The sequence below is a fragment of the Cricetulus griseus genome, chromosome 4 (assembly GCF_003668045.3).
Source record: "Cricetulus griseus strain 17A/GY chromosome 4, alternate assembly CriGri-PICRH-1.0, whole genome shotgun sequence".
Taxonomy (NCBI): Eukaryota; Metazoa; Chordata; class Mammalia; order Rodentia; family Cricetidae; genus Cricetulus; species Cricetulus griseus.
In genome coordinates, this window is record NC_048597.1 from 74,724,856 (window position 1) to 74,869,034 (window position 144,179).

Sequence of the window (144,179 nt, forward strand, 5' to 3'; positions counted from 1 at the left end):
GAACCAGAGGAACAGGAGTGTTTGCTGTGAGATTGTGTCTCCTTCAAGTGTCAAAAGCTATACTCACAAAATCTCACTGACACAACTGCCTAAATAGGACCTAATCAAGGAAGATACCAAGCCATGCTATTATGGAAGGGAGAAAGCTCATGAGACCTCAACCCTAGACGAAGTACTACAGGGAACTAAGGAATGAGGAGACTGAAAAAATAGTCTTCCTTGGGGAAGTGCACACCCCTTGGTTATTTGATACCAAATGGTTAACCCTGACAACTTACACATACAAGCAATATTACCTGAACTGAGCAGGTTGTGTTTATATATCTAGCAATATGTAATATTATGTAAGATCAGGGCAGTGTGGTGGCTTAAAGAAAATGGACTCTGAAGGGAATTACACTATTACAAGGTGTGGCCCTGTTGGAGGAAGTGTGTCACTGTGACCTCAAATGTGGGCTTCAGGGTCTTATATATGATCAAGATACTGACCAGATACAAACCACTTCCTGTTGCCTGAAAGATGTAAAACTCTCAGCTACTATGTCTGCCTGCGTGTTACCATGTCCCGCCATGATGATAATAGACTGAACCTCTGTAATGTAAGTAAGATATCCTAATTAAATGCTTTCCTTTATAAGACTTTGCTGTGGTCATGATGTCCCTTTGCAGCAAGAGAAACCCTAAAACTAAGACAGGCAGTGTTCAGTGTTAACAATTAAAACAATAGTAACATTGAAATTCTAGAAGACAACTCCTTTATTGGGGGGGGGGAGGGAGCTTACAAGGCCTGTAGACCATTCATATCTACATTTCTTAAGTATGGAATCTAATTGATTAGTTTTGGTTAACGAATAACTGGTTCTTCAGTGTGGGATACATAATTATAAAATTGCTGAAGAAGTTTCTGGTCAGGAATTGGAAACAAAACTCCAGTTTCTGTGTGGAACTTTGGCCTCTGGTCTTTCTTTCTTTTGTGAGACACAGTTTAGTCTAGCAATTCAACTACCATAATGTATGAAAAAGCCCTGCCACAGAATCTAAAATCCAATTGGGCTGCTTCCAGCACACATTCACCATTGGCAAAGGACACATCCCACCTAAATTGCTTTATCTATTTTATAGTTTAGCTTTTATGTGTAATTTATTTGTTTTCATGAAGGAGTGTTGGCTTTTGTCAAAGACACTTTCTGAATCTAAAGAGATAATCATGTTTTCTTTTTCTTTCAGTTTGTTTATATGTCAGATTACATTTATTATCATACATTAAGCCTTCTCTGCATGTCTGGGATGAAGCCTACTTTATCATGGTGGATGATCTTCTTCATGTGTTCTTGGATTTGGTTTGCAAGCATTTTATTGAGTATTTTTGCAGCTATATTTATAAGGGAAATTGGTCTATAATTCTGTTTCTTTGTTAGGTCTATATGTTGTTTTGATTCAGGGTAATTATGACCACAAAATGAATTGGGCAGTTTCCTTCATTTCTATTTTTTGAAATAATCTGAGGACTATTGGCATTAACTCTACTTTGATAATCTGGTAAATTTTGTGCTTAAATAGTCTGGCTCTGAGCCTGATTTGGTTGGGAAACTTTTAATGACTGCTTCTATGGCACTGTAGGTTACAGGTCTATTTAAATTAATTATCTGTTTTTGATGTAACTTTGTTAAGTGATATGTATTGAAAAAATTATCTATTTCTTTTAGGTTTTCTAATTTGGTGAAGTACAGCTTTCTAAAGTATATCCTTATGCTTTTCTGAATTTCCTCATTGTCCATTATTATATCCTCTTTTCATTATTGCCTTTTTAATTTGGGTATTGTCTTTCTGCCTTTTAGTTTCTCTGGATAAAGTTTTGTTAATTTTGTTTTTTTCCTGAAGAACCCAACTGCTGAATGAATTCTTTGTATTGTTCTTTTTGTTTCTACTCTGTGGATTTCAGCCCTGAGTTTGATTATTTTGACTATTTGCCATCAAATACTCTTGGGGGTGATTAATTCCTTTTGTTCTAGAGCTTTTCAAGCATGCTGTTAAGTTGGTGCTATGAGATCTCTCCAAGTTTTGTTTGAACTTGTTTTTACTGTACACACATATCTTGCTATAAACTTGCCTCTTAGAGCCACATTCATTGTGTTCTTTAAGTTTGGGTATGCTGTGTATTCATTTTCAATGAATTTGAGAAAGTGCTTAATTTCTTTATTTGTTTCTGTCTTGAACCATTTCCATTCAGAAGAGACTTGGTCAGTTACCATGAGTTTGTAAGCTTTCTATTGTTTTTGTATATCCAGCTTTTAATCTGTGGTGTTTGATAGGATGTGGGGAGTTATTTCAATTTTCTTGTATCTGTTGACACTTCCTTTGAGTCTGAGTATATGATCAATTTTGTAGAAAGTTCCATAAGCTTCAGAGAGTAAGGTATATTCTTTTATGTTTGGGTGAAATGTTCTTACATATTATTTTTTATGAGAACAAAATTTCTCTCAATTTAGTCACTACTGTATGAGATTAAGATTGGAAAATTGTCTTGAGAAATCTTTTAAAGGATATGCTTTTATTTATTCAACTGATATCTGTGTTTTGCTGAATGCGTGCCCTGAAGTGTAGAGAGAGCCTGGAAGAGCCTGTCTAGTGTGGGTGGGCTTGTAAAAAGGGTGTGAAACCATATGATATGAAATCTACATGCTTGCAAAAACACTGTAATGTTCTGGTCTCATCCTGGAAAAAGACAAGCCAAACACTCTTTAAATGGTAATGGCCTAGCATGCCATAGAGGAAAACTAGAGCTGACTGGTTAGGGAAAAGAAACATTGAGAGGTAACCTGTGAGCAAGGCCACAGAGGAGAGAATCAGTCTCAGATCACAGAAGAGCTGAGTGTGCAAGCCACAAGCAATTTAACTGCAAGATCATATATTCTGAATCTCTCTCTTTGCATTTAAGAGCTGGTAAAAAGCATAAAGAAGACTTTAAAGTCTTGTTTAAAGTCAACATGGCTTCTCCTTAAGTGTTACTCAAATTTTCACCACTGACTTTGTTATCCATCTCAACTTATCTTTAACATTTTTTTATTTTGCTAGACAAGTGTTATAGCAGTGGTGCTCAGTACTCTCTGGTGGGACATCAGTATGTGTGAGGGCATGTTTGATGTAGGAAGGAGATGGAAGGAAGAAGATCTCTCTTTCATTAACATGTTCCTACTATTATCCCATGGTTTGGCCGATACTCCTCTTTAAGACATAGAACAATGTTTTTCAATTCTTTAACCACACACTCCCCTTCAGTGACACCAACAACTTTAATTACAACCTCCCAGATTCTGCCATAGCTTCCTGAAACCTTGCTGAATTTTTACTGTCATCAACAGTCAAGCTCTTTCCTTTTGGTAGTGTAATGAAGATGAACTATTCTTGCAATCTACAGAGTGATGATATTCAATGCATTTGTCCAACTAAAAGTGGGAAACAGAATAGGGTTGGTTGGGATAGTTATACTGGAACTTATGATCTAGCCTAGTGGAAGGCAATACAAGTGCAGGTCCCAAGAGGACATGCAAATACCAAATGTAGGCTTATGCAGGTTTATGCTGGAGTCACCTTGCTCTGCTTAGTCCCATGATGCTCCCTTCCTCTAGGCTTAATCTGTGCTTGGTAGCTCGGTGAAATGGAAACAGTAACAGCTCCATCCTACAGGGTTTGCTTGAGGATGAATCCAGTTACTTTTTCCATGAGACTTGAGCAGTGTCTGGCAATCAATACGTTCATTTGTCTTCTTTGCGATGTAAACATCCAATGTACATTTGATAACTGAGTATTTACTGAGTAGATTAAAAAATGTGAGAATAGTAATGGAAGAGAATTATGCCAATGGTCCATTTTTGCTTATGGTACATGCTACCAATACAAATCACATACACTCACATGACACATACTGCACAAGTGGCCTCTGTAACACACATGCATCAAACTTACACAATCATATCCATGCATCATAATAGCACCATAACAATGTGCCTCACCATACATGCCACATACAGTATTCATATGTATCATGCATAGAGATATAACAAAAATATACATTATGTACACACTGACACACAAACCACAGTATGTGTGAACCATACCTCTATATACATCATGGACACATGTAAGTTCCTCATGTACCACACATGCACCATACATAATCATACATCATACTTGTATCACATGCATATATACCTATGTACTTGCATCACATATGTATCCTCCTCCATGCCATACACACATACCCCCAGCACTATACTGCAACCATGTGCATTTTGAGATGAAGGAATAATGTGTCTCGTCCTGTTCTTGTTATACACTCCCATGTGGGTCTCTTTCTAAGTGAGTTCTTGATGTCACAGCAAGGATTCACCATTAGTTGTTTTCTAAACAACGTCTGGAAGCAGGGTCCTACAAAGTATTTTGGCAAGAACAATTGGAAGGTTTCTAATGGTTTTGAATATTTGTTCACTGAAAAAAAAATCCGTGGTTCAGTAAATTGAGCCCAACCTGTGTGGAGTGTCCTGTTGGGCCAGGTACACTGATATAGCATTTCCTGAGAATAGCTCCTGATTAGGATGCTGGGATCAGGGAAGCACACCAATCAGACATGGTCAGCTCTGAAAAGTAGAGCTTCCAATGATACTGGGGAAGGAAGGATGAGCAGCATTGCTAACGTAGGCTGATTAAGGCCAAGGGAAATTTTTTGACACAACTTTTGAAGTCATGTTAAATGCTAGCCTTTGACCATATTTGTTAATTCAAAATGTAAGACCCAGGTGACCTGCATATTATGTATATAGTTAAGAGTCCTGCTACTTTGGTTGTACTGAGGTAGCTTACCTGTCACAATTGAAAAGCCAGGTACTCATAACTCTACTGGTATGTTTTCAAATAGACCTAAAGCCTACCTTCAACACTGCACTCCTCATCATTTTCAAAGTGGTTTCTTTAAGTGAATTTGAATTTATCATCTTTTAAAACATCTGAACAAATTGATATACAAATACTGCCTCTGCAATTAGCAGTTTAGATTCACTCCATCTGTAGGTAGCTTTCCTAAGTGGAGGGGGAAAGTGAACGTGTTCTTTATGTATGGTGGGGGTGTTCCTGGGCCTCTGAACTACATAGCTGAAAACTTAGTACAAAAGGCCTTTCGGGATGGTGACTGTGGCCATTAAGATGTCTTGTTCTGAAACTTAGTGGTTGACCGAAGATCTGCAAGGTGACCATAATTGTGGATATGGTGCAATGTCATCTACAGAGAAGCATTGTATAGAGAGAGGGAAAGCTAATGTCTCAATAGTTGGAAAAAAATAAGGCCTATGTGACAAAGTATATACTCAAAATTTATGGAAGAAAAATAAAGCAGGTAATTCTTACTGATTTAGATGAAGTTGTCCCAGAACTGTCCTTTGGTCAGAATGGAGTCACTCACTTAGCCTCAGCAATTGCACTGCCTTTCAGAAGTCCATAATCTTTTACTTTCTTCCTGTCATCAGAGATATCTTCAACTGCTTACTCACTGAAACGCATCATCCAGTGTCAAATGAAGAAGTACATGACTAGGTCAACTGTCTCTGGTTATGTCTGAGAAGGGAAAACATTGCTAACGTTAATTTCTCAAACATTTATATTAAAACTCTACATTATAAAGAATAAAGTAGGTGTGACATGAACAATGAGACATGTAGAGTCAAATTATGGTATGTATAATTTTATTTTTTTTACAGAAAATGAAGGCGCATTATAACTTCTGAGTCACTACTGGAGGCTCCGGAAAACACCAAATGTAATATAGGTTAAGTCCCAAACTTCTATTTCTTGGTGGAAATCATCCTAGCTAAAAATATGAGAAAAGTACTTAATGGAGTTTACTCAAAATTAAAATGTACTTAGGAGGAAAGAAAGATGGAAAAAGAGAGCTGGGCTATCTCTGAAGTTCTGCTAAATATGAAAACAGTCATGCTGTTTTCTTTTTCTTTTCTTTTCTTTTCTTTTCTTTTCTTTTCTTTTCATATCAACAGCAAAGTAAATCCCCAAGAAAAGACTTCAGGTTAACTTGCCTTACCTGGTCCATATGCTCATCTGTCTTACTGCAATGCTAATACATGTGATATATACCTAAAGATTTCCTGAAAGAAAAAGAGTCATACAGGGATGTCAAAACATGTTTATTTTAAAAAACAATGACAGATTATTCAGTAAATGAACTTTAGTTCTTCCAAAGTAAGGAGTAGAGACACTTGTGCAAGCATCCTTCATGTCTGTTTTTCCCAAAATAAAAAAGAAGCAGAGCAGAGCAGCCTGTGCTGGGAGATGCAGCTACCAAAGTGGATGTGAATCATGGATGGTGAGCACTTCAAACAGTACATATTTTCCTTGCTCTCATAAAGCAATTGTCTCTGGAAAATACAAGTTTTGTTTTAGAGTTTAAAAGGTACTTCTTGAATGAAATATTCAACAATATATAACAATCAATTATCAGATTTCAGGATATGATTCTTTATCCACATATATCTACTAGTGTCAGTATGCACATGTGAGCATGTATAATATAAATATTCATTTATGCAAATACTTATATGTGTGCATATACAATTTATTGATTTTTAATAGGCAAACAGCAAAGAAATTATACATGAAATCAAAAAAAAAAAAGAAAAAGGTGAACTCAAGTTTCTATGTATGCCTCAGAGGGTTTGCACACTATTCAATTTTTCTTTAAAACTTCCTTGGTCAGAGTGGTATGTGTGTGTGTGCTTGCACCCCTGCTCCCTGTGTGTGTACGTGTGAAAGAGACAGAGACAGAGAAAGAGACAGGAGAGGCGAGAGATGTGCTCAGCACCTCACATGAGCACCCTCTCACACATATCAGCTTGACCCCTTCTTGACTGTGGGGCCAGGAGAACACAGGCAGGTGTTGGGACCCTCCCATTCTTTGTGATATTCTGAATGCCACAGGCCACAGAAGTCCAGGAAATGAGAAATCTGCCAGCCATGTGGAAATGAAAGTTTTAAGAAGTCAAGTATGTGGACAGTGGACAGCCTGTGGAGGATGCTCAGAGTAATTTTCAGGTTTAGTTGTTTATTCTCTCTTTAAAGGGCAAAACACATCAGACAAAGAAAAACGAAGCTACAAATCTATTTTGACAGGCAAAGCACCAAGGACCCTTCTGTTACTTTTTGATGTTTATCATAATTTGTACTAAGGATTTTTAAACATCTTCAGAAGTCACAGTAGAACTAGCAATAGGAAAATGTTGGGTTTACTTGAGTTTTAATTTTGTGTGAAGGAGACACAATTTGAGTAGTTTGCCTTACTTTAGGACTGGAGATTTCAGTGTTCTAGGAGACATGATAGAAAATCGTTTTGATTCTGTAAGGAGAAAGAGAAAGAGGGAATACTTGTTCCATACAGCGTATCCTTGAAAGGCTGTCTGGAAACATTTTTTTGTTTAAGTGAACTTCAAAACTGTGAGTTTTAGACATAATAGTGTTTCTTTTGTAAACTTTAAAATTGTAATATCTTCTTGATGAATTCTTCCTTTAATTAGTATGCAGTATCATTATCTCTTCTGAGTAGTTTTTGTTTAAAGTTTACTTGTCAAATATGCTTGTTCTCTTATTAGTTCCATTACCTTGAAATATCTTTTGTTCATTAATTTGCCCCATGGAAATATTTGTCCTTAGTGGTGAGGTGAGTTTCTTAGAGGCAGCCAAAAGATGGATTCTGTTTCCTAATGCAAGCTATTAATCTGTGTCATTTAACTATGGAATTGTGACTCTAAATATTGAGTTACTGAACCATATTAATTCCTGATATTTTATTGTTTTGTCATTGTTTTCTTTTATATATTTCTTTTTATTATTTTTACTTAAATTAAAAACAATCTTATTTTATATATCAATCCCAGTTTACTCTTCCTCCCATCCTCCCACTCCCGCCAAAATCTGCCCATCTACTCCTCAGAGAGGGTGAGACCTCCTAAGGGGTGTCATCAAAGTCTGTCACATCATTTGGGGCAGGACCAATATCCTCCCCCCTGTATCTAGGCTAAGAAAGTATCCTTCTATAAGGAATAGGCCCCCAAAAGCCCATTCATGCACCAGTGATAAATAGTAGTTACACTGCTAGCAGCCCCATAGATTTAGCATTGTTTTCTTAAATCACCTTTTGCTTAACTATTTTGTGGTTATTTATTCCATATGACATGTAAGGCATGTTGAGTTTTCTTTTCAGACTAAAGTGTTACCTCTAGAATCTTCTATAAATTTTGTTTGGTAGAAATAAATACCTTAGATGTGTTATCATGACACATTTTTCTATCTCATTCAATTGCACCTGATATTTTTTCTGGGTATAGTATCTGGGCTGGCATCTGTGATTTTTCAGGATGTATAGAACACCAATCCAGGCCCTTGTTATTTTCAGTCTCTTATGAAAAACAAAAGTTATCCTCATGAGCCTGCCTTTATATGTGATTTGGTCTCTCTGTCTTGCATCTTTCAGTAACATTTCTTTGTTCTGAACATTTAGTGTTTTTATTACTATAAGACACAGAGAGGTTTTTCTTCCTTCTGGTCCTCTCTCTTTGGTATTTTGTATACTTCTTGATAGGTATATATTTCTCTGGACTCAGGTAATTTTCTTCTATGATTTTTGTTGAAAATACTCTTGTCCCCTTACCTGAGTTTCTTGTCATTGTTTCCTTATCTTTCATTCTACAAAAGAACTCAACTATAAATGAGTCAAGAACCTCAACATAAGACCTTATACTCTAAGATAGAAGTGGAAATAATGAATATACTTTAACTTACCATCACAGGAAATGACTTTTTTAAAAGGACTATGACGGCACAGACACAAAGACCAACAATTGACAAATGGAACCCCATGAAACTGAAAAGCTTCAGTACAGGAAAGGACACCACCATTCAGGTGAAGAGGAAGTCTATAGAATGAGAAAAAGGTCCTTACCAAGTACATGTATGAGAGAGGGTTAACATCTAGACTATACAAAGAACTCAAAAATTACATCTCAAGGAAACCCATAGCTCAATTAATACATGGGGAATGAAATTGAATATAGAGTTCTCAAAAGATGAAAAATGAATTTCTGGGAAACACTTGTAGAATGTTCAGCATGCTTAGCAATCAAAGGAATGCAAGTAAAACTACTCTGAGATTTCATTTTACATCAGTCATAATTGACAATCTAAAAAATAAACAAATAACAGCTCATGCTGGTAAGTATGCAGGAAAAAAGGAATGTTTATTCACTGCTGGTGAGAGTGCCAATTGGTGAGACCACTATGGAAATCAGTGTAGAGGTTCTTTTTAAACTGCTGGAAATATATCCACCCCAAGAACCATTCTTGGGCATTAACCCAAAGGGCTCTATATGCTACTATAGAGATAGCTTCACATCCATGTTCATTGCTACTATATTTACAATAGCCAGGAAATAGAAGCAACCTATATGTCCATCAACTGATGAATGGGCAATGAAAACATGACACATTTATGAAATGGAATATTATTCAGCAGTTAAGAAGAATTAAATTATGCAAATTGCAGGTAAATGAATGGAGCTAGAAAATAACTTGTCTTGAGTGAGGTAACCCAGATCCCAGAAGATAAACATTGCATGTTTCCTCTCATATGTAGATGTTAGCTCTTAATCTTGAGATACATGTATTTCATTTCTTAACCCATTGAGGTTAAGAAACTAGAAAGGTACCACAGGGGAGGAAAGGAACTTTTAAGCAGTGGGAAATAGAATATAGTGTTATAAAGGGGTAGAGGAAAAATTGGAATAGGAATAATTAGAGGGAAGTAGGGATGGGGGACAGGGTTGGGGGGATGTGAGGAGGGAAGTCTAACACTTTTTAAAAAGCCATATGGAAATCTACCACAATAGAAAATTCCAAATATAAATATATAAAAATGGGTTTAACTGGAATTTTGATGTAATGGTGGGACAACATACCAACTAGATAACTTATGCCATCAACTGAAAGCCCTGTAACTAGGAGAATTTACATTTTTATGAGTTGTTGGCCAGTTGGACCATTAGACACCTGTAGATTATAGGCTGTTGCTATTGTTCTTGGTTATCCTCTAGAACTCAGTAGTAAGATCCTATATTTGAAGATACTACATACTCATGGAGAAATAAAGTGGATGATTTATCTCCACTACCTATCATTCATAGTCCCAAAAGGTATTAGGTATGAAATTAGAGGGGAAAAGAAATTACCGGTCTTATACAGCCATGAACCCTGGGAGCTACAATGACGTATCTGGCAAGATATGCCCATTTGATGGGGGGATGTCCTTCTGTATGCTGTAAATCCATGTTTCTCTTATTGGCCAGTAGCCAGGCAGGAAGTATAGCTGGGGAAACCAGACTAGGAGAATTCTGGGGAGAGGACTCAGGGAGCAGGTCACCAGGGAGATGTCATGTAGCTGCCGAGGGAGGAAGAGATCCGGGCATTCTCTGGTAAACCAAGACTACATGGAGATGCATAGAATAATAGAAATGGATTAGTAATTAAGAGGGAGCTAGCCAATAAGAAGCCTCAGCCATTGGCAAAACAGTTTATAATTAATTTAAGCTTCTGTGTGTTTATTTGGCTCCAAACAGCTATTGGACCAGGCAGAACAGACATTTCATCTTCACCCATTGGTACAATAATAACACAAATGATAGGGGAGTAATCAACCATTTTTTCCTGGGTAAATTTAAGTCCAACTTCATGAGCTGGTACCCATACCTGACATTTTCAACAGGGCCATAAATCTTTGGGCATATAGGTCATAAACCCAAAGGAAGAACACACTACTATTGTTCTACTAAACAGAAATGGTACTAAAATGACTACTAATGACATATTACTATGCCCATATATCCTTACATCTCTAAACTCTCAATAGTTCTGCTTAATTGCAGTAGAGGTCAGTAACAATGAGGCACACTAATGGTCAATCTGCAGAAAATAAGAGACATTGGAGTGCTCAGTCTTAAATGGGATACTCATACTCACTCTCCCTTCAAAGCTCAGGAAATCTAAGGAAGTGGCGCAGAAAGACTGTAAAAGTCAATAATGGTTGATAACTTAAAAAAAAAACAACAGTATTTTTTGGATACAACAGGGAAGATACTCATGTGAACTAACAATTGTGACAACTGCTGGGTGGTAGTGGTGCACGCCTTTAATCCCAGCACTCAGGAGGTAGAGGCTGTCAGATCTCGAGTTTGAGGCCAGCCTGGTCTTCAAAGAGATTTCCAAGACAGCCTCCAAAACCTACAGAGAAACCCTGTCTTGAAAAACCAAAACCAAACAAAACAAAACCAAACCAAAGCAAAACAAAACAAACAAAAAAACCAAACAATTGTGACAACCTGAACAAGACTTGCTCAAGGCCAAGCCAAACAAAATCCATGAATTGAGAGTATGCACATAGTCCCACCTTTAGTTACAGAGATATTGTCATTTGGCAACTGCTTGTAAAGTAAGAGTCCATTTTTTTTTTAATGGTGTGATATATGGTATATCAACCACACTCCAGGGCAGTCTCTAAGTAGTGTTGGCCTTCAAAAACTAGACATGGTCAATTAAAAAGAAGGGGAGATAAGTTGTCTGAGTAGAGAGGTAGGGATAAATATGAGAGGGTTTTGGGATGAATGTGTCAAACTATCTTGTATAATATCCTGAAAGAAATAATAAAAGTATTATTTTAAAAAACTGCATGAGGTGACAGCCTTCTGCCCCAGGAGGAAGCACTAGTGCAGATACATGTGTCCCTAGTTGTGGAAGCAGCCTGTGGCCCTGCATGTTGCCCCAAGTATGCCCATCTCAAGTTCTATGGTTCTACAGGGAAAGAGGTAAGATATAGGTTTTGAGGAGTCCTTATTCTTTGCCTTTAGCTATGTGACTCTTCCATCACTCAGAATTTCCCCGAAGAAACCCTTCTTGACCATCAATCTTTCTGCCCTTTCTACCTCAAAAAAAGAATTCTATAAATACTTATGGATCTTTAAGACTAACTCTTAATATCAACTATCCCCACCTCTCTTTGGTCATTCTCATGGTATTTTGAGAATGAAACCACATATGAAATCCAAACAGCAAAAATGTCTGATTTTTCACCCTGCCATGTGTTTGATCCACGATGGGTCAGTTGTCAATGAACATGGGATATGCAGGATAGACATAATGAGCTATATCTTGTGATGGGCATATTTGGGGCTAGTACTGGACTGTTCTGGGCACAGGGCAAGTCCCTGAATATTATCAATTATCACTGTCCCAAATTCAGTAGCCTGCTGAGCTACTGATATTCGGAGGCCTGCTCCAACAAGAGAGAGAAATGAAGTATACCACAGCCCTTTGATAAGGAGAGCACATCCAGAAACTGAGTTCTTAAAACACAGGCAATCAAGCTGGAAATTGAAAACAAGTGACTGGAGAATCAGCTACAGCTCGTTTTTCAACTGTCTTCCACAAAACTTCTAGGAAAAACACGTCCTTTATTGGGCATAAAAATAAATTAGTATTTAAATTTAGTAGAAGAAAAATCTTTTAATTTTCATACAATGCCAATGTATATTTCTTGAAGGATTTTGGCCTTGAACTATAATATCTACTACTTTTGTCCTCCAAAAATCTAGCTCCTTGAGATGACTCCAGTGAGTCTGGAGGGGAAATTAAAAACCTCCTGGGAGAATTCTGCAAAGCCAGGCTTTAAACCTCTGTTTCTTTCTTTTTTTCTTACAGTGTGCTCTCTCCAGCTTGCTCTGGGCAAAATCCCCTTTCAACAGACTGAGGAAAAAATTCAAAGTGAGTAGCAGAAATGACAACTTTATCTTTATTTCTACATGGAAATGTGGTTTCTCCAGATGTTTCTAAAGTTCCAAAGACTGAGACCCTGAGCAAGTCCACTGGTCTAAGGGGTTGTACTCAGTAATGGTGCTTCTGTGTTATACACACGTACAGGCACACACACACACACACATACACACACACACACACACACACACACACACACACACACCAATGATATAGCTTAAATCTGAATATAAAAGGAAGATCTGAATTGAAACTTTTCTTCTTGAACATGGTGGCTTGTTAAACACAGATGGCAGGCAATTGCCTTGTTTATAGATTAGCTAGCAGTGTGAGAGACTGTTCAACCCAGAGCATGGTCTGAATCATTACCAAGGCTGATTTCCAAGACAAAAATCAATCAAAACATCAACCCAGAAGGAAGAGACATCAAGAGAACACCACACCACAGGAAAAGCTTCTATGTGCTGAGACTCTAGAGATCTGGGGCCAAGGAATGACAAGGGACAAAGCTTCTACAGCTGGCATATAGCTAAGCTACAACAACTCTTTGTGATTTATCTTTCCCATAGGGAAGGGATAGAAGCTGAGGCCAGAATATGAGGCTTTCAGAAGAGTGTGATGATAGTGTAGGTTATTGACTATGGCAGCAGACGTTTATGAATAATCACCTATAATTTTCTTTTTATAAATCACATTTAGCATTTCTTCAGTGTTGATATTAGTGAGAACCAGTGTGATATTTCAAAGGGCATACTGACCAAACTTGGTCTACCATTATCTACCTTACACTGTTTTTCTAACTTTTGGGAATCATTATTTAACATTAAGATTTTATTTTTTTAGACTTCTAAAAATGTGAGATAGCATGTGGTCTGTGTCATTCTGTGTCTGGCATCATGCTTCCAGATGTGTTCATTTATGGTCAGTGTCAGGGTTTCACCATTCTCTAGGACTCAATAATGTTCCAGTATATAAGTACTGCAAGGTTTTTGTTTGTTTGTTTGTTTTAATCTACCAAGGAAATCACCAAATGTTTATGGAGTTGAGTAATATCTAAACACGTAAAGATGGGTTCCTTAGTGTCATGTAGTAAGCATATTTGTATTAAAATTATTTTCCTATAATTCAAAAAGAAGACTATAGACAACTTTGGGATTTCTCTGATGTTTCTAATATTGACTGGAAGAGTTAGGAGGACATTTCTATAAAAGTTCAATGCAGATGTATTTATAAGCCAGTGACTCCATTCTTGCCCTTAAGTTGGGCCAGTAGGTCAGAGGGCCTTCACTTTCATTTCTTCCCTTCTGTCAAGGGCTCAGGTCTAAAGCCAGGGCCATGCCAGATAGCTTGATTATAAAAGTCACATTTGGAGAGTAATGACCCAAATAATTGCCTTACTTAGCATGAGTACTCTCTGCTTTCCCCAGGATCTCCTCTGATTCTCCAGGATCTCTCTCTCTCTCTCTCGATCTCTCTGTCTGTCTCTGTCTCTGTCTCTCTCTCTCTCTCTCTCTCTCTCTCTGTTTTGTTTTTGTTTTTCAAGACAGAGTTTCTCTGTGGCTTTGGAGTCTGTCCTGGAACTAGCTCTTGTAGACCAGGCTGGTCTCGAACTCACAGAGATCCGCCTGCCTCTGCCTCCCGAGTGCTGGGGTTAAAGGCGTGCACCACCAACACCCAGCCAGGATATCTCTTAATATCTCCTCCTTTGCTATGGGCATAGCTGGAAAGAGTTAATAAGAAGGAATCAATTACTGAATATAGTTGATGAGTTTCCCACATTTGGGGAGTGAAAATTCTGTGTCCTGGGTTCTTAGTACATATTTGAAAAAAAAAAAAAGCTATTTTGTGAAAAATTACTAAAATGGAACACTTTTATTATCAGCCTTTAGCTTCTTCAGTCTATTCAATTTTCAGGCTTCATCTTGTGGTTCCTGAATCAAAAATGTTTCTATGGACAAGAAACAATGGCAACACTCTTCTGTGCTACAGTGAGTGCTTCTTCTCAAAATTGCCCTCCCTGAATGAAGTGGGTAAATTTTAGGTAAAAACAAAATGAATACAGGACTGTTCTCCACCGATTACATCCTGGCACACACCTGTTTGTAAGTAGATCCAAATAAATTTGTAATATCAAACATTGCCTTATTGAACAGCCTGGTTATTTCTATTTTTATTTCTTTAGTTAATATAGAAAAATAAAACAAGGACTGCCACCTATCAGTCTAATTCCCCTTTCATTTCTGTTAATGATAGACTTGGCACTCATTTTTGTTAACTGGCTAACTCATAGAAAGGAGATGAAACAGACAGTGAATTTGCTTCTGATATCTACCAGTGTCCCGAGCAACCAGAACTTTGTTTAAATCTCAAAAAAAGGTCAAATAAATTCTCATGATCTGATATTTTGTGTTTCGTGTCCAGTCCAAGATGAGAATGTTAGCAAAAGGAATCATGGATATCAGGTGGCATTTGTATTCATGAGTTATAAAGTTAAAAACCGACTAATCTCCACTTTCAGTTCTTCTTCTGATTATATGTACTCTGAAACACTGCTTGTTTGCTTTTCTGAGTAAATTCATTTGCTTCTGTTTAAAAAATTATTGCACTGCTTAATAAGTAAAGTTTGTGGAGAAAGAATTAAAAGTTAAGCAGTGGGCACAAGATGAGGAAACAGCAAGCCTTAGCACTGGAGTTGGAATTTGAAGAAACACTTCTATAAGTTGGGCTTGTAAATAGTTGTATATGCTATGTATGGAATAGTATTATTTTTACAAGTTATTCTCATATTGACTAGATGATGAGAAGTTATTCATGTGCTTCAGTGGTCTATAAATCTCAGGGTCATCTTTATGACTTAGCAGGTTCTATATTTCACTGTGTGGATATGCCATTCACACATATTCATCTATGAGGTAAACTTCTCTAGTCATTTCTGTATTAGGTGACTTTATATCAGTCAAGGACAAGAAATAGATGATACACCCATGAGTGAAAGATGAATACTTCTTTCTCATAGATAAAATATTATTTTAAGGGGAGTAGAAGTGAATTTTAAATCCATTTTTCAGTATTGGTGTGTATAAATTTGAATCATATTCCACTTTAAGAAAGAAAGTGCTTAGTTTTGATATCAGTGAGTATGGAATTCTGGCATGTGTTGGCTACAGGTTCTTGCACCTACCTGAACTTACCTCCACTGTTGCTGTCTGTCCTCCCAGCTTCCACAGAGTTGATGAGACAGAAGACATCTTTATCTTATGCAACTTGTAAGGTGTATTCAGTTTAATCTGTAGTCAGTGAGATGCCAGAACAGCCTGGATGAAGATGTGACTGCATTCATTAATTGTTTTAAAAGATAATGTCAAGGCTGGGGAATGTAGCTTCATGGTGAAATGCCTGTGTCACATGAGTATAGCTGTGGGTTCTGTTTCTAGCAGTGCAAAAGAAAACAACAAGAAAGAAACTAGCCAAGACTACTTTAAGCAGCTAACAGATATTAGTGCTGGACAACTAAATAGGTAGGCACTCCCTTATCAAATATTTAAAAATTTCACAATTAATACAGAGAAAGAGATGGGGTAGGGGGAGTTAGAAGGAACAAACTTTGAAAGTAAAGTCAGGCTGGAGACTGTCTGGGAAAATTGCCTAATCTATCTCATCTTCCATGGACATAAGCAGCTAAGGGAGCTAGGGCCCTCACAGAAGCATAGTACTCCTCGATCCAGCCAGCACACAGTGACAATGGACTGGTCTGGAACTATAGAGCTTTTCCTAAGTTGTAGAAATCCAAAAGTTGCATTTTAGAATAATGTTTTTCTTCTAATTTTCTTTTATTGCCTGGTTTTGCCACAAGGAAGCAATAACAAAAACCGACACTTTATATAAGAAGCAGAATCCAAGAGGGACCTGTATGACTATGTTAGTAGAGAAAAATCTGTAGTTTATCAGGGACCATCTTCCCTGGAAAATGCTCTATTATAGCAAATGTACATTAATCTTTCCTTATAAATTTAAGAAAATGAGGACATAGCTAGGTGTGGTTGTCATGCCTTTGTTCCCTGCACTCAAGGAGCAAAAGCAGGAAGATCTCTATGGGTTCTGGGCCAGCCTGGTCAGACATAGCAAGTTCTAGGCCAGTGGAGGGAAACAAAGTGAGACTCTGACATAAATAACAAGACAACAACAAAAAGGAAAAGAAAACAAAACAAACCCAAGCAACAACACCAAAACCAACCATAGACGTATACAGACAAACAAACGTGAAAGAAAGTGGCCTTACTTTCCTGACAGGCAAAGAGGATCCAGCTTGATATTGCAGAAAAGCCATCAGAGTTAGGTGGCTCTGGGTATACTCCTTCATTATACAAACACTTTCTATTGGAGAGAGAAGTTGAAAATGGTGCACCTTCCACACCTATTTTCAGTCATGGCTGTTTTGAAAGGAATTGATAAATAATTTGGAATCTCCAAACTGTGGAGGGGTCTCTTTCTTTGTTAATTCAAAAGTCTTGATTAAAAATTTCTCCTCTGCATAGCTGATGTAGCCCAGACTGGTCAGGAGTCAGTGGGCAATGAACAATAAGGAGAGAAAGCCTTCCAACTGTAGAAATCCAACCTACAATGCACAGTTAGCAATCACAGCTATCACCTGCTCTTTGTCCCCACCTCCTCTTGATATGATTCCATCGTTCTCAGAGGATGATCCCCATACCCACTATGTCAGACTCACATGCAAACATACTGGAACATCCTTCTAGCATCATCAGACAGTCTGTGAGGGAACCAACAGAGGCTCCTCACCAAGCTAGTAGATTTGGATACCTAACAAAGCCCAAGTGCCATCAAAGCACATTGTGAGATGCAGAAGAATGTCTTAACCCACCAGTACATATAACTTCTATTTATGCCCAAGCACAGCAGGAGGAGAGCACACTTTGGTGGGCAAACAAGTCCTAGGCATCTCATTACCCACTACGCTAAAGCCAGCCATTGACTTTCTGTGATGTACTCTTACCATGTATGTGGGATAGTATTCACTGATGACAAATGAGGCTTGGGAACTGAACCAGATGGACATCTGCCATAAAAGGAAGCTGACACTATCTGATTATCTGCGTGCTAGGGGATAATTGATGCTGTTCTATGTGATACTGCTTTCCAAGAAGGCAAGCTGTTTGTTTAGCTCCTTCCTGGTCAGTTATAGTGATTGAAATCAAACCTTCACTTTGTTTAGGTTTTTTAGCCTTAGAGAGTGATGTTTTATTTTGTTTGCAAAGCATGATTTTAAAATCAGAATATTCTATACAAAATTTGAGAACACAATGCAATAACTACGCTGGTAATAATATGAATTCTTCTCAACACTAAATCCCACTGTTGCATAAGCAACAGGTAACCCATTCCTCTCTCTCTCTCTCTTTCTCTCTCTCTCTCTCAATGATTTGTTTTGCCTCAGACTTTCAGGGGATTTTGGTTTACCATGATAGGGAAGGGTTTACCATGATGGGCTGTGTTGGCATCCCAGTGTGTGCCAATAAAATCATGAACAGTCAGGTTGGGCACACTATGGCCACTATGGCACCAGCTGGAGCTGGAGATATGCATAACCTTCAAAGGGTCTCCTCTAAGTGACCTAAACCTACCAACCAGGCCTCACTTCTCAAAGGTTCTAGAACCTCCCTAAGAAACACCACCTGGTAGTGGTATAAACACATGATCCTGTGTGGGACAGTTCAGCTTTAAACCAACACACACACACACACACACACACACACACACACACACACACACACACACACACACACACACATACACAAACCACATTTCACACACTAGTGAGAATATGCTGGTTAGTTTTATGTCAAGTTGACAGAAGCCAGAATCATCAGAGAAGAAGGAATCTCAGTTGAAGCACTCTCTCCAAAAGCCTTGCCTGTAGGGAAGTCTGTAGGGCATTTTCATAACTGATTGATGTGGGAGGGCCCAAGCCATGGTGGGTAATGCCACCCTTGGAGAGGTGGTCCTGGTATAGTTAAGAAAGAAGATTGAGCAAGTCAAGTGGAGAAAGCCTGTAAGCAGCAATCCTCTATGGCATCTTCACCAGTTCCTAGTTCCAGCTCCTGCCATATTGGAGTTTCTGACATGACTTCCCTCAGCGATATACTGTTAGCTGTTGTAGAAGTCCTGAGATGGTTAGTGTGAGGTAGCCTGATTAGTGTGCATTGACAGAGGTTTTAGGGAGCCCGTCTACTCCTCTTCATGTTGCAGTTATATGTGGTCCCTAGGATTTGTTGAGAGAGTTACCTGGAAGGGTAAGATAAAATAAACCCATTCCTCTTGAAGTTTCTTTTGGTTACAGTGTTTTATTACAGAAATAGAAACCCTGTCTAAGACAGAGAGGAATGCTTGTTACAAACTAATACTAATTTTTGCTAGGAAATGCCTATTTGTAATTTTATGTACTAACTAATAAATGAATAAAATAAGAGTAAATGAATAATAGCATCCCAAGATATGGAGAAAAATACACCAAGTACCACCCACTTGGCAAAATGAGAAACATTAAAAAAAAGATAATAGAGGCCAGTCAGGAGAATCATGAGCCTTACTCAGGAGAGATGTCCATAGACTCTCCCAGAAGAAGCCCTGAGCTGCACAGGGGATAATGTTTTGTGATCATAACTAGAAACCTCCAAACGGTGTATGAGGTAACTTAATCCCACGTTTTGGTGCAGACATTTGTCTGAGACCAGCAGTAGAAGGACTGGAATGGTGTGTGTGAGGTAGCCTGACCAGTGCACTGACTGGTAGACCAGATCCTGTATGCTCAAGGTTCCTGGCACAGTTACATGTGGTTCCTAAGCTTTGGTGAGAGATTCCACTTAGAGGCCTCATGCTGAGTACTAAGTCAACCAGACTTCCAGCTGTTAGTGAACCATTAAGAACTAGTATGACATCCCCCCACCCCAGTAAATCATCTAAGGTTTGACAGGACAAGTATAAGAGAATTTAGAGTAAACACAAAACCAAAAGGCAGTCTTGTCAGTCTACTTCAAGGTCTCTCAGAATATACAGGGGCCTCTTCCAGGACCCTCTAGTGTCAAATACAGAGAGGTTCAAGGCCCTCAAAAAACAGTAGTGTTTGCATACAGGCTACTAACTCTTGTGCATAGTGTAAATTATTTCTTGATCACTTACCATGCCTAATACAAGTATATGCAAAAATTTTACTATATTATCTAGGAAACAATTATTAAAGTATTTCTATATATTCAGTATTGAGGCAGTTTTTACAAAAAAATTGATATGGCTGAATCCATGGATTTTTCAACGGAGGGTTGATGATAACTCAAGAGTTGTGGTGTTGCAGGTTGGGAAGTAGAGAAGGCAGAGAGTTGACGTTGGTGGAAATCTCTGTGTTCTTGCCTTCCACCTTCCACTAGGCCCACATGGAGTAAAGCCACCTTCTAGGCTCCACTTGAGTCCCTCCATTCTCCCCAATGGCCATTTTGATTGCATATAGTTGCCCTTTCTGGGCAACTAGGACTGGGCTTGAAGGTTGTACTTCCTGGGTACAGGTAAGACCTGTCCTCTACAGGGGCCATCATTTGGAATAGAAGTGCACACTCTCAGGCCCCTCAGAGCCAGCTGACAGGAGCTTAACAACCCCTGGAGGAGACAGGGCACAATGAAATCCCTCATGCATTGGCCCTGACAAGACAAGAACACAGACTGTAGAGCTCGGTAAGCCAGGTATGGAAAGAAGCAAGCACATTTTGCAGTCAAATGCTCTACCACTGAGCTATACTCCCAACAAGCACATTTTGTACTGGCCATTCTGCTAATTCTTTGGAGGAATATTTTAACACGAAACAAGAATGTCCTATACATCTTGTATATGTATACCTATATACATGGATTGAAGTTGGAACTTATATGAGAAGTAGAACTGCATCCATTGTCTTTGGCAAGAGACGTTATTCCAGTTTTATTCAGCTGGAACTCTCCTTCTCATTCCTTAGCATCGCCTGAGTATTTAAGGAAGTCCTCTGCTGCTCCATACCTGGAAATCACTTGACACATGCCCCAGAATAAACCAGGAGACAGGATCACATCCCCTCCACCATCAAAGATGATGCCAAAGCAGACAAGTACCACCAGGTCTTTATCATTGATTATTGCCAAGGAAACTACTTTGAGACAATTTAAAGGTCCTCTAAACTATTCCCTTCCGTGCTTCCATAAGAATAAGCTGAATGGATTCAACTGTTACGGAGTTTAATGGGATGAATTGGTTCAGAATGTTCAAATATCCCTGCTTTCTCTAATAGCAGTTCTCCTGCTCCTGCTATAAATACCTACCTTGTTCCTTTTGGAGTCAGAGGACATGGATGTGCTGCCATTTCCTCTGCTAATCTCTCATTGTTCGGGAGTCTGGCCTGGTGCCACAGAGGAAAAGCTGCCATGCTTGCTGATCTGGACATGTGCTTTCCTCACAGGAATGATTGCTTCCTGCAGGGTTAAGAATCTGGACCCATTACTCACTAGCCATTCCCTCCTTTACTGCTAGATCTTACATGCTTACTGCTTAAGAACAGGATTTCAGCGTATCCCATGCAGCTAACTTAGGTAGAGACGCTCCAGTTCCACTGTCTTCTGTGATAGAAAATCATCCTATTTGAAAATTAGTTCTTCCCTAGGTCAAAGAGTACGGAATCTGAAATTAACTTTGTTTAAATGTTTCCTATATTTAAATAGGGGCAACTTCTAAGATGTGGCTCTTATCCTGAAAAAGCCTTATATGTTTCTAACTTTCGATTGTCTTTTTACACCAAAGTATCCACATTTTAGTGGGGGAAGGAATGGCTGTTTAGCTTGGGAGACTTCTCAGTCTGGAAAGATAAAAGCAGGATGAGGAGTGTGGGTGTGGGAGGGAGCAGCAATGGCCTTCAGAAGATGAAGTGCTAATGCACAGAGGATGGGTAGCAGCTGCTTTTCATCTCCAAGAGATCAGGCCAGAGGAAATGGGCTCCCATGTGAGACGTCAGCCTAAGTAGTTGTATGGACAGCAAGGAGGGCCCAGGCTGGAGCAGGAGGAGCCAGCAGGATGTCTACAACATGGGACAGCCTTCCAAAGAGTGTTGATATCAGTGGTATAATTTTTGAATAGTGATGATCTCCCAGGTACAGCATTAACACATTGCATTTCAGAATGTTACCATCATTTTACCAAGCTTTTAACAGAGACCCATGATGTATAAAAATTCACTAAGCTAGTGTAGGTGAGTAACTCTCCACATTTTCACAGCGTGGGAAGCATATAAACTTGGAGGCAAAAAGTCTAGGTATGGTTTTCTGTTCTGCAGCTTGTCTCCTTTGCTACCTGGGGGACGTTTTCAACCTGAGTTTTGTACCTAAATTGGTGAAATAGCAATGCCCTGTGTTATTATCATGACAAATCCTATGCACAAGTATATGTCCTACACAGTATCAGTATGTACTATACACATAGTAATATGCATATAGTAAATATTAAATAACAGCAGTAGGGATCTTGCAGAAACATTAGTGCAAGGGCTCTTCAGTTTTTTTATCTGTGGTACTGAGACTCTGTTCCTATTTTGTGCTTTAGGAAACCTAGGCACAGTGTTATTCCAAACTTGCATAAGGACAGAAAGTGAATGGTGGCAGGGATTTTCTTGAAAGTTACCATAATTGACAAGGAAATAAACTGACTTCGTAAGATTTTCTACCAATTCAGTTGCTTTTCCAATCAATTCATTTAATATTTATTCAAATGATGTGCTAGTGCTGTGCTGAGCACTGAGAGCTTCCATACTGAGAATGGTCCATAAAGTGAAAAGGAGAGATATCCACCAAAGCTTGTGACTCAGTACATGTTACTGCATGAAGGATCAGAACATTTTCAAAGCTTTGTGGATTGCTGAAAGGAAGATATATAGTCAAAGCCAAGGTACAAATTCAGGCATATTTAAAGACTATCTGCTGTACCTTCATACCCATATTTTTCTAAAACTGAAATACTTAAATTAAGAGTGAAATTAGAATGGTGGGGCTATATTGGAAAATGTATTATTCTTTCACTGAGGCATTAAAGTAATGAACAGATGTTTCCATTTTGAAAGGTAGCTGCTTAAATTTTGACACCAGGAAACTTTTCCTACAGCTCTAACCAGTGAGAGAGCAAAATCAGGGTAACTATGGCTCCTGAGCAACCACCAGAGCTTTAACAAAGACTTGACTCAGCTTTTCCCTTTACAAGACAGTCTCCTTGTTAGCTGGCTTGGAGACTCTCAGATTACTACTGAAATAATTCTGTTCCAGGTATACATAATTCAGTTGGCTTTTTACAATGACTTTATAATGCTCCAGGATAACAAGCCATCACTTTCATACCCATAAACTGCTGTGTCAGATAATTTTGCTTCTGAGAACTACAGCTTGAGATATTCAAACAATTAAAAAGTATAATACTCAACTGGCTTTTGTCATCAAACACAAAATTGTTATACACATGAGCTAAAATATAATGCAAAATACTCAGTAGGGAAACCAGCAGTCTAACATTTATTTTTGCTTCAACGCTAGTGGTATATTAGTAATCTTTTGAGATGCTAACAGCTTTTGCTTAAATCATAAAGCATCAAAAGATGATTTTGCAAATTCTGATCATACTAGAAAGAAATGGTCAGTTAATAGCAAGCACTACTGCCACAACAGCCTTCAAGTTTGGGTTCACATATGCTCTGGTACCTAGTGAAGCTTCATCATTGTTAGGAAACTCACATATTCATTAAGACAACATGAATTTGAATATGGGATGTATGATTAGATAATGTTTTATGAAATACATCCTGAGCTTGGGTGGAAGCTTGCTCAACTTGTCATACCATAAAAGGAGACTTTAGTTTTCTAGTTTAACCCTAAGGCCATCATACATATTACCTACATCACCACCAATGAGCTTTTGTTTACACGGTTTAATTTTTCAAATGAGTATTACTTACGATTACTATTTCTTTCATGTAGGCTTTTTTATGATTCCCTCTCTTATCTCATTAAATAATATTTCCTTTAAAAAACTCTAACTATTCCAATGGCATATGAAAAGACATAAATGATTATAATTTATTTTCATAAGGTCAATAAAATTAACATCAGAATATTTTGAAAAGTGTTTATTACTATTAACATGACCATTTGTTGTCCCAGAAGCTTGATAAGCTACTATCACGTTATCTTCTCTGAATGTGATATCACTTTCAGAGTTAAAAAAGGCAGTTTATCATAAATTAGTACTTTTATGTATAAAATACCATTTATGTTTTTTCTTAGCACAAAAAATAAATTTCAGTATATTATTCGATGTTAAAACAAATGAAGGTTTTGAAAATAGTATATGAGCAGCGGATTTTACACCAAAAATGTTTATTGTAAAAAAGAGACCATGAAAATTACTTTTTAAAAAAGGAACATTGATTTCACAAGTATTCAGGTTGTATATAGGCCCAGTTACAGACCACACCTCACTTTCATACAGAGTCCACTCAGTCATATAAAAATAAACACAATTTGCATCAACTACACAATTCATTAAAACAGGCACTTGGAGGGGCATAGTATTATTGCATCCATCATACGCATTTTCAAAAGTCTAAGTACGTTACTAAATGTCTAAGATGCTCTCTTGCATTACATTGTCTTATTCATTAAATTGTCGTATAAATCACTAAGATTCTTTTAAAGAGTAAGACATGGCACACGCACCAGGAATGTTTGAAGATTGTCCTTCCCTCCTCTTCCAAGGCACACATGGCAAAAATGAAACAAAACAAGAATATTTTAATACATTCTCTTGCGTTTTGTTCTTTTTCTCATATTTTTTCTTGTAACGATATGGTTTAAAGCATTGTAGGCAATCCAGAAAAGGCTTTTTCATTCATCGATGACAACCAGACATCCGACATGTAAGGAAGTAAACTTGGAGTACTTTATAAGGCACCTGAGATAGCATCTGGCAAACTCTCTTCCTCTTGGAAATACTATTACAACTCTATCACGAAGCAATACTGTTCCTTTTAGTTGAAATGGTTTGGCAGCATTGTAAATCTCTGCATTCTTTCTTAGTAAGAAAAGATGCGATGTGCTTTTCACTTCATGTTTAAAGAGAAAGGTTCTTGTCTTTTCGTCTTTCAATCTAGCTGTCAGTAAATATAATTTTAAACTTCACATAGAAAGGATTAATTTTTAAGCAAATAGATTCGGTCCTATAGTTTTGTGTGTGTGTGTGTGTGTGTGTGTGTGTGTGTGTGTGTCGCTCTTGTGTGTATCTATACATATTTGGTAGGTAAGCACAAGAGAAAATGGCTTTGGACTTTCATTTGGCATTTGGCATTGGAGTGAAGAAATGCATTCTGTTCGAGTAAACACTGGTTGCACCATTCAGTGTGCCACACAGCAGCCAGACTCCTCATGCTTGTGCAGAAGAGACATTCTGGAGAAGGTTTTGGAGCAGTTTTTGCACTGGTATTTCTTTACATCAGAGTGGGTCTGCAGATGTGCCCTCAGGTTTGACCTGTCTGCAAAAGCTCTGTTGCAATGAGGGCAAGAGAAAGGCTTTTCCCCTGGTTTGTGGAGGTAAGGGAAAAAAATTACAGTCAGTGTTTTTATGGCCACAAAGTCAAATAACATTAATGAATATCAACAGTATTTTATCAAAAGAATGAGAATTGGCCTAGCCTGATTATACCCTTCCCTCCCCTGTGTTAGGCAGCTATATTCCTATCAGGCCTTTAAAACCAAAATTTCCTTAAAAAATACCAACCAAATAGCTTTATTTCTGCCAGACATGCAGACGTAATTCAGAGTTAAAGGGCTTTCTCTTGATCAGGGTTTCTGCTTCAACAGGTGCAGGTATGATGACTATATTCCCACCTTCCCAGTATTTCTCCTCTTTCTGTGTGACGACCATGGCTCTATTAATGCCAAGACTCCCCTCATATGCTTTTGTGATAAGAATTTTAAAAAAATTCAGCAGCAAGAAACAACAACTACAACAAACCCAAAACAAAAAGCAAATCAAAAAACTAGATCAAATTGAGTTCCATCTACTACTTAATGAGTCAAGAGTTGACACATTTCACAGTGTAGACAGAGCCAAAAAACTATGGGAAACCCCTCTGATTGTTTATCCAATCAACACTAGGATCCAGGCATTTGTATTTGCTGACTACCGGAGGCAGTTCTGCAGAATACACATCCAGTGCCTCACTCCTGCTTTCTAACTGATCTTTGAGACCAAACCTCTACATGTACTTTCCAAAGTCTAAATGCTGTTTACAGTTTCAGGAGCCGAAGCTGTTAGCAAGGAATGGAGTACCTGCTACTCTAACAAGCTTTTGAACAGCCAGGAAGCAGCTACCAGTGGTTCACCTCATGAAAAGCACCCCCTGTCACTATGTCAAGGCACCCCACAGACAGCCCCAACACACAATTGTTTGAGCTGAGAGGCATTGTTTGCTACATATTCCTCTTACCTGTGTGAGTTCTAATGTGTCCTTGAAGCAGCCAGGGTCTGGAGAAAGCCTTGCCACAGATCTTGCAGACACAAGGCAATGTGTGGGTCCGAATGTGCATCTTAAGGGCACCCAGGCTCACATATTCCTTGTCACAGTACTTGCAGCTGAAAGATTTCCTAGACTGGGCATCACAATGCAGCTGCTTATGTTTGGCCAGCCCAGAGAAAGTAGAGTAGGTCTTATTACACAAATTGCACTGAAACTTCTCAGCTTCAATGGCATGGGGGTCTGAGAGCTTGGCTTGCAGTCTTTCCTCTTCATCACTAATGGGACTCTCTGAACCACTGTGGTCCTTGGATGAAGTATCAGATGGAGGAGGGGGGCTTACTCGCCCCAAGGGTGAGGAGTATCCAGCAAGAGGAGAAAGGCCACTGGGCAGAGGGGAGTGGAATGGAGCTGCCGATGTCCACACAGTAATAGGGCTGTATGCTCCTGAGCTGAGGATCTCTGGTTTTGGTATGACAGGCATGGGGTAGCTCTCATAGAGGTACGGGGAAATGATCACTAGGAGAAAGAAATTGAGAAAAAGGAGAGAAAATTAAGGCAAAAATACTTTTTAAAATACACGTACACCGTCTGAGACAGCACATAACAATACACACAAGACTCCATAGTGAAGACAGACTCCCTCACAAGGATACACAGAATGACGAAACATTCCTTTCATCCGGGCTTAATGTCCTTGTGCAAGCTGACAGTTACCCTGGCTCTTCCTATCGGGGATTCTGGACGAGCCTTACAGTACTCATTTATAAAGAAGAGCTAGACACGATTGTAAAACTTTCTGTAGAGTTGCTTTCCATTTCATGCATGGGCTCTTCTACTGTGGGGGCAATGGCATGCAGGAATCCAGCTGCTTTGCAGTTCCTGGCTCCCCAAGGTAACAGCTCAGCCTCGGGGGAAGGGTGTGCTCATTGCAGAGCACTCATTATACAGTGAGAACCACACCGCACTACCGGAAGGAGGCTTTCCTTGTAAGGAAAACGCTCAAAAGATTTGAATTAAAACTTACTCTAAGTGATCCAGAGACTGAAAGCACTGTTTCAGGACAACATTTAAAGGAAAGCAGCCCAATGTGTGCAGAGTAAAGCCGTGGAACCGCGGTTCAATCGCGCAGATTTGCAGAGCGTATTTTTACCTGTGTGTGTGTCCAGTTCGCTGTAGTTGGGCTTCTTGGAGGCGTTGAAATGTTTCTTGACCAGGAAGGAACGCGGCATGGTGGCGGCAGGCGGGCGCGGGCGGATAACGGTCCAGGCGGCGGTCCTACAGCATCGCGGCGGCTCAGGTGCGGCGTGGGACAAGCGGGCGCCTCTGAAGTCACCCGGCTCCCTGCCCGACTGAGCTCTTCAGGGCTGGGTGGGGTTTTCTCCCTGGTTTTTACTAGAAGCATCCAATCACAGCTGAGAGGTTCGGATTTCAGCTCCTCCTTCTGGGACAGCTGTGAACAGAGGAAGAATCTGTTGTCAGACTAAATTCTGGTTGAAAGTGGGCTATTCAAGGCATTTCAGTGGAGGCTCAAAATACATTAAATGTTTTCAAAGAGGAAATTTCAGTTCTTGAGCATTGCGGGAAGGCGTTCCGGCGAGCAGACCGCGAACGACTTGGCTTCCAGATGTGGGCCTTGTCGGGCGCGGGGTGGGCGGGAAGTAAGGGCCGCCCACGGGACCGTGGAGCCTTTGGTGACCGGAGAGCCTATATTTGGAAGTAGCACTTCGAGGGGGTTTATTTGCACACGGACCCATGATGGCCCCGATTTTTTGTACAAGGGAGGTTAAGGCGCCCATCAGCCCGCTGAGGCAGGTCTGGCCAGCTCTAGGACCGCGCACCGAAAAGTTAACTCGCTGGTCTTGCGTTAGCCGCTTGAAAGGAATGCCTAGCAGCCTATCCCAGGAACTGGAAGAGAGCAATGATTAAAAGGGAAGGCTTGGGCAGACTCCCACAATAGGCAAGCTCTGGAAGAAGCACGGAAATCTCTCATGAAGACATGTGAACAAGACTTCCTCCCTTTAAGACACATGGTGCTTTAGTAAAAGAAAAAAAAATGTGAATCTCTACAGACATTTCTTTAAAAGTATTTGTTTTAATTTAGTGGTGTTTTCTTTGGTAGGAGTTTTCAACACCCCTCCCGACCCCTGATCCCCGCCACTTTCCTGGTTTTAAGTAAAAGATGCAAAAGGGTTACTTTGCCAGCTACTTGACTGACAGCTTAGACAGTCCAGTAGTCAGCCAATCACTTGCATTTGAATACAGGGATAGGTCTAAAAAAATGCTCCGATGTGACTCATTTTAAAACAGCAGTTTTCGCCATATCCGTAGACAACTCTTGTTAATTTCAGTGTTATCCCTTCCCTTCCCAACAAAACCATAGAAATAACGCCCCCCCGAAGACTACTGACTTTTTTTTCTAACAGGTGCTGGAAGAAAATAGATAAAAGAGAATAGCACCGATGGTGTCGAGACTTGTAAGAGAAAAGTGCATTGTCAGGCAGCATAACTTCTTAATCTGAGGATGAGAAAACAGGAGTGTGTGGGTGAGGGAAAAGGAAACACGCAGACTTCCTGGGCTAATTTCAACGATTCCCTTTCTCCTTCCAACAGGCACTGATTTAAATGTCAAACACACAAAGGAGTTTGTATGAATCCTTATATGAAGGAAACTGAATCTTCAGGAGACAGGAAAACACCAAAATCCATTAGATTTTCCCCCAGGCGGATCAGAGCTGGAGTTTGAATTGTCGTCTTCTTAGTGGGTTTGTTTATATTCAGTCACCTGCTTTATAGAGCAAGAAATCTTCTTTCCCTTGCCACCTAATTTCTAGCAAAACACATGGTTTGTTAGAGATCTAATATCATTGAGAGAGCACAAAACCACAGGACAACTGGGAATGTGAAAGGATATTTAAGTATTTATTTACAAGTAATTATAACACACAAGATAACCTGCTAAAATGAGTTCTTGATATCTATTTAAAAATTTAGTAGTAATTCATTGTGGTTGAAAAACAAAAGCAAACAAGAAAAGAAAAAAAACAAAACAAAAACCCTTGAATTAGAACCACAAATGCACAAAGCAGCCAAGCTTTATGCCCAGTGACCTAGGCCTGGGGCCTGAGTTACTGTTGACAGCAAATGTTCATATCCTTATTCCTGTAAAGAGCCTGTGAACTTCAAACTCTGCTTAAGGTTAGCTACACCATAGAGCCAGGTTTGAGCTAAACGGGTGAGGTCTGTTCCACTTGTCAGCAGGGGAGAGTCCATGGGCTGATGATGACATAAATCACATTAAATGGGTGCTCTGCTCAGGTGCAGTAGTGGACAATTAGTGTTAGTTAACCTGATGTAGTTAAAAAAAAAAAAAAGCAAGGATGGAAGGCCAGCTGTAGCTGTGAGGATTCTAGTATCACAGAACTGATTTTTCTCCCTGCAGACAGATACTGGGCTTCTATGGGTGAGGGTGATGGCTTTGGTCACTGACTGAAAGATTTTGTTTTGCTTAGACAGCATCACAATATTTTAAATATTTCGTTCTGAATTCATATAAAAGGAGAGAGAGAGAGATGAAAGAGAGAGAGATGAAAGAGAGAGAGAGAGAGAGAGAGAGAGAGAATGTGTTAGTGGCAAGTAGCCTTTGCTAATGCAAGGAATTAGACCTAGGCAGGAGAGAAACTGTTGATCCTTAATTAGGCAGCTTAGAGAAGCCACTTATGAGATAGATACTTCTTGTGGAGAACCACAACCAAGGGAAGCTAGAGATACCAGGTAAGTTAAGGAAGCTCAACCTTAGACTGTAAAATGTAATGATCTTTTGTAGTGGACCTCATAACTCTTTTGCAGGCTTAAGCCCACTGGAAGGTAATCTTGACCTATTTTGAATGGAACTGATTCCTGGGTATGATGGGACTCAAGAAAGTTCATCTCATTTTCTCATTCTCCAATTTCCTCTACTTTCTGGGCAAACTGACCAGGATGGCTTGGATCTTTCCTGAAAGGCTCTAGGGATTCCTGGGGTCTTTCTTTATTATGGCTGTAATTTCCGTTTTTTTTTTTTCTTTTTTTCAGGAAAGACACAGTCATATTCTTCCATCAGAAAAATGCTTGAGAGGAAAAACTGGTACTTACTTTATGCACACTTAGGTCTTCATACATACAGGATTAGAGTAGAAGCTGCCAGCAATATTAAGGAAATGAAATTTATTATCCAGTGGTACTTCCAGGCCTTAAAGTATTGAAACATCCCATGTAGTGCTGTGCCCTGAAATAAACCATATTTCTTTGCAACTACATCATGTGGCTGGGCTGTTAATAACTGTGAACAGTGTGAAGTGATAAAAAGTCATTGGTTTGCATGTAGTATCTGGAAATTATCATAAAATACTATTAATTTAAATATCTACTAGAGAGGAATAAAATTTTATCTTATTAACTGAAGCTTCTTGACAGTGGTGTGATGCCCTTTATGAGTTTGTACATGTTTATATCCCGGTGTGAATTTGGACATACATTCTCATCTCTGATTTATCATTTAACTCAGTCTTTGATAAAGTAAACTATCAACAGAAATGACATTTCCTCCTGGTATTTGGTCTTCTCTATGTGGAACCATGTTTACTATACATACCTAATTTAGAATAAAGTGGAGATAAATATTCTCTAGCATAAAAGGCAAATTTTTCTGAATCCTGTACCCACAGAGAATTCAGAGGATACTGCTTACATACTTATACACACACACACACACACACACACACACACACACACACACACACACAGAGAGAGGGAGAGAGATGCAAATATGTTAATGATACCAGTAAAGCCAGACAAGTGTGCACGTGCAGATGTACATGCACTGTGTGTGTGTGTGTGTGTGTGTGTGTGTGTGTGTGTGTGTGTGTGTGTGTATCTATTGAAATTGGGATGGGAAGCAATATCAATGAGATGTCAGGATGTCCTTCCTGGTTAAGAACCATCAACTAGGCCCATAGCTACTATCTGTCTCTGTCTCTAAAGTTGAGTAAACACCTGCACATGTGGCCAGTACTGTTCAAGGTCCTTTAAATGGGGAGTCTTTTTCCACTTAAGAAAAACATTTTATTAGGCCGTTTTCTTCTATTCAACTGTATTCAATGTCTTTTTCCTCCATAGAATTTGTTGATGTCCCTTTCTGCTGGGCAGACTCACCTCTTCAGTGCTTAGTTTGCACTTTTAGTAGAGTAGTGATGATGCTATCAGATGAACAAGAAAGACAAGCAAATGTTATACCTGCCTGGATTTTTTTTTTAAACAAGAGCTCATATACATGGTTGTAAAGAGACACCTGTTGGTCAGCTTTGGAAGTTGTAGAACTTTCTTTTCTTTTCTATAACTTCTTGACAATGTCTGCCACCTACTGGAAAACTAATTGACATGACTGTACATTAAGCATCCTGATTTTGTGTTTTAATCACTACAATTTCAAATGAACACTACTTGTTTTAAATTTATTAGACTATTACTATTTTCCAATCTCATCATGTGACACTACACAACAAATTACTGTTTCTTTAAAAGCGAACTCAATTTCAGCATGATCAGACACAAGCGATAATTTTGTCTTTGTTTTTGAGCCAGGGTCTCACTATATACTCCTGGCAGACTTGAGATCCAATATGTAAAAATCAGCCTGCTTCTGCCACCCAAGTGTTGGGATTAAAGGCATGTACCACCACACACAGCTACAAAGAATGAAGAAAACAAAAATAGCCTAATAAACAGCTCATATGTCCTAGCTGCTAGATTTCCATAAAAACCCATAAAGCATTTCAAGGCAGTCACACATACTTGAATCTAGGAAGGAAACACGCAATGAAAATAGAGTGTTTTCATCCCCTGTGCCTTTCCCATCTAGGGCCTCCTGCACTAATATGCTCTTATGGGAGCTAAACAGCACTCAGTTCTATGGATCCATGTGGTCAGGATAATGATAAGAATAGGCTCTGTTTTTGTGTATGGGGGGGTTACTAATTTTTACTGTTTTGGTGTCTGTATGGAAGTATGTACTCATGAGTTCAGGTACCTGTATAGGCCAGAAGTCCCCTGCAGCTGGAAACATAGGAGTCTGTGAGTCACCTAATATGTGCATTGGAAGCTGCACTCATTTATTCTGTAAGAATAATAAGTGCTGTTAGCAACTGATCTCTCTCTTTGACTATAGATGGTTAGTATGAGCTAGCCATGATGCCACACATTTTGCATGCATTATTTTGGTGATTATTCCTCAAATTACTAATCATACAAGGTATTATCCTTGTCTTCAGAAGAAGAAATTAATTCACAAATTGTCTTCATCAAATCACATTGGTCATAAATAATGAGTATTGTTTAACTTTTATTAATTCCTTGAAATTTTCATATAATGCATCTTCATCATATCCATCCCCATTCCCTCCCTCCACCTAAACCACAACACATCTTATCTCCTCAACTTTATTTCCTTTTTAGTTATTTTTTTAATAATCTATTGAATTCACTGGGACATAGGCAGCCAACTGACCACATGACCCAAGAAAATTATTTCTTTGCCATTAGTAACTGTTAGCTGCCAATAACTCCCTTCCATGCTAAAATGGTTAGCTGACTTGATGTTGTGGAGGTTTCATGCAAGTAACCACAGCTGCTGTGAACTCATGTATGCAACAACATTATGTCCAGGGAACTTCATTTTGTAGCACTCCCCTCTGTCTTTCAGTTCTTACCTTCTTTCTGTCTCCTCTTCCTCAATGTTTCCTGAGCCTGGAGAATAGGTTTATATAGATGTTTACAGATGAAGAAACTGGAGAATTCATACCAAAGATTTAACAGTACAACTGAAAGCTCTAGAACAAAAAGAAGCAAACTCACCCTACAGGAGTAGATGCCAGGAAACACAAGGGCTGAAATCAATAAAGTAGAAACAAAGAACACAATACAAAAAATCAATGTAACAAAGAGCTGGTTCTTGAAGAAAATCAACAAGATAGACAAACCTTTATCCAAACTAACCAAAAGGCAGAGAGAGAGCATACAAATTAACAAAATCAGCAGCAAAAAGTGGGACATAACAACAGACACTGAGGAAATCCAGAGAATCTTTGGGTCATACTTTGAAAACAATGTACTCCACAAAATTTGAAAATTTGATGGAAATGAACAACTTTCTGGATAGATATCACTTACCAAAATTAAATCAAGAACAGATAAGTAATTTAAATAGACCAATAACCCCCAATGAAATAGAAGCAGTCATCAAAAGTTTCCCAATCAAAAAAAAAAAAAAAAAAAAAAAAAGCTCAGGACCAGGTGGTATTAGTGCAGAATTCTACCAAAAATTCAAAAAATAGCTAATACCAATACTTCTCTAAGTGTTCCATACAAGCAAAATTGTCATTGCCAAACACTTTTTATGAGGCTGCATGGTAATGGTACCCAAGTCACACAAAGACACAACTGAGAAAAAGAACTACAGAACAATATCACTCATGAACATTGATACAAAAATACACAGCAAAATACTGGCAAATAGAATGCAAATACATGAGAAAAATCATCCACCATGATCAAGAAAGCTTCATGCAGGGATGGTGCAACATATGAAAATACAACAATGTAATACCTCATATAGATAAACAAAAATAGAAAAATGACATGATCATCTCACTAGATGCTGAAAAGGCCTTTGACAAAATCCAACACCCCTTCAAGATAAAGGACTTAGAGAGATCAGGGATAGCAGGAACCTACCTAAATATAAAAAAGCAATATACAGAAAATCAACAGCCAACATCAAAGTAAATGGAGGGAAACTCAACATGAGTCCTCTAAAATCAGGAACAAGACAAGGATGTCTTGTTCATATCTCTGCAATATTGTACTTGAAGTTCTAGCTAGAGCAAAGAGAGCAAAAGGAGATCTCCAAAAGGAGATCCAAATTGGAAAGGAAGAAATCAAACTTTCACTATTTGCAGATGATTTGATAGTTTACATAAGTGACATGAAAAACTCTACTAGGAAACTCCTACAGCTGATAAACACCTTCAGCAACATGGCAAGATAAAATTTTAACTCAAAAAAATCAGGAGCCCCACTATATAAGACAATGAATGAGCTGAGAAAGAAATCAGAAAAACATCACCCTTTACAATACCACAAACAACATAAAATAGCTTGGGGTAATGCCAACCAAACAAGTGAAGGACATGTATAACAAGAACTTTGAGTCTTTAAAGAAAGAAATTAAAGAAGATACCAGAAAATGGAAAGATCTCCCATGCTCTTGGATAGGTAGGATCAACATAATACAAATGGCAATCTTGCCAAAATCAATCTACAGATGCAATGCAATTCCCATCAAAATACTGACAAAATTCTTCACAGAACTTGAAAGAACAATACTCAACTTTATATGGAAAAACAAAGTCCCAGGATAGACAAAAACAACCCTGTACAATAAAAACTTTAGGGTTTAGTTGGAATAGCTATAGTTTAGGATGTCATATAAGTAGATTATTGAACTGTCTTGCAATTCAACTTTATGATTGTTAATCATAGATAACTTACACTTTTAAGTTTAAATCATCTTTAGACTAAAAGAGGAATTGTAGGGAGAAATGCTGTTTAGAGGTACCGCTTACCACACCCACTAACCAGGCACCATCCTCCATAAAAGAGAGCTGGGATCAGTCCAGTCTTTCACATCTGTGCTTGTTCTCCTTGGATAGATTTTGTAACCTATTGACCCAGATCTTAAGGCTTTAAAACAAGACTCCAAACTTGAAGAGTGTGAAAGACCCTAGGATGGAATCCATTTCTTACCTGCAGGCTGGCAAAAAGACACAGGTTCTACCCTGGTGGTAGAACCATGGGGAGGAGGACACATGAGAAGGGAGAGTACTGAATAGTAACAGTCTTGAACTCACCTGTAGCACAGCACACCCACCTCCAGCTGTCTGTATGTTGGCAGAAGTAAGAATGGCCTATGCAGTTAGTACATGCTCATGCTCAGCTATAAAGGGAGCTGAGGTGGGAGTGTCCCGTTAATTGTGAGTAAGTAAACCTGAATAACACAGCAACACAGTCTCAGAACAAGCAAACAAAATGGCCGTGTAAAAGATGAGAAAAACCTAAGTGTCCATCAGTAAGGCTGACGGAATCAACTCTGCAGCCTCAGCACACAGTGCAGGTTTTAGATAGCTACCGTGCAGTGAGGACGCCTTTGTGTCCTTGTTCTGTGAAGTGGAGGTAACCCATGAGATGCAATATCTCCCAGAGACAGGGGACAGGGAACCCAAACCCTTTGGAGCCATAACAGAGTTCCTAATGACTTGTAATACCACACGTCATGGACATTTGTCTTTTTTTAAAAATTAGACTCAGTAGTCTAAGTCTAGATTGGTTCTATTTTTTCAATGTATGTTTATATTAACATAATAAAATCACATTGATTGAAAGTTTATGCAGTTTTCAATAACTGTCATAAATATTTATAATTTTGTTTACGAATATTTTTAAAATTATATATTCTATTGATCATAATATATTCATCCATTCTCTGCCTGTCTGAAATTTACATTGTATCTAATTTTCTTCGCTTTTTTTTTTGTTTGTTAAATTTTTATTAGGGATTTTTCATCAATTTTCTTTTTCTTTTTTAAATTTTTTTATTTTAATTAGAAAGAAGATTATTTTATGTGTCAATCCCAGGTCCCTCTCGCTCCCCTCCTGCTGAGATTGCTGGCTTACTTCCGCCCCCACCCAGGGCAGAGGTGAGCTGCTTTGGCTCCTGTCTTGGCCCCAACTTCTGCCTGCTCACTCTGGGAACTCCCATCCTGGGGTCTGCAGGCAGATGGACTCGGCCCCTGAGGACCAAGCAACCCTGAGTCTGCTGAAATTGTTTCTTCAGTATAACCTGGGAGCAAAGACAGCTTGGCTACAATAAACACCTGTGCCGTAATGATTGTGGTTCCTAATTATTACTTATTGCTCAAAATATCTGAGCTCACTGAAGAACTGAGTCCAGACTCGAAGTGAGAAAGAAATATTCAGGGTGTAGCTGATAACATTTTTGTCTGCCATCAAGGCAAGGAATTTCCCCAGGATGGGTAGGTCCCTCAAATTATCCTACATGGGACAGTGCATCAACACAGTCATGAAAGGTTATTCTGCAGCAATCTGCTCATCTGAAGGTCAAGGGCTTCATGAAGGGAATGGACCGCCCCTTCACAGAGTTTAGTCTCTTTTTCTCATTGCTGCACCAAGACATCAGGCAGCCTTTTGTTGCGCTCTGACTGAAGTCTTCCACTCTCATGTGGAAGTGTTCCTGTATACCCACCCTGGAGTTGCACTCTTAATTGAACCTCCAGACTGAACAATTAGTTTGTGCGGAACCTGGAAGGTGGAAGGTATTTAAAAGAACCACGATACAAACCAGCCACATGCAACTGTAGAGTCTTTGACACTCCTTAATCACTTCCAATGTATGCCAGGTTGACCCATGACTAGAGGAAGGAAGAGAAAACTTCGATATTATAAAGCAAGATTGACTGTAGCCTACCAATTGATACAAAGGAACCATGCATTTTTGTTGTATAGGATACTTATTATTGTTCTTAGAAGTTCTTGTCTGTAAGCTTTACCTCCTAAATTTACAAGGGAAATGATACAGTAATTGGTTTTGCTTTAAAATACTCCAAAGTTAGCAGGGCGTTGGTGGCTCACGCCTTTAATCCTAGCACTCGGGAGGCAGAGGCAAGCAGATCTCTATGAGTTCGAGGCCAGCCTGGTCTACAGAGCAAGTTCCAGGACAGCTTCCAAAGCAATACAGAGAAACCCTGTCTCGAAAAACCATAAAAAATACTCCGAGTGACAAGTGCTGGTCATTATTGCAGCTTCGGTGGCAGGGCACATAACCTTACATAGGATCAACTGTTCTATGTGCTTGACTCGTGGCCAAACCTAAAGACTCGAGTTCAAACCTGAGTCGCACATGATGGAAAGGGAGTACTGACTCCAACAGGCTGACTTCTGACCCACACATGTGTGCTGTGGTATATGTACACATGCAAGCACACACAAAACAAATATTTTTCAAAGACGCACACACAGAGTGGGTTAAAGCAGTAAGAGAGGCCTCTGAAACTGGCTTTGATCCTAACTCTAGGATGTGGTGCTGAGTCACAGGAGATGACTGAGCAGTTGGAGCTCTTGGGCACAGAGCAGCCTGACTCTGCAAGACTGAGGAGCTATGGCCCAGCAGCTGGAGCCTCTGTCATTCTTATCTGTATTGTTCTATACCTGGGAATCATGCTCTTTGGTCTTTCCACAGGCTTCACTCCATCACCACATTTCTGTAGCACAGACAGATGAGCTCCTTCCTACCAGGAACTTTCAGCAGGCTCCACACCCTCTTGACTCCAAGACCATGTCTGATGTTTTAAGGTAGTTTCCAACTGAAGCAGCACTGCCGTCAAAGTGAAGTGATGCTCCTTCTTCCTTGTTTCCCTCAGTATGCTAATACAGGATGATGCTCACAGATACACTGCTGTTTGTGCAGAGCAGTGGTGACCAGTCATCTCTGAGCTGTTATCCCCACTTGTGCTGGGACATGCAGTATGTGCAAGGAGGTGATGAAAGTGTCACACCAGGGGTGGAGGGACAGTTAGAACACAGTGTCTGGCTGCATCTTCCCAGAGACTCAAGATAATCCCAAGAGAAACCTCATTTTTCTTTTAGTAAAATGACTATTTTTCAATTGCTGTGAAAATATACAGTGACATGTGGATGTGTTGAGAAACATCAATGTCACTTGTGAAGTACTGACACCCAGCAGTCCTCTGTGGAGGCACCAGGCACACACACACAATCCCTAGGTCTTCAGTCTGCAGCTGCTGCTGGCTGTCACACTGCCTTCAGTGGTCGTCTATGTGGTCATCAAGCCACACTTGCTTTATCTTCAGAGCACTCAGTCCCAGAGGTCCAAGCCCTTGGACGATCATCATCCCAGCATCCTCTGAATCATGTCCCCTATGCTGACCCCTACGCCCATGTCAATCTTTCTGTCAGCGCCTCTGCTATGATGCTGGAAGCTCATGACCTCAGGAGTGTGGTGGTGTGGTTTGTGGTTTGAATGAGAAGTGTCTCCACAAACTCTTGTTTAAGACACTTGGTCTCCAGAAGTTGGAACTGTTTTTGAAGGTTCTGGAACCTTTGGAAGCTGTGGCCTTGCTAGAAGAAATAGATTGTAGGGAATTTTTCTTGGAGTATATATATAGTTTGTGGAGACTTTTCACAACACCAAGATTCTGGGGCCTTCCATGACACTGAAGACCCACCCTGAACCCCAACTATCAGTTCTTGGATTTTTCTCAGCTCCTCTTCTGGCTTTCCATGCTTTGCCCAAGGGTCCCTGTTGAATGTCATCATTCAGGACTCAACTTTCATGTCTCTTCTGGAGAAGAGAGGCCTTTTTGGGTTCCTATGCTAGATAGTTTTATGTCAACTTGGCACAAGCTAAGTCACCGGAGAGGAGAGAACCTCGAGTGAGAAAATGCCTCCATAAGACCCAGCTATAAGGAGTTTTCTTAATTAGTGATTAATGGGGTAGGGTCATGGGCATTGTGGATGGTACCATCCCTGGGATGGTGGTGCTGGGTTCTATAAGAAAGCAGTCTGAGGAAGTCATGAGGAGCAAGCCAGTAAGCAGCACTCTTCCATGGCTTCTGCATTAGCTCCTACCTCCAGGTTCTTGCCCTATTTGAGTTCCTGTCCTGATTTCCTTCAATGATAGACTACAATGTGGAAGTTTAGGCCAAGTAAACCCTTTTCTTCCTAAGTTTCTTTAGCCATGGTGTTTCACTGGAGCAACAGAAACACTAACTGTGGCAGCTGCTAACCAGTTAGTGTCCCCAGTTTTCTATCCTAGTCTCATCCTGGCCAAAGTACTGACTAAACTCATCTCCTTTAGCTAATTTAAAACTATTTATTTTCATCACTCCACATACATATATAATGTACTTTGATCATATCTACCATTACAATGAACCCTGTCCTTGTCCTTTCTCCTCTATGAACCCACAATTCTCTTACTTGCTGTCTGGCTTGTTACTCTGTAGAGCCTGGGTGGTGTTGCTACTCAAGGGTGAATGTGAGGGGAACACAGAAGAATAGAGAATGGAGAGCGAAGCAAGACTATGATCTTCAGAGGAAACAGATCCATGAAACAGAATCCAGAATCTGGAAATAGACTCACCCATGTGCAGTCAACAAGCCTGGTGTCCTCCATGGGAGGGGAGTCTTCTCAGAACATGGCACTGAGTGACCCAGTGTCTGAATGAACAACCCCTCTACTTTATCTTACAGGGAAGAAACCCTGAGTGGGACCACAAACCTACACGTGAGACCAACACCATGAAACTTGTAGGAGACAGTTCTGGAGAGTGTCATGTCAACCTTGAGGCTAAGCAAAAGACTTGGATGTTGAGAACAGATCAACTATTTCTCAGAAAACAAACAGATATTCCTTCTGTAAGTATTTTAGTGTATTCAGTTGCTCATTTGTAAGAACTACATGCATGTATACATTGTGTTTTGATCATATCTACCAACAATGCCCGCTCAAACATCTCCCAGCCCCCTCCAAACACCTCTCCCTCTTGGCTTCATCTCCTCTTTTCATAGCCCACTGAGTCCCATCAGCAATGTCCCTATGCATGGGTGTGGGGCACCAGCAAAGAAAACCTACCAGGGGCCATTTCCTTGAAGAAAACTGACTCTTCCTCCCCCAAGAAGTCAGATCTCCTTGGCTAGGAGTGGGAACTTCACTACCTGCCACCACCCCCATGCTGGACCACTCACTGGCTTGGTCTTATGCAGGTCTTGTGCCAACAACCATGGCTGCTGTGAGTTCACCAGCACAACACATCCTGTCATATCCAGAAGGTGGCATTTCATAGCATTTCACCTGACCCTCTGGCTCTTAGCAATCTTTCTGCCCACTCTTCCATAATGCCAAGCCAAGTGGGGAGAGGTTGTTCAACACATGCCTTGTTTGTGGCTGAGTACTCCATAGTTACTCGTTCTCAGAACTGACCAGCCATGGGCCTCTGTATTAATCACTGTCCACTGCAAGAAGAAGTTTCTTTGATGAGGGCTGAAGCTGCACTTACAAACATCAGTGTTTATAAGGCAGTTTGATACTGTACCCATTTAATGGAATAATAGTTGTAGGAATACCCCAAGCACCTATGTGCTGATTTAAATGAGGTGTCCCCTCATGGTCTTGGCATGTTCAGTTCAGACCACCATAAGGAAGAACTTCACAGTAAGTTATTCACCCTCCTCGTGGCCGGTCCTTTCTATAGTAGCCACAATCCAAGAGGAATAATGACACACATTCATGATAAAACCGCCTGCAAGGATTTTACCCTCAGCTTTATCTACAACAGTTAAATATGAACCAGAAACAATTCAAGTTCCCAGAGATAGAAGACAAATAGGTGGCTGTGTGCCCCTGACACCATTCAGCCACAGACGGCAAGTCACTGACCCACAGAGTATTCACATTTCAAAGACACGGTGCTGAGAGGGGCTCTGTACAAAGGGGCCTGTACTGCCTGGTCACATATGCATGACACTCAAAAAAATAGACTTTGAGAGGGATCAGTGGACAAAGGTGCTTGTGGCCAAGACTTATGACCTATGTTTGACCCCTGAGACCAACATGGTAGAGAGATACCCTTAAGTTGTCCTCTGCCCATGCTGTGATGTTCATCCACTTGACAACATTTGGACTCAATTGAAACCACAGCAGCTGGGCATGCCTGTGAGGGATTCTCTTGGTTGGATTGTTTGAGGTGAGAAGGCTCCTTGTGGTGGCAGCTCGAAAGAAAGGTCTTGGAAGAAGGCCGCTTTTGCTCACTGCCTGCTTGCCCTTACCCTCACTGGCAAGTTCAACTCTCTAACTGAGGCATTCTCTCACTGGTATTTAAACCCAGTGTAGTTCAGGCTTCCCGTGTAGGTGGACTATTTCCTTCAGAACACTACATTACCTTTCTGGTTTTTTGTTTCTTTGTTTCTATGGGTTCTGATATCTCTTTCTGGGGCCTGGTCCTTTTTCTTTGTTGAAATCCAGGAACCAACGCTCTCATTTGTTACCCTAACATTTCTACTCATATTGTGCTCCAAAAATTCTGTCTAAACTTCCATCTAACCATGAGACTTCATGTTCTTTAGGTTCATTTTTTTAAAGCATATTAATGTGGGATCTATATTGTCTTTAGGCTGATGATTTACAAATGCCTTTTTACATTTTGATCAAAATCACAAATGCTTAATTTCCAATCAAACAGGTTCTATATTACAAAATTTGAAATTAGTGATCCCAATATTACCTAACACAAAAGATACTTTTATTTGGAGCAGATGATGACTAACATGTAGACAAACAATTGGCCAAGGTACAATGAATACGTAGATAATTGTTAAACCCTTGGAATGCTTACATAATATTTCCTCCTCATCAGGCTCATGAATCACTGTGAAGGGGTGTAAAGAATGTAAGAGACCAGCATGGTTGATTGTTTAGGGACAGACATGGTTGATTGTTTCTAGAAAACAGTTTCCTCAGGACACAACAGGTAGTTGAGGTAATGACCTCAAATTAAGTGTAACAACATGCTCAAACCTAGTTCAAGCACACAGGGAATCCAAATATCTGTATTGAGATTGGAGGTAGGTACAAGGACATACAACTAGCTGTTGAATTATTGGTATTTGACATACACATGAGGAGAAATAATGAGAATATTCTTCTAGAGTTATACTCTTAGCAACTCAACTTTGTTCCAGTGGAATGCAATGCAAAAATATATGTGTACTCATTTTACATTTTCTCCTTGAGAATAATGGAAAAATGTTCATGGGATACAGATAGGTGTTAAAACTAATATAGCAAGAAGAAGGGGAAAATCTAAAATATTTATTGAACACAAATTCTCAAAGAACTAATAAACAGAAATAAGCAGTTCCTTAATCGTGGTTCAAACCCGGAGATTTAAAGTTGTAGTCAGTTTGTGACAAAACACTTAGAATTGGCAAATAGAAGAATATCACTAAACACTCAGGAATCTCATAAAACTTCTAAATTAGAAGCCATAGTACACGCACAAAATACACAATAAAAATGGAAAGAGAAAAAAAGCCATGAAAGGACATTATGATACAAAAAGGAAACTCAAAAGACACCATTATGTTTGCTTTCTGTTGTCATTATAATTGTAGTCTTCCAGGCTATACTTAATTTATTTGTTTTCCCTAGTGAAACTATATTAGAGAAAACTAGACATTCTTTTGAATAGAGGAATTTGTACAATTCCCCTTTCAGCTCTGGGACCCTGTCTGCTATAGATCTCTTCAGGCCCTGTGCATGTTGCCTAAGATTCTATCTAACTTGTTGACTTAGAGGGCCTTAATCTCTTGTTGTCTTCTATCCCCTCTGCCTCCAACACACCTTTTGCCTCATCTCCCACAGTGCTCTCTTAGCATAATGTCTGGCTGTGGGTCTCTGCAATTGCCTTGATCTGTGGCAAGAGAAAGCTTCAATGACGAAGAAGGCACTGATATCTTCCAGAGTGCTACTAAAGGTAATTTTATTGCTTTGTTCTTTTAATAGAACTGTAGCATTGTGTTTTACTCCAGGCCCTTGGGCTGCCAGACTTCAGGTGTTTTGACACACAAAACACCTGGTATGTTTTACATTTCCTGGAGTGCAAATAATTTCAAATCTCATGGTCTTTGGTTACTCCTCAAAGTTCGATACCATTGTTACACTAGATTTTGTTGCAGGCTAGACTCCCATGTGTGTAAATGTGTGTGTGTGTGTGTGTGTGTGTGTGTGTGTGTGCGTGTGCGTGTGCGTGTGCGTGTGCGTGTGTGTGTGTGTGTGTGTGTGTTTTCATGTATTCTATATCCTTTCTCTTGTTTTATTTAGTTTTGTTTCTGTTGGGTGGTTTTTCTGCTTCTTTTCTAAAGAGAGAGGAAAAGAAGTTGTGAAGTTTGATGGGTGGGCATTTAAGGAGGATCTGGGAAGAGACAAGGCAGGACAGACCATGTTCACAACATATTCTATAAGAAGATGTGTTTTTAAATTTGTTTATTCTAATTTCATTTTATATTCCAACTACAGTTCTCCCTGCCACAACTCTTACTATATCTCGTCTCCTCTCCCAAATCATCCCCCTAGACACTCCTCCCAATGGGTAAGGGCACCCATCAGGAGTCAACAAAGTCTGCCACATTAAGTCAGGGAAGAACCAAACCCCATCGTCCCTGCATTAGGTTGAACATGGCATCCCATAGGGACTGGGTTCCAGCAAGCTAGCTCATGTACCAGGAATAGATCATGTTCCTACTGCCAGGGACCTCTCAGATAATCCAAGCTTCAAAAATGTTTCCCACATATGGAGGGCCTAATTTTGTCTCCTGGGTTCTTCATAGCAGTTTGTCTAGAGTTCATGAGTTTCCATGACCTTGGTTCAGCTGTCTCTATTGATTTCTACATCACGATCTTGACCTCCTTTCTCATACATTACCTCCTCCCCTAGATTCCTGGAGCAGGGCCTGTTGCTTGATTGTGGATCTCTGCATCTGCTTCCATCAGTTACTAGATGAAGGCTCTATAATGATGTTTGAGGTATTCACCAATCCAGTCCTACAGAGAGCACCAGAAGGAAACCTCCAACCTAAGGAAAATAGCTGTACAAATGATACCATAGGCAATAGATAATCCCATACCAGAAAATCCTTAATGGGAGAAATACACTCACTGCCACTGAACATAACAGATATTAACAATCACTGGTTATTAATATCCACTTATATCAAAGGAGTCAACTTGCCTATAATAGGACACAGGCTAAGGGAAGGGATACGGAAATATTATCCATCCTTCTACTCCATGCAAGAAACACCTCAACTTCAACGCAGACATTACTTCAGAGTAAAGTATTAGTAAAAGGTTTTCCAATCAAATTGACCTAAATTTATTTTTTAAACAGTATTATTTATTCTAGAAGCACTCTTATTTACAAATCCATCCACCCATTCCCTGCCCCCTCATCCTCCCATGCTCCCCGCTGACCCTCCAACCCATGCCCCACCTACCGCCCAGGGATAGTGAGACCCTTCATCGGGGATCATCAAATCCATCACATCATTTGTGGGAGGGCTCAGGCCCCCCTTCCCCTATCTGGGTTGCAATAGTATCCCTCCCTAAGGAATGGGCTCCCAAAGCCCATTTGTGCTCTAGGGATAAACACTGGCTCCACTGTTAGAGGTCCCATAGACTGCCTTGGCCTCTGAGCTGGCACCCACATTCACAGGGCTTGATTAGGTCTAATGCTGATATCTTTAATAATCACCTTGATGAACCAATTCTCATACATGGAAACTGGCTAGCTTTTAATTTAAATATAAGTATTGGCATTATTTACCCCTTATTTTATTCTTGGAAGTTTAGAGTTCGTGACCTATAAAGTCAGATTATTGATAAATGATTGGTACAAGGAACAGAGCATATAGGTTCACAGGCATTTATGCAAATGTACTTTACAAATGAAATAAGAAGCTTTAGAATTATAGCTCCCAAAGAATTACATGTTTTTGGGTGGGTTCTTTTTTTAAAAATATTTTTATTAGTTCAAATTAGGAACAAGCTTGTTTCACATGTCAATCCCTTCTCCCTCCCCTCACCCCCACTCCTCCTCCCCCACACCCCACCTACCCCGCACTCCATCCACCCTCCACTCCCCAGGCAGGGTAGGACCCTCAATGGGGGGCTCTGCAAAGTCCATCACATGATCCTGGGCTGGGCCTAGGCCCTTCCCCATGTGTCCAGGGCCAGAGTGCATCCCTTCACATGGGATGGGCTCTCAAAGTCCCTTCTTACACCAGGGAAAACTACTAATCCACTACCAGGGGCCCCCTGGAGTACAGAGGCCTCCTCATTGACATCCATGTTCAGGGATCTGGATCAGTCCTGTACTGGCCTCCCAGACAGCATCTGGGGTCAATGTGTTCCCCCTTGTTCAGGCCACCTGTTTCTGTGGGTTTCACTGGCCTGGTACCGACCCCTTCGATCTTCATTCCTTCCTCTCTGCAACTAAGTTTCAGATTTCAGTGCAGTGTATATCTGTGGATGTCTGCCTCTACTTCCATCAGCCACTGGATGAGGGCTCTAGGATGGCATAAAAAGTAGTCATCAATCTCATTTTAGGGGAAGGGCATTTAGGTTATCCTCTCCACCACTGCTTAGATTGTCAGTTCGTGTCATCCTTGTAGGTCTCTGGTAATCTCCCTAGTGCCCGATCTCTCCTCGGACCTATAATGGCTCCCTCTAATATGGTATCTGTCATCCTGCTCTCCTCTATTCTTCCCCCAACTCAATATTTTTCCTCCTCCATTTCCTCCTCTTCTATCCTCTTCTGCTCTCATTATGGCAGCTCCCTCTCCCCTACCCTCATGCTCCAAATTAGCTCAGGAGTTCATGCCACTTCCGATTCCTGGGGTCCATGCATTTATCCCTTAGAGTCCTTCATGTTTCCTAGTGTCTTTGGTGAAGAGGATTATAGGCTGGTAATACTTTGCTCTATGTCAAAAATTCATATATGAGTGAGTACATACCATGTTTGTCTTTTTTGTGACTGGGTTACCTCACTCAATATGTTTTCTTCTAGTTCCATCCATTTGCTTACGAATTTCAAGATTCCATTGCTTTTTCTGCTGAGTAGTACTCCACTGTGTAAATGAACCACATTTTCTCTACCCATTCTTCAGTTGAGGGGCATCTAGGTTGCTTCTCAAAAAAATCAGTAGCCTTACTTTATACAGATGATAAATGCAATGAGAAAGACATCAGAGAAGCATCACCCTTCACAATATCCACAAGCAACATAAAATATCTTGGGGTACCACTAACCAAAAAAGTGAAATACTTGTACAGCAAGAACTTTGAGTCTTTAAAGAAAGAAATTACAGAAGATACCAGAAAGTGGAAAGATCTCCCATGCTCTTGGATAGGTAGAATCAACATAGTCTAAATGGCAATCTTGCCAAAAGTAATCTACAGAGTCAAGGCAATCCCCATCAAAATCCCAACACAGTTCTTCACAGACCTTGAAAGAACAATGCTCAAATTTATATGGAAAAACAAAATCCCAGGATAGTCAAAACAATGCTGTACAATAAAGGATCTTCTGGTGGCATGACCATCCCTGACTTCAAGCTCTATTATAGAGCCATAGTTCTGAAAAACAGCTTGGTATTGGCACAAAAATAGACTGATAGACCAATGGAATTGAATGGAAAACCCTGATATTAACCCACACACCTATGAAAACCTTATTTTTGACAAAGGTGCTAAATCTATTCAATGGAAAAAAGCATCTTCAACAAATGGTGCTGGCACAACTGGATTTGGACATGCAGAAGATTGCACATAGATCCATACCTGTCACCATGCACAAAACTTAAGCGCAAATGGATCAAAGACCTCACCATAAATCCAGCCACACTGAATCTTCTAGAAGAGAAAGTGGGAGATACCCTTGAACGATTTGGCACAGGAGACTTCTTCCTGAACATTACACCAGTAGTACAGACATTGAGATCTTCAATTAATAAATGGGACCTCCTGAAACTGAGAAGCTTCTGTAAGGCAAAGGACACAGTCAGTAAGACAAAACGACAGCCCACACAATGGGAAAACATCTTCACCAACCCCATATCTGACAGGGGTCTGATCTCCAAAATATATAATGAACTCAAGAAGCTAGCCACCAAAACACCAAACAATGAAATTAAAAAGTGGGGTGCAGATCTAAATAGAGAATTCTCAACAGAGGAATCTGAAATGGCTGAAAGACAAGTAAGAAAGTGCTCAAAGTCCTTGGCCATCAGAGAAATGCAATGCAAAACAACTCTGAGATACCACCTCACACCTGTCAGAATGGCTAAATTAAAAAATACAAATGAAAATCTATGCTGGAGAGGATGTGGAGAAAAAGAAACACTCCTCCATTGCTGGTGGGAGTGTGAACTTGTAAGACCACCCTGGAAATCAGTATGGCGGTTGCTCAGAAAAATGGGAATCAGTCTACCTCAAGATCCAGCAATTCCTCTCTTGGGTATATACCCAAATAATGCACGTTCATACAATAAGGACATATGTTCAACCATGTTCATGACAGCATTGTTTGTAATAGCCAGAACCTGGAAACAACCTAAAATTACATATCTTTTATGAAATGTTTGTAAAACATGGAGAAATGGGTACTTACAAATATTCAGGTGTCACAAAATATACAGATTCAATTGAAAGAATGTAGAGGAATTTATTAAAATTGAATTTTGAATGAGTAAATGTACAAACAGTTTAGATATATATAGTCAAAGATAGACGTGAGCACAAGTTCTACAGACCTGGTTACAGCAGGGATTTTCACATTCTTCACAGACTTAAAGGAAGCTTCATAGGATTGTCTGTTTCAGTGAGTATTTGATTACTGAAATCTGACTTTGTGTTACTATTATGAAATAAATTGCTCTTCACTTTAGTATGCAGCTAATTATGTAATAATTTGGCATAATTATTCCTTTATGTCAAATTCATATTCATATAAAATTGTTCTTTCATCCATAGCAAACTTGCATGAAATGTTAGCACAAGGAATCCAGGAAAAAACAATGTCATCAAACACACATGGATAAATATGAAAATGTTTGGTCCTATAAATGCAATGTTGAAGAGGTGAAGAATGGATACATATTTCATTATTATATTATTACCACTATTTGAGAGATGCAATGAATATTTATGGAAGTCAGCTTTCCAGTTAGAGAAATATGTAAAGATGAGGAAATAAAGATGGATTAATTAATAACTGAATCCAATACATGTAAAATCTTAAATTACCATTTTATCTCTGTCAATTGTATAGGTTCTAACATGTCTATATAATTTAGGAAAATATGGACTAAGCTGTATAATTGACTTTTCCCCTATAATGTGCTTTCTTCCTGACATAATGAAGCACATTCCTATGAGGTCTGAACAAAATAATATAGCACTTGGGGACAAAAATGCAGCCTAGGAGGCCTGCACTGGATGACAGTATGGAGAAGATTTCCACGGCAACTGTGGCTTTCCCCCTATTGCTATGGTAGACAGGAAGGAATGTGACCCACACACTGAAGAAAACCAACATGCTGAAAGCCATGAACTTGGCTTCATTAAATGTGTCAGGCAGGTTCCTGGACAGGTAAGCCATAGTATAGCTCCCAAGTGCCATGGAGCAAAGGTATCCCAGGACAGAATGGAAGGCAATAGTGGATCCCTTGTTGCATATAATAATTATATATCCATGTTTAGTGTGAGCATCTGAGTCAACAAAGGGAGGAGAGGTGCTCAGCCAAATTCCGCAGAGCACAAGTTGGATAAGGGTGCAGATGGGAATGATGAAGTTAGGAGCCCTTGATATCATTATCCTCTTCACAATTCTCCCAGGAACTGTGATCTTGAAGGCCAGAACCACAGTAACAGTTTTGGTCAGGACTGTGGAGAGAGCCACGGTGAACAGAACTGCAAATGTGCTCTGCTGCAGGATACAGGTGACTGTGTTGGGACGGCCAACGAAGAGCAATGGACAGAGAAAACAGAAAGTCAGAGTGACAAGCAGGATGTAAGTGAGAGTCTGATTGTTTGCCTTGACAATGGGAGTGTGGTGGTACTTCACAAAGACACCAAGAACAACAGTTGTTAGTGCTGAGAATCCCAGGGCTAAGGAAATGAATGCCATACCCAAAGGGTCGTCATAGGCCAGAAAGGTCACTGATTTCTGGAGGCAGTGGTTCTGCTCTGTGTTTGCATAATGACTTTCTGGACACCTCACACAATGATCCATATCTACTCAGGAATTAAACATATTGTGAGTCTCTACTCAGGTTACCATTTTATCCTAAGCTACTTCCTAGCACCAACTCTCTCCCATTTGCCCACATTTCCTGTGTTGTTTCAGACTCAAGCAAAGCAGTGCTTAGTTGTGAATATTCCCAAATGTTCTCCAAGTAATCATTCCAGACTGATCTTTTTGTAGAACATAAAATGAAACAGTTTATTTTTATTAGAGTACTTAAATATATTTTCAGTTAGGTAATACTTTGTATTTATACATATATATATATATATATATATATATATATTCATAAATTACTGAATTCAATTGCAAAATCCTAATAAAAATCATATGATCACCTCATTCTTAATTCCCTTTTGTGATTTTGTCTTTTGAGTTCAGTACAAGGGGTATGTAGTTTGCAGTTTTTTCTTGTAATGTTCCCAGTTATCACTCCCAAATCTACTTATTTGCATAGTTAATTGAATGAATTTGCCAGTTTTTCTCTGATGGTGCTTGTGGAAATGTGAACTATTAGTGTCTTGTAGGTTTGAAAAAGTTCCTTTTTGAAACTGATTAGTTATTTCCAGGGAGAAATGATCAATTTAACAGATAGCTATAAAACTCTTATTTTGCTTATAGTTGGTCATGGAATAATTGTGTGATACTTTATCACTTTTAATTTTTGAGTTTCATCTTCAATTCAAAAGATATAAATAACAGTGTATTTGTATCTTATTTTCATTCAATTTAAATATTCAATATTTTGCAAAGAAGACCTTCTAATTTGATTATTGTTGAAAATTTTCATTAAATATATATTGAATTCACTGTTTTGCTACTGTCTACTGTGTCTTTTATTAGCATTATAAACATTTTATTTGTTATTTCTTGTAGTTGTGCCTTTTTAATACCATCTCACTCTCAAGGCACTATGTGTCTTCTATTTTCTCTGTGTTTATTTCTGTTGATTAAAACTAAGCATGAATGCTTCAGAATCACAGTCCTTTAAATTCCTTATTAAAAGCACAGGCATTATAAGTCATGAACAATTTTTTAGAAATTGAAAATAATATTAAGATAGTTAACATCATTCTACATGTTCTGAAGTATGGGATTCACTGTTTTCAAATCATTAGTATTTATATTTTAATATTTTTCTTACTAAATATATTTTGAAATGTCTCCTTAAGCTCCAACTATGCAGATTTTAATATTGATCATTCTAGTCCCCTCTAATAAATATATTTAATATGTTCATGAACTAATCTTGGCTACAATGTACATAAATTCTTTATATGCACATTCTTGGATGGTGTGTATTTATAGTAGGTGTTAATATGCACATTTTCAAATCAGGCAAATTAAAGTCACCAAAACTTTGAAACTCTTCTCTTCTTATGAAGTAATGTTAACACTTCTGAGTATTCAGGAAAGCCCTTATGTCATTCAAAACATATATAATATTCCAATTATATATGAGGAATCTCATTAGACCTTAATATTAAGATTGAGGAATCCTCTTTGATTTTCTCTCCATATTCAACATTGTGTCTAAGTGTGCTCAGTCCATTCACTGTTTTCAGTTGTCACAGGCTTACTTTCTATTCCTTGGATCTGTTTTGACATGGCATTTTTGTGAAATATGAGATGAAGATATGTTACATTTGTTTACATTATGGATCCTTTGTTTCATGATGTGCTATATTCTTTTATGTTGTATTTGTGTTTCTTTTCCTGTATAAAATACCTGATTGGTCTAATCAAGAGTTGAATGCACTATAGTCAGAAAGGAGAATGTTTTAGCAGGGCTGGCAGAAAGAATAATTAGAAGAAGAAACCTTGGAGACAAGAACTAAGGAGTGAAAGAAGGAGGAGGAGAAGAGGACTTAAAGGAGCTAGCCACCAAGCTACACAGCAATCTACAGAGTAAGAATTTTAAAAAAGGTGTATAGAAACAAGCCAAGCTAAAGCTGGACATTTGTAAATAAAACTAATTGTCCATGTAATTATTTGGGAGCTGGGTACTGGGTGCCCAAAGAGCCAAAGATTAAAAAACAACCCACTATACATAGGTTTCTCTACTAAATCCCCCTTTGCCTGGAAAAGAGTATCCTTTAAATGCAGTGTCCTGTCTTGTTCTAAGAACAAGGTGTGTATATGTGCCTGGTTTATTCATAAAACTATCATTAATGGAAGTGGTGTTGTGCTATTTCCCCTAGGTGTCACAAAATAATTCCATAATTTACCATTTATATGTTTAATAATGCTTCCATTAACTTCTTTTAGAAAATAAAGTCATTTGTTCACAATGAGTTAATGATTATTTACCACATTATTTTGCTTAGTTTAATCAAATTAACTCAGAAGAGATACGAATCTAGATTCAAATTCATTAATACATAGCAACAATTGATTTAAAAATATTTGTGTTCAATGATAGCTTTTTGATGTACCACTCTAGTGAATGTTTTCTGGGTCTAAATATGTTTTAGATCTTTCATACCTATGTGATTTAAGATTATCCCCCTCCTTGTAAGTTACATAACTATGATATTTCTGGTACTCATGTAAACAAGAAGGAAAACAGTGAACCTGTTATACTTCGGGGTTACCTGGGTTCAGTTGAAAGCCCCCATGGGGGTCAACTTTGTCTGTGATACACCTCCAGGAGATCTGATGCCCTAATCTAACTTTGATATTCACAAAGTAATTAAAGGGCACATAGATGCAGGCACACAAAACACTCATAGATGTAACAAATTGACAAAAAATTTAACCTTACCATCTTTGAAGTATGTCTATGAGTAAATAAAATACAACATTACTGATCATCTCTGATAAAGCTAGAACCATGACTGAAAATATGCAACTAAGGGTCATAAGGATCCAACTTTAAATGTGTGTTAACTATGAACTAAATATGCTGTGAAATACAATAGAAGTCAGTAATTTATACTCTCTCTCTCTCGCTCTCTCTCTCTCTTTCTCTAAAATTTAGAATATTTTGTGATGTGTGAATTGTTCTATGAAATGAAAATGGCTGTAGAGGATCAGCAACATAAATCACTATGAGCTTCAGTGGATAAAGCATTAATTAAATGATGATAAGATGAACCAATACATTTTTATTTCTACCTAAAAGAATAACTGGACTGATATCTACTATTTATTCACAGAAACATTTCATCTGTTTAGACTTTACTGAAAACTGTGGAAATGTAGAAAATTCCACACTGAGTATCACATTTACCTGTGACATTGGAAATCTCATTATCTGGACATTGAGTGCAATCATAGCAACAAACAGGCCTCCCCTCCTGGGCAGATTTTCTGAATCCAGGAATACAGCTCTCACTGCACACAGAGCAAGGAAGCTGAGAATATAGATGGTGAAAATACTCAGGAGTGGACAGTTGTAAAAAAAATGTTATTTCCTATATAGAACAGTAAAATGGCAAGTTATTATAATTATAAATTGCAACACTTGGCATCTATTTCAATATAGTATATGATATGAAGTTCAATGTATTTAATAAAGGATGCAGAGACAACAGTAACATGAATAATTGTGGAAATGTTAGAGGTAGGGCAAAATAAGAAACAGTTAGGTCACTGAGTACATGTCTACAAGGGCAACTGTAATGTTATACTATTCCTACTGTGTACTTCCTTACAGCTGCAGTGAGCAGCTTTGTTTCCCAATGGTGATGCTTAGTTTACATTTTTCAGTTTGAAAGATTCTGCATCACCAAATAAACTGTTCTTTGTGACTGTCTGTTAGAAATGATGTACAGTAGGATACATGAAGTGAGAAGACATATTCTATGAGAAGGTAGAGCCTCTTCATTTTCATTTGTTATGGAGTGAAAAAAAGCAAAAGGAATATGGAGAGTAGAGTTCACCATTACCTACTACCTGACTGAAAATACATCATGACTCATTTTCTCAGGCTCTTGCCTACATGGTTGCTTGAATCATTAAGTGACCAGAAGAATTCTATGTACTTATGTCTGTTGTTTTTTTTTTTAACACATTGGTTCCTTTTCAGCGGGAGGATATGTAACTGACCCACATTCATGTGCCTGCAAAGCTATTGCATATTGCCAGGTACCCAATAGCCAATTGACAATGCACTAATATTTTCTGATCTTGGAGTCAAATTAATGTCTTCTCAGGTGGTTTGGGAATAGGGGTGAAATCTTAATACTCACTGCTTTTATACCTGGAAAAAAAGTGTGCATAGGAAAAGGAATGAAAAAATTCTATTACTCAGAATAGGGAACAAAAAATTCCTCAAATGTCAGTAATTATATACACATTGGCACTGAGTAGGGGGCAAACAATCATTACAACCATTACACCCACAAATGAATGCTTATTGGTAGAGATCAAAGCGATGAGATAAGAGACAACTCACCTCTCTAAATCCTATGGCCCACTGTATCATATGGTCAGACAAGAGCAGTTCTTGGCCCTGTGGGGCTTTTGGAGAAAATGTTCCAACTTTCATCTTTTGTTTGAGACCTTGTGGAAAATTCCAGAAGTTGAGAATATCATATTCTGCATCTAATTTCCTTTTTGAATCCAAAACTACAAGGTTCCCAGCACTATTTTTGAAATGAATATTCTTGAGAAAATGGTGAAGCTAAAGAGATGCAGAATCTGATGTTGAATTCATTCTCAGAAAATTTAAACACAACCTAATAAAGGAATGGGTATCATGATACTAAATCCCTGACACTAATTGCAAGTTATATCAACCCACCAATATTTTAATGGAGGAAAACCAAAATGAATGTTTCACAGTATTTCTAGACTGACAATCAGTTTCAGGAGAAAGAATACACACACACACACACACACACACACACACACACACCACACACAGAGAGAAAGAGAGAGAGAGAGAGAGAGAGAGAGAGAGAGAGAGAGAGAGAGAGACATCTTCAATGATTGTAGATTCAGGCCAAATGTCAAATTTCTTGAAGTGCTAGCCACTTCTCAATTTTGCATCTTGTATATCGGAGTGTTTCTGGTCTAAACTGTATAAAAATGGTCAGGTGTTCATTTAGGTAATAGGCATAAATTCAGAATTTGAACTTCAAGGATTTAATAAATTTGAGCACTTAGTATCTACTACTCCTATTTTTGCTATGAAATATACCTAGAGATAATGGGTTTTCAAATTTATTTTTATAATGAGAAGGTTATGGGGTAACACAAAGTATAAAATATTATATACACATTTAAACCTTTTATTGGCATCCACTCATCAGTATCAATGGCATATGTCTGCATCAAATTCTAGATGACAGATTATATACAGTCTCCCGGGTTCTTTTTGGCAAAATCTCTGTAGTGTACAATCATGTACTGAGTGTTTTTATAGAATTCTAAAATATCACAGTGCTACTGATAAAATATACAAAATGAAAAATTACCTCCCAAGGGTAAGTATGTGCCTCCCCCTTTCCATAGGGATAATTTTGTACTTGGTTGATAGTCATCTCATGAAGAATGTGGGCCACAGCATATACAGAATTGTATATATTGTAACTCTCTTCAGTCATGTCCATGTCCCAAATATCTCTAGGCAACATTTCCAATGAAATATTGGGTTTACAGTTACCCGATAATTTACAATCAAGTCCAGAAAAATGACAATTGAAATGTCTATCCCAAAAAACACCAAGATAATGGTCTTCAGGGTATTTGGAAGGGTTGTATATCTGTATAAACTTTGTAAATTCAGGAATCTCATCATGATGATGTGTAAAAATGAGACTCCCGTCTAATGAATCAAGCATAAAAAAGTAACTAACAATACTTGGATCCCATTGTGACTTCATGACCAAGACTTTCCAAATCATCAAAAAGTACCCCATATATAGGAATATTCCAGTTAAAGATTCAGTGTCACCGTAAATGATAACCACATTTGCAGTTGACTTTATGATCTTCTGGATACTTATCATAGAAGTAAAGTAAAAGGAATCCACACTCTCTGCAATCATTTCTACAAAAGCTATGCACACTTGGTTGCTGTCCATCTCCCCTCTCAATTCTGAGAGACTCTCAGCCCCTTTGTGATCATCTGTGAGAACCAGTCCCACCCATGTCCATCTAAAATGGAGCATCAAAAGGACAATGCCATGTGACAGAGATGTGTCCTTGGCTGCTGTCTGGTAGAGAGAAGAATACAGGCCTCTGTCACTCAGGATAGTGTCAAATGGCCCAAAAGAAACCTGAAGGAAATTTCAAATAGGAAACAAGAGGGAAAATATTGAAATAGAACAAAATACTAAACCGAAGGCAGCTCTTTGGATTTGTAGAGACTAACTTCTGCTCATTGTGTTTTAAACTCCTATCTTGATATGTAGATATTTATAGATAATTCCTCACAAGACAGTACTTTCTAAATACCAAATATAGGCACAGACTCTTTCTCTACTCTATCTCTAGCAAAGTATTTGAGACTTTGTAACCAAAAGTCTAATTTATTCTCTTTGACTGATAATGACATATTCTCACTTCTGTACATTTTAATATACTTGTAATGTCTGCAGTTTAACACAGATTTCTTCTTCCCCCACAGGCTTGTTCCTCACCTGTGGATATTTGTAGAGATTCAGCAGTCTTGCAATATGTGCAGATGTTGCCCATGATGCTCCTGTAAGCAAAGCAGCAGCCTTCTTCTGCCTTCTACAAGTGTAATTGGGAATTATTATTCCCATTCCTGTGAGACAAAGAAAAGGTGCCTCCAGAGTATCCCATTGATTACTGTTGACATTGTAGAGATCAAATCCTAGAGATGTGTTAGGTAAAATATGAGTGTTTCTGTTGATTTCCTCGATGGCGAATATAAAGGCCAAAAAATACTGGTAGCTCCCCACCCTGTAACTGCAGAGAAGTATTATCAATATTTATGAAAGGGACTTATATAAGAGTATGGTGTAATCACTCTTATACCTACTGTGTTATATATTTACAAAGAATAATTTTGGTCATCACATAATGGAAACATCTGAATGCCAGGTGATAAAGTAAGTGTCAATTTAGTTACCTAAAAGCCTTACATGGATCTAAAATTTCTGGACTCCAGGTTGACTTGAACTGATATCACCCAAGGAATCACATTGTAAGTAGAAACACATACAAAATTCCATTTTTTGATGCTTAAGTAAAATCACCAGCAGATGCAAACTTGCACCCTTAAAGTCTCTCCTGTTATGCACTTTAACACCCCAAGACCTTCACAACATGTTCTCTGTCTGTACATAGATGGAGAAACTGCAACCTTTAAGTTGTTCTTATTATGGTCAAATGATGCTCATGGGAATGTCTGCCTGAGTTGTATGCATCAATGCTAAAGCATCATTAGAATATGATGCTAGGAGGGTTTTAAATATCCCCCACCCAAGCACAGCTCTTTGAACAACCTTTCTTCTCTCCTAGTGCCATCTCCTTCTCCTTTCTGAGAACCATATAAGGAGGAATACATTGACTGGCTGAATATCTTTGATTCAGCAACCTACAGTCATGACTTGAGTGTTTGGGGTTTTTGTGTACTCAGATACTGCATTTTCTTTTATCTGACTTCCTTTTTCTCTAAACCTTCACTATGTACCTACCTCAGCAGAAAAGTGGATTACACAACTTTGAATGCCCTGATGGTGGATGTGATTACATTACTGTGTAGTTGAGTTCAACTTGAACAGAATATAAGACCTGTTTTTTGTCCACATGACTTGAGGATCCTCATCAAGATGGAAGCAACCATGTGATTTGGCTCTTGTAACAAGTGTGGGTTCACATGTGTTCATAGAAAGAACTCACAGAGACACTCTGAGGATGATTTTCTAGCCTTTCCAGAAGCAGCAGTATACAGTCTCTCATGTACTGACAAACTGCCACTTATTAGAAGGCTTTTTTATTATTATTATCCAATTTATACTTTTATCAAGGTAATTTCTTGTAACAAAACCTCCTATCTAAGCTTCCCAAAGGGACATTGCAAATCCTCAATTAAGGAATAGTGTGATTTTCTGGGTTTTCTTAACCAAGTGTTTCATAGGCTTTGAATTCTTAGCAAATTCTCAGATAAAATTAAGTAAGTTAAACAGAAGGCACCCTAGGCCAAGATAGCAGTCAGAAAATGTACATCAATGCTAGATGCTAACATTCAGAAATCCTGATCAGTGATTGGCAATCAGCTCACACAGGTTTCTCCTTTTTTCCCTGTCCTATCCTATATTAAAAAGCCATAAGGTTTGGTATGTTTGAGTTTTTGTTTAAAAATCCAGAGTTTGCACAACACTGGGACAAGTCAGACTGGAGCATCAATGTCCTTGTACTCACACGGGTGGTGCAACTCTGACATCTGCTGGCCAAATGTCATCATTGCTACTTATGGTTAATACTATAAGAGTCATGAAAGACTTTCTGAGGATTTAATTTGATGTAAATAACCTTGCATTTAAACTAGTAAATTTATTAATTAATTCAAGACTTCTTATAATCTGGTAACTACTGCTACAATAATGGTGGATAATATTACCATCCAGGAATTTTAAAACTTTTTTCATTCTACTATGAATGGTATTTTATAAGTGGTATACAACCTACCCATGACATATTTACTCTTAGCTGTAGTTGTTATTATATTGATAATCCATATATATTGATAATACTGAAAGTAATGGTTGTGTCACAGAGCTAAGAATTAGAAACTCATAATAATTAATGGTAAGAATGAGAAACTTTTGGAAATGATATAAACTTTACAGACTGGTAATGAGACCTTAGCAAAAAGGATCCATACAATTGAAAATAAAAATCATAATTTTACAAAGAGAATTCACACAATGGAACATGGTAATGAACTCTTAACAGATAAAAATCATCCATGTCTAATAGTAATGAGATGCTTGAAGATAAAGCATACATTGTATTTGGAAGGCAATCTGAATGCCATACAAATAATCTCTGAAGATGAGAATATTAAATCTCTGCAATCACATGCAAATAATGAGAACAAGAAACTGTCTGATTTATTGAAATCATTGGAAGTTTCTACACTTCAGATTTTGCATCGAATCTTTGAAGACCTTGTTAAAAACTGATAAACCAAGAGTTTAGGAAGAAACTAAAGACAATAAAAAACATTTAGCATTGACAAAATCCTTCAGAGTCAGACTTACCTTTGGTAAGTCATGCACCACCAACACCTGGCTATGGTTGGTTACTTGATGATAACCATTATACTGGGGTATGCTGCTCTATCTAAATAGTTGTTTTTCTTAAAAACACAAAAGGAACAACCAACTATTTTTTTTAACCAAAGAAGAAAAATAAGAAGTTGAGGACAGATGGCCTATACAACAAATGAAATGACAGGGTGGGTGTCAACATGCAGTAAGTGAAATTAGACCATTGTTCTCTACCTTGTGCAGGAATCAATTCAAAATGGATCACAGTCCATTGAAAGTGTTAGAAAAATGCACACCTAGTATATGTGAAGTCATTGGCGTGGGCAAGAACGTACTGAAGAGAACGCCGATGTCAAACAAATTAGCATCAGATATCAAAAGATGGAACTACAGAAAAATGAAGATTCAATTACAAAACATGAAAAATATTCTGTAAAACAAAGGAAACTATCATCAGAGCACCATATATGGGAGAAAACACTTTCCTTTTGTTCTTTAGTTACTGGACTAATGTCAAAAGGATTCAATTAACCGAAGAAGTTTTAAGTGAAGTTAAATAAAGCCTCTAAACAACAACTGTGTTAATGACATACCAAAATCCTGTACAAAAGAAAACACAAAAAGCCCGAACCCTGATCATCAGGCAAATGCAAATGTAAAAAAATAGGTATTGATTGTTTCCAGGTTTTTGAGTGGAGTGACAATGTTTCAAGATGTATAGAAACATGAGTAAGAAGAGATGAAGAACAGAAATATCACTGTGGATTTGTGAAGGTTTGCTGAATCACATCATGTCTTTTAAAAATCAAAGGAAATAGAATATTTTAGAAATTCAGTTACAAGGGGAATATGAAATCCTGGAAAAATTAAAGTTGTTAAACCGTTGATATTTCAGGGACATTCAAACACATGGAGTTCATTTTATTCATGATGATAATGTAGAAGAACTGATGTGCTTGTGTCTATAATTAGACCATGTTATACATAAGAAAAACAAAAAATAAAGGATTGAAAGATTTTGATAAATTTTAAATTTTTTATTTTTAGTTTCACAAAAAGAAAATACACATTTTTTAGAAATGAACATATAGCATTGTAAGAATTTTTAGAATAACCACAAACCATATGTTATGTCCTTTAACATGAATCAGGCTTATTTTGAAGAATGCATTTAAGTGGAATGTGAAGTCCAAAGTATCAAGAAGTGCATTTTCCATGAAACTGAAATGCTTCTGTAAGGCAAAGGACACCATCAAAAAAAAAAAAAAAACAGTAGCCTACAGAGTGGGGAAGCCTCTTCACTGCCTCCACATCCTACAGAGGGCTTATATCTAAATTTTATAAAATTCTAAGACACTGCATATCAAAAATCCTCAAATAATCCAATTAAAAATGTGGTAGATACTAGGATAGCCACCCCAGCTTGTTTCTTGGGCCCATTTGATTGGAATATCTTATCCCAACTCTTTACTCTGAGGTAATGTCTGTCTTTGAAGTTGAAGTGTATGCAGCAGTTGAAATTGTATGCAGCAGAAGGATGGATTCTGTCTTCATATCCATTCTGTTAGCCTGTGTCTTTTTATAGGGAGTTAAGACCATTAATATTGAGGGAAATTAAGGACCATTGAGTGCTTATTTTTGCTTGTTTTTGATTTGTTGTTGGTAGTGGTATTGTGTGTGGATTTACCCTGCTTTTTCATTTGGCTTTTGGTAAAGTGGGATTAACTATTGACTATGCTTTTGTGAGTGTAGTTAACTTCCTTAGGCTGGAGTTTCCCTTCCAGTTATAGATGCTCTTCAACTGAAGAATGGATAAAGAAAGTAAGATATATTAACACAATGGAATGGTACTTGGCTGTTAAAAACAAAAACATCACGAAATTTGCCAGCAAGTGGATGGAACTAGAAAAGGTCATGCTGTGTGAGGTCACCTGGACCCAGAAATAAAACATGTATTTGGCTAACTTACAAGTGGATATTAGCCATAAAGGCTAACCATGCTACATGCCACAGACATAGACAACCTAAATAACAAGGAGGTGGAGGGAAGCATCCTTAAGTTTTATGTAAATATACAGATATGCTTGTAATGCTATTGTTAAAATGCCTTTTGACCTGTCGTGTCAACTATACCTTTAAGTAAATATGAAAAAATGATGCTCATATATGAATAGCCAGCTTGTGTGTTTGTAATCTCTTGCAGGGGATATTAGCATCCATTCACAAATGACCTTAAAATATACCTGACCAGGAAATGAGCAATCCTGCTAATATATGTAAACCAGAGTTAATCTGATAGATAATATTTTTCATAAAAATATGTATACATTCTAATGTATTAGCATACTTACAATAAATATGTATGTATCTATACATATGTATATACATGATGTTTACTTATGATTTAAATTGTGATCTCATGAATGTCAAATTTAGAGATGAAGAAAAAATATTATAATGGAATATATTGCTGCCCACATATTCCACATCCTTTTTAAAAATGATTATCAGAAAGAACATGCATATGTGAATCCAATCAAAATGTTAACAAAATAAATTCAGAAAGCGAACAACAAAATAAAACTCATTTTCCACATACAATCACATAAATACATTCCTGAAAATGGATTTCTGTCACCATACTTGCTGAGTCAATTTCACACTAAGGTGTCCAAAGATACTTCTATGTATCAACTTTTCCTCTGATCATTTCTCATACTCTACATACCCTATGCTGAGGACTTAGCACATCATCCAGGTTTGACCACAAACACAATCATATCACAAGGACGGCAATTCATCTTCACTTCTACTTGAATATGTACTGAGTCTCTATTTGAACCTTGCTTCTGCATTTTCATTTTCCAGCATTGTATTAAAACTGAGAATACGATCTTTTCATCAGTCTCAGTTATCATGAATCTTACAGATACAGAAGATTTTGCATTTAATAAAATAGATCTTACTTCCTTCACAATGAATTCTGTGTAGGCATTTCTCTACAGTGTATTTCAAGACCTTCTACTAACTTGACTGCCAGTGTCCTCAAATTTAAAAGGCACAAAATTGAGATACTATCCTTAGAGTTCACCATCAACATCCAGAACACAACCATACCAATTTTAATAATTAGAAAAAGAGAAATAATATAGAAAAATGGTACAAAATTGACAAAACTAAAAGATTACTAATCAAAACTATAGATCAAAACTGTCAGTCATTTTCAAGCATTTTAAAAGAAGAGTCCCAAAGTTTAAATTTTCACATTTGATTTCATAATGAGCAGCAGATAGCACAGGTAATCCTTGTCACTTTACCACCATCACATGGAAACTCTCTAGCCACTGTAATCAGTGGCAAATTTATTCTGAGTGGAGAATAACTACACTTTGAAAATGGCCCAAAACAACATGTCAAATTGTAAGATACTCCATCTGCACAGAAAACCATGAAAATATCCCATCCCACGGATAGCTAAAAACACTGCAGAGGAATGTAGAGAAATTCAGTATACAAATTGTGTAAATAAACATTAGCTAAAACAAACACTTTTCCTTTGAGAGAAGAAAAAAGAGAACAGGGAGACACACCTGAAAAAGAGATTTGTTAGTACAAGAGAGGGAATGCCAAGATGGGAATTAAAATTAAATTTATGTCAATCAAAACTTGCTTGAGAACAATGAAATGTGAGTTGTAAAACGGAATGCATTTTTAAAAGGTTGTAAAAAGGAATGAGTTTTTAAAAACACTTACTGTTTCATAGTATTTGATTCACCATCCAAATTAATTGTCACCCAACGAATAAACCTAAAAATTGGAACAATTGTAGCAATCAGCACATTTCCATCATGGTGCAAATGCTTTTGTTCTTTTGGCTTGCATTCAAATGTATGAAATGAGTAAAAAGGAACATGATTCAGCAGGAGCCATAAAAGACAAATCCAAGAGAACATCATAAAGTAGAACTGTCTACCACAGTGTAAGTATGGAGGACATAGATCCCATTGTGTTCAGCAGCTACATATAGAGCGCATTTGTTTGTGAACAGGAGGGTTTGTAATATTGTTGGTGACTGAAGTCATCACTTTAATCACATACATTTTTGACAAGCCTAATTTACACTCCATGAAGAATTTTGGAAAACTTTGCTCCCTGAGACTTCCCATATGAGACCCTGCATTCAAGATGAAAACAAGCTTCAAAGGACATTTGGGATCTTACTGACCCACAGGCAACATGATTTCATCTAAGAGGACAGACAGCAAGACTCCAGGGACGAATCCTCTTGAATTGACCTGCCCCAAGCTCTCTACCACAAAAGTTACATGAGACATTGAATCAGGATGATGCAAAGAACTTGCATGGGAGGATTCCCAGGGTGATGAGAGTAAAAGCATCCTGAAATAGTACCAAAAAGACTGGCCCAGTCAAAATCAGTGGGAAAGCCTGCTCTTTAAAACTCATTGTTGCCTATCACAATTGAACTCATCAATGGCATGGGGGAGTCTGAGAACACTTTAGGTGCAAATCTTGCAAGTCTGCAATATTTTCTTTCTCATTCCTTGGAAACTTACAGGATAATTCTTGAATATCCAATCAATGGCTCAATACATAATGAGAAGAGGGTTTCTGTTTACTATTGCAACTCTGACTGGGGTTATTGTGTGTACTTTTCAATCTAAATCATCTATTTAATATAAAATGCAGATCTCTCCTATTTCAAAACAATGAAATTTTAGGCAGAATTTATAGTTTTCTTTTAATATAAGTATTGAAGGCTCCCCTTCCATTTTCCTCAAATAAAATAAATAGGAGATGATTACTCCACCCATCAAATACAAAATGTTCATTCACATATAAATAGGATTTTGATTTTATATGTGACTAATCTTACTATCCCACGGTACAGTTAGTAACATTTAATCAAACAAATTAACATATATATTCTTCATAAATATGTGTATATTATGTACATGCATGGATCAAAACTATGAATTTGTGGGGAAATGTATCCACAAGTAATAGCAGTTCTATACCTGTGACCAAGAGGAAGACCAATGTCACAAGGTCACAGAGATTCCTGAATTTAAGTTGAATTAAAGTGAGGACAACATGTGGGCTGCCACACAATTGAGAAACAGACAGCAAGGGATAAATCTTGCATCACCAATGTTCTCTCACTGATGTAAAAGGAGGCCATTGTCTGGGATTCTTTTTTTATTCTTTAATTACTACTCATATTTATATCCCCCCATTCCCTCACCCTCCCATCCTCCCATGTTCCCCACCAACCATCCCAAACCACCCCCAACTCCTCCCCAGGGATAGTGAGGCCCCCCACAAGGGACCTTCAAAGTCTGTCAAATCATTTGGGGGCGGGCCTAGGCCCTCCTTGCTGTATCTGGGCTACAATAGTATCCCTCCAGAGGGATTGGGCTCCCAAAGTCCATTGTGCTCTAGGGATAAAGACTGGCTCCACTTTTAGAGGTACCATAGACTGTCTTGGCCTCCTAGGTGGCACCCATATTCACAGGGCTCAGTTTGTTTGTCCAATACTGTTTCCCAAGCTTAATGACAAGGGTCTCCATGCTATCAGTAGGTCAGGTACACTGTTTCTGCAGGTCTCTCCAGCCCCATCTTGGCTCCTTTGCTCATCCCTTCTCCCTCTCCACAACTGCATTACAACAGTGTCGTTCAGTGCTTAGCTGTGGGTGTCTGTTTCTGCTTTGAACAGCAAAAGGATGAAGGCTCTCCTTCCTCTCCCTGCCCCTGGGCTCCCACCTTGGTCAGGGGTTCTTGTCCCCATCCCCTTCATTGAGGGAATATGCATTCTTCTCATGGGCTCCTCCTTGTTCCCTAGTTCCTCTGTAGATTGTAAACTAGTAATCCTTTGCTCTATGTCTAAAGATCATATATGAGTGAGTACATACCATGTTTATCTTTTTGTCACTGGGTTACTCACTCAGGAAGGTTTCTTTTAGTTCCATCCAATTGTCTGTGAATTTCAAGATTCCATTGGTTTTTTTTTCTGCTGAATAGTACTCCATTGTGTAAATGTACCACATTTTCTCTATCCATTCTTCAGTTGAGGGGCATCTAGGTTGCTTCCAGGTTCTGACTATTACAAATAATGCTGCTATGAACATAGTTGAACATATGTCCTTATTGTATGAGTGTGCATAATTTGGGTATATGCCCAAGAGAGGAATTGCTGGATCTTGAGATAGACTGATTCCCATTTTCCTGAGAAATTGCCATACTGATTTCCAAAGTGGTTGTACAAGTTTGTACTCCTACCAGCAATGGAGGAGAGTTCCTCTTTTTCCACATCCCCTCCAGCATAGATTGTCATTGGTGTTATTGATTTTCACCATTCTGACAGGAGTAAGATGGTATCTCAGAGTGGTTTTGAGTTGCATTTCCCTGATGGATAAGGATGTTGAGCACTTTCACAAGGATCTTTCAGCAATTTTTGATTCCTCTGTTGAGAATTCTCTATTTAGTTCTGCACTCCAACATTTAATTTCATTTTTTGGTGTTTTAGTGGCTAGCTTCTTGAGTTCATTGTATAGTTTGGTGATCAGCCCTCTGTCAGGTGTGGGGTTGGTGAACATCTTTTCCCATTCTGTGGGCTGTTGTTTTGTCTTGCTGACTGTGTCCTTTGCCTTGTAGAAGCTTCTCAGTTTCAGGAGGTCCCATTTATTAATTGTTGACATCAATGTTTGTGCTACTGCTGTTATGTTGAGAAAGCATTCTCCTGTACCAATTTGTTCCAGGGTACCACCTACCTTCTCTTCTAGGAGGTTAAGTGAGGCTGAATTTATGTTGAGGTCTTTGATCCGTTTGGATTTAAGTTTTTTTCCATTCATTTATTTAGCTCATAAATAAAGTCATGCACAATTATGATACATAATGCAGTATGTTCACAATGGCATGGCTAAATTAAACCAATTAACATGTTATATCACACATATTCATCATTTTTGTTTTGAGAACACTTAAAGTATACTATCTCACAACTTTTAAAATATAGCATATTGTTATCAACCATATTTATCATGTTCTCAGTAGACCTCAAGACATCACAGAGTCCATGCCTCTTGTCCAACTGCAGTTTTATATCCTTAAACCAATCATTTCCCCATTGTTAAAAGACTCACATTGAAGCCTAATAGCCACAATTCTGCTCTCTGTTCCCGTAAGTTCATCACTTCTAGGTTACACATGAAATTGAAATTGTGTGACATTTGTCTTGCAGTGTGTCACTTTTTTTTGGCAAGCATATAACTTTACTACTTACTAAAGATGAAATCAAATTTGCATGCACAGGTGAGCACTCACTGATACACCTTGGATTCACCACATATTTGAGTTTCAATTAGCTTTATATAGAGATATAAAGAGCAATAATGCCAGTATGTTACGCATCAATAGCAGCAACAGCTTTTTCAGGTTCTGCAGTCATTTGAACAAAATTGTAGAGACATCCAGCACATTCCATTCAAAAACAAAAAAAAAACAACAAAAAAAAACAAAAGCAAAAAAACCAACCAAACAACAACAACAAAAAAGTAAAAAACAAAATCCCAGAAAACAGCACAGTTCTGTTACTCTTGTGGTACTTGGCACAATTTTTTTTTTAAATTAGCTTCTCAATCATCATCTGGGAGGAAACCATTCTGAGCAACATCATTAAAAACAGCTCTGATAAAGCATGGTCACTACTATGCATCATAAAGCAAGTCCACATATGAGTGAGTACATATCATGTTTGTCTTTTTTTGTGATTGGGTTACCACGCTCAGGATGGTTTTTTTTGAATTCCATCCATTTTCCTGCAAATTTCAAGATTCCATTGCTTTTGTCTGCTGAGTAATACTCCATTGTATAAATGTACCACAATTTCTCTATCCATTCTTTGGTTGAGGGGCATCTAGGCTGCTTCTAGTTTCTGGCTATTACAAATAATGCTGCTATGAACATGGTTGAAAACATGTCCTTGTTATATGAATGTGCTTCTTTTGGGTATATGCCTAGGAGTGGAATTGCTGGATCTTGTGGTAGACTCATTCCTATTTTCTTGAGGAGTCGCCATACTGATTTCCACAGTGGCTGTACAAGTTGGAACTCCCACCAGCAGTGGAGGAGTGTTCCTCTTTCTCCGCCTCCTCTCCAGCATGAACTGTCATTGGTATTTTTGATTTTAGCCATTCTGACAGAAGTAAGATGGTATCTCAGAGTTGTTTTGATTTGCATTTCCCTGAAGACTAAGGATGTTGAACACTTTCTCATGTGCCTTTCTGCCATCTTAGATTCCTCTATTGAGAATTGTCTATTTAGTTCTGTACCCCATTTTTTAATTGGATTGTTTGGTGTTTTGGAGACTAGCTTCTTTAGTTCTTTGTATATTTTGGAGATCAGTCCTCTGTCAAATGTGGCATTGGTGAATATCTTTTCCCAGTCTGTGGGCTGTCATTTTGTCTTACTGACTATGTCCTTTGCCTTACAGAAGCTTCTCAGTTTCAGGAGGTCCCATTTATTAATTGTTGACATCAATGTTTGTGCTACTGGTGTTATGTTCAGGAAGCGGTCTCCTGTACTAATTAATTCAAGGGTATTTCCCACTTTATCTTCTAGTAGGTTCAGTGTGGCTGGGTTTATGTTGAGGTCTTTGATCCATTTTGACTTATGTTTTGTGCATGGTGATAGACATGGATCTATCTGTAGTCTTCAACATGTTTCATCCAGTTATGCCAGCACCATTTGTTGAAGATGTTCTCTTTGTTCCAGCGTATAAATTTGGATTGTTTGTCAAAAATCAGGTGTTCATAGGTGTGTGGGTTAATATCAGGGTTTTGAATTCTATCCCATTGGTCTACCTGTCTATTTTTGTGCCAATACCAAGCTGTTTTCAGGACTATAGCTCTGTAATAGAGCTTAAAGTTAGAAATGGTGATGCCTCCAGAAGTTCCTCTATTGTACAGGGTTGTTTTGGCTATCCTGGGTCTTTTGTTTCTCCATATAAAGTTGAGAATTGTTTTTTCAAAGTCAGTGAAGAATTGTGTTAGGATTTTGATGGGGATTGCATTGAATCTGTAGATTGCTTTTGGTAAGATTGTTATTTTTACTATGTTGATCTTGCCTATCCATGAGCATGGGAGAGCTTTTCATTTTCTAGTATCTTCTTTAATTTCTTTCTTTAGAGACTCAAAATTCTTATGGTACAGGTCTTTCACTTTTTTGGTTAGTGTTACTCCAAGGTATTTTATGTTGTTTGTGGCAATTGTAAAGGGTGTTGCTTCTCTGATTTCTTTCTCCACCAATGTGTCATCTGTATATAGTAGGGCTACAGATTTTTTGAGTTAATCTTGTATCCTGCCACTTTGCTGAAGGTGTTTATCAGCTGTAGGAGTTCTCTTGTTGAGTTTTTGGGGTCACTTACGTAGACTATCATATCATCTGCAAATAGTGAAAGTTTGACTTCTTCCTTTCAAATTTGTATTCCTGTAATCTCCTTTTGTTGTCTTATTGCTCTAGCTAGATCTTCAAGGACAAGAAGAGGTATGGAGAGAGTGGACAGCCTTGCCTTGTTTCTGATTTTAGAGGAATTACATTGAGTTTCTCTCCATTTAATTTGATGTTGACTGTTGGCTTGCTGTATATTGCTTTTATTATGTTGAGGTATGTTCCCGTTATCCCTGATTTCTCCAGGAGCTTTATCATGAAGGGGTGTTGGATTTTGTCAAAGGCTTTTTCGGCATCTAGTGAGATGATCATGTGATTTTTTTTTCTCAGTCTGTTTATATGGAGGATTACATTGATGGATTTCATATTCATCCTTGCATCCCTGGGATGAAGCCTACTTGATCAGGATGGATGATTTCTCTGAAGTGTTCTTGGATTCGATTTGCCAATATTTTATTGAGAATTTTTGCATCAATGTTCATGAGGGATATTGGTCTGTAGTTCTCTTTCTTAGTTGTGTCTTTGTGTGGCTTGGGTATCAAGGTTATTGTGGCCTCATAAAAAGAGTTTGGTAATGACCCTTCTGCTTCTATTGTGTGGAATACTTTGAGGAGAATTGGTATTAGCTGTACTTTGAATTTCTGGTAGAATTCTGCACTGAAGCCATCTGGCCCTGGGCTCTTTTTGTTTGGGAGACTTCTGATGACTGCTTCAATTTCATTAGGGGTTATAGGTCTATTTAAATTACTAATCTGTTCTTGATTTAATTTTGATTAGTGAAATCTGTCCAGAAAATTATCCATTTCCTATGGATTTTCAAATTTTGAGGAATATAGGTTTTCAAAGTATGACCTGATGATTCTCTAGATTTCCTCTGTGTCTGTTGTTATGTCCTCCTTTTCATTCCTGATTTTATTAATTTGCATGTTCATTCTTTGTTGTTTGGTAAGTTTGGATAAAGGTTTGTCTATCTTGTTGATTTTCTTGAAGAGCCAACTTTTTGTTATATTGATTCTTTGTATTGTTCTCCTAGTTTCCATCTTATTGATTTCAGACCTCAATTTGATTATTTCCTGGCATCTGCTCCTCCAGGGTGTATTGGCTTCTTTGTTTTCTAAAGCTTTCAGTTGTGCTGTTAATTCTCTAGTGTGATTATTCTCCTGTTTCTTCAGTGGGCATTTAGCGCTATGAACTTTCCTCTTAGCACTGCTTTCAAAGTATCCCATAGGTTTGGATATGTTGTGTCCACATTCTCATTGAATTCTAGGAAATCTTTAATTTCTTTTTTTATTTCTTCCTGGACCCATGAATTGTGCACTTGGGTGTTACTTAATTTCCATGAGTTTGTAGGTTTTCTGTAGTTCATGTTGTTGTTGAATTCTAATTTTAAAGCATGGTGGTCTGATCAGACACAGGGGATTATTTCAAGTTTTTTGTACCTGTGGAGGTTTGCTATGTTGCCAAGTATGTGGTCGATTTTAGAGAAGGTTCCATGTGGTGCTGAGAAGGATGTAAATTGTTTTGTATTTGAGTGGAATATTCTATAGATATCTGTTAAGTCCAATTGCGCCATAACTTCTATTAGATCTTTTGTTTCTTTGTTAAGTTTCTGTCTGGTGTTTCTGTCCAATGGTGAGAGTAGGGTGTTGAAATTTCCCACTATAAGTGTGTTCTCTTTCTTAGTCATATCTTTGTGTGGTTTGGGTATCAAAGTGATTGTAGCCTCGTAGAAAGAGTTTGGCAATATCCCATCTGCTTCTATTGTGCAGAACAGTTTGAGGAGTACTGGAATTAGCTCTTGTTTGAATTTCTGGTAGGATTCTGCAGTGAAGCCATCTGGCCCTGGGCTTTTTTTGGTGGGGAGGTTTTTGATGACTGCTTCTATTTCATTAGGGGTTATAGGTTGATTTAAACTGTTTATCTGATCTTGGTTTACTTTTGGTAAATGATATTTATCCAGAAAACTGTCCATTTCCTTTAGATATTCGAATGTTGTGGAGTACAGATTTTCAAAGTATGACCTGAAGATTCTCTGAATTCCTCAGTGTCTGTTGTTATATCCCCCTTTTCATTTGTGATTTTGTTAATTAGCATGCTCTCTCTCTGCCTTTTGGTTAGTTTGGCTAGAGGTTTGTCTATCTTGTTGATCTTCTCAAAGAACCTACTTTTTGTTTCATTGATTCTTTGTACTGTTTTCCTAGTTTCCACTTTGCTGATTTCGGCCCTCAGGTTGATTATTTCCTGGCGTCTACTCCTCCTTGTTGAGTTTGCTTCCTTTGCTCTAAAGCTTTCAGTTGTCCTGTCAATTCTCTAATGTGACTTTTCTCCAGTTTCTTTATGTGGGCACTTAGTGCTATGAACTTCCCTCTTAGCACTGCTTTCAGAGTGTCCTATAAGTTTGGGTATGTTGTGTCTACATTCTCATTAAATTCTAGGAAGTCTTTAATTTCTTTTTTTATTTCTTCCTCAACCCAGGAATGGTGCAATTGGGTGTTATTCATTTTCCACGAGTATGTAAGTTTTCTGACATTCGTATTGCTGTTGAATTCTAGCTTTAATGCATGGTGATCTGATAAGATACAGGGGGTTATTTCAATTCTTTTGTAACTGTGGAAGTTTGCTTTGCTGTGAACTATATAGTAAATTTTAGAGAATGTTCCATGTGGTGCTGAGAAGAATGTATATTCTTTTGTGTTTGCATGGAATGTTCTATAGATATCTGTTAAACCCAGTTGGGTCATAACTTCTCTCAGAACCTTTGATTTTTGTTAAGTTTCTGTCTGATGGTCCTGTCTAGTAGTGTAAGGGGGGTGTTGAAGTCTCCTACTATACGTGTGTGTGGTTTTATGGGTGGTTTGAGCTTTAGTAATGTTTCTTTTACAAATGTGGATGCCTACATATTTGGGACATAAATGTTCAGGATTGAGACTTCATCTTGATGGACTTTTCCTGTGATGAGTATGAAATGCCCTTCTTCATCTCTTTTTATTGATTTTAGTTTAAAGTCTAATTTGTTAGATATTAGGATTGCTACACCAGCTTGTTTCTTGAGCCCATTTGATTGGAAAATCTTTTCCCATCCTTTTACTCTGAGGTATTGCCTGTCTTTGAAGTTGAGGTGTGTTTCTTGTAAACAGCAGAAGGATGGATTCTGTCTTCATATCCATTCTGTTAGCTTATATCTTTTTATGGGTAAGTTAAGACCATTGACATTTAAGGATATTCATGTCCATTGTTCATTGGTTCTTATTTGTTTTGGATTTATTGTTGGTGGTGTCATTGTGTGTGGGTTTCACCCTCCTGTTTCTTTTTGTGTTTGGTAAAATTAGATTATCTATTGCCTGTGTTTTTGTGAGTGTAGTTATGTTCGTTGGGTTGGTGTTTTTCTTCCAGAAACTTTTGTAGTGATGGATTTGTGGATATGTTTTGTTTAAATCTGTTTTTGTCATGGAATATCTTGTTCTCTCCATCTATAGTGATAGAAAGTTTTGCTGGGTGCAGTAGTCTGGTTTGACATCCATGCTCCCTTAGTGCTTGTAGAGTATCTATCCAAGACCTTCTGGCCTACAGTGTTTCCATTGAGAAGTCGAGTGTGATTCTGATTGTTTTGCCTTTGTATGTTACTTGGCCTTTTTCCTTTGCTGCTCTTAATATTTTCTCTTTATTCTGTAGATTTGGTGTTTTGATTATTATGTGTCAGGGGGACTTCTTTTGTGGTCTAGTCTGTTTGGTGTCAAGTAAGCTTCTTGTACTTTCATAGGCATATCCTTCTGTAGATTGGGGAAGTTTTCTTCTATGATTTTGTTGAATATGCTTTCTGTACCTTTGGGCAGTGTTTCTTCACCTTCGTATAGAAGAACCTATTAATATTAGGTTTGGTCTTTTCACGGTGTCCCATATTTCCTGGGTATTTTGTGTTAAGGATTTGTTGGACTTGAGGTTTCCCTTGTTGATGAATGTATATTCTCTAGTGAGTCTTCAATAGCTGAGATTCTCTCTTCCATCTCTTGAATTCTATTAGTTATACTCACATCTTTAGTTCCTGATCCTTTATCCAGTCTTTCCATTTCCAGCATGGCCTCATTCTGTGTTTTCTTTATTGTGTCTATTTCAGCTTTAATGCTTTGAACTGTTTCAAGAGTTTCCTTCACTTGTTTGGTTGTTTTTCTTGGCTTTCTTTAGATTCTTTTATAGATTTGTTTATTTCTTGAATTTTTTGGTTTGACTTTTACTCCATTTCATATAATTTTTTGCTTGCTTTTTCTTCCATTTCTTTAAGGGATTTTCTTGTTTCCTCTTTAAAGGTCTCTATCATCTGGCTGAGATAATTTTTGAGGTCCATCTCTTCTTCATGCTCTGTGTTGTGCTTTTCAGATCTTGCTGGAGTGGAGTCCCTAGATTCTGGTGGTATCATAATAGTCTTTCTGTTGTTGGGTGAGTTCTTATTCTGTCTTTTTCCCTATATCTTCTTCCAATGGGTGCAGGAGGGGGTTCTCTCTATCTCCTCTTGTGACCCAGTGTTGACAGGAAAGAAGAGTGGTGTGTTTCCAGACTCAGGGAGTTCCTCTCTGCCTGGGCAGGTCTATCCCAAGCAGGCACAGGTCCAGGGAGATCGTGGTGAATGCTGCTTTGGATGGGAGTTGGGTAAGAGTAGAGGATGACTCACTTCATTGTGGATCAGTAAGCACAAAAGGAACGAAGAGTGGTGTGTTCCCAGATTCAGGGAGCTCCTCCCTGCCTGAGCGTGTCTACCCCAAGAAGGCACAGGCCCGGAGAGATCAGGTGAATGATGCTTTGGATGGGAGTTGGGTAAGAGCAGAGGCTCACTCACCTCGTTGTGGATCAGTCGGTGGAAAGGAGTGTGTTATTCTGTCTTCTTCCCATCCCTTCTTCCAGTGGGTGCAGGTGGAGTCTCTCCCTCTCTCAGGTGGCAGGTGGAGGGCCAAGGCTCAGGAAGAAGGCTCAGGCAGCAGGCAGAAGGTGGAGGGGGTCAATGTTGAGGTGTGTCCAGACTCAGGATGGACCTTCTGGTCTGTGCAGGTCCATTCTTGTTCAGGGGGAGGCTTTGGAAGAACCAAGCAGGATGTTATTGGGCAGGTTGTGGGCAGATTAGTGCCCAGACTCACTCAGGTGGCAGGCAGAGGGCAGAGGATGGGGGGGTGGAACAAGGGAGTGTTGCATCTGGACTCCTGTTTAGGATTCTAAGGTAGTCACTTGATACATTTTGATTTGCCTCATTAACTTTTAAAATATGCTTTGAAATTTTTTCTTACATGGAGTTCTCTATAAAAAGAGGGCATATACATGGTTCTTTAAAATAATGAGTGTTTTCTAGGTTTTAAAAATTCCATACAAGGCATTTTGAACATATTTGTTACTGTTCCCCAATTCCTTTCAGATATTTCATCACCTTCTCATGCATTTTAACATTAAATAATACTAATATATTTTATGGGTTCTAGTCTGTATTTTCCTCTGTGGTTTTAAAATATGGTAACCACTTCTTTTTGAATCATAAACAATATTTGAGCCACTAGATTTTTAAAACTTTGCTTTTTCTCAGCGAGTCCCATTGTTCTGAACTTGAATACTAACTCACTTTATAAGAGACATACAAATTTTGTGGGAGCCAGTGCTACTGGAAAAGGGTAGATGTACAGTATTTTATGTCAGTTTGTCCCCTTCCATATGCATTATTATCAAATAATCTGTTATTGGTAAATTTTCTGAACTTAAAAACCAATGTAGGGAAACTTAAGAGGAAAAAAATTTCAATTGAAGAATTACCTCAATTAGATCATCCTGTGGGCATGTCTGTTGAAAACTATCTTGTTGTTGATTGATGTGGAATGTCTAGCTAAATGTGGATGATCCTTCCCTATTCAGGTGTGTCTGGGCTATGGAGGAAAGATATTTGAGCTGCCTGACAAACTCAATAGTGATCAGTGTCCTTTCATGGTCTCTGCTTTAGTTTCTGCTTCCAGTTCCCACTTGAATTCCTGCCTTACCTTAGTGATGGATTGTTTCAGGAACCTGTAAGCCACATAATCCTTTTTTCCCCCTTCAAAACAATGGACTTTGGGAGCCCATTCCATATAGAGGAATACTCCCTGAGCCAAGACACACGGGGTTGGGCCGAGGCCCTATCCCAAAGGATACAATAGACACTGATGACACTCTATGGAAGGCCTCACCATCCAGGGGGAGCAGAAAGGATATCTGATAGATAGGGCTTTAGTTGGGGGGGTAGGAGAGGACAGGTGTGAGAAGGGAACTGGGATTGTCATGTAAAACAATCCTGTTTCTAATTCAAATAAAAAAGTTGCAAGAAAAATAAATAAAAAACAAATAAAATAAACAAAAAAGTGTTCATTCAAAATTCTTTAAATGAAGTTAATATGAAGAATAGAAAGTGCCATGATAGTAATTTTAAAGTTTGAATAATTTCACATGTGCACAAATAACTCAATCTCAGCTATAGTTTCACATAGGTTTCATTCTACTAGATTACCTACCTGAAGTTCCAAAGTTGAATACATCAGGCAGTTTCTAATTTTAGCACTGATACACATGCCTAATATACATCTAATGTGTATGTTCGGGATACAACAGTTCTAATATATGACTGTCACAGGGGCATGAAATTTCTTTATCTTGTTAGAGGTTATAAGTGACTCAAGACTTGTGTCTTCTAGATGTTTCTATAAAGCCAGTAAGCTCTGATACCTGTGACTCTGTTTGAAAATGGGTTATTTTATGAATTGATCATATGGATAAGGTCTTCATTTTTTGACCTGATGTAGTTGGAAACATGGATCACCATGACTGAAAACATGGAAGCCAGGACTGTTAGTTTTCATGATCTGACTCTCAGAAAAAGCTAGTCACTTTTATTCTGAGGTACAGAGTATAAGAAAGGACAGGGAAACCTTCAGTTTGAATTTGTCTGTTCAAAATTGTGGGAGAATAGATTTCTCATGTTTGAAAACTCATTTTTGGTTTCATATTGTAGCAGTGCCAGAACAGGACACTTTGTATATGTATAGTTGGGCTGGCGCAAACTTTTTCAGCAATTGTCACCTAGGTAAATCAAAAGGTGCCATAAAATTGCTCCATATACCTGACATATATTTTATTTGCATTCATTATCTTGCTCCCAGGTACCTGAAAGTTCATATAATCACTAGGAATTAAGATCCCTCCTGTGATCTATCACAATTTTTTTAAACTTACTGTTCATATGTCAATATATAGAAATTTTCATTATGGTGTGCAAAGAAATGTGGAAATTGGAACAAAATTGACATTGAGATGAGAGCAATCTTAGAAATTTTCTTCAGCACAAAATTTTTGAGTAAGTCTGTGTCTTTTTTATCATTAATTTTAAAAAATTAGCTTATAGATTTTTCCATGTTTTATTTTATTTCATGTCACATTACAACCACAGTTCTCTCTCCCATCCCAAACCCACCACCCTTGCTTCCTCCCAACCCCCCTCAGCTTCAACCTAACCCACCCCCATCCAATCCTCCTCATGTGTAAATTCACCCATGAGGAATCAGCATAGTGCAGCAAATAGGTTGTGACACAGCCAGTCTCCTTTCCCATGCATTAAGACTGAACATGCCATCCCACCATTGGGAATGGGCTCAACAAGCTATTTCATGTAAAGGGTATTGAAGGAAGTAGTACAGAATACAGTTTGAATAAGAGGATGCTCAATTTAAACTTCATCATGGTCATGGCAGAATGTTCAATGTGTAGACACTTAAAAAATTGATTTCAATTGGCCAGAGATATGTCATCAGAATAGTAAAGCCTGGAAAACAAATGTGGAAAAATACCCTAGAGAAAGAGAATAATATTATTCTAACCAGAAAACCAATCCCTAAATTTAATATCATAAAATACCAATAATTTCACTGCATGTAGATCATGACTAATGGGGCAGAAAATATATCACTGCCATGAGAAATATGAAGACAAAAATTTATCATCTGTTTTTATGAAGTATTATTTTCATTTACGTGAATCATGATGTCTAAAACCAGAGTGAATTTACTGAGCCAAAGCAAGATACCCCATATCTGGATACCTATCACTTACCAAAATTAAATCAGGAACAGACAAGCAATTTAAATAGACCAGTAACTCTTAAAGAAAGAAAGCAGGCATCAAAAGTCTCCCAACCAAAAATAGCCCAGGTTCAGATGGTTTCAGTGCAGAATTTTACCAGAAATTCAAAGAAGAGCTAATACCAGTACACACACTGTTACACAAAATGGAAGTATAAGGGATATTGTCAAACTATTTTTATGAGGCTAGAATACCTTGGTACCCAAGACACACAAGACACAACTAAGAAAGACAACTACAGACCAATCTCTCTCATAAACATTCATGCAAAATTATTGAATAAAATACTGGCATATCAAATCCAAGAACACATCAGAAAAATCATCCACCATGGTCAAGTAGGCTTCATCCCAGGGACACAGGAATGGTTCAACATACTAAAATTATCAATGTAATTCACCTTATAAACAAACTGAAAAAGAAAAATCACATGATCATCTCTCTAGATGCTGAAAAATCCTTAGACAAAATTCAACACCCCTCCTTGGAGAGATCAGAGATAACAGGAACATACCTAAACATAATAAAAGCAATACACAGTAAACCAACAGCCAACATCAAACATGTCCACTCTCTCCTTATTTCTTCAATATTATAGTTGAAATTCTAGCTAGAGCAATAAGACAACAAAAGGAGATCAAGGTGGTACAAATTGGAAAGGAAGAAGCCAAACTTTTACTATTCGTGGATGATATGATAAGTGACACAAAAAACTCCACCAGGGAACTCCTACAGTTGATAAACACCTTCAACAAAGTGGCAGGATATAAGATTAACTAAAACAACTCAGTAGTCCTACTACATATAGACAAAACTGAGCTGATAAAGAAATCAGAGAAACATCACCTTTTACAGTAGCCACAAGCAACATAAAATATCTTGGGGTAATGCTGACCAAACAAGTGAAGTACCTGTATAACAAAAACGTTGATAATTAAAGAAAAAAACTAAAGAAGATACCAGAAAATGGAAAGCTCACCCATGCTCTTGGATAGATAGGATCAACATAGTAAAAATGCAATATTGCCAAAAGCAATCTACAGATTCATTGAAATCCCCATCAAAATCCCATCACAATTCTTCACAGGCCTTGAAAAAATAATACTCAACTTCATACAGAAAAAAACAAATTACCCAGGTTAGCCAAAACAACCATGTACTATAAAAAAAAATACATCCAGAGGCATCACTAACTGTAGGGGAAGCTGTAGCCACGCCTACTTAGGGGCTGGCCTGACCATGCTTTTGAGGGCGTGGTCAGAGTGACATAGAGCAATACTGCATTTTCTTTTTCAGTTTCACTTTTTGGGTTTGCATACAGACCGTTGCCATGCTGGCTGGCTAGGTTGCTCTGTAAGTAAGGCTTTTCCCTATTAAATAACGTTATATTTCTACCTGACTCCGTATTGGTAATTTCCCACTATAACTAACCTTGACTTCAAACTCTATTATAGAGGTATAGTTTAGAAAGCAGCTTGGTATTGACATAAAAATAGACAGGTAGACCAAAGGAATTGAATCAAATAACCTGATATTAACCAATACACCTAGGAACACCTGATTTTTAACAAAGAAGCTAAAATTATACAATGGAAAAAAGAAAGCATCTTCAACAAATGGTTCTGGCATAACTGGATACTGGCATGTTGAACACTGCAGATAGATCCATATCTATCATCATGCAAAACCTTTCATCCAAATGGATAAAGACCTCATCATAAATCCAGCCACACTGAACCTCTTAGAAGAAAGTAGGAGGTACCCTTGAATGAATTCATACAAAAGACTGCTTCCTGAACACAATGCCAGTAGCACAGACAGTGAGATAAACAATTAGTAAATGGGACCTTCTGAAACTGAGCAGTTTCTGTAAGGCAAAGAAAACAGTCAACAGTACAAAATGCCACCCCACAGAATGGCAAAAGGTATTCACCAATCCCACATCTGACAGAGGGCTGGTTTCCAAAATATACAAAGGATTCAAAAAGCTAGTCATCAAAACACCAAATAAACACCAATTAAAAAGTTGGGTACAGAACTAAACAGAGAATTCTCAACAGAGGAATCTTAAATGGCTGAAAGACACTTAAGAAAGTGTTCCATATCCTTAGCCATCATGGAAGTGCAAATCAAAACAGCTCTAAGATACCATCTTACTCTTCTCAGAATGGCTAAAATAAAAAACAAGAATGACAGTATATACTGGAGAGTATGTGGAGAAAGTAGAATACTCCTCCTCTGCTGGTGGAAGTGACAACTCTTACAGCCACTTTTGAAATCAGTATGGCAGTTCCTCAGGAAAATAGAAATCAGTCTACCACAAGTTCTAGCAATTCCACTCTTAGGCATATACCCAAATGGTGCATATTCATACAACAAGGATATCTATTCAACTATGTTATTAGCAGCACTTTTGTAATAGTCAGAACCTGGAAGCAACGTAGATGCCTCTCAACTGAAGAATGGATAAAGAAAATGTGGTACATTTACACAATAGAGTATTACTAAGTGGAAAAAAGGCAATGGAATCTTGAAATTCACAGCAAATGGATGGAACTATAAGAAACCAACTTGAGTGAGGTAACCTCGTCACAAAAAGACAAACATGGTATGTACTCACTCATATATGAATTTTAGACATAGAACAAAGGATTACCAACTTCCAATCACACTGCCAGAGAAGCTAGGAAATAAGGACCATAAGATAAGCACACATGATCCTGCAGAGAAGGGGAAACAGACAAGATCTCCTGAGGAAATTAGTAGCATGTGGTAGGGAAGAGGGAGTTAGCAGAAAGAGAAGGAGTGAAGTAGTATAGAAGAGAGCAAGAAAACAGACACCAAAATAGAGAGAGCCATTATATGTTTAAAGAGAAATCTGGCACTAGGGAAATGTCCACAGAGCCATAAGGATGACCCCAAATATCAATCTAAGCATTAGTAGAGAGGCTACCTTAAATGCCTTTCCCCGATAATGAGATTGATAACTATCTTATATACCATCCTTGAGCCTTCATCCAGCAGGATGGAGGAGAGGTGCTCCGCCAAATTCCACAGAGCACAAGTTGAATAAGGGTGAGGATATGAATGATGAAGTTAGGAGCTTTTGATATCATTAACTGCCTTATCAGTCCCCCTGGAATTGTGATTCCGAAAGCCAGAACCACAGCAATAGTTTTGGCCAAGACTGTGGAGCGAGCCAACCTGAACAGAACTGCAAATGTGCTCTGTTGCAGAATATAGGTGGCTGTGTTGGAAAGAGCAACAAAGAGCAAGGGATAGAGAAAATAGAAAGTCAGAGTGATGAGCAGGGTGTGAGAGCCTGATTGTTTTCCTTGACAATGGGAGTGTGGTGGTACTTCACAAACACACAAAGAACACCATCTATGAGTACAGAGAAGTCCCGGGCTAAGGAGGTGAGTGCCATCCCCAAAGGGTCTTCTTAGGCCAGATAGATCACTATTCTCTGGAGGCCATGGCTCTGCTCTGTGTTTGCATAATGTCTTTCTTGACACCTCACATAATGATCCATATTTGCTCATTAATTATGGTTATTATGAGTTTCTGCTCCATTTCCTCTTTTATCCCAAACCACTTCCCAGTACCAGGTCTCTAGCATTTGTCCACATTTTGTTTTTTGTATCAGACTCAAGTAAATTCCCTCAATAGTGAAAATTCCCAAATGATCTCTAATTAATCATTTCAGATTGATCTTTTTAATGGACATAAAGTGAACAAGTCTATACTACTCATTAGTAATTTTAAATATATTTTCAAGTAGGTAATAATTTGTATTATAATTATTGTATTAAATTATATAAACCTAACTTGTTCATATGATAACCTCCTTCTGAATTACCTTGTCTGAATTTTCCTGTGGGTTTAGTACATGGAGTATTTACTTTCCATTTTTTTCTAATGTATTCAGTGGTCACGCCCAAATTTACTTATTTCAAGATTATTTACTGAATATATTCAACCTTGTGTTTGTTCTCTGACAGTGCTTGTGATAATGAGAATCATTAGATTCTAGAGAGCCTGAAAAACTCTCTGTGAAACTGTTTAGTCAATTTCAGGGAGAAAGAATCAATTTAGCAGACGGACATAAAACTCTTGTTTTAGTCTTAGTTGGTTATGGTGTAATCTTGTGATACTTTATCACTTATAATTTGTAAGTTTCATCTTGATTCAAAAGATAAAAATATTAATGTATTTATTAGATGTTCTATATTTTTGCCAAGTGGATCATTCAATTTGATTTTTGTTGAAAGTTAATATTAAAAATCTATTGGATTCACCATTTTTGCTAGTGCCTACTGTATCTTTTATTCCATTGTCAGCATTTTATTTGTTATTTCATACAGCTGTGCCTTCAGTCTACCCTCTCACTCTCAAGGCACTCTGTCTTTCCTATACCCTGTGAGTTTATTTTTATTGGTTTCTAACTGAGCATGAATGGTTTATAAGCACAACCCTTTGTCTTCTTTAGTAAAAACCCATAGCACATAAGTAATTACAATTATTTTTAGACATTAAAATGATTTTTTCAAAAATATTTAACCTCATTCTATAGGTTTTGAAATATGGTATTAGTGTTTTGAAATATTTAGCATTTATGTTTCAGTTTCTTGTTGCTTATTAAATATATTTTGAAGTGTCTTCATTTTTTCCATTTTTTAATTTAAGTTAGAAACAAGATTATTTTAATGTCATTCCCTGTTCCCTCTCCCTCCCTTCCTTCCCTGCCCCAGGCTTTGATATTCATATTTCTCTTTTCCTGCAATGAATATATTTAACACATGCTACAATGTACCCAAAGCTTCTATACACATTAAGTCTTTGATGGTCTGTATAGTCAGTCTCAATGTGAATGTTTTGAAATTAGTCAAATTGAGTGGTTTATCTTCTTATGAAGTACTGTTAAATCATTTGAGTGTTCAGGAAAGCCTTTATGTTATTCAAAAATTACAAATAGTATATGAAGAATCTCATTAGCTACTAATATTAAGATTGAAGAATCCTCTTTGATTTTCTCTCCACAATCAAAAATGTGTCTGTGTGTTCTTCTCCTATTCACTGTTTCCCATTGGCTCATGCCTAGTTCCTATTCTTTTATATTGCATTTGTTTAATTGTGATGCTATGTTACTTTGCTTGTCTAAAACACCAGTTGGTCTAATAAAAAGCTGAATGACTAGTAGATATCCAGGAGAATGGATAGGTGGGACAGGCAAGTAGAGAGAATTAGTAGGAGGAGAAATCTTAGGGAAGATAATTAAAAAGTAAAAGAAGGAGAAGGAGAGGAGGACATCAGTGGCAAGCCACCAAACTACACATCAAGCCATGGAATAAGAAGTAAAGAAAGAGTTATAGAATAGAGAAAGATATATCTCAGAGGCAAAAGGTAGAAATGATAATATAAGTTAAGAGAGGGTGGCTAGAAACAAGCCAAACTAAGGCTGGGCATTCATAAGTAGGAATAAGCTTCCCTGTAATTATTTTGAAGCTGTGTGGTGGTTTCACAAAGAACCAGAGTAGAAATCAAGCAACTACATAAAGTTCCTATGTCCACCTTTGCCGGTAAACAGGATCTTATTCCAGTATCCTGCCTTATTTTAAGAACAAAGTGTGTATATGTGCCTGGATTATTCACAACACTATCATTGATGAAACTGGTGATGCACCATTTCACCTAGTTTTCAAAGAGACTATTCCATAATTTACCTCTTCTATGTTTAATAACATTTTCATTAATTTATTATGGAAAATAGTTAGTTGTATATAATTAGTTAACATGTATTTATCACATTATTTAGCTTAAGTTAATCAAATTAGCTCAGAAGAGATATAAATTTAGATTCAAATTCATGATCCATAGCAACTATTGATTTACAAAAAGTATTTGTGTTCTATGTAAGATTAACAATAAGATTTTGATGTATCCCCCTAAGGGATATTTTCTGGGTCAAATCGTGTTTTAGATCTTTCATACCTATGTGATTTAGGATATCCATTTTTTTGGAAGTTCCATAGCTTTGATGTTCCTGTTACTCACATAAATACGGAGGAAAACAGGGAAGAAAACACATTCACTAAGGGAATGTTGAATGTTATTAATGCTGGACATCAAAAAGATGAAAGGTAGATAAATGTTTTTGTGGTTCAGGGAGACTATTACCCTTAAGGATTACCCAGGTTCAGTTGCAAGCAAAGATATGGGGGTCCTATTTGTGACTCCACTTCTAGGAGATCGGATGCCTTATTCTAACTTTGATGTGCACCAAATAAGTAAAGTGTACATACATGCAGGCAGGCAAATACTCACAGATAAAACACAATGACAAAAATGTAAAATAAAACATTTAAAAAAATTTCTATGTGCAAATCAAATACAATCTTTTTGACAACTCTGATGAGACTAGAACAATGACTGATATTATGCAGATAAGTGTCATAAGGAGCCAACACTTAAACGTGTAATAATCATGAAATAAATATGCATTGAAATACAAGAAAAGTCAGTAATTTATAATGTGAGTGTGTGTTGTATGAGCTTGTGTGTGTGTGTGTGTGTGTGTGTGTGTGTGTGTGTGTGTGTGTGTTTGCAGTACATGCCATGATGAAAGAAAGCAGACTATTCTGTAAGCAGTAAAGTCATTCTATGAAGGGAACAATGGCTGTGGTGGATCAACAATGTAAATCAAGTATGAGCTTCAATGGCCAGAGCACCAATTAAATGATGATAAAATGAACTAAAATATTTTTGCTTCTAACTGAAAAAAATGAACAGAATTTATCTCTACTGTCCCTCTATAGAACTTTTTCATCTGCTTAGACACTACTGAACATTGTGGATAGGTGTGAATTTCTCCAATGAGTCTAACACTTACTTGTCTCATTAAAAATCTCATTTTATAGACAATGAGTGCAATCATTGCAGCAGGCAGTCCTTCCCTCCTGGGGGATTTTCTGAATCCTGGAACACAGATTTCACTGTACACAGAGTGAGGAAGCTGAGAATAAGATGTAAAGGAGAGACTACTCAGGAGTGCACAATAAAATGTTATTTTCCAATATTGAGCAATAAGGTGTCAAGTTTTATATTTATCCTTTCCAGATTCTTGTTTTGATGCACAGCTTCTAATTTCAATATAGTATACCATATCAAGTTCTATGTGTTTAAACAATGATCCAATGATAATAATATCTGCACAATTGTGGAAATGTAAGAGGTAGTACAAAATAAGAAGTCAGGTCACTGTATGCATGTCTAATTGTGAAACTGTAATGCCACATTGATTCCATTGTATACTTGATAACAGCTGGAGTGAGCAGTTTTGTTTTTCATGGTCGTGCTTAATTTCCATTTTTCCACTTGACAGGATTCAGAATTACTAAATAAACTACTCTTTGTGACTTTCTATTAGAGATGATCTACATTACTGCACTTGAAGTGTGAAAATTATTTTTTATTAGGTAGGTCAATTTCTTTGGTTGTTACTAAACACTGAAAGAAAAAAAAGGAGGTGAAGAGCAGTGTTCACATCTATCTACTTCCTGACCAAATGTACAGTATGACCCACTTTCTCAGGCACTTGTCAACTTGATTGCCTGAATTATTATAGACTGACGACTCCAAGTATGACCCATGTATAGTCTATGTTCTTTTTATATTTTTTATTATTTTTATTTGAATTAGAAACAAGATTGTTTTACATGTTAATCCCAGTTCCCACTCCCTCCCCTCCTCTCTTACCACCCTCCCCCCAACTAAAATCCTACTTATGACCCTATTCTTTGTGCTCCCCAGGGAGGGTGAGGCCTTCCATAGGGGTGTCACAGAGTCTATCATATCCTTTGGGATAGGTCCTAGCCCCAGCCCCATGTGTCTTGGCTCAGGGAGTATCCCTCTATGTGGATTGGGCTCCAAAAGTCCACACCTATGGTAGGGATAAGTACTGAAATACTAAAGGAGGTCCCGTAGATTTCCAAGATCTCCTCACTGAACCACATGTTTCTGGGGTCTGGATAAGTCCCATGCTGGTATCCCAAATATCAGTCTGGGGACCAAGAGCTCCCTGTTATTCATGTCAGCTGTTTCTGTGGGTTTCACCAGCCTGGTCTGGACCTGTTTGCCCATCACTTGTTCTTCTCTGCAACTGGATTCCAGTTCAGTTCATTGATTAGTTGTGGGTGTCTGCTTTTACTTCCACAAGCTGCTGGATGAAGGCTCTAGGATGGCATATAATTTAGTCATCAATCTCATTATCAGTGGAGGGCATTTAAGGTAGCCTCTCCTCTGTTACTCAGATTGTTAGTTGGTGTTATTTTTGTAGATCTCCAGATCTTTCCTTAGTGCCTGATTTCTCTGTAAATCTAAAATGTCTCCCTCTATTATAGTATCTCCTTTCTTTTTTCTTCTATTCTTCCCCTAACTCAACCTTTCTGCTTGCTCATGTCCTCCTCACCCCTACTCTTCTCTGCTTCTCATTCTCCTAGCTCCCTCTCCCCTCCTCCCTTGCTCCCAATTTGCTCAGGAGATCTTTACTCTATGTCTAAAATCCACATATGAGTAAGTATATGCCATGTTTGTCTATTTGTGGTTGGGTCACCTCACTTAGAATGGTTTCATCCAGTTCCATCCATTTGCCTGCAAATTTCAAGATTCCATTGTTTTTTTTTCTGATGAGTAGTACTCCATTGTGCAAATGTACTACATTTTCTCTATCTGTTCTTCAGTTGAGGGACATTTCGGTTGCTTCCAGTTTCTGGCTATTACAAATAGTGCTGCTATGAACATCATTGAACAGATGTCCTTGTTGAAGGAATGTGCTTCTTTTGGGTATATGCCTAAGAGTGGAATTGCTGGATCTTGTGGTAGACTGATTCCCATTTTCCAGAGGAGTAGCCATACTGATTTCAAAAGTGGCTGTACAAATTGGCATTCCCACCAGAAGTGGAGAAGTGTTGCCCTTTCTCCATATCCTCTCCAGCATCAACTTTCATTGGTGTATTTGATTTTAGCCATTCTAACAGGAGTAAGAAGGTATCTCAGAGGTGTTTTGATTTGCATTTCCCTGATGGGCTAAGGATGTTGAACACTTTCTTATGTGCCTTTCAGCCACTTTAGACTCCACTATTGAGAATTGCCTATTTAGTTCCATACCCCACTTTTTAATTGGATTGTTTGGTGTTTTGGAGACTGGCTTCTTTAGTTCTTTGCATATTGTGAATATCAGCCCTCTGTCAGATGTGGGGTTGGTGAATATCTTTTCCCAGTCTTGGGCTGCCATTTTGTCTTACTTACAGTGTCCTTAACCTTACAGAAGCTTCTCAGTTTCAGGAGGTCCCATTTATCAATTGTTGACCTCAGTGTCTGTGCTACTGGTGTAATGTTCAGGAAGCAGTCTCTTGTACCAATTAATTCAAGGGTATTTCCCACTTTGTCTTCTAATAGGTTCAGTGTGGCTGGATTTATGTTGAGCTCTTTGATCCATTTGGACTTAAGTTTTGTGCATGATGATAGACATGGATCTATCTCCAGTCTTCTACATTCCAGCATTCAGTTATGCCAACACCATTTGTTGAAGATGCTTTATTTATTCCATAGTATAAATTTAGCTTCTTTGTCAAAAATCAAGTATTCTTAGATGAGTGGGTTAATTATGGGGCTTTCAACTCTATTCCATTGATTTACCTGTCTATTTTTGAGCCAATACCAAGCTGTTGTCAGGACTATAGCTTTGTAATAGAGCTGAAGTCAGGTATGGTGATGCATCCAGAAGTTCCTTTACTGTACAGGGTTGTTTTGGCTATCCTGGGCCTTTTTTTTCCATATAAAGTTAGAATTGTTCTTTAAAGGTCTGTGAAGAATTGTGTTGGATTTTTGATGGGGATTGCATTGAATCTGTAGATTGCTTTTGGCAAGATTGCCATTTTAACTATGTTAATCCCATCTATCCAAGAACATGAGAAATCCTTTCTTTTTTCTAGTATCTTCTTTAATTGGTTTCTTTAGAGACTCAAAATTCTTATGATACAGGTCTTTCACTTTTTTGGTTAGCACTACCCCAAGGTATTTTATGTTGTTTGTGGCAATTGTAAAGGGTAATGCTTCTCTGATTTCTTTCTCCACAAATGTGTCATCGGTATATATTAGGGCTACAGATTTTTTTTTGGAGTTAATCTTGTATCCTGCCACTTTGCTGAAAGCCTTTATCAGCTGTAGGTGTTCCCTGGTAGAGTTTTTTGGTCACCTATGTAGACTATCATATCATCTGCAAATAGTGAACATTTGACTTCTTCCTTTAAGATTTGTATCCTCTTGACCTCCTTTTGTTGTCTTATTGCTCTTGATAGAACTTCAAGGACAATTTTGAAGAGGTATGGAGAGAGTGGACAGCCTTGTCTTGTCCCTGATTTTAGAGGAATTACATTGAGTTTCTCTCCATTTAATTTGATGTTGGCTGTCTGCTTGCTGTATTTTGCTTTTATCATTTTAATGTATTTTCCCATTATCCCTGATCTCTCCAAGACATTTATCATGAAGGGCTGTTGGATTTTGTCAAAGGCTTTTTTGGCATCTAGTGAGATGATCATGTGGTTTTTCTTTTTTCCTCAGTCTTTTTTTTCCAACTTTTTTAAAATTTAAATTAGAAACAGGATTGTTTTACGTGACAATACAATTTCCCACCACCACCACCACCACCCCCCCACCCCCGTCCTCCCCTACCCGCTCCTCCAACTAAAACCTTATCTGTCACATATCTTTTCTGCTACCCCTGGATGGTGAAGCCTTCCATAGGGTGTCATCAGAGTCTTTCGTTTCCTTTGGGATAGGGCCTAGGCCCATCCCCATGTGTCTTGGCTCAGGGAGTATTCCTCTATATGGACTGGGCTCCCAAAGTCCACACCTATACTAGGGATAAATACTGGGCTTCTACAGGAGGTCCCATAGATTTCTGAGGTTTCTTCACAGAATCCCATGTTCCTGGGGTCTGGATCAGTCCTATGCTGGTATTCCAGCTATCAGACTGAGAAGTAAGAGTTTCCAGATGTTCAGGTCAGCTGTTTCTGTGTGTTTCACCAGCGTGGTCTGGACCTCTGTGATCTTCACTGGTCCTTCTCTGCATCTGGGTTCCAGTTCAGATCGGTGATTAGTTATGGGTGTCTGCTTCTACTTCCACCAGCTGCTGGATGAAGGCATATAAGTCAGTCATTAATCTCATAATCAGAGAGGGCATTTAAGGTAGCCTCTCCTCCGTTGCTGAGATAGTTATCTGGTGTCATCTTTGTAGATCTCCAGACATTTCCCTAGTGCCTGATTTCTCTGTAAACCAAAAATGTCTCCCTCTATTATGATATCTCCATTCTTGTTATCGTGTATTCTTCCCCTGACTCATATTTTCTGCTCCCTCATGTCCTCATCATCCTTCTTCCTCTACCCTTCTCATTCTCCTAGCTCCCTCCCCTCTCTTCCCATGCTCCCAATTTGCTCAGCAGATCTTGAATGTCTCCCCTTCTCCAGGGGACTATGTATGTCTCTCTTAGGGACCTCCATGTTTATTAGCTTCTTTGGCAGTGTGGATTGTAGGCTGGTAATCCTTACTCTATGTCTAAAATCTGCATATGAGTGAGTACATACCATGTTTGTCTTTTTGTGATTGGGTTACCTTGCTCAGAATGGTTTCTGCTAGATCCATCCATTTTCGTGCAAATTTCAAGATTTCATTGTTTTTTTTCCCCCTGAGTAGTACTCCATTGTGTAAATGTTCCACATTTTCTCTATCCATTCTTTGGTTGAGGGGCATCTAGGCTACTTCTAGTTTCTGGCTACCACAAATAGTGCTGCCATAAACATCGTTGAACATATGTCCTTGTTGTATGACTGTTCCTCAGTCTTTTTATATGGTGGATTACATCGATAGATTTTTTTATGTTGAACCATCCTTGCATCCCTGGGATGAAGCCTAATTGATCATGGTGGATGATTTCTCTGATATGTTCTTGGATTTGATTTGCCTGTATTTTATTGAGGATTTTTGCATCAATGTTCATGAGGGATATTGGTCTGTAGTTCTCTTTCTCAATTGTGTCTTTGTGTGGCTTGGGTGTCAAGGTTATTGAGTCCTGGTAAAAAGAGTTTGGCAATGACCCTTCTGCTTCTATTGTGTGGAATACTTTGAGGAGAATTGGTGTTAGCTGTTCCTTGTATTTCTGGTAGAATTCTGCACTGAAGCCATCTGGTCCTGGGCTTTTTTTGGGTTGGGAGACTTTTGATAACTGCTTCTATTTCATTAGGGGTTATATGTCTATTTAAGTTGCCTATCTGTTCTTGATTTAATTTTGGTAAGTGAAATCTGTCCAGAAAATTGCCCATATCCTTTAGATTTTCGAACTTTGAAGAATACACTTTTGCGAAGTATGACCTGATGATTCTCTGGATTTCCTCTGTGTCTATCGTTACCTCCTCTTTTTCATTCCTGATGTATTAATGCTCATGTTCACTCTCTGCCATTTGGTAAGTTTGGGTAAAGGTTTGTCTATCTTGTTGGTCTTTTCGAAGAATTAGCTCTTTGTTTCATTGATTCTTTGTATTGTTCTCCTAGTTCCCACTTTATCGATTTCAGCCCTCAATTTGATTATTTCCTGGCATCTACTCCTCTGAGGTGTATTGGCTTCTTTGTTTTCTAGAGCTTTCAGTTGTGCTGTTAATTCTCTAGTGTGATTATTCTCCTGTTTCTTCATGTGGGCACTTAGTGCTATGAATGTTCCTCTTATCACTGCTTTCAAAGTTTCCCATAAGTTTGGGTATGTTGTGTCTGCTTTCTCATTGAATTCTAGGAAATGCTTAATTTATTTTTTATTTCTTACCTAACCCAGGAATTGTGCAATTGGGAGTCACTTAATTTCCATGAGTTTGTAGGTTTTCTGCAATTTGTGTTGTTGTTGAATTCTAACTTTAAAGCATGGTGGTCTGATAAGATATAGGGGGTTATTTTAATTTTTTTGTACCTGTTGAGGTTTGCTATGTTGCCAAGTATGTGGTTGATTTTAGAGAAGGTTCCATGTGGTGCTGAGAAGAAGGTACAGTGTTTTGTATTTGGATGGAATGTTCTATAGATTTCTGTTAAGCCCAATTGGGCCGTAACTTCTATTAGTTCCTTTTTTCTTTGCTAAGTTTCTGTCTGGTGTTCCTGTCCAGTGGTAAGAGGAGGGGGGAGTCTCTTACTATAAATGTGTGAGGTTTTATGTGTGATTTGAGTTTTAGTAATGTTTCTTTTACAAACATGGATGTCCCTTGTTTGGGGGGCATAATTGTTCAGTATTGAGACTTCATTCTGATGGATTTCTCCTGTGATGAGTAGGAAGTGAACTCCTTTATCTCTTTTGATTGACTTTAAAGTTCAATTTTTGGATATTAGTATTGCTACACAGGCTTGTTTCTTGGGTCCATTTTATTGGAAAATCTTTCCCCAACCTTTAATTCTTAGGTACTGTCTGTCTTTGAATTTGAGGTGTGTTTCTTGTGTGCAGCAGAAGGATCAATTCTGTCTTCTTATCCATTTTGCTAACCTGTGTCTTTTTATGGGTGAGTTAAGACCCTTAATATTGAGGGATATTAATGACCATTGATTGTTCATTCTTGTTTGTTTTCTATTTGGCGGTGATGGAGAAATTATGTGTGGGTTTCCATCCCCTTTTCGTTTGTGTGTTGGTAAAGTGGGTTTATCTATTTTCTATATTTTTCTGGTTGTAGTTACCTTCCTTGGGTTGCAGTTTTCCCTCTAGAAGTTTCTGTAGGGCTGGATTTGTGCATATGTATTGATTGAATTGGGTTTTGTCATGGAATATCTTGTTTTCTTCATCTATATTGATTGAAAGCTTTTCTGGGTATAGTAATCTGGGCTGGCATCGTAAGTCTCTTAGTGTAGGTAGAATATCTATCTAGGACATTCTGGCTTTTAGAATTTCCATGGAAAAGTAAGGTGTAATTCTGATAGGTTTGCCTTTATATGTTACTTGATCTTTTTCCTTTGCTGCTCTTAATATTTTCTCTTTATTCTGTATATTTGTGGTTTTGATTATTATGTGTAGAGGAGAGCTTTTTTGTGGTCCACTCTATTTGGTGTTCTGTAGGCTTCTTGCACTTTCATTTTGGCATTGTACTTTCATTTCTTTAGGTTGGGAAAGTTTTTTTCTATGATTCTGTTGAATATGTTTTCTGGGCCTTTGAGTTGGATTTCTTCACCTTCTTCTATACCTATTATTATTAGGTTTGGTCTTTTCATGGTTTTCCATATTTCCTAGATATTTTGTGTTAAGGATTTGTTGAATTTAAGATTTTCTTTGGTTGATGAGTCTATTTCTCCTAGTGTATCTTCAACTCCTACGATTCTCTCTTCCATCTCTTGTATTCAGTTGGTTATGCTTGCATCTGTATTTCCTGATCATTTATCCAGCTTTTCTATTTCCAGCATTCCCTCAGATTGTGCTTTCTTATTGTCTCTATTTCAGTTTTTAGGTCTTGAAGTGTTTCCTTGAAAGATTTGTTGATATCTTGTAATTTTTTGTTTGTTTTTTTCTTCTGTTTCTTTAAGGTATTTTCTCATATCCTCTTTGTGGTCCTCTATCATTTTCATGACGATGTTTTTAAGGTCATTCTCTTCTGCCACATCTGCATTGTGATGTTCTGGTCTTGCTGGTGTATGGTCCCTAGTCTCTGGTGGTGTCATGTTGTTTTTTTGTTGTTGAATGTGCTTTTATATTGCCTTCTTACCATCCTTTCTTCCAGTGGGTTTATCAGGAGTCTCTTCCTCTCCTGGTGGGTATGAGACCAAGGTTTCCTTCTGACAGATGCAAACAGTTCCAATACTCTGATGTCTGTCCTCATCTCCTGGCTGGTGGCAGGACTGTTATTTAGGCCTTGGCAGTCTCTGGGTGTGCTGGACCCCCCCAGCTGAATTTGCATCCCGTGGGCAGACCTCTGGCATCAGGTGTCCCTGAGGAGGGCAGGGGAACCCGAACAGGAAGCAGCCACTGTCCTACCTGGGCCAGTGGATGGAGGTGGAACTGTTACCAGGGCCTTGGCATTCTCTGTGTGTGCTGGAGCCCGTTAGCCAAGTTTGGATCCTGTGAGCAGACTTCTGGTATCAGGTGTCCCTGATAGTCTATGTTCTTAAGTTATGTCTACCTGGTGTACTTTTTTGGGGGTGGTTTTGACAGATTATTTCCTTTTTTGGTAGCAACACATGTAATTAAGCCATGTTCATGTGCCCTCCATGCTAACAGGTATCTAAAATCAAAATGACTATGCAATGGTATTTCCTATTCTGGTAGTCTCATTAATTCCCTCATCATGTGGTTACAACACAGGGTTAAAATCTTAATAAATAGACACTGTATTCATAACTGAAAATAAGTCCCACAGAAAAAAGAATGGAAAAAATAAGCAATCCCATTAGAATAAGGCAACAAAAATTTTTCATTCTACGGGAGTTTTGTGCAAACAGTTGAGTACTGTTTGAGGAACCAAGAATCATGACATGTACAAACTATTGCTTATTGATGTAGAGATTAAAGCAATGAGATAAGATCCAACTCACCTCTGTAAACCCTGTGGCCCTCTGTATCATATGATCAGATAAAAAACGTTTTTGCCCCTGTGGAGCTTTTGGAAAAAAATGTTCCAACTTTCATCTTTTGTCTGATCCTCTCTGCAAAGTTCCAGAGGTTGAGAATACCATATTCTGCATCTAATTTCCTTTGTGAATCCAAAGCCACAAGACTTCCAGCTACATTTTTAAAACTGATATTCTTGAGAAAACGGTGAAGCTAAAAGAGACGCAGAATCAAATGATTAATTTATTACCAGAAAATTTCAACAGCACCTGAGGAAGCAATGATTCTTGTTGGTTGGCCTAAATCCCTTCATTAAGCTATAGGAAGCTATCAAACTTTTAATGGATGAAGACAAAACAATGAACATATCATAATGTTTATTGACTGCCAGTTACTTTTAAAAGAATCAATTGACACACACATAATACCAAAATAAAATTTAATCTATGAATGCTGATTCAAGAGCATGTCCAAGTCATGAATTGCTAGCCACATTCAAATATTTAAGAAATATACTCTAAGTTTCAGTTTGTAAATTGGCTTTTTATGTCAAAAATGTAACAAATGGTCAATTAAGTGTAATGATATACTGTTTATAATCTAATAACACTTGCTTGACAATCAGAATGCAAAGCAAGCCAGCACCACAGAGGCCAGGCAGGGGTGGTACATAGCTTTAATCTCAGGACTCAGGAGTCAGAGGCACATGGATCTCTGTGAGTTCAAGGCCACCCTGGGCTACAAGAGAGTGAAACAGTCTATAGGAGAAACAGAGCTCACATCATTGACACCATCACTTGGGAGCACACACCTTTAATTCCAGCATTAGGGAGGTGGAGACAGGAGTGATATGGCTGGGCAGAGAGGAATATAAGATGCAAGGAGACAGGAACCCAGAGCATTGCTGAGGAGAAGTCTGAGGAATCGTGGAGACAGTATCACTCATTTTGTTCTGAGGAAGAGGTAAGAGCTAGTGGCTGGCATCTTTGCTTTACTGATCTTCATTTTGAGCCCCAATATCTGGCTCTGGGTTTTTATCATTCATGCTACAGTTAGGTAACATAGCCATAGATGTAGTATTTGAAATATAAGTATCTAGTAACTTTTGACCAATTTGGATATAGATCTCTCATTTGTATTCTGATATATACTTAGTGGTAATGGGGTTTTGATTTAGTATATTATCATGAGAAGATTCTGATGTTTATTGTAACACAAAGTAGATAATGAATCATACACACTTTAACCTAGTTATTGTCTCCTGTTCATCATGAACAATGATACATGTGTTGGCAGTGACTTCTAGATGATTGATGACATAGAGTCTTTCAGGTGCATTTTGGCAAAATCTGCCACAGTGTATGGTCATGACTTGAGTGTCTATAAAACATCAGTATGTAAAAGTTCTACTGACAAAATAGAAGGGAAAAGAAGTTACTCCCAAAGGTGAGTATTTACTTACCCATTTCCATAGGAGTAATTTTGTACTTGGTTGAGAGTCATCTCATGGAGACTGTGAGCCACAGCATACACAGAATTATATAGATTGTAACTATCTTCAGACATGTCCATGTCCTAAACATTTCTAGGCAATATTTACAAGGAAACATTGGGTAGACATTTATCTAAAATTTACAATCAGGTGAGGAAAAACAGCAATTGATGTATGAGTTCCACAACAGAGCAAGAAAATGGTCTTTTGGGTATTTGGAAGGGTAGTATGTCTGGATAAACTTCCTAAAATCAGAAATCTCAGGACGTTGATGTGCAAAAGTAAGACTCCCATGGAAATGATCAAATATCAAAGATTTAGAAGCAGCATTTGCATCCAATTGTGATGTCATGACTCAGACTTTCCAATTCAATAAGTGATTTGCTATATTTATAAGTATACCATATAATGATTCAGCTTCACCAAAAATATAACCACATTTGCAGATGATTTCATGATTTGCAAGTGAGCATTGTAGGCAAAGGAAACCAAGATGCTTGTAATATTTCCACTAAAGCAACACACACTTTGTTCCTGTCCATGTCTGTTCTCAAGTCTGATAGAATGTAAGCCCCTTTGTGGTCATCTGTGAATACCAGTCCCACCCATGTCCAGCTGAAATGGAGCATCAAAATGACAAGGCATGTGACAGAGATGTGCCCTTGGGTACTGTCTGGTAGAGAGAAGAATACTGGCCTCTGTCAAAAGTCCCAAAAGAAACATAAAGGGAATTTCAAATATGAATCAAGAGGAAAAACATTTTCATAAGACACAATCTTAAATCTTAGGCAGCACTTTGGATTGTTGAGACAAACTTCTGTTCATGGGGTTTTAAACTCTCTTCTTGTTTCTGAAGACACTTCTAGAGAATTCCTCACAACACACATAATTTTCTAAACACTATAGGCTCCAATTTATTATTATCTATATTAAGCAAAGTATCTGAGGCTATATAGCCAAGTTCCTGATTTATTTTCTTTAGTAGATGAATGACACAGGATCACTCACTGCTTTACATTTGAAAAACATGTGAAGTGTCAGCAGTTTAATAAACATTCCTTGTTCCCTTACAGCTTGTTCCTCACCTGTGGATATTTGTAGAGGTTTAGCAGTCTCCCAATATGTGCAGATGTAGTCCATGATACTACTGTAAGTAAAGGATCAGGCTTTTTCTACCTCCTACATGTGTAATTGGGAATCATTATTCTGATTCCTATGAGGCAGATGAAAGCTCCTTGCAGAGTATTCCATTGATTGCTATGGACATTGTAAAGATCAAATCCTAGAGATGTTATGCTTCAGGTGAGTTCAACTTGATCAGAAAATATGATCTAGTTTATTGCCCACATGACTTGAGGATCATCATTAAGATGGAAACAACTCAGTGGTTTGGTTGCAAACTTTACTAATGATATCATAAAGGAAGCATATACTATATGACTTCACCACCATATTGTTTAATGTTACCACATGGGACAAGCCAAAATAGGGACACCAATATACTTTATGGCCCCATAGATTCCAAATGATTCCAACACCCATTTTATATTTGACCATGGTGAAAATATTGGAATCTAAGGAGTCTATTTTGTAATTTTTAGTGTTTTGTTTTCTTTTGTTTTGCTTTAAAGTTGATAGATTTTTACCTGATATAATTATGGGTTCCTAAAGAGACACAATTGAAATTCAGAGATCCCAAAAGAGAATAAAAGGATGAGTTGCCAAGAGATAAACAAGCTCCAGCTAGCAAAGAACTACTTTGATACCCTCTACTGCATTTTGCTGCTGATTCTGACTAGTAAGTCCAAGCAAATTTTCTTCTGAGAGAAAGATGTCTTTTGCCCTTGATGCTCCTTTATTCTCTGAGAGTGTGGTTTTGTTTCTGCCCAAACTAACAACATGCTTACTAAAGATACCTAGGCTGTTTCCCTTTTAACAGGAAAATTATAAAAATCTGATCCCAACAATTCATAGTCATAAAATCTTTGTTTACTAGATTTGTATTTTGCATTATATGCATAGACAGTTCATATGGACTCATGGTTTGTCGTTCACAGCATGTGCTTAATAACAAAATGATTATAAGTACATGTTCCTGTAAACTAAAAATGTTGAATTGGCACTCACTCATTTTCTTTATAGAATTAATACTAAAATTGAATTCATATATATATATGAATTATATATATATATAAACATATATATATGTCTAAATACATACATATATATATATATATATATATATATATATATATATATATGACAACATAGGTTAAATAAAAATGATTATGTGCCTATGTGCCTGAATACTTCTTTGGAGCAATTAACCTAGGGTGTTATTTCCTTGATTCTTATCCCAACTCTGTTTCTACAACATGGTTCATATGGCTCATATCCCTTAAGGTTATCAATTATCTTTGAGATATTATTGTTCCTAATGCAAATATATTACTCATAGTGAAAAATTGTCATCTCCTTACATACAAATAAGTTAGATTTATATATATATATATATATATATATATATATGAATGCATATAGAGAAATAAACATTTTTATGATTATAGATTAATATATTTTGCTCATCACTCCTCCCTCTTTACAAGCAGAATCCAGGATTCAGCTCAGTGCTTAGCTGTGGATCTCTACATCTGCTTCCAATAAAGATGGATTTCATCAACACATGAAACCATGAAATATAAAAGTCCTAAATTGGGAGTCTTGACACAACTCACCCCTGTCTACACTCTGCCCTCTTTCCTGAGGCAGATGCCCAAGTCTCAGGTGAGTCTGGGTGTTGCTCTAAACCCCCAGTATCCCCCATCAACCCCTGCTTGCTTCTGTCTGAACCCTCCCCCATGGACAAGAGTGGACCAGACCAGGAAAGCCTACCCTGAGTCCCGACAAACACCACCCTTGTCCACCCACTGCCCTCTGCCATCCAGGGGCCACCAGAGGCTGAGCCCTCCACCAGCCATTGGAGAGAGGAACAGACCCCAACTGTACTCACTGGAAGAAAGGATGGGAAAAAGACAGAGTAAGAACACACCCAACAACAGAAAAAACAATATGACACCACCAGAACCTAGGGACTCCACACCAAGATCTGAAAATCCCAACACAGAGGATGAAGAAGAGATGGATCTCAAAAATTATCTTAGGAAGATGATAGAGGTCTTTAAAGAGGAAACAAGAAAATCCCTTAAAGAAATAGAAGAATAAACAAGCAAAAAAATTACATGAGATGGAGGAAAAGACAAACCAAAAAATTCAAGAAGTAAACAAATTGCTTAAAGAATCTAAAGAAAGCCAAGAAAAAACAGCCAAACAAGTGAAGGAATCACTCGAAACAGTTCAAGGCATGAAAGCTGAAATAGAAACAATAAAGAAAACCCAGAATTAGGTGATACTTGAAATGGAAAGGCTGAATAAGCAATCAGGAACTAAAGATGTGAGTACAACCAATAGAATTCAAGAGATGGAAGACAGAATCTCAGTTGTTGAAGACTCTCTAGAGGATATACAGTCATCAACCAAAGAAAATCTCAAGTCCAACAAATCCCTAACACAAAATATCCAGGAAATATGGGAAACCATGAAAAGTCCAAGCCTAAGAATAATAGGTATAGAAGAAGGTGAAGAAATACAGCTCAAAGGTACAGAAAACATATTCAACAAAATCATAGAAGAAAACTTCCCCAACCTACAGAAGGATATGCCTGTGAAAGTACAAGAAGCTTACAGAACACAAATAGACAGGACTACAAAAAGAAGTCCTCTGGACACATAATAATCAAAACACCAAACCTACAGAATAAAGAGAAAATATTAAGAGCAGCAAAGGAAAAAGGCCAAGTAACATATAAAGGCAGAACTATCAGAATCACACCCAACTGCTCAATGAAAACTTTGAAAGCCAGAAGGTACTGGATAGATAACCTACAAACACTAAGGGAGCATGGATGTCAACCCAGACTACTGTACCCAGCAAAAGTTTCAATCACTATAAATGGAGAAAACAAGATATTCCATCACAAAACCAGACTTAAACAATACATATCCACAAATCCAGCACTATAGAAAGTTCTGGAAGGAAAACTCCAACCCAACGAAGATAACTACACTCACAAAAACATAGGCAAAAGATAACCACACACGAAAATAAATAGGAGGGTGAAATACACACACAATGACACCAACAACAATAAATCTAAAACAAACAAGAACCAACAAAAATGGACATTAATATCCCTCAATGTCAATGGTCTAAACCTACCCATAAAAAGATACAGGCTAAGAGAATGGATACCAAAACAGAATCCATCCTTCTGCTATATACAAGAAACACACCTCAACTTCAAAGACAGGCGATACCTCAGAGTAAAGGGTTGAAAAAGATTTTCCAATCAAATGGGCACAAGAAACAAGCTCATGTAGTTAGACTTCAAACTAAAATTAATCAAAAGAGATGAAGAAGGGCATTTCATACTCATCACAGGAAAAGTCAATCAGGATGAAGTCGCAATCCTGAACATCTATGCCTCAAATACAAAGGCACCCACATTTGTGAAAGGAACACTACCAGAGCTCAAACCACACATAAAATCACACACACTTATAATAGGAGATTTCAATACCCCCTTTCGCCATTATACAGGACCACCAGACTGAAACTTAACAAAGAAACAAAGGATCTAACAGAAGTTATGACCCAACTGGGTTTAACAGATATCTATAGAACATTCCACCCAAAAAAAATATAACTTCTTCTCAGGGCCGCATGGTACCTTCTCTAAAATTGACCACATAGTTGGCAGCAAAACAAACCTTCACAGTTACAAAAGAATTGAAATAACCCCCTGTATCTTATCAGATCACCATGCTTTAAAGCTAGAATTCAAGAGCAATATAAATTGCTGAAAACCTAAAAACTCGTGGAAATTGAATAACACCCAATTGCACCATTCCTGGGTTGAGGAAGAAATAAAAAAAGAAATTTAAGACTTCCTAGAATTTAATGAGAATGGAGAGACACATACCAAAACTTATGGGACACTATGAAAGCAGTGTGAAGAGGAAAGTTCATAGCAATAAATGCCCACATGAAGAAACTGGAGAAAAGTCACCCTAGAGATATAACAGAGCAAATGAAAGTTTTAGAGCATAAAGAAGCAAACTCAGCATGGAGGTGTAGATGCCAGGAAATAATCAATCTGAGGGCTGAAATCAATAAAGTAGAAACTAGGAAAACATTACAAAGAATCAATGAAACAAAGAGTTGATTTTTTGAGAAGATCAACAAGATAGACAAACCTTTATCCAAACTAACCAAAAGGCAGAGAAAGAACATGCAAATCAACATAATCAGAAGCAAAAAGGGGGATATAACAATGGACATTGAGGAAATCCAGAGAATCATCAGGTCATACTTTGAAAACCTGTACTCCACAAAATTCAAAAATCTAAAGGAAATGGACAGTTTCCTGGATAGATATCACTTACCAAAATTAAATCAAGAACAGATAAGTGGTTTAAATTGACCTATAACCCCTAATGAAATAGAAGCAGTCATCAAAAGTCTACCAACAACAACAAAAAAAAGCCCAGGGCCAGATGGCTTCACTGAAGAATTCTACCAGAAATTCAAATAAGTGCTAATACCAGTACTCCTCAAATAGTCCTACACAAGCAGAAGGGACATTGCCAAATTCTTTTTACAAGGATACAATCACTTTGATACCCAAGCCACACAAAGATACAACAAAAAAAGAGAACTACTGTCCCGCGCTACCGTCTTGCCAGCAAGAACGACGTGGCACACTCAGGATCCTTCTGCAGTAAAGCTTTAATGCATCTTGAGAGGGAGAGCATAAGCTTACAGAACAGAGACCCCGAACTCCCAAAAACCCATCCCTTATATAGGCTGACAACTGCCGCCTTGGACATGTCACCTCCTGACTGGCTGCAGCTCATCAGACCACATGACGCCACGGGAGAGGCAGAGACCAAGGGATGGAAAGTTACAAAGTTACCCAGCACATGCCCACTAACTTGTAACGGCTCCTTACATCCTGGGTAACTTTGTAACGGCTCCTTACAAACTACAGACCAATATCCCTCATAAACATCTATGCAAAAATACTCATCAAAATATTGGTGAATCGAATCCTAGAACACATCAGAGAGCTCATCCACTGTGATCAAGTAGGCTTCATCCCAGGGCTGCAAGGATGGTTCAGCATATGGAAATTCATCAATGTAATCTACCATATAAAACAACTGAATAAGAAGATCCACATGATCATCTCACTAGATGCTGAAAAAGCCTTTGAAAAAATCCAACATCCCTTCATGATAAAGACTTTGGAGAGAACAGGAATAACTGGAACATATCTAAACATGATAAAAGCAATATACACCAAACCAACAGCCAACATCAAACAAAATGGAGAGAAACTCATAGAGATTCAGTCTCAGGTATCATGGAACTTACAGCTACAGAAGTGTTTGCATCTAATAACATAGATCTTACTTCTTTCACAATGAATTTTGTGTAGGCATTTCTCTACAGTGTAGTCCAAGACCTTCTACTAAACTGAATGCAACTGTCCTCTACTATAAAAGGCACAAAACTGAGATACTACTCTCAGAGTTCACCATCAATATCCATGTGACCTCCAGAACACATCAACACCAATTTTAATAATTAGAAACACAGAAATGATATGGAAAATGGTGAAAACTTGACAGAACCTAAAAGATTACTAATCAAAACTATAGAACAAAATTGTCAATCATTTTGAAATAATTTTAAAAGGAGAGCACCAAAGTTAAAATAATCACATTTGATTTCATATTGAGAAGCAGAAATCACAGGCAATCTTTGACACTCTACCATCGTCACATAGGGTCTCTGTAGTCACTGTAATTACTGGCATCAATTCTTCTGAATGGAGTACAATTGCTCTTTTAAAATGGTCCAAAACAAAATATGTTTTGGACATATCTGAACACAAAACCATGAAACTGTCCCATCCCATAGACACCTGAAAGCACTGCAGAGGAACACAGAGAAATTGAGAATACAAAATGTGTAAATATACATAAGCTAAAGCAAACACATTTTCTTTGAGAGAAGAAAAGGGGGAATGGGAAGACACACCTGAAAAAGAGGTTCGTGAATACAAGACGAGGAATGCCAAGATGTGAATAAAACTTAAATGCTTGTCAATCAAAACTTACTTGAGAACAATTAAGTATGAGTAGTGAAAAGGAATAAATTTGAAAAGCACTTACTGGGTGAAAGTACTGATTTTACCTGCAAAATAAATTGTCTTCTCATAACCATACCTATAAAAAATTGAACAATGCAGCAATCAGCACATTTCCATCATGATGAAAATGACTTTGTTCTTTTAAATTGCATTGCAAAGTATCAAAGGAGTAAAATGGAACATGATTCTGCAGGAGCCAAAAAAGAAAAATCCAAGAGAAAATCATAAATAAGAACTGTCTACCACAGTGTAAGTATGGAGGACATAGATCCCATTGTGTTCAGCAGCTACATATAGAGCTCATTTGTTTGTGAACACAAGGGCTTGTAATATTGTTTGTGACTGAAGTTATCACATTGATCACATACAGTTTTGACAATCCTAATCTACACTCCATAGAGAATTTTCAAAATTTTCCTCCCTGAGACTTCCCATCTGAGACCCTGCATTCAAGATAAAAACATGCTTCAAAAGACATTTGGGATCTTCTTGAACCAATGGCCCCATAATTTCATCTAAGAGAACAGACAGCAAGACCCTAGGGATGACTCCTCTTTAATTGAACTTCCCAAAGCTCTCTACCACAACAGTTTCATGAAACATTGAATCAGAATGATGCAAAGAACTTGCAAGGGAGAATGTTAAGGGAGATGAGGGGGAAAATATCCTGAAATAGTTCAACAAGACTGACCCAGTGAAAACCAGTGGGAAACGCTGCTCTTTAAAACTGATTATTGCCAATTGCAATATAACATGTCAATGGCCTAGTGGAGTCTGAAAACACTTTATGAACAAATCTCGCATGTCTGCATACCAATATTTCTTTCCTGTCTCCCTGTAGTACAAAATATTTTGTTTCTCTTTCCTTGGAAACTGACAGGATAATTCTTGAATTTCTGTCCAAAATTGTGGGAGAATAGATTTCTCATGTTTTAAAACTCATTTTTTGGTTTCATATTGTAGCAGTGCCAGAACAGGGTACTTTGTATATAGATGGTTGGGCTGGTGCAATTATTTTCCAGCAAACTGTCACCTACGTAATTCAAAATATCCCATACAATTGCTCTATATAGATGACATATATTTTATTTGCATTCATTATCTTACTGTCAGATACTTGAAAGTTCATATAAGCACTAGGAATTAAGATCCCTTTCTGTGATCTACCACAATTATTTTAAGCTTACCATTCATGTGTCAATATATAAATATTGAGGCAATTTCCATTTTCATCATGCTGTGGAAAGAAATGTGGACAAAATGTGAACAAAATGGACATTGAGATGAGAGAGAGAGACTTTAGAAGTTTTGCTGCATGTACAGACTTTCATGCATTATAGGCATTTTTATATAGATAGTTAATAATATGATTCCATTTGAGGTTGTCACACATCCTATCATTTGATCCTTATTCCTCCCTGTCCTGTATTTACCTCACTCTCCATCCTAACTACAGCCTCCCCATCCTGTTTTGTCATTTCACCTTGTGAAAGCTGGTGTCCTCTTTTCCTCCCTATTTCTCCATACCTGCCAAGGTTTCTTGTATTTTCTTGATTCCTCTATTATTTCAGGTAGTGTATTCTCAAGTGAATATGTGGAGTTACAACTCAAAATAATGGGTATTGAAGGAAGTAGTACAGAATACTGTTTGAATATAGAAAATGCTCAATTTAAACTACATCAGGTCCATGGCAGAAGGTTCAATGTGTACACACTTACAAAACTGACTTCAATTGGTCAGAGATATATCATCAGAATAGTACAGCCTGGAAAACAAACATTGAACAATATCCCAGAGAAAGAGAGTAATATTATTCTAATCAGATAAATCAATCCCTCAACTAAATATCATAAAATACCAACAACTTTATTGCATATAGATCATGATTAATGAGACAGAAAAGATGTCACTGCCATGAAGAAATATGAAGACAAAACATTATCATCTGTTTTTATGAAGGATTATTTTCATTTATATGAATCATGATGTCTAAACCAGAGTGAATTTACTGAGCCAAAGCAAGCCACCCCATATCTGGATACATATCACTTACCAAAATTAAATCAAGAAGAGATAAGCAATTTAAATATACCAGTAACTCCTAAAGAAAGAAAGTATTCATCAAAGTCTCCAAACCAAATATAGCCCAGGGCCAGATGGTTTTAGTGCAGAATTCTACCAGAAATTCAAAGAATAACTAATACCAGTACTCCTCAAACTGTTTCACAAAATAGAAGTAGAAAGGACATTGCCAAACACTTTTTATGAGACTACAATTACCTCGGTACCCAAGACACACAAAGACACAACTAAGAAAGACAACTACAGACCAATCTCCCTCATGAACATTAATGCAAAAATACTGAATAAAATACTGGCAAATCAAATCCAAGAACACATCAGAAAAATCATCCACCAACATCAATTAGGCTCCATGCCAGGGTTGCAAAATGGTTCAACATACTAAGATCTATCAATTTTATTCACCTTATAAGCAAACTGAAAAAGAAAAACCACATGGTAATCTCACTAGATACTGAAAAAGCCTCTGACAAAATCAGGCACCCCTTCATGGAGAGATCAGGGATAGCAAGTATATACCTAAACATAATAAAAGCAATACATAGCAAATCAACAGCCAACATCAAACTAAATAGAGAGAAACTCAACATGATTCCTCTAAAATCAGGAACAAGACGAGGCTGTCCACTCTCTCCTTATCTCTTCAATATTGTACTTGAAGTTCTAACTAGAGCAATAAGACAACAAAAGGAGATCAAGTGGGTACAAATTGGAAAGGAAGAAGTCAAACTTTTACTATTCCAGTGCAATCATAGCAGCAGGCAGGCCTCCACTCCTGGGCAGATTTTCTGAATCCAGAAGAACAATTATCATTGCGCACAGAATGTGGAAGCTGAGCATTAAATAATTGGTGAAAGTACTCAGGAGTAGACTGCTGTAAGTCAATAAAAATATTATTTTCCAATATTGAGCAAGAAGATGGCAAGTTGTTATATTTATCAATACAGAAACTTGTTTAGATACATAGCTTCTATTTCAATATAGTATATGCTTGAAGTTCAATGTGTTTAATCAATGAGCCAAAAAACAGAAATATTAACAATTGTGAAAAATATTAAAGGTAGGGCAAAATAAGAAAAAGTCAAGTCACTGAGTACATGTCTAAAAGGGCAACTATAATGTCATACTGATCCTATTGCATTATTCCTGACAGTTGGAGTAAGCAGCTTTGTTTCACAATGGTGATGCTTAATTTACATTTTTCATGTTGGCTGATTCAGAATTACCAAATAAACTAGTCTTTGTGAAATTCTGTGACAGATGATTGCATTAGAAATTTGAAGTGAGAAGATATCTTCTATATTTAGGTAGCACCTTTTCATTATCTGTTGTTATTTAATGAATGAAAAGCAAAAAGCAAAATGAAGGGAAGTGTTCACCATTATCTACCACTTCAAAGAAGATACATTATTACACAATTTCTCGGGCTCTTTCCTATATGTTTGATTGAAATGTTATGTACTGTGCAAACCATGCGTGACCAACAGAAGTCTATGTTCTTAACTTACAGCTGCCTGTATTTTTGTGTTTATTTCTTTGCCAAATTGTCCAAATTGTTTCCATGTTCATATGCCCTCAATGCTACTGCATGTTGCCAGGTACCTGAAAGCAAAATGACATTACACTGACATATTCTAATCTGTGAGTCAATTTAATCCTCCTGTAAGGTGGTTTCAGCACATCGATCAAAACTTATTAAATAGGCACTGTATTTATAACTAAATATACGTGCCCATTGGAAAAAAGGATGGAAAATAACCAATCCCTTTACTCAGAATAGGGAACAAAAAATTCCACAGATGGCAATAGTTCTGTGCATATGGGTTGGCACTGAGTAAGGGGTCAATAGCCATTACATCTACAGACAAATTTTTATTGATAGAGATCAAAGCATGAGATAAGATCCAACCCACATCTGTAAATCCTGTGGCCCACTCTATCATATAGTCTGACAAGAACAGTTCTTGACCCTGTGGAGCTTTTGGAGAAAATGTTCTAAATTTCATCTTTTGTCTGAGACTAAGTAGAAAGTTTCAGAGGTTGAGAATATCACATTTTGCATCTAATTTCCTTTGTTAGTTTAAAACCACAAGATTTCCAGCAGAATTTTTGAAATTGATATTCTTGAGAAAATGTTGAAACTAAAAAGATGCAGAATCTGGTATTGAATTTATTCCCATAGATATTCCAAACAACCTCATAAAGCAGTGTGTCTCATTATCCTAAATACCTGACATTAATTGCAAGCTATATCAACTGATCAATATTTTAATGGATGAAGATCAAAAATGAGCAGATCATAATGTTTCTAGACTGCCAGTCAGTTACAGAAGAAAGAATACACACACACACAGACACAAACACAGACACACACAGACAGACACACACACACACACACACACAGAGAGAGAGAGAGAGAGAGAGAGAGAGAGAGATTTGTTGATTCAGGCAACTTACCATCTTTATCAGGGTGTTTATGTCTAAACTGTAAAATAATGATCAGATCACTTAGGTAACCTAAACATAACTTCAGAATTTGAACTTTAAGGTTCTAGTAAAGTTTGACCATTTAGAATCTAGTTTGCATATTTCTATTTTGAAATATACTTATAGATAATTGATTTTCAAATTTATTTTATTATATTTAGAAAATTCTCAGGTTACTTATAACACACAGTAAATAATGATAAAATAACAATTAAACATTTTATTGCCATCCATTCATCAGTACCAATAACATGTTATCTGCAATAAATTTTAGATGATAAATTATTTAGTCTCTTATGTTCTTTTTGGCAAATTCTGTTTAGTGTGCAAGCATATACTGGGTGGTTTTTATATAAACTGTCACTGTGCTACTGTTAAAACATACAAGGAGAAAAATTACCTCCCATGGGTAAGTATATACCTCTGCCTTTCCATAGGGATAATTTTGTACTTAGTTGAGAGTCATCTCATGGAGACTATGGACCACAGCATACATAGAATTATATACATTGTAATAATCTTCATTCATGTCCATGCCCCAAATATCTCTAGGCAACATTTCTAAGGAAACATTAGGTAGACAGTTATCCAATATTTTAAAAGCAGGTCCAGAAGAAGAGTAATTGAAGTATGTATTACAAATATGATCAACAAAATGGTCATCTGTATATTTGGAAGGGTTGTATGTCTGGAGAAAATTCTGTAATTTCAAAATCTGTTGTAGCCCGGCCGGTCTGGGCTCCAAGTCATGAAAGCCATGAGGTTCTGCCTTAGTGGGGAAGCATGGGCTTGGAAACTCTTAGCAACCCAATGGTGATAAACACCAAACACAGGCATCTTGTCATCTTTAGAGAGCTCTCAGTTCCATGCTGTAAACTAGATTCTCTTCTTTATTTTGCATCTTCTTGGCTGTTTCTTAACCATGTTTCTAGGGCTAAGTGGAGACCATTTCTGTCCTTCCATTGACTCCTCTCCCCTCAATGGCTCCTAACTCTCTGTCCTCACTTGTTACTTACACACCTAGCCCCTCTGCCCAGGTGCAGGCCTATTCAAATGCTTAGTTCTATAGAGATGCAAACTAGGAGACATTCCACACTGAGGCAATGCTAAATGATATCAGACTTGCTTGAATTAGCAATACAATAGTGGGCCAGAGCTCCCTGTTGCTCCTGTTTAGTGAAACTGGAGGTTAGACCTCAAGACATTCCATACTGGAACTATTTTGGTCCCCAACAATATCTCTCTCTTAAATTAATAAAAAGAAGCCTGTGCTTCTGCATCAGGACACATGACTGTGCCTGTTTTAGGAGGCACCCTTCAACCTACCAGGGGTGCCCATTATGGAATCACGCATTCCATCATGCTTGTTCTGTCTTAGGATTCCCTGAAGGCAAGGAAAACCACACCCGTCTCTGGCTGGAACCAGTCTCTGTAAAACAAATAAGGTTAATGGGGGATGGGCTATGGTCTAGCTCCAAGCGTTCCTGAATCAGAAAGTATCCTCCAGGAGGCAGCACCTGAGCTCTCACGGCTGCAAACGTTCTCCTGTGGGATGGAGATGTATAAAGTTTAAAATCACCTTTTAAAATCTTTGTGGGGAGATACATACGTGGTCCCCTGGAGAAGGGGAGAGGTTCAAGATCTGTTGAGCAAATTGGGAGCACCGGAAGAGGGGGAAGGGAGCTAGAAGAATGATAAGGGGAGAGGAAGAGGGATGCCAAGGATATGAGGGAGCAGAAAATATGAGTCAGGGGAAGAATACACGATAAAAAGAATGAGGTATCATAATACAGGGAGACATTTTTGGTTTACAGAGAAATCAGGCACTAGGGAAATGTCTGGAGATCTACGAAGATGACACCAGATAACTATCTCAGAAATGGAGGAGAGGCTACCTTAAATGCCCTCCCTGATTATGAGATTGATGACTGACTTATATGCCTTCATCCAGCAGCTGGTGGAAGTAGAAGCAGACACCCATAACTAATCACCAATCTGAACTGGAACCCAGATGCAGAGAAGGACCAGTGAAGATCACAGAGGTCCAGACCATGCTGGTGAAACACACAGAAACAGCTGACCTGAACATCTGGGAACTCTTGCTCCTCAGTCTGATAGCTGGAATAACAGCATGGGACTGATCCAGACCCAAGGAACATGGGTTTCTGTGAGGAAACCTCAGAAATCTATGGGACCTCCTGTAGAAGCCCAGTATTTATCCCTGGCATAGGTGTGGAATTTAGGATCCCATTCCATATAGAGGAATACTCCCTGAGCCAAGACACATGGAGGTGGGCCTAGGCCCTACCCCAAAGGAAACGAAAGACTCTGATGACACCCTATGGAAGGCCTCACAATCCAAAGGGAACAGAAAAGATATGTGACAGATAAGGTTTTATTGGGGGGGCAGGTAGGGGAGGACGGGTGGGAGAAGGGACATGGGATTGTCATGTAAAACAATCCTGTTTCTAATTCAAATAAAAAAAAGTTGGAAAAAATCTGCGTGGGAATGCCTCTATTGCCTCTGATACACAAACTACTTAAGTTTGCTCTTTGAAATATATTTCTGTCCTAAGGCTTGTAAATTACGCATTACATTTCTGTTAGAATGAACGCTGACTTCTAGTTTCTAATAACATTTGCATAACACATATAGCAAGGTTACAGACATTAACATGAACATACATTAGAGTGAGTTACAATACAATCAAAAGACAATAAGATATTCTGATGATCTGTGGGGTGTGAACAATTTCACAATTCTAAAAGTTTTATTCTCTGCTTAGGACTCAATATCCTCTGAAACTTTCTATTTCTTGCTTAAAGTTCAAAGTTTTGAAATATGTAAAATTCTGAAATCATGTTTGTAATATCTTACATAGTCTTTGAATGTTAAATGAAGTCTTTTGTCCATATCTCATTTAAGCATTGTGTAGGGGCTTCTGCCACTAATTCTGATTTATGCCAGTATCCAAATGTCCCAAGTGGGTCCTTTTTCCCATGGGAAAACTGGCAAAACTGTTTTGTTCATCTAGATGTGGCAAGAAGGCAAGCTGTTTGTTGTCCAGTTCGTAGTCTGCTCCTGGATGAGATCCACAGATTCAGAGAGGTGGATGTAGTCTAACTGTAGGGAAGATGGGACTCTGGAAAGCATCTCAAAACTGGAACTGGGTGTGTCTCCTTTCTACCTACAGCTGTAGGTTGGATGTCCTCAAAGTTCAGTGTTTCACTCCAGCTGGTTCAGACGGTCTCCCAAGGCCTCAGGTCCAATTCCTCTCTGTTAAGTGATCACTCTGCAGGCAATCAGGCAAGGTTTCTTTATTCGGATACACCAGCCAAGTGCAGGCCAAAGTGAGGAGGAGGGAGTCGGGACCAGGGCCAGAAAAAAGGGAAGAGGGGTCTACGTGTACGAGGTCCCTTAAGAAGCCTTTTCTATATCACCTTAGACTTCCCCTCACCCTGCCCTCACGGGCTTGTTCCCACACACCTGTCCAGGTTACCTGGAGCGGGGCTAGAGTGTCTCCCTACAATTCCCCTTTTAGTCTAAAAGAAGACTAAAACTTAATAGTGTAAAACATCTAAAATTAACAATCATAAAGGTGAAATATAAGAAGATACAATAATCTGCTATTGCGCATCCTATGTCTATTCCGGCTAAGCCCTAAAGTCATGTGGAAAGGGTGTCTAACTTGAATACCTCCTTCCAATCCCAACTCTAAACAACAAGAAAATTATTTCTAACTAGGCTTTCACTACCCCAATAAACAATAATGGGGAATGGGGGCATAGCATCTTCTAAGTTACTTCCTGCTGAAATGGGACGATGGTAGCCATGTGGGGTCCTGTGGGAAAAAAAATGCTAGTACAGGGAAAGTCTCTAATGAGTTATCTCCAGTCCATGTTAGATGAGATTTGTTTGATTGAAGTTCTAGGTTGAGATCCTCAACTTGATTGAAGTCAGGACCCGAGTTCTGGTTGTAGTGTCAGTCGAAATGGAGTGAGTTGAATCCAGTGCAGTCGGAGAGGTGTGGTCCAATTCTTTTTCTGGAGTATGCAGGGATTGTCATAAGGCGGGTCTTCATTGGCTGTATGGGACTCAAACATAAGTGTCATCAGAGAAATGTTTGCTTGTACATGTATGTGTACTGGGAAAGGCAATCCTTGAAAAACGACAATTATGAAAGGGTGTAGGCCTTGAAAGAAAGAGCCAAGAAAAGACAAAGATAGTCCTCTAATTCTTCATTTATTCTGTATTATAGCAATTGGCTTCTTGATATACCACAGACACTTTATAATTTTGTTAAATAACATGCTTGGATTTTAGGGGAGGAAAGCAAAATCCAGCCCTAAATCCAGAATCGATTTAATTGAATAGGGACTAGGAAATGAAGAGAAATAGAGTTATTTGAGAGACAGCTGTAAAGTTTACTGTATGGCACGTTCCTTTTGTTTGATGTTATAGCTACCTTTTTTTCCTTAAGTATCTATTCATGTAGTGTCCTTTGACTTCTGGAGGTGGGTTTTCCTGTGAGGATAAAAACAAAGCACTTCCCATCCTTTGGGAGGTTTTTATTTAGTTCATGAGATATACCTCAGTAAATACCTGTCAGTGATCCTTGTGGAGAGGGTTCTTTTTCAACTCGAATCTTGATCAATTTTGATGGTATCCAAATGTAGGGAGCCGTCCCTGCATTCTCCATTACAATGATGGTGCCTGCAGGCACTGAATGTAAATTATTTCACAGGCGCTGGGTAATTATCCATTTCCTTGATCTCTGCCTATCCCGTGGCTCATATGGCCTGAGGAGCTGAAGCCATTCATAGGGTGACACGTCCCAGGCGGGGCTGCCAGCCTTTATTAGGGGACGGGATTCTTGGCTCGGGGTCTCCACTCTGGTAAGCTTATGCTCTCCTCTCTCAAGACGCATTAAAGCTTTCCTGCAGAAGGATCCGAGTGTCCTGTGTGATTCTTGCCGGCGAGAATATAGCGCGGGACATCTGGTGCCGAAACCCGGGAACTTGTTAACATTGCCGGCACTGCGGAGACCCCTTGGCTACAAGGCGGATTCAGAACTGCAGGGTGGTAAATTCGGAGAGGTATGTCTTTTCTGGACTTTGGCTTGGGAATGTTGCTATTTTGGGAGGTTAGTGTAGAGGCTTCTGTGCTTTTACTAGGAGCCATTTTGACCTTTCTCACTGTTGTAGCAATCTTAAAGAAGTCCAGAATTACATGTCAGAAACCGAATGTAGTGAGAGATGGGGCGCGCCCAACAATAAAATATAAGGAAAAAGGACCTCCCGGGATGTCTAGTGACAAGGGAGTATGTATAAGAAGAGAAACAGCAACGAATAAGGAAAAAGGACCTCCCGGGATGTCTAATGACAAGGGAGTGAGTAATTTGTTAGATGATTCTGTAAATAAGTTTAAAGCTTTAAATCTTGATAGCTCTGATGACTCTAAAAGCTCAAGAGATAAAGTTTTAGAGGAAACAGCTCAGCTAGGTGAAAAAGAAACAAAAAAGGAGGGAGAAAAAAAAGGGGATAACCAGTCACACCCCGGTAAATTTAAGAGACCTGTTAATCCAGCGGGTGTACTTCCATCAACACCCCCATTATTTGGTACCAACTCCTTTTTACCATTAGAGGAGTGGAGAAAATTACAGATGGCTTTCCCAGTCTTTGATAGGGGAAAAGGCCGTGCATGTTATTCAACACTTCTTAGAGGCCTGGAATGCCTGGGGCTTTAAAGCCTCATAAACATTGACGTTCGGGGCCATACTGCGGCCAAGCGTCATACCTCAGAACCTGAAAGGCCAAAGGAAATGGTAAAATGGAAAGATATCTTAACTGGTCTTTGGAGAGGCCCGGATCCTATTTTTATAAGATCCAGGGGAGCTATATGTGTTTTCCCACAGGATGAAGAAAATCCCCTGTGGATCCCGGAAAGACTCACACAAAGAGCCCCTTCGGACCTTCAAAAGTCGGAACTCCACCCTCTCCCCGGGAGTTGAGAGCCGCTATTATTATCCAGATTAACTCCTGTCCTTGACGGAGAGATTGTCATCGCTTAATGGGTGGGGATGGGATTGTTTGGTGCAGCCGTTTGCTGCGGATTGGTGTTACTTCTCTGGCTGGTCTGTAGGCTCAAGGCTCAAAACTAAAGAGAGATCGCCCAAGCGCTTATATTTTGGCTAACAATGCTTAAGCAATAGGCCGCCGGCCAGACAGCTCTTGCACACCCGGAGCCTAGGCTCATTGCACAGGGTAGAGTGTCTGGTTTGGGCAGCCCCAATGAGGGATGCTGAGCAAAGGCATCGCACAGAGTTGCCTATTATGCAGGCTTCTCTGGGAGGTACGTTGACCTGCATAAGGGTTACCTGCCCCGAGACTCCCTTTCCCAGAAAAACAGCAGAGGACAGGTCGAGAGCGCTTCGGGTCAAGCTAACAGCCTGATGGCGACTCTTGTACACAGTCTTAATGTTTAATTGGGAAGGTACAACCTCTGCCTCTATCCCTCAACATATGGGTGACCTATTTGCTTGTAAAAATATAAAGCCTTATCATTAATTAATAAAAAAAGGGGGATCTGTAGGGAGCCGTCCCTGCATTCTCCATTACAATGATGGTGCCTGCAGGCACTGAATGTAAATTATTTTGCAGGCGCTGGGTAATTATCCATTTCCTTGATCTCTGCCTATCCCGTGGCTCATATGGCCTGAGGAGCTGAAGCCATTCATAGGGTGACACGTCCCAGGCGGGGCTGCCAGCCTTTATTAGGGGACGGGATTCTTGGCTCGGGGTCTCCACTCTGGTAAGCTTATGCTCTCCTCTCTCAAGACGCATTAAAGCTTTCCTGCAGAAGGATCCGAGTGTCCTGTGTGATTCTTGCCGGCGAGAATATAGCGCGGGACATCCAAAGATTTTCTTCTCCTGTGGAAACAAATGCAAAACCCCTATCCCAACGTAACACATGTCCGGGTTTCCATACCGAGGTCAGTACATCTTTGAAGTACACTGGTTGATTCAGTTCAGCAGTTCTTTCCGTAGTCCAGTATCTTTCTGCAGCTGTTTGTCCTTTGTCATTAGCTTTAAGAAAGTTTAGTGTCAATAAAGCATTATGCAACCTATGTTTGGGGGGTTTTGACTTACCAGCTTGCCTATGGAGCATCTCCATAAGTGTCCTGTTAGACCTTTCAACAACTGCTTGTCCTGTAGGACTGTGTGGTATACCTGTGATATGCTTAATTTTATATTTGAAGAACTGTTCCATTTTTGTGGAGACAAATGCTGGAGCATTGTCAGTTTTTATCTGTGCAGGTATGCCCATAACTGCCATCACCTCTAGTAGGTGTGTAATAACGGAATCAGCTTTTTTATAGTTAAGAGCAGTAGCCCATTGGAAACCTGAGAATGTGTCAATGGTATGATGTACATATTTCAAATTTCCAAATTATTTAAAGTGAAAGACATCCATTTACCAGATCTCATTCCTCCAAACGCCTTTAGGATTACAGCCTGCTGGCAGCGGAGTTTGGTTATAAAAGGAACAAGTAGGACAGTTTCTCACTATCTCCTTGGCTTGTTGCCAAGTGATGGAGAAGTCCTTCTTTAAACCTTTGCTATTTACATGATGCTTTTTATGAAATTCTGAGGCTTCAAACACAGTGCCAATTAATAAATGATCAATCTCATCATTGCCTTGTGCCAGTGGGCCTGGCAGACCCGTATGGGATCTGATATGCATAATGTGGGTTACTTCTGTTTCTGATTGTTTCCTGTAATTGTAAGAACAATGAGGTTAGTTCAGTATTATCAGGGACAAATTCTGCAGTCTCTATGTGCAAGACGACTCTCTCTACATATTGGGAATCAGTAACTATATTAAGAGGTTCTGTAAAATCCACAAGCACCATGAGAACTGCATATAACTCTGCCTTCTGTATAGATGTGTACCGACATTGAACTACTTTACTTACCTCGCCTGCTTTATAATAACCTTACCTGATTTGTTAGCGTCAGTGTAGAAAGTAAGAACTCCAGAAATGGGAGTTTGTCTTACAATGCATGGAAGAATCCAGACTGTCTTTTTTTATGAATTTAATTCTGTCGGTTTGGGGATAGTTGTTACTAATTGTTCCCAAAAATTCGGTAAGAGCTATCTGCCAATATTCATTATCCTTCCATAAGGAGGAAATTTCATCATTAATTAAAGGTACTATAATTTCTGCTGGATCTTTTCCAGTCAGCTGACAAAGTCTTAGTTTGCCCTTTAAAATCAAATCAGAAATCTTTTCTATATACATCTTTAACTTTTTGTTCTGCTTATGTGGCAGAAATATCCATTCCAATATAGTGTCTTCCCTCTGCATCATAATTCCAGAAGGGTATTCTCTGGATGGCAAGATAACCAGAATGCAGTCTAAATCAAGGTTTATCCGATCTATATGTGCATCCAATATTCTGTTTTCTATCCATTGTAACTCTTTTTCTGCCTCAGCAGATAATACTTGTGGAATGTTTAAGTCCTTATCACCTTTTAGTGCCATCTTTAAATGCTTTAAGTCATGTTCTTCTACACCAATAATCGTCTGTAATTGAGAAATTTCTCCTAGTAGTTTCTGAAGACTGTTAAGAGTTTGATAACGGTCCCTTCTAATTTGTACCTTCTGTGGTCTAATTCTTTGTAAGTCTGTCTTATATCCTAAATAGGTAATAGAATATCCTCTTTGTATCTTTTCTGGGGCAATTTGTAAACCCCATCTAGGCAGAACTTCCTTCAACATCTCAAACATACGTTCCAAAGTTTCCTTATTAGAATCCGATAAAAAATATCATCCATATAATGATAAACAAGAGATTGTGGAAATTTTTTACGAATTATTTCCAAAGGTTGTTGTACAAAGTATTGACACAAAGTAGGACTATTTAGCATCCCCTGAGGTAAAACCTTCCACTGGTATCTCGTAACTGGCTGTGAGTTATTAAGAGTTGGCACTGTAAATGCAAATTTCTCTCTATTCCTTTCTTGTAATTGTATAGTGAAAAAGCAGTCTTTCAGGTCAATTACTATGATGGACCATCCTTTAGGTATTAAGGAAGGCAATGGCATTCCAGGCTGTAGAAAGCCCATAGGTTAAATGACCTTATTTATGGCTCTCAGGTCTGTCAGAATTCTCCAGTTACCTGACATTTTCTTGATAACAAATACAGGAGAATTCTAAGGGCTGGTAGATTGCTCTATGTGACCAGCCTCTAGCTGTTCCTTTACTAACTTTTCTAGAGCCTCTAGCTTTTCAGAGGCCAAAGGCCATTGCCCTATCCAGAATGGTTCATCTATAAGCCATTTTAATGGCAGGGCCTTTGGTTCCTCTGAAGGCCTATCATTTGTATTTAGTGTCTGTACAGCCTAGATAGTTGGTAACCATTTTCCATGGCATCTTACCCGATCCTTTCTCCTATCTAGCGATTTTCTAGAATTCATATCAGACATTGGAGGGATGTTAATTTGAGTATTCCATTGCTTTAAGAAATCACGACCCTATAGATTTATAGCAATATCTGCCATGTGAGGTTTCAGTCTTCCTTTCTGTCCTTCCGGTCCAATGCAGACCACAGAGTTAACCCTCCGTCGAACTCTAGATAGAGTTCCAATTCATAAAAATTGTACATTTGCCTCTTTAAGAGGCCACTTCTGAGGCCAGGATTTCTGGGTAATAATAGTGATTTCAGCCCCAGTTTCTACTAGGCCCTTAATAGCTCTACCATTAATTTTTATTTCTAACTGAGGCCTAGAATCATTAATAGAAGCTTGCCAAAATATTCATTTCTCATTTTCACCAGTCACATGTGATTCTTCATCACTATTCAAACTACCATCTAGAGCAGTATCATTTTCCACAATAGGCAAGGAACTATCTATTCATCCTATGAGAGTTTGTCTCCCTCTGCCATTGGGAATGATCGGACCTTTCTCAATGTGGGGGCCTGCTTGCGGTCCCCTTTGGAATTTCCCGACGTTAACTGGTTCCCTTGCATGTACCTAGTCGATCTTCATTCGTTAGTCCAATGTTTGCCCTTGCCACATCTCCTACATAATCCAGAAGGCAGTGGCCTTTCACGTGGGGAATCGTTAGAATTTCTTTGTCTACAATTTCTCCTTATATTTCCCATTTTACCACAGCTGAAACATCTATTCTCCTGATGCTTTCGTGGACTCCAGAGCATGCTCTTCTTATGCAAGGCTCTGGGTCATGGTGGCAATAAGCACTGGCCTCTCAATACCTGTAAGGTGCTTCTTCTTCGCAAGTCCTTCTGTTACTATCTCTCCTAATCTCCTGCTGTCTGTTGAAACCTCTTGGGACAGCCTCTCCTGCCCAGATTCCAGCATCTTGCATGTTACAGTCAATGTGGGCAGTATGCAGAACCCATTCTTCTAATGGAGCTGATCTTATCTTTAAAGGCAAAAATATTCGTTTGCATATTGGGTCTGCATTGTCATAAGCTAAGGTATACACAATTGAATGTTGTATCGCTGGATCTGCTATTTGTATGTCTACTGCTCTGGTCAACCGGTCTAAGAAGTCCTTAAATGGTTCTGTTTGTCCCTGTTCTATTTTCGTATAAGTTTCTAGTCATTCTCCTGGCTCATGAACCTTATCCCATGCATTTAGTGCTGCTTTCCTGCATAGGGACAGCATATGGTCATCATATTCAGTCTGAACCTGTGGGTCAGCATAAATACCTTCTCCTAGGATCTTATGGAGGGGTACATCAACTTTGTCCTTGATGGTCTGCCACTCTAGGAGTCCCCTCTTCTCTAAGTAATGCCTTCCACTAAATTTGGCAAGAATTCTCAAGGACAGCTGACAACAGTACTACCCAATCTGTGGGTGTCACCCTGTTAACGGTTGCCCATGAGTGTAATAGCTGTTTTATGTATGGGCTATGAAGACCATATGAGACAACCGATTCTTTAACATGCTTAAGATCTTTCAAGTGGATTGGTTGCCATGTATATGCTGTCTGTCCCTGGGAGTGTCTTTTAGTTGGTTGCTTTTCCACCACCATGGCCGGGTAGACTAGAGGTGTGTGTGTAATTGCTTTAGAATGATTGAAATACCTGTTCGAAGTATGCACCTCAGATTGGAGTGAGTCTGTGTCCTCTTCATCAAATCGATCCTTCAGCTTGGCCAAGACATACTCATGGGAGGTTTTAATCTCATTCATCATGAAAGATTCAAGCCATGATATAGAATCCACAATTTGCTTCGACAATTCTCCTATAATATATTCTAGATGGATTATACATTCATCCTAGCATTTGGGTGGCATGGAGATAGCCATCCAGAGATTGAAACTTAGAATCAAGGTTGTGATTTGCCTCAGTAATTGACTGGATAGACATTTCAAGTTTGTTATCCATGGTCTGTAATTCCTCTTGTAAGGTTTGAAACTCAGCTCTAATTTTACTGTAATCCCTCTCACATTTCTCAGCCATTGATTTAATTATCCGATTATTGAAACTTATTCTGGGTATCTTGTACCTTAGTAACAAAGGAATAGGAGAGAGAGCCTAGTTGAGTTTCTAGTTGGCTACATACTCCTTTTAATGCCTCATGGTCCGCTGCCTGCCTAGTCCCCAACTCCTCTGAAACACCCATTACTGCATCATGGTCTAAAGCCTGCTTAGCTTGTAACGTCCCTACAAGAGTCTTCAATTCATTATGCCTGACCTCTGAAGCTCGTACAGTACCTTGTAATACATCCTGGTCTTTCGCTTGCTTTGCCTGTAAAACCCCTAAAATAAGTTTTAATTCACCATGGTCTTCTGCCTGCCTAACCTGTATGTTATTATAAATGTGCTGCTTTTCAGCTTGAGTAATAGACAGATCTGCCTATATCATATAAAATAGACCGAAGCCTATCATCTAGTTTCTGTTCTACCATCTCCAGAAGTGTTTCATAAGTCGTCCTTTTCCCTTCCACAACCTTGTTATGCAAAGCTTGCATGTCCTGGAGGTTCCTTTGTTCCTGAGGAACAACAATATGTGAATTAATACATTCACAGTTAATAAGACATATAAGCCAATATTCAGCAAGCCAGCTTGTTCCTCCAGCACCGAATACGTATAAGAATGTGAGAGATTATACAGAGAGGAGGGCGACAGAAATTCAGCCACATTTATTGGTAATGCCATTTTCAGGTGCAGTAACTACATCTGACCAGCAGGTGGCGCAGCCACATCTATTTCAAGTAGGATCTGAGCTTTCAGAAAATTTCCAGCCACTAAGGAATTTTTTAGAACCTACCTGGCAGGTATTTGCGTCAGGCAGGTGACCGTGCCCACAGCTAAATTTGAAAAGGCTCACCCTGAAGCAGATACATTCAGGGTTTGTGCCAGCAGATGGCGGGCAGGGCCCGGGAAACAAAGTGGCGGCAATGGGGAGCTGAGGTGGAGACAGGCATGGTGGGAACCAGGGGATAGGAGCAGCGGGAAGCAGCAGCGAGCGTTCTCTATGAATTAAAACTGAAAACCCTTGCCTGTGCCTGTGGGGGGGGGCGCGGGGGGGGTCTGGAATTCAGGCCTTAAGCACACACACAGTGCGCGCTGGGTGTGTGGCTGCGGAGCTGCTGAGGAAGGCTAGCTTCATGGGCCATGGGCAGGCAGGGAGGGTGGGGAGATGGGGCTGCTTGCACTCTCGGCTGGGCGGGAAGGACCTGGGAACTCAACTCACTGTGTGTATTTCCACCATCCAGCACAGCGGACCCCGGAGGGCGCCTGGAGCAGCACGGGCAGGTCATGGATCTGGTGGGCGCCACATGTTAAGAGATCACTCTGCAGGCAATTGGGCAAGGTTTCTTTATTCGGATACACCAGCCAAGTGCAGGCCAAAGCAAGGAGGAGGGAGTCGGGACCAGGGCCAGAAGAAGGGGAAGAGGGGGTCCACATGTCTGCGGTCCCTTTTCTACTTCACCTTAGACTTCCCTTCACCCTGACCTCACAGGCGTGTTCTGGCACACCTGTCCGGGTTACCTGGGGTGGGGCTGGAGTGTCTCCCTACACCTCTCTGATCCATGCATCTCATCAACCACTCCAGCAGCCAGCATGCCTTGTTCTCCACCTTCAAGAAAACACAGACATGCCCTCGACCCCAAATAACTATGGGGTCTGGTCCCCTCTATTCATCTCTCCATTTGACCTAAGGGAAATTGACTCGAGTTCCATCATGCTAGAATCTGTCTGCAGCAGATTGCTCACTGGCATCCATGTATAAAAAGTTTAAAATAAACAGTGCATGGTTTAACTCATCATGGAGACTTGGGGCACAGCTCCCCCCTTTTTATCTTAGAAACTGTGCTTTCAAGGAGCTATGAGTCGTTTCTAAAATTCCTTGTCCTGGAGGATCATGAGGAATATCTATCTGTCTTTAGATTATTTTTCCAATGAGTACAAAATAATTGTCATGCCTCATCATAATCTCCATCTCTATTGTTTGTCTTTATAATTTTTGGAACTCCCATGTAAGCAAAAACATCCTAAAAACGGTGACTTATAACATCAAGAAATCTGAATACATGTCAATCACCACATGTTTGTTTTTACAACTTGTCAAACTCTGTAATGAGTAACACCCATTTGTTATAGACGGGTAGGGAGTAGACCTCGAGAATTCACTGATGGGGGAAGTACTTCTTTGTATGTTTATCTTATTGATCATTACATAAAATACTGTTTGGCCAATGAGACAGCAAGTTAGATGGAACTAGGAGTCAAAGAGGATTCTGGGAATTGTAGTAGAGAAGTGGTTATCCAGGTAGGAAGTGACATAGCAAGGAAACTCATATTTAAGCGAAGGAGAAACAGGAAGGATCCCCTTTTTTCCCCAGCAAGGAAGGACGCCAATAAGGTGTCCGATAAGATAAGTCTTATAAAATATATAGATTTATGATAATTAAGACTGAGCTAAGAGATGAGGAATCCTAGTCATTGGCCAAGCAGCATTGAACCTAATACAAGTTTCTGTGTATTAATTTGGGCCCTAACTTGGGTGGGTGGCTGGCAAAAAGCACACATGTGGAGGTGGGGCTCAGGCGGCTTTTGGCGGAAAGATTTATCATAACAGAATGGTGTCAGTGAGTGGCATGACCCCATGCTCCAAGGTTCCCAGAGGAAGAGGGAAACCTGCCACCACAGCCTGCCCTGTCAGGCTGCTGAGAGGCATTGGAGCAGCTTCCATATGCTTGCGCCATCCCATCACTTCTGGGGTTTAGACTCGGCATTTCTGAGATGATAAAGACAGATCCAGATAAAGAAAAACCTCTAAAGGTTTATACTGGGTTTAAAAATATATGTAGGCTTGTGAGAGAAAAAAAATAACAGGAGAAAATAGAGTAGCCAGTTACGTTGGCACACGCTGATAGGATTTGCTAAAGGAAGCAGAGGCAGGTGGATTTCCACAGAGAAACCCTGTCTCAAGGAAAAGAGAAACAAAGTAAAAAGGTGTCCGATAAGATAAGTCTTATAAAATATATAGATTTATGATAATTAAGACTGAGCTAAGAGATGAGGAATCCTAGTCATTGGCCAAGCAGCATTGAACCTAATACAAGTTTCTGTGTATTAATTTGGGCCCTAACTTGGGCGGGTGGCTGGCAAAAACCACACACGTGGTGGTGGGGCTCCGGCGGCTTTCGGAGGAAAGATTTATCATAACAATTCACCCCTAAATTAGCCTTAAAGACCTAGTGACTATCAGTATACAAATTAAATGAATTATTTACCAGGATCTGAAAAAACATTGCAACAGCTTGCAATTTGACTATTTGAGCTGAAGCCAGAGCTGTCTGCTCCATCTATTTCTTTTTATCAATAACATATATAAGCGACTCTCTCATTAGAGCCATCAATGAGAGAGTAAAAACTAACATAGCATTTTAAAGGACTGTTTTTTTAACAATTTTTGTAAATATAAAAGGATGCATTAGCATAAATTGCAACAGTCCATGAGCTAGAAACTGATTATCAATTAATTCTCCTGAAAACTGAGCAAAGGCAATGGCCCATGAATCATTGTTCTGAAACAACCAATTAAACTGTTGCTTGATGTAAGGGATGTGTATCATAATTGGTTCTCTCCTAAAATACCTCCTAGAATCCATATGGCATTTCTGCACCATGTAGGCTACTGCTTTAAAATAAGGGTTTAATATTTAGGCTGTCAAGACAGGTAGGTGTAACCATAGTAATAATTCCTTCTGCCACAGAACAGAAGTCAGACTATGCTTCGTGGGGAGCACATAAGCTTCCAATTGTTTTGTATAGTCAATATAATATATCTGTTAATGTTGAATTGCCTCCTCTAATTATAGAAAGACTTGTCTACCTTCCTAGTTATGTGTCTGGGTACATTTGGATCACTACCTCCTTATAGGACCTTATTTAAAGGATTTAAATCATCATTAGATAACCCCCAAAAGGGACTCAACCATTAAATATTTAACAACTTCTAACAAAAAATTGTAAACTATCCTTTCTAATAGTTATCTATTAAGTCTTAATTCCTTTAGAATACAATATATGTCCCAAACAATTTTTGAGATTTACTTAAAGTTTCTGAGTAGCCTTTTCTAAGCTAACCTTCGAAGCTGACAAGCTGATAAGACCTCATTTGCATCTTAGCTGACTTGGCCTAATTTGCATTTACAGAGACACATTCAAGCTGTGAATCTAACAGGATGGCTCTCTCCTGAGGCTTCTTTCCACAACCCCTTTTTAAAATCATGTATCAATTTTTACTTTCTAGATTTTCCTTTTTAACCACAAAAATTTAGGAAGATCTGTATCCTCTCCTCTGCCAAATATTACAGAATCATCCATAGATTCCTCATGCCCCTAAGCCAATGCTATAGACTTCTGCTATCTTTTTTACTTACTGTCTCTTAGGGCTCAAATCATTAATTTTTCCTGTTAAGGCATTGACTGATTGACTGACTGGATGCTCTTTTTGACTATACTAAAGTGATTTTGATTTTTTTTTAAAACTATATCCCAGGCAGTGCAAATATTTCTCTAATCATATCCAAGGCAATTTAGGCATTTCCATTCATCTGCATTCATAAATTCACAATCACATCATGCATCCAGGTGTGGCCACACCATTCATTCATAACTTGCATACATCTCACATTTCTCCTTTTGCCTAGGTTTGTAGAAAAGAAAAAATCCCCAATTGAAATTTCTCCTAACACAGTAGCTATAGTCAATCCATGAAATATGAGAATCCAAAATTTGAACATATCTAAGCTTAAATATGTTGCCCTTTCTTCTCTATAAGTCTCAAAAACAGTTTCTGTCTGGCTGTAGCAATAGCATTATATACATTTGACTAGCCATCAGCCATTGTGGCAGTTCCCAAGGCTACAGGTTATGCTGAGGAGCTTCAGGCTGTCTGCAGCCCTGTCAGCCATTTTGTCCAGCCCGCAGCAGACACCGGCATGAGGTGGCACCGAGCCCCTGGCTGAGGGCCAGCAGACCGCAGCCACTGCCAGGGCTGACCTTGGTCTTATCTCAACTTTTGCCTTCCGAGCCGCTTGAAAATCTGTGGCTGTATTTTGGGCACAAGCCTGATCCCCTATTTTCTCTTTTGTTGGGACTCTGTCTGACCTGGTGCCCTTCCTGATTATGTTCAAAGCAACCTCTAGAAGGCTTTGTGCATTTCTTCCTCCCCATGCCTTATTTTCTCTGTAGTAATAACTTATTAACTGAAGTTCCTGTAAGGCAGCCACCATCGCTAATCCAAAATGCTCAATGTCCCCCACATCAGCAGGAAGCAGTCTTGAGAATTAGATACCCTTATTCCTTAATCTGCCATGTCTACTACACCATCTTTTTTTAAATAATAAGTAAAGGTGGGATTGAAAAGTACAGACCTGCCTCTGTTATCTGGAGGAATCCACTCAGGTAGTATCCTGGTCAGCCCAGGGTTCCATGGGAATTAAGGCTACACACAGGTGCAAAGGACCCCTATAAAAGACAGACCCCTGCCCACTTATGCTCACTCTAATCTTCTTTCTGCCTCTTTAGATGACCGGCCACGGTGGTCAGCCATTAACCCTGTTCCTCTTCTCTCTTAGTCTCCCTGCTCTGCCAGGCCCATAATAAACTGGTTAAGATGTCTCTTAGTCTCATGTCTCATCTTGCACTCCTCTTCTTCATTTCTAATTTAAGCAAAAACCTAACAAGAGTGACTCAGGATGATGCAAAGACTTTGTAAGGGAACATGGCAAGGGAGATGAGAGAGAAAACATCCCAGAAAAAGTCTCAACCAGACATGGCCCAGTGAAAATCAGTAAGACAGGCACATCATGACATCCCACCTACTTTAATCCCCAGAGACCTGGGGGCAGCACCAAGCCATTTATCACAGTGTCTGCCCCAATTTGAGTCTTGGCCCTGCACCCACCAGGAGAGGTGAGAAGCTGCCTTTTGCCTTCCACATGCTTGGAGGGCCTTGACCAGGGCAAGGAGTCCCATTCTACCCATGGAATCCCCAGAGACCTGAGGGCAGTCCCTCCAATAATGGCACTGCATCTGCCATTATTGGAATCTTGACCCAGCCACCACATGGAGAGAAAGCCCAGAGATATGGGGCCACCCTCCTCATGCCCCAAACCACCCAGTATTGCATATGCCACCATTGGAGCTTTTGCCCTGCCACCACTGGGAGAGGAAAACCAACCACCTAAGCCACAAGCCCCACCTACACCACTGGCCGAAATGAGATCCCTGAATCACAAGCCTCACCTGCACCCAGTGAAGAAACAGAAGAGAAGACAACAGTATAAGAACACATTCAATAACATAAAGAGTAATATGACACCACCAGAGTCTAGGGGTTATACAACAGCAAGACCCAAACATCCAAACAAAGATAAAGCAGAAGAAAGTGACATTAAAAACAGCTTTATTAAGATGATAGAGGTCTTTAAAGAGGAAACAAGAAAGTCCCTTAAAGAAATGAAAGAAAAGACAAACAAAAATGGAAGAAAAGACAAACCAAAAATGCAAGAAATAAAAAAAAAATCCCTTAAAGAAAGTAAGGAAAGCCAAGAAAAAACAATCAGACAGTTGAAGGAAACAATTCAAACAGTTCAATACTTGAAAACAGAAATAGAGACAATAAAGAAAACACAAACTGAAGGAATGCTGGAACTAGCATATCTGGATGAATAATAAGACACTACAGATGCAAGCATAACCAACAGAATACAAGAGATAGAAGAGAGAATCTCAGGTGTTGAAGATACACTAGTGGAAATAGTTTCATTTCCCAAAGTAAATCTTAAGTCCAACAAATCCTTAACACAAAATATCCAGGGAATATAAGGCACCATGAAAAGACCTTACCTAATAAAAAATAGGCATAAAAGAAGGCAAAAAAGTCCAGCTCAAAGGTGAAGAAGAAAACTTTCCCAACCTAAAGAAGGACATGCCTACGAAAGTACAAGAAGGGTACAAAACACCAAATAGTCTGAACCAAAGAAAAAGTCCATTGAGTACATAATAATCAAAAGACCAAGCATACAGAATAAAGAAAGAGTATTAAGAGCTGCAAAGGAAAGAGCCAAGTGTTGTATGAAGGCAGACCTATTAGATTTACAACTGATTTCTCAATGTAAAGTCTGAAAGCCAGATGGACCTGGATAGATATTCTACAAACACTAAGAGACTACAGATGACAGCAAGACTACCATACTCAGCAAAGCTTTCAATCACTATAAATGGAAAAAAACAAGATATTCCATGACAAAACCAGATTTAAACAATACATATCCACAATTTCTGCCCTACAGAAAGTACTGGAAGGAAACCTCCAACCCAAGGAAGTTAGATTACACTCACCAAAAACACAGGCAATACATAAACCCACATCACCAAAAGCCAAAAAAGGAAAAACACACACACACACACACACACACACACACACACACACACACACACACACACTCTACCAACAAAAACAACAAATACAGAATAAACCAGAATCAACACTCAATGGTCATCAATATCCCTCAATATCAATGGTCTTAATTTGTCTATAAAAAGACACAGGATAACAGAATGGATAGGAAGACAGAATACATCCTTCTGCTGCATACAAGAAACACACCACACTTCAAAGAAAGATCTTATCTCAGAGTAAAGGCTTGGGAAAATATTTTCCAATTAAATGGACCTAAGAAACAAGCTGTTTTAGCTGCCATAATATCTAACAAATATGACTTGAAATTAAAATTAATCAAAAGAGAAGAAGAAGGTCATGTCATATTAGTTACAGTAAACATCCATGAAGATGGATTCTCAATTCTGAATATCTATGCCCCATATACAAAGACAACCATATTCATAAAAGAAACATTACTAAAACTTAAATCACAGATAAAACACCACATACTTTTAGTGGAAGACTGAAACAACCCACTCTCACAACTGGACAGGAATACCAGACAGAAACATAACAAAGCAAAAAAGGAAATAACAGAAGTTATGAGTCAACTGGATTTAAAAGACATATATGGAACATTACATCCAACCACAAAAGAATATACCTTCTTCTCAGCACCACTTGAAACCTCTAAAATTGAACACATACACGACAACAAAGTAAACCTAAACAGATAACAAAGAAATTGGAATAACAACCTGTATCTTATCGAACCACCATGCTTTAAAGTTAGAATTCAACAACACAATTTGTAGAAAGCCTACAAAATCATGGAAATTGAACAATGCACAATTCCATCACTCCTTGGTCAAGGAAGAAATAAAGAAATTAAAGACTTTCCAGAATTCAATGAAAATGAAGACACAACATACCAAACTTATGGGACACTATGAAAGCAGTGCTAAGAGGAAAGTTTATAGTACTAACTGCCTACCTAAAGAAACTGGAGAATAGTCAAACCAGAGACTAAACAGTACACCCGAAAGCTCTAGAACAAAAAGAAGCCAACTCTCCCAGGATGAGTAGATGCAAGGAAATAATCAAATTGAGGTCTGAAATCAATAAAGTAGAAACAAAGAAAACAATACAATGAATCAACAAAACAAAAGAGTTGGTTCTTTGAGAAAATCAACAAGATAAACATTTATCAAACTTAATAAAAAGGTAGAGAGAATATGAAAATGTCCAGAAATGGACAGGGGGACATAACAATGGACATTGAAGAAATCCAGGGAAACATCAGGTAATATTTTGGAACCCTGGACTCCACAATATTTGAAAATTTAAATGAAATGGAGTATTTTCTAGATAGGTATCACTTACCAAAATTATATCAAGAACAGATAGACAAATTAAATACACCTATAACCCATACTGAAATATAAGCAGTCGTCAAAATTCTCTCAACCAAAAAATTCCCAGGGCCAGACTGTTTCAGTGCAGAATTCTACCAGAAATTCAAAGAAGAGATAATGCCATTACTCCTCAAATTGTTCCACACAATAGATGCAAAAGCGTCAATGCCAGACTCTTTTCAGGAGGCTAGAATTATCTTGCTACCCAAACCACACAAAGACAAAACTAAAAAAAGAAAACTACAGACCAATCTCCCTCATGAACATTGATGCAAATATACTCAATAAAATACTGGCAAATAGAATCCAAGAACACATCAGAAAAATCGTCCACCACGAACCATCCCAGAGATGCAGGGATGGTTCAGCATATGAAAATCTGTCAACGTAATCTGCCCTACACAAAAGCTCTAAAAGAAAAACCCCATGATCATCTCACTTGATGCTGAAAAAGCTTTTGACAACATACAACTCCCCTTCATGATAAAGGTCTTGGAGAGATCCGGCATAAAAGGAACATACCTAAACATGATAAAGGCAATATACAGCAAGTCAACATCCAACATCAAAATAAATGGAGAGAAACTTAATTCAATCCCACTAAAACTAGGAACAAGACAAGGCTATCCACTCCCTCCATGTCTCTTCAATATTGTACTTGAAGTTCTTGGAAAGGAAGAAGTCAAACTTTCACTATTTGCAGATGATATGATACTTTCCTTGAATGATCCAAAAACTTCTACCAGGGAACTCCTATAGGTTAATCTTGTATCCTGCCACTTTACTGCACTTTAAAGTGGCAGGATACAAGATTAACCCAAACAATCAGTAGCCCTCCTATATATGGACAATAAATGGGCTGAGAAGAAATCAGAGAAACATCATCCTTTACAATAGCCACAAACACATAAAATATCTGACTAACAAGTGAAAGAGCTGTATGACAAGAATTTTGAGTCTTTAAAGAAAGAAATTAAAGAAGATACCAGAAAATGGAAAAATCTCCCATGCTCTTGGAAAAATATAGTAAAAACATAGTAAAAATGGTAATCTTACCAAAAGCAATCTACAGATTCACCACAGTCCCATCAAAATCCCAGCATAATTCTTCACAGACCTTCAAAGAACAATACTCAACTTTATGTGGCAAAACAACAAAAAAAGCCCAGGATAGCCAAAACAGTCTTATACAATAAAGTAACTTCCAGAGGCATCACTATTCCTGACATCATGCTCTACTATAGAACTATAGTAATGAAAACAGCTTGGTATTGGCACAAAAATAGACAGGTAAACCAGTGTTTTAGAATTGAAGACCCTGATATTAATCCATTCACCTATGAACATCTGATTTTTTGAGAAAGAAGCTAAAATTATACAATGGAAAAAGAAAAAATCTTCAACAAATGATGTTGTCATAATTGGATGCTGACATGTACAAGATTGCAAATAGTTCCACATCTATCACTATGCAAAAAAAAAAAAACTGAAGTCTAAATGGATCTCACACGTGAACATAAACCCAGTCACACTGAACCTCTTAGAAGAGAAATTGGGAAGTACCTTTGAATACATAGACAAAGGAGACTGCTTCATGAACATAACAATAAACAGGACCACATGAAACTGAGAAGCTTCTGTAAGCAAAGGACACAGTCAACAAAACAAAATGGCAGCCCACAGAATGAAAAAGGTCTTCACAATCCCACATCTGACAGAAGGTTGATCTCCAAAATATACAAAGAACTCAAGAAGCTAGTCACCAAAACAACAAATATTCCAATTAAAAATGGGGTGCCCAACTAAATAGAGAATTCCTAATAAAAGAATCTCAAATGGCTGAGAGGCACTTAAGAAATTGCTCAACATCCTTAGCCATCAGGGAAATGTAAATCAAAGCAACTCTGATATACCATCTTAAACCTGTCAGAATGGCTAAAATCAAAACACCATTGACATCTTATACTGGAGAGGATGTGGAAAAGGTGAACACTCCTCCCATTGCTTGTGGGAAGGCAAACTTGTAAAGCCACTTTGGAAATCCGTATGGCAGTTTCTAAGGAAAATGGGAATCAGTCTACCTCAAGATCCAGCAATTCTACTCCTAGGCATATACCCAAAGGATGCACAGATACCTCAAGGACATCTGTTTATAATCTTAGCAGCATTATTTGTAATATCCAGAACCTGGAAGCAACCTATGTGCCCCTCAAGCAAAGAATGGATAAAGAAAATGTGGAACATTAACACAGTGAGTACTACCCAGCAGTAAAAATCAATGAAATCTTGACATTTGCAGGAAAATGGATGGAACTACAAGAAACCATCCTGAGTGAGGTAATCCAGACACAGAAAGACAAATATGACATGTACTCACTCATAAGTGAAGATTAGACATAGAGCAAAGGATAACCAGTCTATAATCCACAACCCCAGAAAAGCTAGGAAACAAGGAAGACCCTAAGAGAGATATACATTGTCCCCCAGAGAAAGTAATAGGGACAAGGTCTCCTGAGAAAACTTGGAGCATGAGGGGAGGAGGGAGAAAAGTAGGAGAAAGAGGAGAGGAGTAAGGGAGGGGAAGGACAACCTGAGGGATCAGGAAGTCTAGTTGGGGGAAGAACAGAGAAGGAGAGCAAGGAAAGAGATACCTTAATAGAGGGAGCTGTGATGAGTTTAAAGAGAAGCTGGGCACTAGGGAAATTCCCAGGAATCCACAAGAATGACCCCAACCAAGAATCTAAGGAATAGTGAAGAGGCTACTGTAAATGCCCTTCCTCTGTAATGTGATTGATGACTACCTTCATTGCCATCATAGAGCCTTCATCTAGTAGCTGATAGACGCAGAAGCAGAGATTCAGTCAATCACTGAGCTGAACTCGAGTTGTAGAGTAGGAGGAGTGATGAGCAAAGGCGTCAAGATCATGCTGGGAAAACCCAGCTGGCCTGAGAAAGTGGGAGCTCATGGATCCCAGTCTGAAAGGTGAGAAACCAGCATGAGACCAAACCAGGCCTCCTGAACATGACTGTCAGTTGAGGTGCTAGGGCAGTCTATGGGACCTCTGGAAATGGAACCAGTATTTATTCCGAGTGCATGGAATGGCTTTCGGAACCCGTTTCCTGTGGGTGGATACTCTCTCATCCTAGATACATGGGAGAGGGCCTAGGTCCTGCCCCAAATGATGTAACAGACTTTGATGACTCCTCTAGAGGAGGCTTCACTCTTCCTGAGTAGTGGAGAGGGTATTGCAGGATTGTGTGGGGCATGGAATGATGGGTGTGAGAGGAAACTGTGATTGGTATGTAAAATAATTTAAAAAGGAAATTGACATTGCAATGAGTTGTGCTAACATAATGCTGAATTGTGATTTTGCAATGCTATAGTGTACTCACAATCCTCTGTTGTATCACTTAAATGCTATTTTTTATGATACAATGTTAAATTGTAAGACCATAATGCTATATTTTATCACTGTGGCTGATTGTGCCAGGAAAATGACCTTTGGAGGTCACATAGCTCCCTTGTTAGAAAACAAGACCATGACTTAGAATCTCTCTCCAGCCTAGATCCCCATCTCCTGTGAACTAAGCTTGAGCAGCACCCAACTGTCACAACTATCAGCTTCAGTTTCCTAGTTTCCTGAGGTCCACACCACTATTCCTGCATGTCATGCTTTATTCATTGACACAAGCTGGCCAAACTGACTCACTCACCACCCCAGTCTTGATAAAACCCAGCCTGTAAGAGAAGTTTGCTTTTTATTCTCCTCTGGTAATAGCCCTTTGTCAGGTTTATTTCAAAGGAAACCTGTCCATATTTTCTTTTTCTTTGTTTTTTTTTGTGATTTCTGATGGGTATTTATTTAGGAAAGAACATGTTATGAGGGTATAACTTCATGCTGTTTTTCCACTAAAGAAATGAGAATTCATATGCACCTTTGAACTCTCAAAGTACTAGACTTATATTTCACATAGCTCATCTTTTCAACTGTGATATACTACAAGTTCATGTGAGTTAGTCATTCTGCTTTCAATATGACCATCTATCATCAAAATACTCAGTGTTGGTTGTCCAGATGGCTGTGAGTAAAGGCACTTCTAACAAAGGCTGACTACCTGATTTCCATCCCATAGTCACAAATGGTAGAAAGAGAGGACTGACTCTTTCCAGTCATCCTCTAATCTCTACATGCATGCAATGGCATGTGTGTGTACACCAGTACTCACCCATTTACCCATACATGTGAGTAAATGCTTTGCTTTCATGTTTGTCTGTCTACCATGTGTGTGTCTACTACCACGGAAGTCAGAAGACAGCATCAGATTCCCTGGAATTGAAGTTACAAATGGTTATGAGCTATCATAAAGGTGCTGAGAATCAATCCCAGTTCCTCTGCAACAACAAGAGGTTTTCTAAACCACTGAACCATGTTTCTATCTCCAAATCATTTTTCAAACTTCAGTATGAGATCAAAAGGTAGACAAATAAATGTGAGAAATCAATGAACTCTTTTACAGTAAATTATATGAAAGTTAGTTGGTAATAAATATGAAAATGTGTGAACAAAATGTAACTTTCACATACAAAATTAATATGGATGAATAAAGAAAGCCAGGGGCGGAGAGATTTCCAAAAATGAATGATAGTTGTGATACCTCAGCAAAAAGCAAAGCCAAGCAAATGAATAATAGAAAGAATATGTGTCTTTAAGTCTCAAAGGGAGTGATCAGGAAATGGAGTAGCACCAAAACTACAAGTTTATGGAAGGAAAAAGCATGCAAGATGCAGGAAGAGCCATGAATAAGTGGCCTCCTGAACTATCAGAACAGGGCAACATCTTGCAAAACTAATTTTTTTTTCTGCTGAAGAATTAGAAAGAACCAGTTAATAACTTTCCAGATAATCTTTAGATTTGAAGTAATAATGTTCCTACTGCTCTAAAAATGCACTAAAAATATTTCAGAAACTAATAGAAATTCTCATTCATGCTGAGAGACTGTGGCTTATACCATATACACAAGTTGACCAGTGCAAAGTAAAGACCTGTGATACAAAATGTGACAGGGTTATTTTCTAATGGACACAATCACGAATGGAGTTAGCTGATTGTTTTAGGGTTAAAGTCATGCCCCTCTGCCTTTTCAGACACCAGCAGCTAAACCAACTGAGAAAATAAGAGACACTCATATCTACACAGATTTCTAGTTAAACGGTAATTGTTCCTTTGTCTTCTATAAATCACTAAAAAGAATAATACTGTTACTTAATGGTGAATCATGCTCCAGTGATCTATTCATATTTGCTGGCATGCTGCTCTGGAGGTGGTGAGCAGAAAAGTGTTGATAACTGTATTGACTGAGCTTGGAAAGAGATTAAGAGTCTCAGTGTGACAACAAATATTAATTTTCTTGTTATAGAAACATTTTGCTCTTCTGTTCACAGTCTACAGTGGTTTTCTCAGTCTTTTTATATAATACTCAAATTCTGATGCCCATTGTCACTTTATACCTATCCATCTCAATTTGCTTGTTCACGTTCTACTACATTTTCAACCCCCACCCTTCTCTCTGCCTCACCCCTCAATTTCGCTTCCCCTTTCTCTTCCTCTCTGTTGCATACATCCCCCTTTATGATCAAGTTTGTCCTAATCTCTCCTCCTATCAATGTTCACTCCATCTGTTCTATGAATCTGAGCCCCAAATCAACTAAACAACTGTCCTTAATGTAATGGGTGGAGGATGCTAGCAGATGGTAGTGGATGGCACTCTATGGTCTATCTAATGACCTTTAATGATGTTTGAGGTAGGCAACACTGGTTGCCCATTTAATATCATTCTCTCTTCTTTCCTAATAGCAAGATAACAATTTTGCTCGAGTAGCAGCCACTTTTCTAAATATACTTCTGACTCACTGATACTAAGGGTCATCAAGTATCACAATTGTGGACAAGGCATAACTTAAAGGCTTGATAGGATGTTGTGTTTTCTCTTAGTGGGCTCCTTTTACTTCTTCCTCTCTGTCCTTGCCCAGGACATTGATGCAATACCTGAAGGTGTAGCGACAATGTGCTAACACAACTAGGAGGGCATTAATGACATGGAGTACAAATGACATGGAGTACAAGAAGAGAAACTATCTATCATCTATCTATCTATCTATCTATCTATCTATCTATCTATCTATCTATCATCTATCTGTACACACACATATATAATATATATAGTGGATATGTGTACCTTCAGAGGTTGGTAGATCTCCCAGTTCTGCTATTTTAGGCAGTTGGAAGCCACTTGACATGGGTGCTAGGAAATGAACACAGGTCCTGGCTGTCCTGGAAATCTCTCTGTAGACAAGGCTGGCATATGTCATGATGGATCATGAGGAACTTAGAAGCCATCAGCTAAGAAAGCTCATTGTTTCTTGTCCTACACATGTCAGGAAGTAGAATAACTTTTTTGTCAGAACTTCTAAAGCCAAGAGATTTTTCATCTTCATATTTGACTTCTCCAGAGTCACCTTTAATTTGGTTTATTCATTCTTTCAACCTCTCCAATCTCACTTCATAAGTAAAGGCAAACAACCCCTTATTGTTGAGTTGAAATAGATCTTCAGATTCAAAGCCCATGAGAGCCAGCCTGTGTCTTTACTAACCTCATGGTTAGTCAGGAAAATGGCATTTTGTGTGTTTATGGTCCTCTTTTCTGGTTGTTCAGTTTGAAGTAGAATAACCTTTCTTTGGGTCTCTAATGTATCTTTAAAACCTTCCTGCTGAAAATCAGGCATGCTAAGAAGTGTACCTGAGTGAAAGACTTAAGGACTTTCTTAGGATCTCACCTTCCTTTCAATCTTTTTTTTTAGATCAAATTAGGAGCAAGCTTGCTTCACATGTCAATCCCTTCTCCCTCTCCCTCCCTGTCCTCCCAACCCTCCCCCAACCCCTCACCTGTTCCCCACCCCATCCTCCCTCCACCCCCCAGGCAGGGTAGGGCCTTCGATGGGGGCTCCCCAAAGTCCACCACATCATCCTGGGCCAGGCCTAGGCCCTCCCCCATGTGTCCAGGTCGAGAGAGCATCCCATCACATGGGATGGGCTCTCAAAGTCCCTTCTTGCACCAGGGAAAAATACTGATCCACTACCAGGGACCCCATAGAGTACAGAGGACTCCTTATTGACATCCATGTTCAGGGGTCTGGATCAGTCCCGTGCTGGCCTTGGGTCCATGTGCTCCTCCTTGGCATTGTTTTCTTAAATCACCTTTTGTTTAATTATTTTGTTTGTCCTTATTTTCAAGCTATCTCTTACATTTCCTTTCTTCTTAGACCTGTGTCATCATCATAATGTTGTATTGTGTCATGATGACTCCATAGAGATATTGGTGCTACACTGTGACATCATAGCTCTCAATTGTTCCAAAAGCCACGAAAATGGTCAAATTTGACATTATAATGTTCCATTGTATCATAACTAAAGTTTATGCTGCAGTAATAAAGTTCTATGGTGCTATCTCACTGCTAAACTGTAACAACAAATTCATAATTGTGACATTACAATATACCCTTGTAATATAAGGGTATTCCTTTTTACCATCTCAAGGACTCATTTTGATGTGATGCTGCTCCACTGTATTATTAAAAGGCACTATTTGTGCCATCACAATGCTGAATTTTAGCAATACAATGTTGCATTGTATTGTGACATAACAATGAATGATTTTGGCATCAGATTAATCCAATATGATATCAGAAAATATATTTATGATATCACACTGCCTCATTGTGACATCCTAGTAACTCATTTTCATATGTCAATATCCCATTGTGACTTTACAATGTTCCATTTTTGCATGACAATGTTCTTTGTGCCATCACAATGTTCCATTGAGGCATCAAATCATAACTTCTGATATTACAGTGCTCCATTATGGGATTACAGGATAATTATGACATCAGAATATTCTGTTATGAGGGCAAAAGCTCCAGTGTGACATTATAATGGCCCATTGTTGCAGCACAGTGAACTTCTTTTTTCCCAAGAAATTATTTTTATTAGAAATTAGATTAGAATTAGAATTAGAAAATCAAATTAGAAACAAGCCTGCTTCACATGCCAATGCCTTCTCCCTCTCCCTCCCCTCCTCCCCTACTCCTATAACCCCTCTATCCTATCCCTCCTCCAATCCCCAGGGAGGGTAAGGTCCTCCATGGGGGAATCCCAAAATTCTGTCATATCATCCTGGGCAGAGCCTAAGACCTCTTCCATATATCCAGGCTGAGAGATCATTCCTTCACTTGGAATGTGCTCCCAGATTCCTTTCTTATGCCAGGGATAAATACTGATCTACTGCCAGAGGCCCCATAGAGTACCAAGGCCTCCTCATTGACATCCACATTCAGGGATCTGGATCAGTCTCATGCTAGCCTCTAGGACATCAATCTGGGATCCATGTGCTCCCCCTTCTTCAGGTCAGTGGATTCTGAAGATTTCACAAGCCTGGTCTTGACCTCTTTGCTCTTCACTCCTCCCTCTCTGCAACTGAGTTCCAGAGTTCAGTTCAGTGTTCCCCTGTGGGTATCTGCCTCTGCTTCCATCAGCCACAGGATGAAGGTTCTAGGATGGTATATAAGGTAGTCATCAGTCTCATTATAGGGGAAAGGCATTTAGGGTAGACTCTCCACTATTGCTTAGATTGTCAGTTGATGTCATCCTTGTAGATCTCTGGAAACCTTCCTAGTGCCAGATCTCTCCTTGGACCTATAATGGCTCCCTCAGTAATGGTATCACTCATACTGATCTCCTCTATTCTTCCTGACTCAATCTTCCTGCTCGCACATTTACTCCTCTCCCCTGCTCTACTCCCCCTCTCAATCTCCCATATCCCTCTCTCCTACCCTCATATTCCCAATTAGCTCAGGAGATCCTGCCCCTTGCCCTTTTCTGGGGTCCATGCATTCTTCTCTTAGAGTCCTGCTTGTTTCCTAGTTTCTTTGGTGATGTATATTGTAGGCTGGTAATACTTTGCTTTATTTTAAAATTCAAATATGAGTGAGTACAGACTATGTTTGTCTTTTTGTGACTGGATTACCTCACTCAGGGTGGTTTCTTCTATTTCCATCCATTTGCCTGTGAATTTCAAGATTCCATTGCTTTTTTCTGCTGAGTAGTACTCCATTGTATAAATGTACCACATTTTCTCTTTCCATTCTTCAGTTGAGGGGCATCTAGGTTGCTTCTAGATTCTGGTTATTACAAACAATGCTGCCATGAACATAGTTGAACATATGTCCTTGGTGTATAAATGTGCATTCTTTAGGTATATGCACAAGAGAGGAATTGCTGGATTTGAGGTAGACTGATTCCCATTTTCCTGAGAAACCACCATACTGATTTCCAAAGTGGGCTTACAAGTTTGCACTCCCACCAGCAATGGAGGAGTGTTCCTTTTTCTCCACATCCTCTCCAACATAGACTATCATAGTGTTTTTTATTTTAGCCACTGTGGCCAGTGTAAGATGGTATCACAGAGTTGATTTGAATTGCATTTCCCTGATGGCTAAGGATTTTGACCACTTTATCAAGTGTCTTTCAGCCATTTTAGATTCCTCTGTTGAGAATTTTCTATTTAGTTATGCACCCCATTTTTTAATATTGTTTGGTGTTTGGTGGCTAGCTTCTTGAATTCACTGTATATTGGATATCAGCCCTCTGTCAGACGTAGGGTTGGTGAAGATCTTTTCCCATTTTGTGGGCTGTCAATATGTCTTACTGACTGTGTCCATTGCCTTACTGAAGCTTCTCAGTTTCAGGAGGTCCCATTTATTAATTGCAGATTTCAATGTCTGTACTACAGGTGTTAGGTTCAGGAAGTAGTCTCCTGTACCAATTCATTCAAGGGTAACTTCCACTTTCTCTTCTAAGAGGTTCAGTGTGGCTGGATTTTTGTTGAGGTCTTTGATCCATTTGGACTTAAGTTTTGTGCACGTGATAGGTATGGATCTATCTTCAATCTTCTACATGTGCAAATCCAGTTATGCCAGTACCATTTGTTGAAGATTCTTTGTGCCAATACCAAGCTGTTTTGGGGACTATGGGTCTATAATAGAGCTTAAAGTCAGGGATGGTGATGCCTCCAGAAGTTACTTTATTGTACAGGGTTGTTTTGGCTATCCTGGGTTTTTTGTTTTTCCATATAAAATTGAGTATTGTTCTTTCAAGGTCTGTGAAAAAACTGTTTTTTTTATTTTGATGGGGACCTTGTTGAATCTGTAGATTTCTTTGGGCAAGATTGCCATTTTTAATATGTTGATAGTACTTATCTAAGAGCACGGGAGATCTTTCCATTTTCTGGTATCTTCTTTAATTTCTTTCTTTAAAGACTGAAAGTTCTTACTGTACAGATCTTTCACTTTTTTGGTTAGCATTACCCCAAGATATTTTATGTTGTTTGTGGATATTTTGAAGGGTGATATTACACTGATTTCTTTCTCATTGCCTTTATCATCTGTATGTAGTAGGGCTACTGATTTTTTTTTAGTTAATTTTGTATCCTACTACTTTGCTGGAGGTGTTTGTCAGCCGTAGGAGTTCCCTGGTAGAAGTTTTCAGGTCACTTATGTAGACTATCATATCATCTGCAATAGTGAAAGTTTGACTTCTTCCTTTCCAATTTTTATCCCCTTGATCTCCTTTTATTATCTTATTGCTCTATCTAGAAATTCAAGCATAATAGTGAAGAGATATGAAGAGAGTGGACACCCTTGTCTTGTTCCTGATTTTGGAGGAATTGCATTGAGTTTCTCTCCATTTAGTTTGATGTTAGCTGTGGTTTGCTGTATATTGCTGTTATCATGTTTAGGTATGTTCTTGCTGTTCCTGTTCTCTCCAAGTTCTTTATCATGAAGGGATGTTGGATTTTGTCAAAGGCATTTTCAATATCTCATGAGATGATCATGTGGTTTTTCTTTTTCAGTTGTGTATACAGTGGATTACATTGATGGATTTTCATATGTTGAACCATTCTTGCATCCCTGGGATGAAGCTTACTTGATCATGGTGGATGAATTTTCTGATGTGTTCTTGGATTTGTTTCCCCAGTATTTTGTACAATATTTTTGCATTGATGTTCATGAGGGATATTGGTCTGTGGTTCTCTTTTTTTAGTTGTGTCTTGTGTGGCTTGGGTATCAAGGTAATTGTAGCCTCATAAAAGCAATTGGCAATGTCCCTTCTGCTTCTATTATGTGGAAAAATTTGAGGAGCTCTTGTTAGCTCTGGTTTGAATTTCTGTTCAAATTCTGAAGTGAAGTCATGTGGCTCTGTGCTTTTTATGGTTGGAAGAGTTTTTATCACTGCTTCTATTACATTAGGGGTTATAGGTAGATTTAATTTGCTTATATGTTCCTGATTTAATTTTGGTAAGTGATATCTATCCAGAAAATTGCCCATTTCCTTTAGATTTTCAAATTTTGTGGAGTACAGGTTTTCAAAGTATGTCCTGATCATTCTCTGGATTTCCCTGGTGTCTTTTGTTATATCCCCCTTTTCATTTCTGATTTTGTTAATTAGAATGTTCTCTCTCTGCCTTTTGGTTAGTTTGGATAGAGGTTTGCCCATCTTGTTATTTTCTCTAAGAACCAACTCCTTGTTTCATTGATTCTATGCAATGTTTTCCTAGTTTCTACTTTATTGATTTCAGCCCTCGTTTTGATTATTTCCTGGAATCTACACCTCTGGGATGCGGTTGCTTCCTTTTGTTTTAGAACTTTCAACAACTGAGATTTTCTCTTCCATCTCTTGTATTATATTGGTTATGCTCACATCCTTAGTTCCTGATCATTTATCCAGCCTTTCTATTTGCAGCATCCCCTCATTCTGGGTTTTCTTTATTGTTTCTATTTTAGATTTCATGCTTTGAACTGTTTCAATTGCTTCCTTCACTTGTTTGGTTGTTTTTCTTGGTATTCTTTGGCTTCTTTAAGAGAATTATTTATTTCTTGAATTTTTTGTGTGCTTTCTCTTCTATTTCTTTAAGAGATTTTCTCATTTCCTCTTTAAGATTCGCTATCATCTTCCTAAAATAGATTTTAGTTCTGTTTCTTCACTTCTTCTGTGCTGTGCTTTTCAGGTCTTGCTGGTGTGAAGTCCCTAGATTCTGATGGTGTCATATTGGACTTTCTGTTGTTGAGTGTGTTCTTATTCTGTCATCTTGCCATCTCTTCTTCCAGTGTGTACATGTGGGTCTCTCTATGTCTTCTTGTCACCTGGTGGCATACATTGGCCAAGACTGCAGTGTCTACAGCTCTGGATGGTCTGGCCTCTCCCGATATTCTCCTCACTCAAGCAGAAGGTGGAGGACAGAGGTGTAACCAGGGTTGAGGTGTTCCCGACTCAGGAAAGTCCTCCCTGTCTGGGTGGGCCCACTCTCAGCAGAGGTCAGGGTGGAGGGGGAACCAAGTGTGATGTGTTTCTGGATTCAGGGAGGTCCTCTCTGTCTGGGTGCTTCCACTCTATGCCAGCAGCAGGCCCAGAAAGATCCAAGGAAGGGGTGATGTTGGGAGTTAGGCAGGAGCAGTGGGGACACTCACCTCAGCAGAGGTCAGAGCAGAGGGGGAACCCAGAGTGAAGTGCTTCTGGACTCAGGGAAGTCCTCTCTGTCTGGGTGAGTCCACTCTATGCCAGGAGGAGGCCCAGAAAATCCAAGAAAGGGGTGATGGCAGGTGACAGGTGGGAGCAGAGGGGACGCTCACCTCAGCAGAGGTCAGGGCGGATAGGGAACCCACAGTGAACTTCTTTACCACCACAATTGAATTGTGGAATTTTAATTCTCCATTGTGTCATCACAATGTCCGATTGTGAGGTCATGGTGCTCAGTTGTGATACTGCAGCAATCCATTTTGACATCCCAATGAGCCAATGTGATGTGACAATGATGAACTTTTTCATTATAATATACCATTTTCTAACACAATGCAACATCACTGCATTACAATACACCATTATAATATCAAAATACACCGTTTTTTAGCATTACAATTTTCCATGATGACATGGTTTCAAAATCCCTAATATTGATATTACAATACTCACTTGTAAGAGTAACATCACAAAGATTAATTGTGATAATTCATTGTTCTCTTGTGCCAATTCCCTCATAATGACCCATTGTGCCATCAGAATAACCTAGTTCACAGGAAATGGGGAGCTATCCAGGCTGGAGTGGGATTCCATCTAAGTCATGCTCTTGTTTTCTCACAAGTTAGCAATGTGATGCCAAAGGCAGTTGAATAGTAAAATGGTATATTGTGATAAAATGCAGCATTATGATGCAACAATTCATAAAATCATTTAAAACATCAAGTATTGGAGTACAACAGAGGACTTTGTACACAATATAGTGTTGCAAAATTACAATTCAGGATTATGTTAGTACAACTAATTATTATAATGTAAATTTTCAACAAGTTAATGTCAAAATGCTTCAGTGTGCATTACAGTGCTGCCAGCTGTCGTCAGACATCTTTGTGAGCCTTGATATAATGATCAAGTTTGCTGTCACAATGCTGAATGCTCATGTCACAACAGTGAATTGTGTCACCATAATGCTTCAATTTGCACAATGCTTTCAATTACAATGTTAAATTTTGATCTTACAATTCTACTTTTGACAACACATTGTCTCATTTTTGTAACACCATGATCCATTCTTACATTAAATTGCTGAAATGAGATGCAGTGCTTCACTGCAATGCCACAATGCTCTATTATTTCAGAAGTGTTCAATTTTGCCTTCACAATGCTCAGATTAGCAACAGAACCAAGGGATAAATCTCACTCTTTTTTCATTAGGGATAGGCTATCAGGAATGAATCTCACAAACTTCTTAAAGAGGATGAGGTATAGACTTGAAGGAGACAAAATGTGTTTGATTAAACTTTAGAATTTAAGTTTTCACTGAATAGTGGAATAAAAACCCAGTTTTATTTGGGGAACTAATCATTGTTTATTTTCTTGCTTTTGGAGCTTTCTATGGTCACGGGTATTACCAGGTGCTGTGCTAACTCCTAGGGTAGAACCACAGATTGGATTGTATAATAAGGTTTCCTTTCTATCTGAGAGGAATGCTACAGTTTGTCCTGTCACCCCTTCCCTATCGCCAACGTGACATATCTATTAGGCTATGCTTGGATGTGAAAGAACATAAGAGATGCAATAAAATGCTGAATAAGAGCAGCATCACATTGATACTGCTCTCCTTTGCTTATCTCTTAGTCAAAAGAACCCTTACCAATCTCACAAACCTTCTCTAGGACAATTGTGCCCTTGCTGCCTCAGAAAACTCCAGTTCCTCTATTGCCTAACCCCAAACAACAGTGCTCAAATGCATGACTAGCTAACATCAAATCAATATTATGTATCAGGTTCCAGATGCATTTCCTGTCAATGGGACAAGAAAGCTCTGGTCGCTCAAAGCAAAGTCCACATTTGGAGTTACTTATGCTACTTTGGAACTTCCAGTCCAGTAAGTGGGGAGACAGAGGTAGGCTGAAGATTCACAAAGAAGACATCCTGTTCAGATGGAAGGAAAAAAGTTGATGTAGTGGGTATGGAATTCCATGATTCATATAGTGATTGCAGATGCATGCATTATGAGGGAATAGAAGGCTAAATAGTATAGTTATAGTTTTCCCTGTTTGCCAAAACCAGTAAAGAAACTCACTATAGATGTATTAAGTGTAATAGGTTTAAAAGACATTAAAAGATAATTTGATAATGCAAATTAGAATAGAAAGTAAATTACGTACAAGACTTTGGACAGAAAGTCTAGGAAACTGATCCTTCTCTTGCCCATTGGGGACATTTCTCTTAATTCATCTCCTGGGCACTCCAAACCCTGTGGGACATTGTTCTGTGTGCAACAAAAATGTTTCTTGAAGAATCTGGTCCCAGGTGACCTGACTAAATGTTAGAGTAATCACTATTGTTCTTTCTTCCTCAAGTTTCTGCCCTCAAGATTATTTATCTTATAACAAGTACTACAGTCAATTAAAGTTTCCTCTCATGTCTATGTTCCTTGAAATTTCAAATGTTGTTAATGAACAACTTGCTGTCTCTAGAAAAATGCCACTTGGCTTTAAACAGGAGAGTATATAACTGTGAGTATATAACTGTGACACTCCCATCCATGGTCTCATATGAGTTTTTATATATAGCATCACATTTTATTTTGTTATTTTGAAAAAGTTACACATGGGAATGAGAAATGGCAGAAAGAAATTCTTTACACAGTTCCTCCAATGACAACATCAAGAAAAATTCTGGTACAGTGTCATATATATGATAGCAACTGTAGGACAAAGGAACTGAAATCAACAAAGGAAAAAAATCACCCATGCTTTTGTGACAGTATTAACAGCAATTAAAAAAGAGAAATCCATCTAAGTGATTATTTATTGGATTAATGCATAAGGAAAAAGCAGAATATAGCACTAATTTGCATACCATTTACATATCAATGTTATTACTTAAAATTTTGTCTATATTGTAAGCATATGTATGAACATGCACACATACACACAGAAACACACACACACACACACACACACACACACACACACCTGACCACAAAAGGACATGGATTAGACAACCCTTATGACATTTGTCAGACATTATGGTAGGAACCACAGACATTGATTGAGTCAAAATAGATATAGGATCCTAGATACATGAACAAAATCCAATTTTAAACCATTACACATGGCAATATATTACTGTTTACATAATTAGGAAAGATGGTTATTAATGTGGCATGATGAAATAATAAACAGAAACTGAACTACTCTAGTATCTGATTTCTTGCCACCAGAAAGGACCATAATTTCAAAATAAAATGTTTTCTTATAGCAGTATAATTTATGACTATTTTCACTACACCTTAAATTTACTGAGTCTAGCAATAGCAAAATAGGTAAAGGCAGTTGCTGGGAAAGCCTGAAGACTTGAGTTCAATCCTTGGAACCAATATAAAAGTGAGAGATGCAAACTGACTCCACAAAATTGCTCTCTGACTTCCACATGTTAGTCACAGCATGCGGGTCATCATGTATGTATCATGCAGTCACACACCCATGAATAATAAGCAAAAATTTAGAAATTCTGAGTCTGATACATGTCCCTTGCAAGGAAATTATTTGTAATCATTGTTCTCTATGATCACAGGGGATTTCTGAGTATTTACTGATCCAAAGACGGAAGAAAAGGTTGGGGAACTTGCAAGAGGACAAAAGGAAAAAAAGCAAATGTCATAGTGAGGGTAGACAGTTGTAAAGTGGATTCTGTGACTGAATCCTATAGAGAAGCTGACATTGGAGAATGAGAGACTCTGGTGATAAAACAGAGGGAACACATTCCACCCTGAAGATACCATCAGAGAGCTCTGAGTGGTGTGATCATGGATATGTAACTATGTTCAGCACCTCAGTGAAATATTTTTCTATTCCTTCCACCCCAAAATGATTCTTAGTGCCCTCTTTATATCTTTATTCCTAAGACTGTATATGAAGGGGTTCATCATAGGAGTGACCACACTATACATTACTGATGCTCGTGCAGTTGACTGTGAGTTTCCAGTCCAGGCAGAACTGAGGTAAACACCCAGGCCTGTGCAATAGAACAAAGAGACAACTGATAGGTGAGATGCACAGGTGGAAAATGCTTTGTACTTCCCTTGCAATGATGAGATTGCACGTATGGAGGAAACTATCTTAGAGTAAGAGTAAAAGATGCCCATCAGGGGACAGCAAGCCCACAGCACAGCTGCAAAATAGATAACCACGTCATTAAGAAGGGTGTCTGAGCAAGCAAGGTGTACTACTTGATTTAGTTCACAGAAAAAGTGTGGGATTTCTGGGTCTGTGCAGAAGGACAGTCGCAATGTCATTAAGCTTTGTGTTGTGGAATGAAGGATATTCATGATCCAGGATGCTAGGACCATCAGCACACAGAGTCGAGGGCTCATGATGACAGTATAATGTAGAGGGTGACAGATGGCCACATACCTGTCATAGGCCATCAAAGTCAGCAGAAAGATTTCCAGCCCTGAAAAGAGTATAAAGAAATGCATCTGGGCAATGCAATTCCCATACATGATGACATTACTGTGTTTGTGTGTATTCACCAACATCTTTGGGACAGTTGTTGAAGTGAAGCAGACATCCACCAAGGATAGGTTGGACAGGAAGAAATACATGGGTGTATGCAGGTGAGGGCATAAAACTGTTGCCAGGATGATGAGCAGGTTCCCAAGCATGGTGATCAAGTACATGGCCAGGAATAGCACAAATAAGAGAAACTGCAGTCTTGGGTTCTTTGAAATTCCCAGAAGGAGAAAATGTGAAATTTGTGAGTCGTTCTTTGGCCCCATTTAGTTGATGTAGCCTATGAAAAGAGAAAGGGATGAAAATATGTGGCACAGTTGTGAAACCTTAGAAAAAAACATGCCTTGTATATCCCATATCCATGACTTGAATTCCCAGATGTTACATATGAATGGGATCCGCAATAGTAAATGACCCTTTCACATCTGATTTAAAAACCTCATACCACACTCTGCCTTTCTCTGACTGGGTTTTGAATGGTCATAAATTTTGAATGCTAACTATCCCCTGCATTTGGGGAACATAAATTAGCTATGATTATGTGACAGCCAGGTTTCAGGAAAGAAATTTTCTGTTGCAGCATGCAAATGTCTCTAAAATCACATGAGGATGAAATAACACAAACAAATAAATACTTAAACTGATAGGGTAAGAAAGATGTAAGTTGGTGATATTTACAATGAAAGAAAACAAAGCTACAGAAGAGATGGTATATAGGGTGTGTTACTTTGTACTGAGTATTTAGGGGATAGAGAAAAATGACAAGTGAAAAGTTACCCCTAGAAAGAAAACAAGGAAGCTATGTTTCCTGAATGTATATATGCATTTCAGAAGTGAAATGCTCTTAGTAAGGTGTTTGCTTTAATATATGTCTAACCAGAAGGCAGAGTGATTAGGATAATGAATGAAAGAGGATATTGCAGGATAAAATGACTTTATTGATGTTGAAATATCAAGACACCATGGCATTTCTCTGTTCATGTGTCAGTGCATTTTAATTTTAACTTGTTTGCAGAAATCCTCATGTATCTGTTATCTTTCTATTGCCATGACAAAATACTTGATGATACCAATGTAAGAAAAGGTTAATTGCTCATGGTTTGAAGGCACATCATGGCTGAGAAGTAAGGCAGGCAAAAGCACAAGATGGCAGATCACAGGATATCCACAGTCAGGAAGCAGATAATGATGAATAATGGTGCTCAATTCATTTTCTTCATTTTTACCCAGGCTTCCCATGGGGTGGTGTCACCCACATTTAGGGAAAAATCTGTCTGCCTCACTTAACCCAGTCTAGAAATCTCCCTCATTTACATACTGATAGGTTTGTTTTCTAGGTTAGTCTATACCCTGTCAATAAGAATGATCACCACATTCATATAAATTGAAAAGCATCTCTTTGCTATCATCATACATTGGTTTAGTGTTCCAGCCTTTGTATCATGCTGTGGTTCATGGGGACCACATTAAAA

The 144,179-nt window shown here is 38.6% G+C and overlaps 3 protein-coding genes across 4 annotated transcripts; all 3 read right to left on the bottom strand.

Annotated features, from left to right (window-relative positions):
• Window positions 1–22,645: 22,645 nt before the first annotated feature.
• Window positions 22,646–28,096, bottom strand: Snai2 (snail family transcriptional repressor 2). Of its 2 annotated transcripts, none has more exons than XM_035444768.1 (3): window positions 27,610–28,096; window positions 26,430–26,975; window positions 22,646–24,691 (listed from the first exon to the last, which is right to left on the bottom strand). In XM_035444768.1, exons 1-3 carry the CDS (start codon window positions 27,686–27,688, stop codon window positions 24,603–24,605), a joined length of 714 nt encoding a protein of 237 aa, XP_035300659.1. In that variant the 5' UTR covers window positions 27,689–28,096; the 3' UTR covers window positions 22,646–24,602. The 2 variants fall into 2 exon arrangements, with proteins under 2 accessions (XP_035300659.1, XP_027269242.1); XM_027413441.2 differs by having other exon boundaries at window positions 22,646–25,517; window positions 27,610–28,084.
• On the bottom strand, window positions 28,007–116,421 carry LOC100772567 (vomeronasal type-2 receptor 116-like). The gene is made up of 9 exons (XM_027413392.1): window positions 116,315–116,421; window positions 56,038–56,329; window positions 54,871–55,674; window positions 53,847–54,074; window positions 52,680–52,803; window positions 48,527–49,437; window positions 43,052–43,139; window positions 33,203–33,239; window positions 28,007–28,364 (listed from the first exon to the last, which is right to left on the bottom strand). The coding sequence occupies exons 1-9, from the start codon at window positions 116,419–116,421 to the stop codon at window positions 28,007–28,009; spliced, it is 2,949 nt and encodes a 982-aa protein (XP_027269193.1).
• A 25,359-nt stretch (window positions 116,422–141,780) lies between these two features.
• On the bottom strand, window positions 141,781–142,976 carry LOC100771991 (olfactory receptor 7A17-like). Its single transcript, XM_027413765.2, has one exon. The coding sequence runs from the start codon at window positions 142,971–142,973 to the stop codon at window positions 142,044–142,046; it is 930 nt and encodes a 309-aa protein (XP_027269566.1). The 5' UTR covers window positions 142,974–142,976; the 3' UTR covers window positions 141,781–142,043.
• Between the last annotated feature and the right edge of the window lie 1,203 nt (window positions 142,977–144,179).

Coding starts and splice junctions, on each gene's coding strand:
- Snai2 (XM_027413441.2), bottom strand. CDS start 27,688: ATGCCGCGTTCCTTCCTGGTCAAGAAACATTTCAACGCCTCCAAGAAG. Junction 26,976..27,609: donor CGAACTGGACACACACACAG/GTAAAAATACGC, acceptor TCTTTCTCCTAG/TGATCATTTCCCCGTACCTC. Junction 25,518..26,429: donor ACACATTAGAACTCACACAG/GTAAGAGGAATA, acceptor TCCACAAACCAG/GGGAAAAGCCTTTCTCTTGC.
- LOC100772567 (XM_027413392.1), bottom strand. CDS start 116,421: ATGAATGAGATTAAAACCTCCCATGAGTATGTCTTGGCCAAGCTGAAG. Junction 54,075..54,870: donor CACATACTTACCCTTGGGAG/GTAATTTTTCAT, acceptor GCATCTCTTTAG/CTTCACCATTTTCTCAAGAA. Junction 49,438..52,679: donor TGAGATTTCCAATGTCACAG/GTAAATGTGATA, acceptor ATTCCTGAGTAG/ATATGGATCATTGTGTGAGG.
- LOC100771991 (XM_027413765.2), bottom strand. CDS start 142,973: ATGGGGCCAAAGAACGACTCACAAATTTCACATTTTCTCCTTCTGGGA.